The sequence below is a fragment of the Dromiciops gliroides genome, chromosome 3 (assembly GCF_019393635.1).
Source record: "Dromiciops gliroides isolate mDroGli1 chromosome 3, mDroGli1.pri, whole genome shotgun sequence".
In the NCBI taxonomy this organism is placed as follows: Eukaryota; Metazoa; Chordata; class Mammalia; order Microbiotheria; family Microbiotheriidae; genus Dromiciops; species Dromiciops gliroides.
Genome location: NC_057863.1, coordinates 315,549,587 through 315,693,765, shown reverse-complemented (window position 1 = coordinate 315,693,765; position 144,179 = coordinate 315,549,587). Strand labels below are relative to the sequence as shown.

General features: G+C 37.6%; 1 protein-coding gene across 4 annotated transcripts; it reads left to right on the top strand.

The window, feature by feature from the left end:
* The first annotated feature begins 34,337 nt into the window (after window positions 1–34,337).
* CD47 (CD47 molecule) lies at window positions 34,338–115,543 on the top strand. Of its 4 annotated transcripts, XM_043997589.1 has the most exons (11): window positions 34,338–34,491; window positions 42,977–43,324; window positions 71,211–71,300; window positions 90,320–90,427; window positions 94,135–94,227; window positions 95,509–95,601; window positions 98,307–98,399; window positions 104,274–104,305; window positions 107,293–107,317; window positions 107,986–108,018; window positions 110,584–115,543. In XM_043997589.1, the coding sequence occupies exons 1-11, from the start codon at window positions 34,446–34,448 to the stop codon at window positions 110,586–110,588; spliced, it is 966 nt and encodes a 321-aa protein (XP_043853524.1). In that variant the 5' UTR covers window positions 34,338–34,445; the 3' UTR covers window positions 110,589–115,543. The 4 variants fall into 4 exon arrangements, with proteins under 4 accessions (XP_043853524.1, XP_043853525.1, XP_043853527.1 ...); XM_043997590.1 differs by lacking the exon at window positions 107,986–108,018; XM_043997592.1 differs by lacking the exons at window positions 107,293–107,317; window positions 107,986–108,018.
* The last annotated feature ends 28,636 nt before the right edge of the window (window positions 115,544–144,179 follow it).

Sequence of the window (144,179 nt, the reverse complement as noted above, 5' to 3'; positions counted from 1 at the left end):
GTGATTTTCTCACTGTCATTTGTGTAAGAAGAAATTTCCTTTGCTTCCAATTTTTAAGCTGTCTCTACATGACATGTTGCTGGCACTGGTCATAATCATCCTTGGCACTTATTTCTACAATGCCTTTCATCCAATGGTTTCAAAGGGCTTTACAAATAGGAATTCATTCTTGCATTAGTGCTAGAAAGGGTAAGAGAGGATCATTTCTATTATAACTGCTTAGCAAATGGGACAAAGAGTTAAAGTGGTTTAGTCACACCCTATGATACTTTAGTGGCAGAGACCCAGGTCTCCTGATTCCATATTTGGTGAAGTCTTGACCAGGACCCTGATGCTGTCATCTCCCTTTCGAAGGATAATGTAGTAAAGCCAATGTAGCATGCTAATTAGCAGCTTGTTAGATGTTTGACAGAAAACCCACTGCACCTACAATGTTTAATCTGGAGGAGATATCAGAAACTCAAGTTAAAGACTGGTTTAAGCTTTAAGAAATTTTTTGTTTGTTTTTAAGTCCTTTTAAGGATAAACTTTACCCAAAAAAATGGTATAAATGAAGTACAAGAAAGGTGATGAGAATGCAAAAGGAATCTTTTGCCCTTTTTTCTGCTGGGCTATAAATTATTTGCAAAAACAAACAAACAAGCAAACAACATCACAAATGGAAAGGATATTTTATCCTGCCAAAGAAAATTAGTTAATAAATTACTATGACCTCAAAGTTTGCTTACTAAATGGAATGAAAGTAATCCCCGAAGTTCTTCTACATGTTCTTCCTACAATTATTCTTGATGAGTCACCCAGTTTCTCCATGGTGTTATCATGGGTTATCTTGATCTAGGAGACTGAGAAGGATTTAAATTTCTTTTTTAATGTATTTTTAAATTTTATTTAAAAAGTTTTCCAATTACATGTAAAGATATTTTTCAACATTTATTTTTGTAAGATTTTGAGTTCCAAATTTTTCTCCCACCCTCCTTTCCCTCCCCCTCCCAAAGCCAGCAAGCAATCTGATACAGGTTATACATTACAATCATGTTAAACATATTTCCACATTAGTCATGTTGTAAGAGAAGAATCAGAATAAAAGGAAAAAAAAACACAAGAAAGAATAAACAACAATGACAAAACTACAACAAAAGTGAAAATAGTATGCTTCAATCTGCAAACAGACTTCATAGTTCTTTTTCTGAATTTGGAGAGCACTTTCCATCATGAGTCTGTTGGCATTGTCTTGGATCATTGTATTGCTGAGAAGAGTTAAGTCTATCATTGTTAATCACACAATGTTGTTGATACTGTGTATGATGTTCTCTTGGTTCTGCTCATTTCACTCAGCATCAATTCATATATGTCTTTCCAGGTTTTTCCGAAATCCATCTGCTTATCATTTCTTTCTTTCTTTCTTTTTTTGGCAAGGCAATGAGGGTTAAGTGACTTGCTTAGGCTCACACAGCTAGTAAGTGTCAAGTGTCTGAGGCTAGACTTGAACTCAGGTCCTCCTGAATGCAGGGCTGGTGCTTTATCCACTGTGCCACCTAGCTGTCCCTGCTTATCATTTCTTATACAAAAATAGATTCCATTAATTCATATACTACAACTTGTTCAGCCATTCCCCAAGTGATGAGCATCCCCCCAATTTCCAATTCTTCACTACCACAAAAAAGCAGCTATAAATATTTTTGTACATGTGCGTCCTTTTCCCTTTTTTATGATCTCTTTGAGATATAGATGATTTTAATTTCATAATAGTTAAAAGAGCTGGCTGAAAATACAGCAAGTTGCATATATGTTAAATAGTATTATTTGGCATTTTACTGTGCTCCGAACTTCCTCAAATTCATCTGTTTTACTAGGTAGGGAAGAAAAACAAAATGTACTTCCCTTTTCTCTCAGATTTAAAGCCTAGTGACCCATTTTGTTGGACTAGAAGTGGAAGGTTGACCATCACTGAAGAATATGATCTTCAAGGTCCCTTCCAGCTATAAAGCCTATTATCATGTCACTAAAGAAAAATAGGCCCTAAGAAATACAACCTAGAAGGTATGATTGCTTTTTTTCTTATGTTTTATTGATTCTTCCTTCCTTCCTTCCTTCCTTCCTTCCTTCCTTCCTTCCTTCCTTCCTTCCTTCCTTCCTTCCTTCCTTCCTTTCTTCCTTCTTTCCTTCCTTCCTTCCTTCCTTTTTCTATGTAGATGATACCTAGATTTATATATTTAGCCCTAATCTTTCTCTTGAGCTCCAGTTTCCCATCAACTATCTTTTGGGTATCTTAAACTGTATATGTCTACATTGGTGCTTTCTCTCTGAGATTACTTTCCATCAACTCTCTCTATATCTCATATATACTTAGTTGTTTGTATGTTGTCTCCCTGATTAGAATATGAACTCTTGGGGCAGCTAGGTGGCACAGTGGATAGAGCACCAGCCTTAGAGTCAGGAGGACCTGAGTTCAAATCTGGCCTCAGACACTTAACACTTACTAGCTATGTGACCCTGGGCAAGTCACTTAACCCCAGGTGCCTCACCAAAAACAAAACAAAACAAAGAATATGAACTCTTTCAGGGGCAGGGCCCTATATTTGCCCTTCTTTGTATGCCCAGATTGTGCCTAGTGTATAATAAGAGCTTAATAAATACTTTATGTCTATACAAGTCTTCCCATGTTTCTCTGAATTCTTCATAATGTCATTTATTCCATCACATGCAAATATCCCACATTCCCTAGTCCAGGGGTGCCTACTTTTTTCTAGTTTTTTGCTACCACATAAAGTGTCACTATGAATATTTTGTTATATATGGACTCTTTTTCTTTTACCTCCTTGAGTCATATAATCAATATGTCATTGATAACACCAATTAAAAGGGTATAGAAGGAAGTTACCTTTTGCAAATGAGTACAAATTTTTTGTTTCTCAGAGCCATTTTAACAGTTCATCACTCCACCAACAGTGTATTATTGGACCTGTTTACCCCAGCCCCTCCAATAGTGATAAGTTTTATCTTTTATCATTTTATCTTTTATCATTTCTGTTGATTTTATAGGTGTGAGGTTTTACAGAGTTTCAGAGTTGTTTCACTTAGTGTGATGGATTTTTTTTTCATGTCTGGGCTGAAGCACTGTTTAAGACAAATTTCTGGCGAGCTCCAATGGCAACCTCTTAAAAATGTTGAATATTAAAAACACACTCACCTACTTGGGATCTTAATAATAATAACTGATAAATTATACGTCAAAAAGCACTTGTCATACATTAATTCATTTCAGCCCAACAATATCCTCTGGTTTTTGAAGCCCTTAACAACTTAGTCCCAGCTGGCACTTATCACAGTGCCTGGAACATAGTAGGTATTTAATACGTGTCGGTTGACCACCTAACAAAATGACAATAGATTAGATGGGTGGAACAAATGTGACATTGAGGTTGTGAGCCTAGGTGACTGAAAAGAAAGTAGCATTGACAGTAACAGGAAAATTTAGAGGAAGAGAAAGGGTGTTTTTTGGGGGGAAGATAATGGACTCTGTTTTGGACATATTGAGTTTGACATCCTTGGAATGGAGAGTTCAAATACTACTATTCCCATTCGACAGATGGAGAATTAGAATTAAGTGACCGGCTCAAGGTTACACAATTAGGGTCAGAGGTGTACCCCCCTTTATTTTACTCCAAGTTCAGCATTTCTTTCAGTCAAACACCCTACCTCCCTCACCGTTTTTCTGCATTTTGACTTTGAAAAGAACCTAGCAGCATATAAGCATACAATCTTAGGTATACTCATGCTGTTCCTTTGTCCCAACATTAATTTAAAGATGTTAACACACATAGGCCTATTGAAGATATTAGAACTAACAACATGAAGAAGTAGGAATTCAGATGAATGGAAGCAGAGGCTGCAGGAGTTCCTCCTTCATGGGGCTCCATCTTACTTCTATTTTTGAACTCCATTCACCTATGCAATCTTATGGCCTATTTGAACCTCTTGTCCTTTTGTGGCTACAGGGCATGCATATTCATCTTCAACTCACTTCACCATTTAAAGTCTTCTTAAAAACTTGGATTGGTCTCAAGTACTTACTTGTTCATCTTCAGTAGGGCAGAACTTGCCAGGCTAGGTCTGGAGCCAAAGTCTTATATCTAATCACCTACACAAACTGGCTCATACTTTTGGGACTCTATTGCCATCTTAAATATTTACTGATTCTATTGAGTACATAGTTACAAAAATAAAAATAGATTAGATATGATTTCTATTTTCATGGAATTTATGGAATTGAGGAAGCAGCCTTCACACACACGTCAGAGAGTAGCATGCCAGACCATGGTTTGGCTTTGACTACTCCAAGATCACCATCAGATAGAAAAATCACTGAGGGGAACAGTGGGGAGAACCTCCTTATTTCTACATCTATGGAGAGGGTAAGATAAGATATTATGCCTCACCTCTAATCCCTGGACCAATCATGAAGTAAAACTTCCTAGAATCAAAAAGTTACTGATCTCAATATTACAGCATGGATAACATTCCCCATACTTCTCAGTAGTTATGGTAAGTATATGACTCCCTTCTACAGTCTTCCCAATTCATTTCTTAGTCTAGGCAAGATGGTTATCACAGAGGGGACCACATCTACCCTGTCTATGTCCTGTGTGTCATTTCCCCTTGACTTGACATAGCATTAGGAAACCATTGCTGGGACTGGTTCCCTTGGCATTTAATTGGGGGGGGGCGGCGGCAGTGGGGCAATGAGGGTTAAGTGACTTGCCCAAGGTCACACAGGTAGTAAGTGTCAAGTGTCTGAGGCCAGATTTGAACTCAGGTCCTCCAGGGGCAGTGCTTTATCCACTGTGCCACCTAGCTGCCCCAGCATTTAATTCTTAAAACAAATTCTCAAAACAAAATTTCAATTCATGTTTATTTGAAAAACAAATAGAGCCCTCACCATACTCTTTTAGGGACTGTGGTATGACAAAATTGAAGTCCCTCCCCCAAAAGAGTATAGTTACATTAATCATTAGTCTGAGATAATATAGATATATCTCTTTATACACACATACACACATATGAGATAGTGGCAGACTAAAGCCAAATTTCTCTCCCTCCTCTTTTTCCTTCCTTCTTTCCTTTTTTCTTTCTTTCCTTCACTTCTTTCCTTCTTCCTTTCTCTATTAGCTAAATTCCTTTTCTATTAGCTAATATGTCACATTAAAAATGGGCTACATATTTACATACTAGGTAGCATTTAGACAGAGACATCTAAGTGGCACCGTGAAAATAGAGTGCTAGACCTAGAGTTAAGACCTGCATTCAAATCTAGTCTCAGATATTTACTAGCTATATGACCCTGGGCAAGTCCCTTAACCTCTGTCTATTCTTTAAGGAAAGGAGAGCTCTATTCATTTAGATCTTTCAAACTATGTTTTTGAACTGCACAGGAAAAGCAGCCTATAAAGACTATATGTTTGGGATAACGTGACATACACTGCAAGTATGTATAAATAACAGTAGCTACCATTTATATAGCATCCAGTGTTGTTTTGAGGATAAAACAAGATAATATTTGTAAAGTGTTTTACAAACCTAAAAACACTATATAAATGGTAGCTATTAATATCTTTGCATACTTGAAGTGTCTGTCATGTTAGCCCAAATGTAGTCTTTACAGACTGCCTTTCCTCTATAGTTCAGAAATATATTTGAAATATCTAAATGGATGGAGTGCTACTTTCCTTTAAAAGCAGACACATGAATTAGCTAGCTTACTCACTGCCACTAGTTCCCAAAGTCTGTGTTAAAGAAACCAGAGGAGAGGTATTTTGCAGAACTGATCCTTGTTGTGGACATTAACTGCTGCTCTACTGCCCCACTGACTTTGACCCTGACTTTCAGAGGATTTGTTAAAACTGACTTTTTTTCTAAAGCAAAGGAACCTTTAGCTTATTGCTTTTTCAGAGAGGCAATTTGAAACTGTGGCAATTGCTTTGCATATTGGAATGAAGGTTTTTAATTTGAATTTGGTTTATATGCCTTTGAGCAGAATGAGTTGTAGAATACATATATTGAATGAGATAGCTTGCTGGCATTTGTTGGTTGTTTTTTTCCTTTTTAATTTTTTAAACATTTAAAAATAGTCTCATTTATTTTATTAAATATTTTCCCAATTACATGTAAACATTTTTAACAATTGCTTTTTTTTTTTTTTTTAGTGAGGCAGTTGGGGTTAAGTGACTTGCCCAGGGTCACACAGCTAGTAAGTGTTAAGTGTCTGAGGCCAGATTTGAACTCAGGTACTCCTGACTCCAGGGCCGGTGCTCTATCCACTGCACCACCTAGATAGATGCCCCAACAATTGCTTTTTAAAAATTTGAGATCCAAATTTTCTTCCTCTCTCCCATCCCTCCCTTCTCCTTGAGAAAGAAAGCAATTTGATTTTGATTATACATGTGAGCTCCTGCAAAACATATTCCTATATTAACCATGTTGCAAAAGAAATCTAGGAACAAAATAAAATAAAAGTTTAAAAAGTTTTTTTAAAAGTATGCTTCAATCTGCATTCAGAGTTTATCAGTTCTCTGTAAAGGGATGTCATTTTTTTTTCATCATGGGTCCTTTGGAATTGTCTTGGATCATTGTCTTGAGAAGAATAGATAACTCCTTCATTGTTAATCATCTTTACAATATTGCTTTTACTGTGTACAATGTTCTCCTGTTTCTGCTCACTTCACTTTGCCTCAGTTCATATAAATCTTCCCAGGTTTTTCTAAAACCATCCCACTTGTCACTTCTTAAAGGACAATAGTATTCCATCACAATCATATACCACAATTTGTTTAGCTATTCCACAATTGAGGGCATTCATTCAATTTCCAGTTCTTTGCCACCACAAAAAGAAGTGCTATAAATATTTTTGTACAAATAGATCTTTTCATTTTTTCTTTGATCTTTTTGCCATAAAGACCTAACAGCTATTTGATTCCTGAATCAAAGGGCATGCCCCTTAGGCATAGTTCCAAATTGTTCTCTGGAATGGTTAGACTAGCTCACAACTCCACCAAAAGTGCATTAGTATAGGGGCAGCTAGGTGGGGCAGTGGATAAAGCACTGACCTTGGATTCAGGAGGACCTGAGTTCAAATCCAGCCTCAGACAATTGACACTTACTAGCTGTGTGACCCTTAACCCTCATTGCCCCCCCAAAAAAAGAACAAAGAAAAAAAAGAAAAGTGCATTAGTATTCCATTTCCACCCCCCACCCCCATTCTTTCCAGCAGTTATGATTTTCCTTTTCTGTCATGTTAGTCAATTTGATAGGTATAAGGTGGTATCCCAGAGTTGTTTTAATTTGTATTTCTCTAATCAGTAGTGATTTAGAGCATTTTTTCTTATGATTATTGATAGTTTCAATTTCTTCTTCTGAAAAACTGCCTATTCATATCCTTTGACCATTTATAATTGGGGAATGGCTCTTATTTTTATAAATTTGTCTTGGTTCTCTCTGTATTTGAAAAATAAAACTTTTATCAGAGAAACTTGCTGCAAAATTTTTTTCTCCTAGTTTCCTATTTTGGTTGCAGTAGTTTTCTTTGTGTGAAAGATTTTTAATTTCATGTAACCAAAATTATTTATTTTACTTCCTGTAATTCCTTCTATCTCTTGATTGGTCATTATTCAGAGAACTGACAGGTAAAATTTTCCATGCTCCCCTAATTTGCTAATGATATCACCATTTATATCTAAATAATTTATCCATTTTGACCTTATCTTGGTATATGGCATGAGATGTTGGTCTATGCCTAGTTTCTACAAAACCATTTTCTAGTTTTACCAGCAATTTTTGCCAAATGTTTAGTTCTTAACATAAAAACTTGGATCTTTGGGTTTATCAAACACTAGATAACTATGGTCTTTTACTACTATGTATTGTGTACTTAATCTATTCCAATTATTTACCACTCTGTTTCTTAACCAGTGCCAGAATTTATTCATTCATTCATTCATTCATTTATTGATTGATTGATTGATTTTTGTGGGGCAATGAGGGTTAAGTGACTTGGCCAGGGTCACACAGCTAGTAAGTGTCAAGTGTCTGAGGCCAGATTTGAACTTGGGTCCTCCTGAATCCAGGGCCACTTTTTTTTCCCCATCAATTCCTCTGATATTCTTGACCTTTTGTTCTTTTGTACTTTCAAATGAATTTTATTACTATTTTATCTAGCTTTCTAAAATACTTCTTTGGTAATTTGGTGTGGCACTGAAAAAGTAAATTAGGCAGAATCATCATTTCCATTATATGGGCTCAGCTCAACTATGTACAATTACTATTTCTCTAAATGTTTAGATCTGTCTTTATTTGTATGAAAAGTATTTTGTAATTGTGTTCATATAATCCCTGGATTTGCCTTGGAAGGTAGTCTCCCAAGTACTTTATATTGTATTTTAAATAGAATTTCTTTTTGTATCTCTTCCTGCTGGATTTTGTTGGTAGTATATAGAAATTCTGATGACTTATGTGGGTTTATTTTGTGTCCTGCAACTTTGCTGAAATTGCTAATTGTTTCAACTAGTTTCTAGTTCCTAGCTCTTTGAACTGTAGATTGTGACCTGATATGGGGCTCACATAACTGAATGTGGGGAGGGATCACAAAAAATTTGACAACAATAAGGATTCATATATAACTTTTATATATACCTGGGATCACATAAAAATTTCTTGGATGAAAAGGAGTTGCAAGTGGAAAAAGTTTAAGCAGCCCTGTTTTAATTGATTCTCTAGGGTTCTCTAAGTATACTATCATATTATTTTCATTGCCTAATCTAATTCCTTCGATTTCTTCTTCTTGTCTTATTTCTATCCCTAACACTTCTAGTATAATATTGAATAATAGTGCTAATAGTGGACATCCTTGCTTCACTCCTGATCTTATTGATGGTTTTAGGTAGATACTACTTATCATTTTAAGAAAGGCTCCAGTGGGCAGCTAGGTGGTGCAGTGGATAAAGCACCAGCCCTGGATTCAGGAGGACCCAAGTTCAAATCCAACCTCAGGCACTTGATACATAGCTGTGTGACCCTGGGCAAGTCATTTAATCCTCATTGCCCAGCCCCTCCAAAAAAATTTTTTTTTAAAAACAAGAAAAAAAGAAAAGTTCCATTTATTCTTATGCTTTCTCGCATTTCTACTAGTAATGAGTCTTGTATTTTGTTAAGGGCTATTGAGATAATCATATGATTTTTGTTGATTTTGTAATTGATATGGTTAATTATGCTGATAGTTTTCCTAATATTGAACTACCCCTGCATTCCTGGTATAAGTCCCACCTGATCATAGTGTATGATCTGTATGATATATTGCTGTAATCTCCTTGCTAGTGTTTCATTTAAAATTTTTGTATCACTATTCATATTGGTCTGTAGTATCCTTTCTCTGTTTTTGCTCTCCCTGGTTTAGGGATCAAAACTATGTTTGTGTCATAGACAGAATTAGGCAAAACTCCTCTACCTATTATTTCAAATAGTTTATGTAGTATTGGAATTAATTGTTCTTTAAATGTTTAGTAGAATTCACTTGTAAATCCAGCTGGTCTGGGGATTTTTTCTTAGGGAGCTCATGTAAGGCTTGTGTAATTTCTTTTTCTAAGATAGGGTTATTTAAGTATTCTATTTCTTCTTCTGTTAATCTGGGAAATTTATTTTTTTGGTAAATATGCATTCATTTCACTTAGATTGCCAGTTTTACTGGCATGTAATTAGGCAAGATAACTCATAATAATTGCTTTAATTCCATTTTCATTGTCAGGGAATTAATTCACCCTTTTATGATATTGGTAATTTTGTTTTCTTCTATCTTTTTTTTTTTAATCAAATTAACACATGGTTTGCCTATTTTTTTAAAATAAAACTAGCTCCTGGTTTTATTGACTAGTTCAATGTTTGGGTTTTTTTTTTTACTTTAAATTTTATTTACCTGTCCTTTTATTTTCAGGATTTCCATTTTGGTGTTTAATTGAAGGTTTCTAATTTGTTCTTTTTCTAGTTGTTTTTACTTGCATGCCCAATTTATTGATTTGCTCTTTCTTTTATTGATGTGTACATTTAGAGAAATAAAATTTCCCCTAATTACTGCTTTGGCTGCATCCCACAAATTTTGGAATGTTGTCTCATAGTTGTCATTATCTTTAATGAAATTACTGATTGTTTCCATGGCTGGTTCTTTGACCCACTCATTCTTTAAAATTTGCCTTTTTGGGGCAGCTAGGTGGAGCAGTGGATAGAGCACCGGCCCTGGAGTCGGGAGTACCTGGGTTCAAATCCGGCCTCAGACACTTAACATTTACTAGCTGTGTGACCCTGGGCAAGTCACTTAACCCCAATTGCCTCACTAAAAAATAAAAATTAAAAAAAAATTTGCCTTTTTAGTTTTCAATTAGTTTTTAATCTATGATTTCAAGACCATTTATTAAATGGATTTTTATTGCATTATGATCTGAAAAGGGTGCATTTAATATTTCTGCTTTTTGCATTTGGTTGTGAGGTTTTAATGCCCTACTGTATGGTCATTTTTTGGGAAGGTGCCATGTGCAGCTGAGAAAAAGGTATTACTTCTTTCTGTTCTCATTCAGTTTTCTCCAGAGGTCTATCATATATAATTTTTCTAAGATTCTATTTATCACCTTGATTTCTTTCTTATTTATTTTATGGTTCCATTTATCTAGCTGACAGGAGAAAATTGAGATCTCCTACTAACATAGTTTTACTGTCTAGTTACTCCTGTAATTTATTTAACTTTTCCTTTAAGAATTTGGTTGCTATGCCATTTGGTACCTACATGTTTAGCATTGGTATTAACTTCATTGTCTGTGGTTCCTTTGAACAAATGTCATTTCCCTAGTTATCCCTTTTAGTTAGGTCTATTTTTACTTTTCCTTTGTCAGAGATCAAGATTGCTATCTCTGCTTTTTTTTTTACTTCAGTGGTAGAATAATGGATTCTGCTCCTGCTGCTCATTTTAACTCTGTATGTATCCCTCTGTTTCAAATGTGTTTCTTGAATATAACATATTACTGGATTTTGGTTTCTAATCCATTCTGCTATCCACTTCTGTTTTATGGGGAGTATATCTCATTCATATTCACAATTACAATAACTAACTGTTCATTTCTCTCCATCCTATTTTCTTGTTTATCCTTCTCTGTTTTATCCTGTCCTTCCTATAAACTGCTTTCTTTGTTCTATTCTCCTTTTTATGACTCCACCCTTTCTGTTATCTCCTTCCCCTCCTACTTCTCTGCTGAGTAAAATAGATTTCTATTTCCAATTGAGTATGCATATACTTTCCTTTTTCGAATCAATTAAATGTGACTAAGTTTCAAGAGTTGCCCACACTGTCCCCACTATTTTCCTTTTCACTGTAAACATTCTTTCTTCGGAACTTCTCTTCTGTAAAATACCTTTCCCCATTCTTCCTCACCTTTCCCCCTTTTCCCGGGGTATTCCTCTTCCTCCCTTATCCAATTATTTTTATATCATCCCAACATAACTCACTCCCATGTCATATTTCAATATAGAATCCTTCTAAATTTCTTAATAATGTTCTAAAATTCTCAGAAGATGCATGTATCTTCTTCCTTACTAGAAAGGTAAGCGATTTAACCTTATTAAGTCCCTTAAGATTTCTCTTTCACATTTACCTTTTTATGTTTCTCTTGAGTTATGTATTTGAAAGTCAAATTTTCAATCAGCTCCGATCTTCTCATCAGATGCTTGAAAATCCTCTGTTTCATTAAATATCAATTTTCCCTTGAAGGATTATACTCAAATTTGCTGGGTATCCTTGGTTGTAATCCCAACTCTTTTTGCCTTCCAGAATATCATAGTTTAATCTCTCTGCTCCTTTAATGTGATAGATGTTAAATCTTGTGTGATCCTGGCTATAGCTCTATGTTCTGCTTTTTTCCTTAGTGCTTGAAGTATTTTCTCTTTGACCTTGAGCTCTGGAATTTGGCCATAATATTCCTGGGAGTTTTCATTTTGGTATCTCTTTCAGGTAGTTATTGATGACTTCTTTCCATTTCTGTTTTATCCTCTGGTTTTAGGATATTGGGGCAGTTTTCCTTGAAAGTTTCTTGAAATATGATGTCTAGGTCTTTCTTTGATCATGGCTTTCAGGTAATCTAATAATTCTTAAATTATCTCTCAATTTATTTTCCAGTCAGTTATTGTTCCAGTGAAATATTTCATATTTTTCCATTCTTTTGACTTTGTTTTATTATTTCTGGATGGCTTGTGGAGTCATTAGTTTCCACTTGCCCAATTCTATTTTTTAAGGAAAAATCTGTCTTAAATATCTTGTGTTTCCCTCATTAGTCTTTTGGACATGAATATTACATCCTTGGTCAGCAGGGTGGCACAGTGTCTAGAGTCTGGAAGGCTCCTCTTCTTGAATTAAAATCCAGCCTCAGACACTTACTGACCTATGTCCTTACTACATCTGTGTCCAGTGCTAGCATAGGGGTTGCCTGGAATCTTTTTTCAACCAGTTTCCAGGTCCCCTTACTGACTCTGGCTTGAAAGCTCCTGAACCTGCTTCTGCTTCTATTATTACCATGCGGTCTGATCCCTAGTGCTCATCATCCATGTGGAGTCTGAGCCAGCCTCCACCCCTAGGTCACAGATCTCTCTTTCCGATCTCCTAAGTTGTATTGGGTTATAAGAATGTCTCACTCTGACCTTTTGTTTGCTCTCCCACTCCAGAATACGATTGGAGGTGTTATTTTAAAGTTTTTTGGAGGGGAATGTTGGGAGAGCTCAATTGAGTGCTTCTCTATTCTACCATCAAGGCTCTCTTCAAGTCTCCAGTTCAATTGTATTTGAGGTGTAGAACAGCAAAAGCAAAACCAGAGTGCTATTAAACCCATAGAACTTACCTCAGGTAACTTAATCTATCCACATTTCCATTCATAGAATCAGCTTAAGAGCTGGAAGGGATATTTAAAGTCACAAGCTCCACTTCCCTCATTTTACAGATAAAGAAAATGAGACAAAGAAATGTCACTTGACTTGCCGAGTCACACAGGTAGTAAGCATGTGATAGGACACAAACCCAGGTTTTCTTGACTCTTAAGTCAAATGGCCTGATTCTCACAATTGCCACCCCAATCACTAAGATGTACAAGAGTTAAAATGTTGAACAAAGAAGCCACACAACTTCAAGCTGGGGGATAACTTAGAGAACATCTAGTCAGACCTTCTCATTTTATACATGAGAAAGCTGAGGCCTACAGAGATTGTGACTTACCCAAGACCACAAAGCTGTGGCAAAGTTAGGATTCAAACTCAGGTCCTCCAAGGTCAAATCCACTTGGACTCTCTCCACGATGCCCCTCTAACTTCCTAATACATGTCTGCCTCTCCCTTTTCTGCCTTTCCCTCTTCCCTAAAAAGTAAATATTTGAATAGCTTAGAACTCAGAGGAAATATTTTAACTCACTGAGTAAAGGTCACTTCTTATTCTTCCTTGGCTTGATGCATTGGCATCAGCTGGGTCTGGATGGTGCATACTTTACACTTGACTGAAACATGCACAGCCCACAGTGCTGTGAGCTCCACTCTGCTGCCTCCATCTGCCGCTTATGATAAACATCCACGTTTTACGTATATTACTATCGATTCATCCCCCTAGTGCTTTGATGGCTCTTCACACAGCATGCAACCCCACTGGCATACAGCCAGTCCTTGGGTGGAGGATGGAAGCCAGACGTATAACAGACTCAGAGCCCAGTGGGAGGGGAAGGAGGAGAAAATTGCCTGAAGGAGCTAATGGCAAAAATTGTGAACTGTGTGCCACAGGCCTCCTGGGGCTGTACACATCATAAGGTAGTGTAGCACCGTGTGGGTTACTATAGAGGCCAGAGCTAGCTTAATATGTGGCATTTCTGACAGAAAGAGAAGGCTGAGAGGATGCTTTGCTTCCTACTGAAAAAAGGAGATGAGCATTCCAAATCTGGTAGCCTGACAATATTCTATTAGGAGTAACCTCTAGGAAACAGCACCACATAGGAATTTGCCTCTAACCCTCAAAGGCCTTTCGGGCACACATGCCATTTATACCACTCTTCTGAGTTTCCCTGCTAGCTTCAGCTGGCAGCTGGCTTCCATTTTGGTGCTCCTTTCTAGCATCATCACCAATTGCATTTGAGAAAGATAGATAGATCAATGCTCTGAGAGAAGTGTCCCTACCAAACACCATCACAGCATAAGCCAAAATGACTGGTATGTGCCCGTGCATGGCTATTCTTTCCCAGTCACAGTGATAGAACATTAAATCTGAAATGGAAAGAACCTTAGGAATAATTTTTGTCCAATCACTTCCTCCTTGGGAAATGTGCTACTAAAGGGTCAGAGGTACCAGAAGATGATAAAGAATGTCATTAGATTAGCAAATAATGAGGAGCATCAAGCACCCCTAGCAGAACTGACCTATGTATTCACACATTACACGTCTGCTACTAGACAAAACAATTATATAGGCAACATTCATCTTCAGTCCTTCCCCAAATCACTTCCTCAACATATGGGAAGCATTATGGTGCAGTGGAAAGAAGGCTGAACTTAGAATTTCTGGACCTGGTTTCAAATTCCAACTCTATCACATACTACCTGGATGGTATTTATTTAAATTCTTGGGTTCTGTTTCCTTATCTGTAAAATAAAGGAGGTAGACTAGACAACCTCTAAAATACTCTATACTTTTTTGATAATACTTCAAACAGTAAAAAAAAAAATTTGAGCATTTATCCTGTGTATATTGTCTACTCATTTATATGTGTATGTTATTTACTCACTTGTAAGTAATATACATGTATTACTCAATTAATAATTACATTATTATTTATATAAAATAGTATTTTTTAAAGGATTAGATAAAGATGAAATACTATTTCATTCTAGAGTCAGTAGGGAGAGTAATAGACAGATCTTTCCTTAAAATAAAATTAATCTCTTGGCAACAGTGCGGATAGGTTGGAGTAGCAAAAGATTTAAGGCAGAGAGACCAATTGCAATAGTCCAGGGAAGAGGTATATGAAGGTTTTAATTAGGCTGGTGGCGTGTATGTAGAAAGAAGGGGACAGATGTGAGAGGCACAGAGGTAAGAACCAACAAGATTTGTCAACAGTCTGGATATATGGATGTGGGTGAAGTGTCAAAGATGACACCAAGGTTGTGAAAACTCAGAAGAGTGGAAGGATCGTGGCATCTTGACAGTAATAGGGAAGTCTGATGTTTTTGAGGAGAAATATAATGTAATGAGATCAATGATACCGTCAGTACCAATCCATGAATGCTCATCCTGCGTGATTCACTCTGTTCCACTCAAAATAAAAAGGGGAAGGCAGGGCTCTTGCTCAGTGACCCCATTCAGAAAGCCCTTCCCCCAAAGGCCTTTGCCTGGGAAACTGGTTGGAGATGGAATTTTCCCACTGACACCTGCCCAGCTGCTGTGGTAGTCTATAGCATTAGACTATAATTGCCCTGGAGCAGGTAGGTGGGGGAGTGGATAGAACACTGGGCTTGAAATCAGGAAGACACATTTTCTTGAGTTCAAATCTGGCAGTTTTATGACCCTGGGCAAGTCAATTAAAGCTGTTTGCCTCAATTCCTCATTTATAAAATGAACTGGAGAGGGAAATGGCAAAAACAAACAAACAAAAAACAAAACAAAACAAAAAAAGAAACCTTCTAGGATTTTTGCCAGAAAAACTCCAAATAGGGTCACAAACACGATTGAACAATAACAACAACACTGCCTTGAGGGGCCAATATTGAAGGGATGAGACTAGGAGCTTACACAGCAGAGAGAGGAAGCTGAGTAGTTATGTGTTAGGGGATAATGCAGGATGGTTCTATTACAGACAAGCCTCCCGACTGGCTAATTCAGCAAAGGTGGTGTGTGACCTATCTTTGCACCCTCTAATCGGGATTAGGCCACAGCCCCCCTTGGAAACACATGACATGCACATTAAAGACCATTGCTTTAAGATTTTTTTGAGCTCTAGATCTATGGTTCACCGATCATTCCTCCCAAAGATACCCAAAGCCCACATTCTACCCTGTGATTACATGAAGAAATGGCACCTCTCTTTCAACTTTGAGGGCGATGTTTTTGATGATGGTGTAACACTCTATAGGATAGTCTACATGAAATCCATCTGTTTGTATGATGTGCAGGTGGGAATGATTACGTATTGATTACAAAGAGGCAGTATGATTTAGTGGATAGAATGCCAAACTTGGAGTTAGGAAAACCTGGATTAGAATCCTGCCTTATATACTTATTAACCACTTGACACTTGGTTAGTTTCTTAACTTCTCTAAGTTTCAGATTTGGATAATAATGGCACCAACTTTCCAGGGTTCTGAGGACAATATGAGATGATTTATGGGAAGCATTTCAAAACTCTAAAATGTGATACAGATGTCATTTATTATTAAGATAGGTAGTTCATGGGTGTGTATAGAGATTACCAAGATCAAGTCTTGGTTAAAATGCATTTCCATTAGCTGAAGTTTAGAGAGTGGTGATAATTTATAATCCACCAATGGAAACTAAATAAACTAAACAAAGAAACTAAGCAAAACTAGGGTCTCACATAAGCTTAATGAGAGAGATGCTATTCTCCCCTGAGGGAACATAAGAAGGTGGGCATCAATGGTATTGTTCTGGGAGTTCTGGTTAGCAGATAGCCAGTAACACTACAGCATTATGGGAAAGGGGATCAGTGAAAGAAGTAGGAGGCATTAGAGTCATTTAGTCAAACACTGGTCAGATACTTAAAGACATCCTAATATCTTATTACCCCAATGTACAATTTCAGCAAACAGACATTTATTAAGTACCCCATGTATACACAACCCTGTGCTTGATGCTAAGGATATAAGAATGAAAATGCTTATAGTAACTTACAGTCTACCAGAGGGATGTGATGTACATAGATAAGAATGATACAAGGCAGTAAATTATAGGAAAAAAGATCTAAACAAAATACTCTGGGAAAATTTGTGTTAGGGAAAGAATACTGTGAATTACAAAGGAATGATCAAAGGATATGGACAAATAGTTCTCAAAAGAAGTACTGCGAAATATTCACTAACACATGAAAAATGTCCCAAATCACTAGTAATAAGAGAATTGAAAGAGAAAATATTCCTGAAGTTTCCCTCACACCTTGCAAATTAGAAAGAGTGTCACACTAATACATTGTTGGTGGAGCTGTGAAATGGGGCACTTTGGAAAGCAATTTGGAATTAAGCAAATAAAGTGGCCAAAATGTTCAAACCCTGTGGATCAGAAATTTCACTACTAGGAAGCCATTAATGAGAAAAAAGTTCCCATAGACTTCAAAATATTTATAGCAGCACTTTTTCCAATAGCTAAGAATTGGAAACAAAGTAGATGCCCATAAACTGGGGCATGGCTAAGCAAATTGTGGTACATGAATGTAACAGAATATTACAGTGCTATAAGAAATAAAATATGTGATGAATACAGAGAATCATGGAAAGATCTATAAGAACTAATGCAGATGAAGTAATCAGAACTAAGAAAATAATATATGCAATAATAAAGTGAAAGAACAATGAAGCACCAAAAAACTAAAAGTGGCCATAACAAAAATTTCCTTGGCCAGCAGTGAGACCCACGGAGTAGAGAATCAAGATACTGAAGGTAAAAAGGCAAATTAGGAGATTATTAGAAATAACACAAGTAAGCTGTGATAAATGCCTCAGTTAGGGTAACTATTAGAATTAGGGTATGGAAAGGAAAGTATGGATGAGATAGATATTACAGTTTTGGAATCAATAAGACAAAGAAGTTGAATAGATGGGTAAAGGAGAAAGATACTTCAAAGATTGAGTTTTGGGGCCTGGTAGGATGGTGAATTATCAAAAGGAATAAAGAAATGGATGATGATAGAATTGAGGGTGGGGATGGGAAATATAATGGGTTAGTTTTGGACATGTTGAGTGTGAGAAGTCTGCATATCATCTAGGAGGAGTTATTACCATGTAGCTAGAAAAGAGAAATTGGATGTTGAGGGAGAGATAAGGAAGGAAGATAGACATTTGAGTAATTTGATGATAATTAAAGCTATGGGAGTGGATGATATTAGTATATATAGAGAAGAAAAATACCAAGGATAGATCCTTAAGAAATGCCCATATTTAAAGGGCAAGAGGGTGATAAGTAAAATAAACCAAGGGGAGATAAGTTTATCAAGAAAGAGCAGATGTACGTTTTGCATGATTTCACATATATAATTGATATCATATTGCTTACCTTCTCAGTGAGTGGGGGAAGGGGTAGGAGTTAGAGAATTTGGAACTCGAAATTTAAAAAGAAAATAATGTTAAAAATAAACAAAAATATTTTTAAAAGGAAAGAGCAGGGGGCTGCTAGGTGGCACAGTGGATAAAGCACCGGCCTTGGATTCAGGAAAACCTGAGTTCAAATCCAGCCTCAGACACTTGATACTTACTAGCTGTGTGACCTTGGGCAAGTCACTTAACCCTTATTGCCCCACAAAAAAAGGAAAGAGCAGATGGTCATTGGTTTTGGGTGCTGCAGAAAGGCCAAGGAGAATGGAGCTGTTGGATTTGGTGACAAGGAAGTCATTAGCAGCCATGGGAAGAACAGTTCAATACAGTGGTGAGGATGGAAGCCAAGTTGCCAGAAGATAAGGAATGGGTAGGGATGAAGTGAAGGCAAGGAGTGACTTTGTTTTAGGAATTTTGACAATGAAGAGGAAAGATGTTTGGTTTAGGAGTACGGGGAGGAGGTTAAGGGATGGGTTTTTCAGTAAAATGCTAACCTCAGTGAAAGAGGAAGCCAATTCATCTGTTTAAGGTGAAGGTACAGGAGATAGAATTAGGGACTTGGGGAGAGAAGAGAAGGTAAGGAATGCCATGGGGCATGTAATAGTCAATGAGAGATGAATAAAAAAAATTCTTAGATAGAGCTCAGTGGAAATTAATGTAATGCAATGTAATGGACCCAGGAAAGTCATAACAAGCAATTTTGGCACCCAGGACAACAATCATGGAAAGATTCTTTAAGTCAACTATGTGGAAGAGGAGATAGGGATGGACTTATTCAAGCTTCATAAAACAGACTCCTGGACACCTCTAGGCCACTTATGAGGAGGCTGTCATTCTGGGAGAGACTCAGCCTTTGGGCCATGGCCAGGAGCAATCCTTAGTTAAACTATTGATTCTTACCGACTAGTTTCCACATTACAAAATGAATAAAAAGTGTTGTCAAAATGTATATGCATCACATTTTAATTTGAAAAATCTTTAAACAACAATTATTTTAAATATTTGTACCCTCAAAATATTGCTGCCCTAGGGTAAAGTCCTAATTATGACTTAGGGATTCACCTATCCCAGTTTCTTGATTTCTTCCAGTAGCATTTGGCTAATTACTTATTAGGGGAATAGGAGCAGACCAGGTAGATGCTGGGAATTACCCAGAGTAAGGATTAGCAGAAGAAAAATGGCAAGGAGTCAAAGAGGCAAGGGATTTAGGGTTTTACTCCTCTCAGAAAACATCTGTATTTTAATAGCAGCCTTCAATGATTCAGCAGAATAAATGAGTAATGGGGAATTTCTAGGCACTGTATCTAGGCCATTGAGGGAGGTAGTGAGGAGTTTCTTGTGCCCCTCAAATCACAATACATAGGCATCTGCCTGCTCTGCCTCTCGGTAAGGCCAGCCCTGTACCTAAACAACCAGAGTAGGGGTAGGGGTGGGAATGCATACTTGCAGATGTCTGGAAAGGAGGCATTGGGTTCAGAAATTTCCATGAAAATGAACCAGCAGATTACAATAAACATTTCCATCTTATGCATACCACTATCAATTCATTCCCTCAAAACTTTGAAGGCTCATCACATAGCATGCCGATCCCCCCCCTCCCCCAGCACTAAAGCTTAAAGCTACTTTTTGGGTGGAGGAGAAAAGCCAGATATAACAAGGGTTCATAGTCTAGTCTAGGAAGATGAAAGGAAGAGAACATTAACTGAATAAACTAATGACGAAACTCAGGGTCTGTGAGCCACAGACTCCCAGGGTTGTATGTATCACAAGGCAGTGAGTGTCTAACTGTCAATGTCACTGTGGAGGGCAGAGTTATTTTAATGTGTGGCAGTTCTAAGGGTGGAGAAGAGAAAGAAGGCTGAGCTACTGTTCTGCTTGTCACTGACAAAGGAGAAGAGCATTCCTAGTCAGGGAGCCCGGAAAGATTTCCTTGGAGATCACAGGAATCTCCCAGGTAAACAAGGTGTTGACATAGAAAAGTCATCCGATTGGTTCAGAAAACAACAGTCACCAGCCAGTCTGACTGATTTCAACTAGTGGTCTCTCTATGATTCTTATAGAATGGAGTCGTGCCTCTAAATCATTGACAAGGGTCCTTGTTTTCTCTCAAGGAGATTATTCAACATTGCACAGAAATAAGCAGTATAAGAAAGATTAGTTCAGGGGGAAAAAAAGACAAACAAAACAAAACAAAACAATTCAGTCTGCCTTAGTCCTTCATAGACTGGAATAATTCAATTTGTTTTGAGTTATGCTAGAATGTGGCTGTCTCTCCCGTACTTAGGCTATTACAACATAGGCTCTCGAAATTTTCAGCCTACTAAAACTGATGTTCAATTTTTGTACAGTCACACTTCCAAGGAGACAAAAGGGGGGGGGGATTCTCATAATTTCATTTAGTTTCTCAACAAAGAAGCACAGCTCATCAGAAGTCCCCTTTATATGTAGAAACTCAAAACATATTTAAAAACACATTTCAAGCATGAAATTTTGATGGCTGCAAACTACATTTAACTAGTTCCTTACACTACTTCTAACCTCACTAAAAATGATGGGTTAAAAACATTAAGACTCCAAAAGGGCACTGAGAGAGTAGCGCAACAAGAGGAAGAAGGTGCTAAGAAAGATTTCCACTAAACTTTAAAAAAAAAGCTAAAAATGAAAGCAAAAATCATTTTGGCTTTCTAGTACAGAGAAAATGGTCTATCAGCCTTCAAAGTCTCCAGCTCTTAGCACAGTACCTGGAATATAGTAGGTGTTTAATAGATGTTTGTTTAAAATGGCTAATATAGAAATGTTCTACATGATTGCACATGTATAACCTATATCAGATTGCTTACCATCTCAGAAAGGCGGGTGGGAAGGATAAAATTTGGAACTCAAAAATTAAAAAAAAATAACAACAAATATTAAAAACAGTTTTTATGTGTAACTGGAAAATAAAACACGATTTTAAAAAAAAGATGCTTGTTGATTTGACATGATGATTTAGGGTTAAACATCACAAGACAGTGACTAAAGTAAAATAAATTTCCTGGGGTCAATGAGACAACCATGGAAGTTCCCTGATAACAGTTTCCTACAATCCTGAAGTTCACTTCCTAGCCAGCTTCTTTGCAACTTGAAATACATTTCTTCTTGGGATCCACTTTACAAATTTATAATCCCACATTATAAACCTATAATCTGTATAGGTTTCCAAACTAGATTACAAAACTTTTAAATTGATGATGGCCCTAGGCTGGCCTAGCAGAGAGAGTGCTGGTGTACTTGGAGTAAGGATGTGCTGGGTTTTACTCTCTCCTAAAATACTTACTAGCTATGTGAATCGGGGTGAGTCACTTAATCTCTCTCATCCTCAGTTTCCTCACCTGTAAAATGTGGATAATAGTACGCCTATCTCTCAGAGTGTTTGTGATGATCAAATGAGATATATAATTTATGCAAAGTACTTTGAAAATTGTGAAAGGCTTTTATAAATGTGAACTCTACAGTATTAACCTAAATCCTAGGTGGAGGGGGGAATCAGACCCAGAGAAGATTTTGAAACAGGCTATTTATCTTTTGCAATCTCCCACATCCTGGGGGCATTATTACCACCATTAAGCCTTCCACTGAAGCATTCCAACCAAGTTTGCCACATCCAACAATCAAAACTGCCATTACTTCAGAGTAGTGTAAACTCATTCAGGTTTTAGGGGAACAATTTATAACAGTGAATGACTGACTAATAGCCCCTTAATTCTCCCAGAGGTTTTTGTTTTTTCCAAAGGAGTTAATTATTCACCCAAATAGGTCTCTGATTGGTAGAATGTTAGTCAATGTAATAAAATAAGTAAGAAAATGTGAGAAAAAAGTAAGAAAGATTTCAGCGTGGAACAAGACAAAGTTGTTCCTTTGTTCTCAAAGAAGACCATGACATCAGGGTGATGCCATCACTTGTGCTGAATTGGAGGGCTGTGTGCAAGGTCACCAACTTCACTCTCTCCTCCAGAGCCATCTGAGTCTAGTGACAAGATATATATATATCAAGATGATGAGACAGTTTCAGATGTTTAAGGCAATTAGGGTTAAGTGACTTGCCCAGGGTCTCACAGCTAGTGAGTATCTAAGATGAGATTTTAACTTAGGACCTCTTGACTTCTAGGTTCCTCTGCCCATAGCAGTTATTGCCCTTCCCATGTTCCCCTCCTCTACTTCCAAACCCACAAATTCCTTAAAAGGTACACTTCTCTATGAGGGCCCCTTTAGGAGCAGAGGTAAGAGAGAGTAGGGAGTGAGGAATTGTGTCTGATTGCCTGGGTCATTTGTAAATTGAATGCTTATGATTTAGGAATTGTCCTATTTAGGCCCTACTATTGTTCCAGGAGAAGTCAGAATTCAATTGAAATACGACTGGTGTGAATCACCTTTTTTAAAAATCTTTCCAAATGAGAATGCAAAATGATCCCTAGCCTGTCAGTCTTTAAGGATAGTTTGGGAACTGCTTGGAATCAGGTAAGTTTTAGAGACCTCCACATAGATCCAGAGTTCTCATGGCACTAGAGAAGGTGCTTCTGATTTACCTCCAGAGTCCTTACTAGAGGGACAGCCATACTTAACCTGAATTCTTAATCCTAACAGAAAGCAAAGGAAATTAACAGCCCTGTGGCTGCTACTCAGAGTGGGAGAAGCAGCTAAGTCTGCTCTTCTGAGTCTAGTGAGTAGAGCAGGACACCCAGACTTAGAGTAGGAGGAATACATACTCTGCTGTAGTCGGTGAGTCCACTCTGCCTGATGAACACCCTGGTGAATTGCCAATGAGCTCTAACTTCTCTTTTCTCCCCAAACCCCTCTTTTCTGGAGTGGCATAGGTTTGTTTTTTTTTTAATCTCTCTCACCATGCGTCAGTTCCCATGTGTGAGTCAGTATTCCATTTGGAGTTGTCCATGAAAGCTATCCAGATGTGCGTTTGAGTAATGTGGCTATCCAAGAGTGTTTTTAAAGGCCAAAGAGAAAGGAGTCATCTGCTATAAATGAAAGGCAGGGTGGTGTTAGTGGAAAGCACTCTAGAAAGACCTAGATTCAACCCTGACACTGTGTTGTTCTGTTGTGTTCATTTGAGATTTTCTTAACCAAGATACTGGTTTGCCATTTCCTTCTCCAGCTCATTTGACAGATAAGAAAACAGAGGCAAACATGGTTAAATGACTTGCTCAGGGTCATTCCAGAAGATAAGGTTTCCTGACTCTAGGCCTATCACTCTTTCTACTGTGCCACCTAGGTGCCCTGACACTATGGACATGGACACATCACTTAAATTTCTCTGATCTTTTCACTTGTTCTGCTTATCTCTCAGGATTGTTGTGAGGACAGCATCTTATAAACTGTAAAATGATTATTTAAATGATTTTAAAAGAATTTATTATATACTTATGCTAAGCACTAGGGATACAGATTTAAAAACAAGTGAGTGCCTGCTCTCAAGATACTCCTAATAAGAGAAAACAACACTTTTAGGAGGTTTTAACTTCCAAGTAAGATGAAAAGGGATCAGGGTTTGAAGACCACTGCAGCAAAGCAGGTAGTGGTGCCTCCTCTTTACTGTCATTTCCATGAATAAAATCACATCTGCTTCTGACACTGACACTTTAACAGGACTAGGGTATTTAGAGGCAGGGCCCTTGTTTTCTGTGTCTTCAGTAGCTGTGGCTACTGGGAAGGTGAGGGCTACAGTACCTACAGAGGCATTTGCTGGGTTCCATCTTCACAAGAGTTGCCGTCCTAGATGACAGCCTGGGTGGTGATGCTAGAAGTGATCTGCATGCATGGGGAGCAGGGCAGTGTTGGTGTGAAGCAGGTTGTGTGGTCTAGGGGGGGCTCTACTATTCCTTGAGCTCTTGGACTTAAATGCCAGTCAGTGGCAGTAGGTCAGCAATTGATGGTATTCATGGGAAAATTGGGCCATTATGAAAATATAAGTTATTATTTATAATATAGGAATGACATATTTTAATAATAATTAATAAAATGAAGGGGGAAGTTTTTCAGTTCGAATAGAAAGTTGCCTGTTTTGGAAGACTTTGGGGGTCCTGAAGGGCTTGGCTGTGACATTGTAAATTATTCCAAAGCAGCCCTAGTCACCTTGGCTGGCACTGTTCTCTCTCCCAGAGACCAGAGCATTAGGCCAGGTACTGAGCCACCTCTCTGAGACTTATGCATATTATTTGCTATTATAGAAAATAAGCCTCCTGCAACTTCATGTTATCCAGAAGAAAAACTCTTCTTTCTGATGTTCTTTAGCAGGGCATCACAGGATGTGGTTGTCCTATATAAACAGCCCTCAGGATCAGCAGGAAGTGATGCCACCTTAGCACTTAGGCTACAACAGCGTGCTGATTCCCAGCTGCACACCAAGACTTGTGTTCCCATTAACACTTGGCAAGGGAATCAGAGACAGCCCATGTGATTGGGGGAACGAATTCTGCATCTGGAGTTCAAGGACCTGGGTTTGAATCTTCAATGTGACAGATGTCATGAGGTATTTGGTAGATCACTGAACTTTTCTGGCCCTTAGTTTCCTTGTTGAAAAAATGAGCGGGTTGGACTAGATGACTTCTGAGGTTTCTTCTAGATATGCTCCCAATATAAATCAGAATATACATCTCTATAGAAAAATATCGACCATATAAATTCCTCAGTCTCACAAACTGCCTGCCTTTGAGTCTGTCTGTTCTTTTACTCAGCCCTTACTTAAACTCGTTGGATAGGAGACCTCTTCTCTCACCCAAGCCTTCCTTTTTTTGTTTATTTCTGTTGCACAAATCCATCTCTCCATTGATCACAGCCCAGACAGATCCTTCATCCCAGGCAGCATTATCTGTCACTCATTGCTAAATAAAATTTGAAACTGGAGGCTCTCATACAGCAGAGGCTTGGGGGGAAACTCCCTCAGGCATCCTAATCCTTTAGTAAAGTGGCCCAAGTCTGGGTTCTTCATTAAATCATAAAACATTAAGGCTTTAAGAGACTTTAGAAATCACCTAATCCAGCCAACCCCCTTCACTTTTCAGATGAAGATGTTGAGACCAACAAGGGACAAAGTGACTTGTCCAGTGTCACATCACACAGACTCTCTTTTCAGAATGGCTACAAATGTGTTTGGCAGTAAGCAGACTGAGGAGCACCCGATATCACATATGTATGTATAAATACATATATATGTATGTATATCTATATAATATCACAACATATGTATATCACTAATATATATTAGTTCGTTGCTACCAGGATAGCGAATATTAGAAGGCAGTCTTTATCTTAAAACAGTAACTAAAGTTGTATAACAATTTTAAAAATCCTAATTACTTGCTATATCGATAACGAACCATTGAAAGTTTTGAGGGGAAAGAGCTGTGATTTCACCTGGATAGTGTGAGAAAATAATTATTAATAATGGGGTTTTTGGAGGAACCCCCACACACACACACACACACTGGTAGGCTTAGCTAAGGAACCTTCCTTACCTGATCTCTTTCAAAGCCAGCTCAGAGACAATAGAAATCAGACTAACTCGGTAGGGATAATAGAAACCACACCTTTTCTAAAGCACCTTTCCCCTCGGAGGGTCTGTCTTTCACCAGACCCTGAGGTCAGCAAAATACAGCTCATTTTAATATGGACCACTCTTAGGTCATGTCAACTAATGGAATTGAATGATGCTAGCCAATTAGTTTCAAGCAATGTATAAGAACTGCCCCCAGGGAAGGAGGAACTGGGGTGGACCTCAGCAAACTTGCATTTGTTCTCTCTTGTGCAGGGACCCACTTGAGTTAGGTATGCTCTCTCTCCTCCCGCTTAAAAAAATGTGTTAGGTATGTAACTAGTAGGGAAGTAAGGCAGACATGCAGTCAATGGTCAACTCTTTACTAACATTTAATATGATTTAATAAATGCTTAATGCCAAAAACTGGTGCAATAGCCATTAATTTATAACTTGCAATATCTTAGAAACCCCAATAATCTGGGCACAAAAGGGCTAGTCCCCTCAATATTTTAAATGACACAGTTGAGAACTTCTAGTATAGAAACTTTCTTCACTAAAGCAGATCAAAGGTTCCTCTCTAACACACTCTTAAAGAGTGGCTTGGAAGAACTGTGAAGTTAAGTGACTTGCTCTTAGTCACATAATACAAGCAAAGACCTGAACCCAGGCCTTCCTGATTACAAGGCTCATCTTTTCTTTACTCTGCCACACAAACCACACTTCCAGAGACCATGGCTGGGAAGAGCTAAGTTGCTTAACTAGATGACATAGCAGATAGATCAGATAGATCAGTGGACCTGGAGTCAGGAAGACTTGAGTTCAAATCCTTCTCCAGACTAGCTATGTGATCCTTGGCAAGTCACAACCTCTAATTGCCTATGTTGTTTAATCATTTTAGTGGTAAATTACTCTTTGTGACCCCATTTGGAGTTTTCTTGGCAAAGGTACTAGAGAGGTTTGCCATTTCCTTCTCAAGCTCATAACAGAGTGAGTAACGGAGTCAACCAGAGTTAAGTGACTTACCCAGGGTCACGCAGCTAGTTAATGTCTGAGGCTGGATTTGAATCCTTTAGGATAAGTCTTCCTGATTTCAGGCCCAATGCTCTATCCATAGTGCCTCTTAATTGCCTGTTTCCTCAACTGTAAAACGGGGGTAATTATAGCACTTACCTCCCAAGGTTGTTGTGAGGATCAAATGAGATATTTGTAAAGTATTCAGTATAATACCTGGCACATATTAGGCACTTAATAAATACTTCCTTCATTCCCTCCTTCCTTTTCCCTCTTTTCTTTTTCCCTTTATCCTCCTTTTCTCTGTCCCTTTTTCTCTCCCTCCCTTTTTTCCTTCTTCCCTCCCTCCCTCCCTTTTTTCCTTCTTCCCTCCTTCCCTTCCTCCCTCCCCTCCCTCCCTCCCTCCTTCCTTCCTTCCTTCCTTCCTTCCTTCCTTCTTTCCTTCCTTCCTTCCTTTCTTCTTCTAACACTTATTCTAGGACTATGCTTCTTCACTCAAGTCTTCACTCTAGTCATCTGCAATCTAGCACATATGGTATCCATACATGTGGTATATTTCATTCCCCTCCCCTCTGCCCCCAAGGCTGACTTTCTACCTCTTGCTCCAAGAACTATAATCAAATTAATACTACCATTACTTCTAGAAAGTGCATTTTAAACTGCCCTATAATTCTATTTACAGCCTCAGGGACTTCTCAGACTAATCTTTTAGACTTAATCAGCCTAAAACTAATTAATTAATTAATTAATAATAAAGTACTATTCTCCCTTATGTCTTGCCATTCCCATTTAGAATGTAAGCTTCTTAAGAGCAGGGAAAGTCTTATCTCTGCATTTGTATGCCCAGTGTGTAATTTAAGATTCTAAATGTGGATTCTAATCTGTTCCCCCAGTTTTGGGGGAAACTGACTAAAATCACTGATAAAACAAGTTTAGGTTTTTAAGGGTTTATTGGAAAATAGAAAGAAAAAGATTGAGAACAGAATTCCAACAGCCTGGCATTCCTATCTTTCCTCAAATTTCCTGTGAAGTCCTCTCCTGCCACCACCATCCAGTCAGGAACCCAAAAAGCCCCAGAGCCCTCCAAGCAGGCTCCCTTTCCTCCTTCCTGTCTCCTCCCAGACTATAGGAGGCTCCTCAAGTTGATTGGCTGGTAGCCTTGATAGACAGCACCCATGAGCAAACGTCATTTCCTGATGAAGGAAAAGCCACAATGCCTCTGAGGCATTTTCCTCATGGTGGAGCTTTCCCACAGCAAGTCTCTAGTAGGTGGCATCATTCCAATCATTACACCAGCATTTAGAATAGTGTCTCATACATAGTAAGCACTTAAATGCCTTCATTCATTTACTCACAGGGTCAGCTCTAATGGTTCCTCAAACTTCTGATAGTTGTAGTTACTTTTGGGGGACTAGGAGAATCTTTTGTTTTAGTTTTCATGAAAACAATCACCAAAATTCAACTATTGACACCTAATTGTGTATGGTCTTATATTAGGTATTGCACAAAGGGAAATATATAGGTCCAGGTTTGTTGAGTTGCAGTATGACCTGTCTTCCTATAATCTAAGTAAACAGAGTACCAGGCAAATAAGAATATAAATATGACAAAATAAAAGCAATAGCCCAATACATAAGTAGACTAGAAAATACATATTCACTGCAAATACACATCAGTAGAAGCAATTTAAGTTGGTCAGCAATGATTCTATTATTGAGACATAGGATATGTGGGCAAGAATAAACTCTGGAAATTCTAAATTCAGCCAGGGGCCATTGGCTCTCATATAATCAATCCAGGAAAGCTTTTGTGGGGAAGAAAAGTTCTCAGGACCAACTTGAATAATGAGAAATGGCTATGAGCACAAAGGGGCAGGCATTCCTAACATATGGCAAAGTTTTAGTGATCAGGGACAGTAAAGAATAATCAGAGGCAATATAAAGAAATGGAAAGAGCCTGTTGCTGGGAATAATTTTTTAAACCTGGATCTCAAAATAGCTTTGTCACTGATTCGTTTGCCAATATCTTACCTCCCTTACCTAGCTATTGTGAAGATAAATTCACAAATACAGATGAAACAGCCTTGAAAAAGTTGTGTTTTTTTAAGTACCTTACAAATGGAAAGTATTTTTTTGTCATTGTTCAAATATGTCCAACTCTTCATGATCCCTTTGGGGGTTTTCTTTGCAAAGATTCTTGAGTGGCTTGCCATTTCCTTCTCCAACTCATTTTACAGATGAGGAAACTGAGACAAACTGAGTTAAGTGACTTGTCCAGGGTCACACAGCTAGTAAGTGCCTGAGTCCAGATTTGAACTCAGGTTCTCTATCCCACTACACCACCAATATGCCCAATTTTGTTATTTTGTTAGAGACAGGAATAACACAGCCCAAGGGGGCTCCAGAGGAAAAGATAATACAGGATGGATTGTGGATTGCCTGGATTAGAACATGCTTGACATTGAACAGATTCAAATTAGCCACAGAGTGACCCAAAAGGTCCATTATTGATTTCTCAGTCCTAATCTCTTCTTAAGGTTGCAGGCAGGCCTAATATCAGTCAGTACTCTCTTAGTTCAGGTTCAATGTTGGGATAAAATGAGGAATTTGCATGCCATCAAATAAAAGGAGGTTTACTTTATTTTAACAAAGAAAGGATATTCAACCAAGATTCCATGGTACTTAACTTCTCTAAATGGGCTACCATTGTGTCCATATGGTAATCAGTCTAGTCATCAGGGAAGAATATAGCAAAAGCATGATGACTCATATGGTGTTCAGAAATCCACCAAATTGGAGGGGCCCACATTCCACCATGACTGAGTAACAGAGAAGTTGCACCCTCAACCAACAGGTCCTGGGACAGCTTTGTCTTCTTTTAGAGAAAACCAATTACTCTTGAATGTGGGAAGTCGGAGGAGCCTGAGACCACCCCATTTTGTGGGTGAGGGGAAAAAAATATATATATATAAACATATAACATTAAATATATATACATACATATGTATATACGTATATGTGTGTATACATATTTCTATCTCTATCTATCTATCTATCTATCTATCTATCTATCTATCTATCTATCTATCTATGAATCAAGGAAAGGGGGCAATCAGGTCCTGGGACTACTTTGCCTCCTTTTAGGAACAAAAATAGGTCCTGTCACAGGAGGGAAGAAAGAAAGATATGCCTAATCTAATTAGTCCTATCACAGGGTCACTTCTTGACTTTCATACTCCTACTTTGGGGTGGGTCTTATGGATAGGATCTTTTTTAGACAATCAACTGGTTTGAGTCATCTCATGTAGGAAGTACACAAAAGTCTCTAGACCACCCTATTGTACGCAAATAAACTATAGTTGGAAAAGAATTAATGAATTTTCTTGGTAGCTTTTTAGAGTCATGGCTATTGTTCATATTATCACTAAGTGGGGCAGTTTTGTTTCATTTCTGTCTTTCTGGATCACCCAAGGACCTTTGAAAATTCAGAGAGGATTATGGAATATTTCTACTTTAAAGAACTGCCCTGGAAATCATGCTAATACTTCTCCCCCATCCTCAATCTGCCAAATAACATTACATAAAGAAGACAGAAGTAGAAGAAGAAGAAGAAGAAGAAGAAGAAGAAGAAGAAGAAGAAGAAGAAGAAGAAGAAGAAGAAGACAGAAGTGATTTGCAACTATTGGGACTATTTGAACTATCCTGGACAGAGAAAAATGACAACAGAATGGTTGGGAGAAGAGACTGGTAGGACTAGGAGAGGTTAAGCTGGATTCAAGGAACAAACTGATTAGCTACAGCTCAGAGCTTGTTGGAAACCCAGAAGAGTTGCAAAAATTCTGCCTAGCAATATGATAGGATCTTACTGGGGCTCTGCTCTTCCATCCTTCTTTGTCTTTGGGAAAAACTGCCTCCACCCTCCCCTTCCCCCATACACCATGAAGCCCTAGGAGTATGTGGAAATAAATCCCAGAAGGGTGTGGAAATCACTAGCACAGAACTAACAAATTGGGAGTGGTAGGGGAAGTGGCTGGATGAGTTTAAGAAAGTGTGTCAATTTTATTTTTACTATTATTAAACTGCAGTAGCTTATATAATGCTTGCCTGAATTTGTTGGTTACAGGGAAAAGAAATTGAGAGAATTATTCCAAGAATTGGGGGCTGAGCCAATATAATTAAAGCAATTACCTTTTTTAATGCTAATTAATACTAATAATCATTACTAGACTCAATTTTGGGAAGCTACAATGTGGGGATAAAAAAGAAGCCACTTTCAGTCCCCTATGATCCCCCTACCTTTCACCCCCATCTGCCCCCACCCCCCCAAAAAAGGCAGAATGTCTAGTTGTCTTGGTGGAGAAAGCTCAATCAGAGTGCCACCTGGTGGTTGACTCAGATATTTCACTCTGTCTTTTGGAACCCCCTTTGCCGGATTATAACCCACGTGACAGTTGTCTCTCTATATGTTGGTTAGGGGTACATAGTACTGAATCAGTGACACTGTTTGACTATTTTTTTTCTGTGTGATTTCCAACATAATGTTGAGAGTACTAATTCTTTTTTGTTCTTTAAAGGAAACTAGGTCATTTATGAGCTCCTTATATCCATGGACTATCTTTTGTCAGTTTTTATAATCCCAGAAATGGGCAAAATGCCTCACACATAGTAGGCATTTAATAGATGTTTATTGAGTATCAATTGATTGAAATCAGTCTTCATTAGGATTATATAATTAGAGCTAGAAGGTATCGAAGATACTATCAACTTACTCTCCACAGTCTCCTTCAGGAACTGAGGCCCACAGAGATTAGCTCAAGGTCACATAGGCATTAAGCAGCAGAATGAGAATTCAAACCTAGCACCTATCTCTGACTCTAGATCTAGCATTCTTTTCAATGCTTTAGAGTTGTGAATAAAGATCTATTCAACCCTACTATGTCCCTGGAATTGTACTGACCTGAGAAGACTACCAAAGAAATACAGTAGAGTAGTGGCAAAAGTCTAATCCTGAGTGGATATAACACCGGCCCTGGATTCAGGAGGACCTGAATTCAAATCTGGCCTCAGACACTTGACACTTACTAGCTGTGTAACACTGGGCAAGTCACTTAACCCTCACTGCCCTGCAAAAAAAAAAAAAAAAAAAAGGCTAATCCTGGCTTTGTCACTAACTCTTAGACTATGAGCAAGTCACTTTATTTTTTGTGGCTCCAGTTTCCTCGTGTAAAACCGGTAGGGGTTTGAGCTGGGAGGCAGGGCACATCCTTTCCAATTCCAAAAGTTGAGGTATGATTCTATATGATTCTGTCTCTGCACTTAAAGAAAATATAATGTCAAAGGTGGGGAGTCGGTGATAAAATTGATTTACACATATAATAAATAATAAATTGTTAAATTGTTTATAGTACAGTAAAAGTGGCAAGAGTAACAACAAGAAATGAAGTAGCAACCATATTAGCTACTATGGTAAGTTTTGTAGTATGGATTTTTTTTTATCATGGTGAAGTAGGGGTTGAGAGGAAAAAAGAGGTGAACAAAAGGGGGCATTAGTGCCTTTCTGATAAGCAGGTAGGAAAGAGAAATAGAATTAAGCTAGTGAACAAAATCATATGGACATTATTATGACAACAGCCCAAACCTCACTTCATTGAGAAGAGAGATCATCATTTTTGGATAAACTTTAAAGGTGCCTTTAAAAGGGTATTTGCTTGTGGATGACTGATTTTGTACCATATGATTCAATGACACGTTCAGAGGCCTTGTCCACATTACAGCTTGGAGCCATATTTAAACCCATTTTTCAATCATGGCTAAACCCAAACACAGCACAGTCATAAACTATGTTCAATAACAGTGCTTGAGGGAATGAATTTCTACTATACTTTTGCTAACACATTTGTTTGTGACCAGGCTTAGTCTCCACTGGATTGTCAATTTTAATCACATTGGAAAAATCCAGTTAACATAGTGGAAAAAATTTTTCCAATGGACCCTCTTTAGAAAACCAGGGGTGCCGAGGAAACAGTGTAGGAAAGGTGGTTAAAGCCAAGTGTACAGGGGCAGGGATGGAATAAAGAAAAACAAAAAAATAAAGGGAGAAGAGGTTAGAGAGAGGATCCTAGGGCTGACAGTCACTCAACAAACATTTATTAATTGCTTACAAAGAAAGGTAAAGACAGTCCCTGATCTCAAAGAGTAGTCTAGGGGAGACAACAAGCAAACAACTATGTACAAACATGATATATACAAGATAGATGGAAGATAATTAGCAGAGGGAAGGCACCAGCACGAAGCGGCATAGGAAAAGGCTTCTTGTAGGGTAACATAAAAGATAAAAGGACAAGGGAGGTTGGAAGGAGGGAGCTACAATGCGCTGCAAGGGTTATCTGGGGAAAGACCGGTGTGTGAGAGCAGAGGAGGGGGGAAAGGAAGAATCCAGAAAAGGGAAACCAGAAGCGGGACTAGGGTCAAGGTGAGGAAGTGGGTGGTTTAATTCAAAGAAGAAGGAAGGACAGAGAGCTAGCGTAAGCAGTGAAGGTAACGGGTGCTGGGGAGGCATGGGTCAGAAAAGAGGAAAGAGCAAGTGGTGGAGAGGGAAAGGAGAGGAGGCGTCGGTGTTTGAGTATGGGTGGAGTCATGAGACAATGGGGAGGGGGGGATACGGTCGGTGGATCAGATGAAGAAAAGGAAGAGAGCAAAAGCTTTCGTAAGCTGAAGGAAAATAAGATACGAGTGCAAAAGCAGCCATGAAAACATACGCACAATACGGGGGGGGGGGGGGAAGGAAGTGCAGAGAATACGGTTGGAGCGGGGTGGTTGGTGCGCGCGTGTGTGTTGGGTTGTGGTTTGGTTTTTTGGTTATTTTTTTTTTTTTGCTAGTTTGTTTATTTTATTCAGGGGGGTTCGGGGTAGAGCTGGGAGAAGGTGGGAGGTAGGAACACTGTAACATCTCGGCCAGCTCAGCAGAGCCCCAGAAGCTGCTGCGTCTGCATCCTCCAGCCGGCTCGCAGCCCTCTCCCCGTCCTCGCGCAGCAGCCGCCGCCGCACGCACTCCTTCCCCCCGGGGGCCAGGGAAGGCGCGAGGAGGCGGCGCGGGGCTCCAAGGAAAGGAAGCAGGGAGGGAAGGAGGTGGAGAGCAGCAGAGTACGCCGCGTCAGCAGCGACAGCCGCGGCCGGGGCTGGAGGAAGGGGGCGGGGGTGGGTGGGGAGGGAGGGGGTGCAGCGCGTGCGCGCCGCGAGGGTTCCAGCTGCGGGAGGGAAGCGGAGAGCGAGGGAGCGCGCGCGCGCGGCAGCACGAGCAGCGGCGGCAGCAGGGGTGGCAGGGGCAGCAAGGGGTCCTGTCGCTGACGGGCGGCGGCGTGTTTTTCCAGACACCTGAGGAGGAGGAGGAGGAGGAGGAGGAGGAGGAGGAGGAGGAGGAGGAGGAGGAGAAGGAGAAGGAAGAGGGAGAGGAGGAGGAGAAAGAAGAGGAGGAAGAGGAAGAGCAGGAGGAGAGGCGGGAGGCGCCGGCAAGGCTGCAGTGGTCGCGGCTCTGCGCGGAGATGTGGCCCTTGGTGACAACGCTGCTGCTCTGCACCGTGTGCGGCGGTAAGTGTCCCTCCGGTTCCCCGGGACCCAGCATCCTCCCGCCCCGACCCCGCATCTGGCGGTGCCCCACTCCCCAATCACTTCTCATTTTGCCAGCGGCCCCCAGGGAACTGCGCCCCCGAGGGAGGGCTGCTGGGCGGCGGGTGTGTCCGCCCTGTGCTGGCCGTGGCCGTGGCCGGAGGAGGCAGCGACGCAGGCGGGCGTCTGTGCCCTACACAAACACATACACACACTCGTCCCCTTCACTTTCACATCCAAAACGGGAACGTGGGAGCGACCATCTCCTCCCCACCCCCTACTTCGCCACGTCTTATGAGGGATCCCCTTACCCCGTTTCCCTTCTCCCCCCCCCCCCCCCGTGCAGACGCAGGTCCTAACTCCCCCTTCCACCTACAAAATGCAGACACCCGAGAGACGTCAAAACATTCATTTCCCACTCCCCCCCCCCCAAAAAAAAAGAAGAGATGGAGGCGGGGATAGTTGCTCTCACCCTCCTCCACTCTTCCCCCCTCCCGCTCCCTCCCCCCAGGTCTGTATGCTTTAGATGTATTTGGGGGGAAGAGTAGGAAAACATGGGCCTCTCTCTTACCAGAGGAGTACGCATTCTGGTGAAGTGGGGAAGACCGGGTCTCTAACAGTTTACCCTCTCACATGTTCTTAGTAGGGAAGAGGACATAAAGGACAGTCAAGTTTCATTCCCTAGCCATCCATAGGGGAGAAACCTTCCTCTGGCTGCCTTTTTGACATATAAAGAGGCCCAGCTAATCTCCCCCAACCCCAGTTAACCACTTTATATCATATTCTGCACTCAAGCTCACTCACTTTATTTGGAAGATTCTTTCATAAACTACCCACATCTTGTCCTTCAGATATGAAAAATAATATCCAGTAGTTTAAAAAAATCATTTGTGTGGGGCTCCGGATACAGTTCCAGACCAGCCTGGGTTTTAGATTCTTTGGAATCAAAGCTTTGGAAAATGTCAGCGATTATGTAGTTCCTGTTAAATTTAACATCCAACCTTTGCTTTATTTCTTGACGTTAAGCTTTTTGTAAATTCTTACTGTAATATACATTTCTGCTCTGAGCAACATACAGTAATAGCAGTAATGAAGTTGATTTGTGGAAAGCAAAAGTAATTTGACTTAGAACTGAGTACTGCCCTTGAAGTCTTGTTGATAAGGGAATATGACTTGAGATTTACTAAGATTCCAGTAGATCTATTTCACTTTTCCTGAGCATCCTGCAAGGGGGAGTAGTTAGGTTATTCAGACTCCTAATAGCCAAATATTTCATTTTAGAAATATCGGAACAGATACTGGTTTTTAAAATCATCATAATGTAATAATTCTATACTGATATCATTTTTAAAAAGCAGTGCTTTTGAATTTTCATTTAAAAGTGATTATAATGTAATATAAAGTATCAACATTTCAGACTGATTGTTAATTCAGACTTAATTCTGGCAAGTCTAGTCTGAATTAGTAAAAGGGTTGAATTAAAGAATATTTTTAAAATAGTGTTCTTCAAATCATGTTGTTAGAAACAAGTTCTACAAAAGAAGCTCCCAGGTAGAAGTCCTCATGGACCTGCTTTAATGAATAGATAAGACTCATTTGTAATTAACCACATTCATATATATATATGTGTGTGTGTATGTATGTATACATATATATACATATATGTGTATTTATTATGTAGTTTAATAAGAGAATATGTGGAAAGAAAAATCATGAAAATTTTAAGCTGAGTTTTGTATAGGCACAATGTGCCTATAAATTTTGGTTCAAACATAAAACAAACAGGACATACATTGTTACAAAGTAAACTCTCCTGCTTAACACTTCGACATGTTTGCTTTCAGTTTCATTTCTAATGGGTAGGTAATTTTTTTCTCCTGTAGTGTAGCAACTTTTCTACAATATCAATGTCTTCCATAGCAAGGCAAATTCTGATCTTAAAAATTCCTTCCATCTAAGTGCAATAAAGCTGCATTATACCTTTTGGCATTTCATTACAAGATATACCCTCTGATAATGAGTTATTTTCTCTGAACAAATGTGTTTTTATTCTTCCTTATTTCTGAGCCTACCCATGATCTATTGCACTTCCTCTAAATGGGCATCATTACTCTTGTTGTCAAGGATTTTATTTAATGCAAAATTGATAAATAAGCCAAACAAACCTCAAATAGATGATGACAGGTATATAAACTGCCATGTTCAGGAGTTTTCTTTGTTGTGAGCTTTTAAAACCCGGGTTATACATGACAAAAAATCTTTACTGTCTGGGCTAAATAGTAATTTGGTTCGTTCAAAACAAATGGCTTTTTTTCTCTCTAAGAAATATATTATTTTAAAACATGAGTTGCCATTTTAAAGAAGTAAAGTATATTTCTGAGGATGGCCTAGTGGTCTGGAGGTAGTGTTAAAGGATTATAGTTCATGCTTGCCATTAGGACACTCAGTCATGCTGTCAGCTGTGTTTTGGCAGATGTTTTATCTTTGCCACTGAGTTGGAAGTGGAGATTTGAGAGGATGGGTTATGAGAGATGGATGTTTCCCCTCAAATTGATAAGTAATCTATAGACTCCAAAATCATTCACACAACAACTGTGTTAATGCCGCCACTGCAGTACTAATATATTCTTATAAATTATTTTAGTGATAATAGTTTTTAAGTATTTTATCACTCTTTTTAGTATTTTCCTTCCACTGAGATCACCTAAAAGCTAAAATTTCCATAGTATTTTCAGCTCATTTATCTTGTCCTCCAGTAACATCTTAATCATGATGCAGGGTTGACTAAGTTTTCAAAAGCTATGCCAATAGAGCAGGAGCTCTGGCAAGATCTACCCCAGTGGAAAGGTTTTGTGTGTGATAGCTTGGTGATGGATGGACTGCCTGTCTTCCAAGGACCAGCCTAGTTAATTCTGACTGAGCTTGGCCTCAGGGTGATGAATTTTTCAGCCATAGTAACTCTCTAAGACCATCTACTATGCCTAGAGGGTTGGTGATCTTTGTTGGTGAAGACTTTTGCCATACCATTGAAATCACAGATCCTTGCAATATTGATGTAAACATTTTTTATATTGTAATGTAATAGATATTTAACACTTCATGCATTATCACAGACATTTCTTCTATGTGTTAAAAACAAGAATGTTAGAACTGACTAGTTGAGCAATTTATTTTTTACAAAACACAAGTTTACAATTATACTTGATATGTGATCCTTTAAAGTTGGCAAATCACTTTAGTTATATTATCTGAGCCTCATAATAACCTTGTAAAATAGGTAAAACATTTTCATTTCATGTAGAGAAATATTCTATTCCATGTAATAACATGACCTGGATTTTTTCTTCATAGGTTTATGGCAAGTGGGATTTTGTTTTCATCAGGATCTGTGTTTTCATTGCCTTAGACACCTTGTGCTGATGCAACTTCCTGTACTGATCCATATGTGCAACTTCTCAATTTACAGTCTTATAGTTAGGTAGGAGTTGGAAGGTGAATTGAATTAGGACATCTTAAACCCAGGTATTCCTGACTCCAGGAAAAACAACAACTCTCTATCCATTATTTCATGTTGCTTCTTATAAGTGGAGTTTAGTATTATGGAAGTAAAGAAAATGGAAAGCTTTGGCTTCTTCGGCTACTTGGTGAAATGAAAGGTAGCATGATGTAGAGGAAGAAGCCTTGCACATAGAGTTAAAACTGGGTTCAAGTCCTTAACTATCTCACTTAGGTCATATAGTTATATGACCTTGGACAAGTCACTTAGTTTTCCTGAGCTTCAATTTCCTTGTTGATAAAATGGGGATACTACTTAACTCATAGAGTTGTTGTGAGAATGTGTGTAAAATGAGGATTTATGTGAAGTTCAACAAAACTTATCATTAAAGCCCAATACCAGCTATAACTTGAACCTTTAGAACTCCATCAGGAATCTCAGAGATTTTGGACAAACACAAAAATTATTGGGAAAGGGGGCATTATGTATTCTTGAATGGAGTTAGATCTCTTTTTTTGGATGGGTATAGGGAAGAAAAGCAAAGGTTTAATCTACATTGGATTGTGTTTCATTCTTTTTCCATTTCAATCATGGATCAACAAACATTTAATAAATTCCTACTATGTACTCAGCACGTTGCAAGACATAGATGAGTCAGAATAATTTGAGCTTATTAGTACCTAGAAACTTAAACTCTAGTATAAATGTTAGGATTCTTGTTTTTAGTATGGTACCCTTTATATTGGATGTTGGATAAATATTGGCAAGTATTTTATTCTACAACTGTTTTATTGTGCCACCTTAACTTCTAAGTTTGTAGGGATACAGGATTTAGAGTTAGAAAGGACTTTAAATATATAGTCAAGCTCACTTATTTTGCTAATGAAGAAACTGAGGCCCATAGCTGGCAAATGACTAGCCCAAGATCACATATAGAGTAAATAGAGATGAGAATCTAATCCAGGTCTTCCAGTTATAAATGCAATGCTCTTACCATTATACCATAGTTGTCTTATGGAAAGGAGATGTCTTAAGGATCTAATAGAAACGTTGGTGAAAATTACCACTCATTTAAATCCAGTTTAGGTGCTTTCTATTCTCCTGATTCATTGTTTCACATCTTCTCTCCTTTATGAAAAATTTCTCCCTTCTTAGTCTTCAGATTCTTTCTGTTTCCTTATCTGTAAAAGAGGTATATTAATAGCACTTACCTCCCACAGTTGTTGTGAGGATCAAATGAGATATTGGTCAAATGTTTTGCAAACTGTAAAACACTATCAATGATGGTGGTAGTGATGATGCACCTTCTATGTCTTCATCACATCCTAAAATAATTTTTTGTGTATAGCTTAACTTTTAATTAGATTTACTCAACAAATTAAAATTTTAAAATGTTCATCGGAGCTGTCTGAAGAGATGTTTAGATTAAGAAAAGCTCCCTATCCTCATGGAGCTTACAGTCTAGTAAAAGCTATGAACCATATACAACTAACCATAATGCTGAATCATGTAGGGTAGATAGATGAGATTCAGAGTGCTGTAGTAGTCAGAAGATGCAAAGAGTAATTTCTAGTGGGGGAAGGGGAAGGGAATGCATCATAAAGAAGGTGGCAGTTGAGTTAGGCTTTTTAAAGAATGAGTGGGAATTCAAAAGGTCAGAGGCATTTTAAGTGTAAGGGAACAGGAGGCACTTAAGTGTTCAAAACCAAAAGGAAATGAAAGATGTCATTCTCCACTATTGCCAGGCCTCTTTCTTCAGATTCCCAGGAAGTCAGCAGCTAAAAATTATTAAGAGAAACCTTATTTAACTTTAGAGTTCATCTCTGATCTGTCTTTGCCCACTCCCCCCCCAGTCTGTTTCTGTTAAGTGGGAGTTGAAATTCTACCACTGGCATATCAACATAGGGCTGGCCTACTCTAGAAAATCTTTCCAACTGCATGGATCAATTAAAAATCAGAAGTAATTAGTAGCTATGTGAGTTCCTGAACTCTATATCACTGACATTCATTAAATGCTTAAATCATCAAAAGATATAGGGAGGGCAAAGAGAGAACTAGGGTGGAGTAGAAATTGGGAACCTCTTGCATCCCTTCCCATACCTTTGCAGTAACTATTTAACTCATAATTACAATGCTTTGGAAGTCTGGCCTTGGTGAGCACTTGTGCTGAATCATTTCTGGATTTTCAGATGGTGAAGATTTATCCATTTGTTATATTATCCCTTTCACATGTTTTTAATTTCGGGGCTTTGATAGGAGTAGTAGAGAAAGGCTCCTTGATCAAGGCTCACCAAAAGCCCTTTTTGATTTTGGATTTTAATCCAAAAGGTTTAAGGAGACTGGAGCCAACAGACATCTCTCTCAATTATGATGATGATGGTGCCCATTTGAGTAGTATTTTATATTTATGATTACATTTGATCTTAAGGTAAAGAATAAGGAATTGAAACCTATAAACAAGGTCTACCAATTGTAAGCCTAACTCACTAAGCTCCCTTCGCCTCTCCAGAGTAGATTTTAGGCTCACTGTATTAGGGAGAAGTTTGAGTTATTCCTAAGGTGCATACTTAGACCTTCGTGGAGGTCTTAGGACCCAATATGCTTATTAGTTGGCTCTAGCTCATCTGAATACTCCTGTGTCATTCTGACATCATTGTCACTTACATTTGTATACTTCTGCTTGATTAGGTGATGCTGATTTTGACTGCTGCTGCCAAATCTTGAATATTCAGAAACTAGTTAAATAATTTGGTGATTATCCATGTCTCCTTTGACTTTTTTCCCCCATGATGTCTATCTTTTTTCTCTTTTACTGCTTCTGTATCTGAAGATGGAATAAAGAAGGCATAGGAAAGGAAAGCCAAATCAGGCCCTTTGGCAATTTAATAACTCAACTAGAGCACTAATGTAATTAATTCAGCAAACAAATTTATTAAGTGCTTACTATGTTCAAGACATATTGCTAGGCAGTAGAGAAGGCAGAAACTAAAAGTTATTACTGATGAGATTCAGGTTATTAGTGGGTGGATTATCCAAATTATTTACCCAGGTCATTCTTGCTTTCAATTTATTGACATTTGTTCTGCTTAATTGCTTCAGTTATAATAAATTATTTGATTATAATAAATAATCCAATATAATTAAAACTACTTTCTCTTACCCCCTGTAAATCAGTTAAAGAAAAACCACTATATTCTGTGGTGCTGGCATACCATTCCTCATTTACTTATGTATTAGGAAAGTTAAACTTCAGACTGAGAAGTTGTGCTCTTCATTTCTCCAGCATCCTAGTTGCTTTCTCTTCTTTGTCTCCTCATGTACTAGACCATGCCTAATTTGTCATTGTTTCATCCCTAATATCTAGCCTTATGCTTGTGTCACAGTGAGTGCTTAAGTGTTTTTTGAATGAATGAACCATTGCAACCTCCCTCTCAAATCCTGCTGCTCAGGGGAAGTAGCCAGGCCAGGAAAGCTGAAATAGAGGAACAACTAGCAATGTAGAGGTCCAAGACCTTATACATATGCTTGAAGAAATACCTGGTAATTCAAAGCTGAGAAAAAGGTGAACTATGGAGACTCATGGGGACAAAAGCCCCAGAACTACAACTTAAGCCTTTAAGCCAAAGAAGACCTGTTAAGTAATTAATTGTTAATATTCACAAACTCTACATGCATTCTCTGTTGATTTCTCTAACATCCTGTGAGGTATTCACGGCAGGTATTATCTGTATTTTTTTTTCATAGATGAGTAGAAAGAAGCCCAGGTTAAATAATTTGGCCAAGGTCAGATTGCTAGCAAATGGTAAAGTTGAAGATAAGACCTAGGTCTTCAGACTCTCAGTCCTTGTTTCTAATACAGTAAATATTGCTCAATTAAACAGTCCTCTCTCTTTGAGGTCTTCAATAATTTTTAAGAGTATAAAGGGGTTCTGAAACCAATAGGTTTGAGAAATACTGGTCTAGACCAATGGCTCTTTAAAATGTGAGGAATTTGGTGGGCCACTGCTACCTCTATTCACATAGTTGCGTAACTTGGCTAGCTAGTGGCTGATTATTATTTTCCTTCCCAACTTCAATAGAATTTGGAAGGAGTCAACTGGCAACTTGTCAGAATGAAATACTGGATACCAATATCGCACTCATTAGAGTGAATGGCTCTTCTCTCATTTTCTTTTTCCTTTTTTTAATCTGTGTCTTGGAGGAATACCTGTTACAGTGATTTTGGAAATCCATTGCTGAACAGTTTTCAGTGGAGTGTGGGGGTGGAAAATGCCATTCAATTGTATATAACCCTTGCATACAAAATATCTACTGCAGTCTGTATTTAGCAGTGTGAAAAACAGCCACATAGAATCAGTTTTTCTTGTTAGCATTCTAAGACTTTCCAACCTAGTGGAAAGATGTGATGTGATTCATCCGATTTATTTTGTATATTAAAGTAGGATCAGCCACTTTCCTGGAAATGTAGCATAAGGGTAGAGATAAACTTCATGTCAGTTTAGCAGGTTCTATTTAGAGAAAGTGTATTGATGTTGAGGCTGAATATAATACTTGGCCTGCTTTTCTGTTCAGAATTTGTTCATAGTGAGGACATGACACTTATGTGTGTGTCATCAGTAGGCAGCAGCACATAAAGCTCCATGGCTTTCAAAATCATATCTAAATGTGCGTGCCCTAACACAATAGTTGATTCTCTTCTGTGACTCCCATTCTGTCCAAAATGTATTATGATATACACTTTGTATAATTGGGAAAGAATATGGAAAAACTGGTGCTTTGAAACATCACTAGTGTGTACTGCTGTTAAAAAAAATTGGTTTATGCTTGTTTTGTCTCATGCTGCATTATCTCATTGCTTAGTTTTGTCTACAATTAAAAAATTAATCATAAAGCATTCCTAGCATATTCAGTATTATATCCTGAACAGTTTTAGAACTTAAATAAAACAGTTGCTTTTTTTTTCTTTTCTAGGTTCTGCGCAGCTGACATTTAATTCAACCAGATTTGTAGAAGAAACTATTTGCAATGAAACTGTTGTACTTCCCTGCATTGTTAATAATCTAGAGATAAGGAAAATTAAAGTCATGTATGTAAAATGGAAACACAAAGGAAAAGAAATTTTTACATTTGATGGAGATCAAAATAAGCACAATGCCAGTGATAATTTTAAAAGTGCAACAATTGCATTTTCACTCTTAGTAGAAGGAAATGCCTCTTTGCTGATGAAAAAGAGTGATGCTATCCCTGGGAATTATACTTGTGAAGTTACAGAATCGAACAGAGAAGGAGAAACAACAGTGGAACTAAGGTATCATGTGGGTAAGTTGTATAAAAGCTTCTACTTTATTCATACTGCAGCAAATCAAACCTCATAGAATAAGGACAAGTATTGAATGAATCGGAAAGAAAACTCCTTGAAATCAAAGTAGGCTATTAATAATATATGTTGAAGTAATGTTTTAACATCATTAAGAGTTGGGAGTCTTGCTTTATTTCCTATTAGGCATTTCACACTGAAGTACACTTGGTTTCTGACTAGGAGGGGTTTTGTTTCTGTTTCTGTTTTTTTTTTTTTAAACAAAATTTAAATTGTAACAACTGTGTTCTTTGGACAAATGACCCTAAAACTTTTTGGTCAGGAATCACTTCATCAAGGTAGAAAATCCACTTGCTTTACAAACTTCTGTTTGTCATCACCAAAAACAAAACCCAGAAAACCCTACAGTTCTCCATGGACCCACATTCTACTTTCAGTTGCCTGACCTTTTACAAGTTTTGCATTTTGATGGAGGAAAGGTGGTGCCAAGACTATGTACTCTCAGTGGAGGGTAAGGTTTGAAACTAGAGACCAGATGTTGGGAACGATAACCCTGTCAACATTTTCCATGCTTTCCTTCTTGCTTTCTCACCACACGTGCTTCCTGCATGCTCGTTTTTACAAGTCTTACATGTTAGTCAAGATAAGTGTCTTACTTCCTATAATCCAGAGCTGAAACAATGTCTGCAGTCACACTTCATCCCCTTTTGTCCCTTCTCCCACACTGCTTATGATCCCTATAGAAGTTTGCTGTGATTACTGAGTTTCTAGCAGTTAGATTATTTATTCAACAAACATTTATTAAGCACCTAATATGTATTAGACATTGTGGTAAGTGCAGGAGATACAAAAAGAAGCAGATAGCCCTGCCCCCATATCCTGTAATTCCTTTTTTTTACTATCTGGCTAGCTTAACCAGGTATGAGTGTATCCTTACATTGCATTTTGTTTTGGGGGATATGTGTTTTTAAGATTTAAAAAAAAATTCCAAACTTAAATGCCAAATAAAATTAACATTTCCATATATTTAGTAGGACAAAAAATAGGGATTGTATATGAAACTACACATCTGTTATGTGCATCTTGCTTTTCTTTTAAAATATATCATATTAAGTGGAGCAGCTAGGTGGTGCAGTGGATAGAGCACTGGCCCTGGAGTCAGGAGTACCTGAGTTCAAATCCAGCCTCAGACACTTAACACTTACTAGCTGTGTGACCCTGGGCAAGTCACTTAACCCCAATTGCCTCACTAAAAACAAACAAAAACAAAAATAAAATATATCATATTTAATAAATGCTTAATGCCCAAAGACTGGTGCTGAAGCTTCTCATTTAAGGCGACCACACATTAAATTTTAAATGTCACAATAGAGATGCTAAAAAAAACCATGTTAGATTGTAAAGAATCAGTTAACAGAGAGTAGCAAGTAGTGCTTAAACTTTAATTTTCATTAGATGTGAAATTTGATCAAAATCTGTTCTATATTAGTATAGACCGACTACTATTCCCCCCCCCCCCCACTGTTGGTTTCTGTTTTATTTTTTCCAGTTACATGTAAGGGTAGTTTTCAACATTCATTTTCATAAGATTTAGAGTTCCAAATTTTTCTCCCTCCCTCCCTTTCCTCCCCCCTCCACAAGACAGCAACCAGTCTGATATAGGTTATATAGGTACAATCCACAAGTGCTCTTTTTATCAGTTCTTTCTATGGGAGTGGATAGTATGCTTCATCATTAGTCCCTTGGGATTGTCTTGGATCATTGTATTGCTGAGAGTAGTTAAGTCATTCACAATTGCTTATCGAACAATACTGCTGTCATTATTGTCACTATGTACAATGTCCTCCCAGTTCTCCTCGCTTCACTATACATCAGTTCATATGAGTCTTTCCAGGTTTTTCTGGGATCATACTGTTTGTCATTTCCTATAGCACAATACAATTCCACTACAATCATATACCACCACAGCTTCTTCAGTCATTCCTCAGTTGATGGACATCCCCTTGATTCCCAATTCTTAGCCACCACAAAGAGTTACTATAAATATTTTTTGTACATTTTTCCCCTTTTTTCTTTTTTATGATTACTATTGTTAATTGTTTCCCTCCATCCTATTCCCTTCCCCATGATATTTACTCTGTTATCTATCTTCTTTCACCCTATCCCTCTTCAAAAGGGATTCTGCTTCTGTCTGTCCCCTCCCCCAATCTGCTCTCCCTTCTTTTGCCCCTCTCTCTTTATCCCCTTCCCCTACTATTTTCCTGCAGGGTTAGATAGATTATTCCACCCAATTGCCACTCCAGTGTCTTTGCCAAGAAATCCCCAAATGGGGGCATGAAGAGTTGGACATGATTTAAATGACTGAACAACAATACACCCCAGGAACTAAAATTCATAAGCCATCTACATTTTAATGTGAATTACTTTAATAACCAAGTCTGATCTTGTTTGTATAATGAGGAATGGAGGAAGTCTCTGATAAGAGGCAGAGATGAGGCCTAGAGATGAGGAAGTTTGATATGAAAGGAAGAAAGGTTCTGAGAAGAGGAAAGTTACACTCTGAAGCATAGATCACTTCAGGAAATGTAGACTTTGGTAGGGATAGGGCAGTGAAGTTCTAGGGATGGCTTTTGAGAACCTGTGAGAAGCATCAGGTCACTGGTTGCTTGTTTGTGGAGGCTGAATTTTAGACAGAGGAACCAGAAGGGAACAAAGGCTGAATACAGTTTTGCCTAGGATCAAGGCAAAGTCAGAGTAGCTCACATTAATAAACATTTCCAAAGAGATTTCCTCACAGCTCTTTAAGGTAGGTGATGTACTGAATTTGGGAACAGAAAAGTGGCTGTTATTATACACTCCTTTTATTCCCCACCCCAACACATATGTATATATTTTGTAGGTTTATAATTTCATATAATGTGTGTGAATAGATGTCTTTGTAATTTTTACTGTAACTTAAATACGTAGATACATATACACATATTTCAGATTACTCTTCAAAAATTAAAATTCATTAAACTGTTTTTAACAATTTAATATTTCTTTGATGATTTGTGAATGAACTGCGAAAAGCTAATTAACAGCTCTCATTGTTATTTGAAAGGAAATTTTAAAGATCTAGATAATAACATTGGATAACTTCTAGAAACTTCCCTTTTCTAACTCATTAAATGAAAATATGAGTAGTAACATTTCTGTCTTGCTTTAAGATTTATAAAAACTTTAAATAACTTGGTTAGGTAGGTGTTATGAGACTATTAGGAACTAATGCAAATGAAACTGAAGCTCAAAGGGATGAAACTGCTTTTCCATAGTCATACAACTAATAAGTTACTCATAGCACTGAATCCAGACCTTCTGACCCCAAAATTGGTGTTTTTGGATCCCCTCCTATCCATATTGCTAAGACAATGTAGCGTCATGGAAGGAGCATTAGATTTGTCTTCAGAGGGATTTGATTCAAATCATTTCATTTTGGATCTCTTTTTCCTCATTTGTAAAATAAAGAGGTTGCCATAAGTTATTTCTGAAATCCATTGGATTTATATTCTCCTTCAATTTAACTTTCAGCTTATGGCAACTTCATGAAAAAATTCAGTTTTCTTCTTAAATATGTAGTAGGATGGTATCTCACTTTGAAGCATGGAAAACTTATTTGATGGGGAAATAACCCCAGTTGTGGGCTTTGGGGATAATACTACTGATAACTTTTTTTCCATCTTGCATAACTATAACTAGAGGTACAAATGAGAGCAGAAGTTAGGGTTGAGAGAATTGCAGCTGATAAGCTTGTGATAATAGAGTTTGTAATTTTATTTTATTTGGGAGTGAAATTCCATATATAGAAAAATTCAATGAAATTGAGAAAACATAATACAATATATTTAGTTATTTTTATTATAACTTTAATGTAATTTCTAGATCTAGCATATATGGTAAATTCCTTTTCTCTGAAATGTTACAGAATTTGTGCATACATTAAATTTTGTTATTTTTATTATTACTTAAGTTAGTATAGTGACTAAATGGAGCAAATATGGAGAATTGTTTTCCCCTGAAATACAAACATTTGGAAAGCTAAAAAAATCTAAAGTATCTTTTAAAAAGTTGTTTTTATATTATTTTCTTTCATGAAAGATAACCTTTTGGAGATATATATATATGTCCATATATGCACACATATTACTGTATAATAGTTATTTGTGATGACTGAAGTAGTATGAAATGCCTTCTGAATCATCAAAGACTAAATTATGTTGAATATAATTTTTTTTTAAGTGAGGCAATTGGGGTTAAGTGACTTGCCCAAGGTCACACAGCTAGTAAGTGTTGAGTGTCTGAGGCCGGATTTGAACTCAGGTACTCCTGACTCCAGGGCCGGTGCTCTATCCACTGCGCCACCTAGCTGCCCCGAATATAATTTTTAAGATGTATATTTTTATTGTATTTTCATTGTTTGAAACTGGTGATCTATTTGAGCATTCCCAATAGGAATATTTAATCAGATAAACCCATACCTCATATATTCTGCATAAAATTTATATGAATGAATGAAACATTAAGCACTTATATACAAAGCACTAGGTAAATGCTGATGATACAGAAAGGAAGTGAAGAAAATTCCTGTTTTCAAAGAGATCCCATTGTAATAGGTAAGATGACACACATGGAAGTTTTCAGCTACAAGGCCATTTGACAAAGCCAGGGACTTTGGTGAAAAGAATTTCCTTTTTCCTGGGGTTTCAGTAGATGTGGTAGCAGCACTTGCATATTTGCCAGGCTGCATTCTTCACAGGGGTTATATCCCAGGATAATGGTTGAAGGTACTATAGTGAAAGTGTTGCCATTCTCAAAGGCTATCCTAGGATATCTTCATCAGGGTCTGAAGGGAGATGATAGTCAAAGTGGTGGTAGTAGTTTGAATTGCCTAGTACATGTTTCCTCCTGACTCTTTCATGATGCCTTACTCCTTCAGCTAGATGAGTTTGCCTCCCCTGTGTGCCACAGTTGGTGGGGATGGCTGGCCCCTTCTCTACAGGCATTGTCCCTGATGATGGCCATGAGGGCTGGGCTAGAGCAGGACCTGTGATAAGAGTTGTGCTTTTACTCTTAGGATTCCTATTCTTGTCTTGCTGTTGGTTAGTCATTGTTGGTGGTGGTGAGGAGGAAGATGTGCCCTTTTTTGACAGTGATTTCTCTCATTAATGATGGCTTTCAGGTTTGGGCTGGAGGGAGACATTGCTATTCCCAAAGCTCTTATTCAGGAACCTGGGCTATTTCCATCATAGTGTGAGGGGTGATGGTGGTTAAGGATATAGTAGACAATTATTATGCTAAGTTATACTGATGCTTAGGCACAGAAATAATTTATAAAATCTTTCTTCATAGCCTCTAACCTTCAAAGCCAACCCTCTGCCCTTCTTACTTAAAATAACTTCTTAGCATTTAGTCCCCATTTATTAGCAATAGAGGGATAGTGGTAGTCATATTCACACATTTTAAATTGCAGTGTGGTTTTGGTATTGGGACACACAGGCTTCTCCTCTGGGTCAGGAATCAGTTTGATATATAAGTTCCTACTATATGCAAAGCTCCATGCCAGACACAAGGGACACACAAAGAAAAGAAGACTCATTCTTTTCAGGAGAGTCCCTTCAAGAAGTTTATGGTAAACTTTGGGATAACATTCTACAGTTTAGAATATAAACACATATGAGCAATGCACTGTACTTAGCAATAGTACTGAGGTAGTAGAGATGATGTCGTTGGTCCGGGGTTCAGGAGTGGAGAAGGATTAAGGGAGGTTTTATGGAGGAGATGGCATTTGGAGTGTATAAAAGGCAAATGACATTCTTTGAATAGTCCCAAGCATAAATTTGCTAGAACACATAGTCATGATGAGATTTTTTTTAATGTAAAACATTACCATATTCATCACTTTGTATAAAAAAACTTGAATAAAAGGAAAGAATGAAAGCAAAAATTAGCATATTTCAGTCTGTGTTCAATATCATTTCTTTCTTTGGAAGTGGATAGTATGCTTCATCATTGGATTTGTCTTGGATCATTTTATTGCTGAGATTAGTTGTCATTCACAGTTTGTCATCAAACAATATTGCTGTCATTGTGCACAATGTTCTCTTGGTTCTGTTCACCTCACTATACATCAGTTCATATAAATCTTTCCAGACCTTTTTGAAATCATCTTGCTTGTCATTTCTTATATATACCACAATAATATTATATTACAATCATATACCACAGCTTGTTTAGTCATTCCCCAATTGATGGGCATTCCTTTGATTTCCAACTCTTAGCCACCACAAAAAGAGCTGCTGTAAATATTTTTGTACAAATAGGTCTTTTTATCTTTTGGGGGATATCTTTGCAATATAACCTAGCAGTAGCATTGCTGGATCAAGGGGTATGCATGGTTTTATAGCCCTTTGGGCATAGTTCCAAATTGCTCTCCAGAATGGTTGGATCCATTCACAACCCCACTAGCAATTGATTAGTGTCCCAGTTTTCCCATATCCCTCCAATATCCAACATTTTCCTTTTTTTTTTCTATTTGCCTCTCCGATATATGTGATATGATACCCCAGAGTTGTTCTCATTTGCATTTCTCTGATCAGTCCTTTTGTAGAGCATTTTTTCATATGACTATAGATAGCTTTGATTTCTTTGTCTGAAAATTGCATGTTCATATCCTTGGATCATTTATCATTTATCAATTGGGGAATGACTTGTATTTTTATAAATTTGACTTGGGGTAGCTAGGTGGCTCAGTGGATAGCCCTGGAGTCAGGAGAACCTGAGTTCAAATCTGGCCTCAGACACTTAACACTTAATAGCTGTGTGGCCCTGGGCAAGTCAGTTAACCCCAGTTGCCCAGCAAAAACAAATAGCCAAACAATAAATTTGACTCAGTTCTCTATATATTTGAGAAATGAGGCCTTTATCCCAGATACTTGTAAAAGTTCTTTCCCAGTTTTCTTTCCTTATAATTTTGGTTGCATTGGTTTTGTTTGTACAAAAGTTTTTTAATTTTATATAATCAAAATTATCTATTTTACATTTTGTAATGCTCTATATATCTTCTTTGGTCCTAAATTCTACCCCTGTCCATTAAATCTGACAGATAAACTATTCCATGTTTTTTAAATTTGCTTCTGGTATTCTTTATGTGTAAATCATGTACCCATTTTGACCTTATTTTAGTATATGGTGTGAGATATTGGTCTATACCTAGTTTCTGCCTTACTGTTTTCCAGTTTTCATCAAATAATGAGTTTTTGTTCCAAAAGCTTAGATCTTTGGGTTTATCATATACTATACTATAGTATAAGCCATACCAATTCTATAACACTTATCCACCACTCTATTTCTTAGGTAGTACTAGATTGTTTTGAGAATTACTGCTTTGTAATACAGTTTGAGATATGGTTCTGTTAGACCACCTTCTTTCGATTTTTTTCATTGATTCCCTTGATATCCTTGAGCTTTTGTTCTTCCAGATGAATTTTGTTATTATCTTTTCTAGTTCTATAAGATAAATTTTTGATAGTTACATTGGTGTAGCACTAAATAAATAGGTTAATTTAGGTAGGATTGTCATTTTATATTGGCTCAGCCTATCGATGAGTAATTAATATTTTTTCAATTGTTTAGATCTGACTTTGTGTGAGAAATGTTTTATAGTTTTGTTCATATAGTTCATGGGTTTGTCTTGGCAGGTAGACTTCCATGTATTTTATATTTTCTACAGTTATTTTAAATGGAATTTTGGTGAAGAGATTCTTACTATCAGGTGACAGATAATAAAGGTTTGGACAAGTGTAGTAACTGTCAGCGGAAAGGAACAAATGGATACTAGAGATTTTTAGGGAACTGATATAATTATATTGAGGCTTTGGGGATGAGTAGGAGTCAGAGACGACCCTAAGGTTTGAGCATAGGTTTCTGGAGCAAAAAATCATTTCTCAGAGTCACAGCATCTCAGCATTGGTTGGAACCTCAGAGGCCATATGGTTCAACCTATACCTGAAAACAAAAATTCCACAATTTGATATCCAGCCCTCATTTGAAGATCTCAAGGGGAGATACCCACTACTTTCCAGGGCAGTTCATCTTACTTTTGGACAGTATTTGGGAAATTTTCCTTATAGAAATTCTGAATCTATCTTTCTCAATCAATAGGAAATATGGAAAGCAAGAAAAGTACAAGTTTTGTTGGAAAGAAAAGGCATCTTTGGACGTCTTAAATTTAGGTTTGTATCCCAGACAGGTCACCAGTTATGTCTATTAGGTCATACTTTTACACCAGGTTCAGGCTTAATTTCAGGCTCACTACTTGTTTGATCAAGATTATTGGCTGTTAATTGTAGACAACTGGAGATGAAGATCTGGAGCTCAGAAAAGAGATCATAGTTAGAGATAGACATTTTGGAGTATTCCACAAAGCAGTGAGAGGTGCAGTAATAGAGTAGAAGAGATTTCTGAGAGAGAGAGAGAGAAAAGGAATTGTCTTCGGGAATCTCTACCTATTTGGGATAAGAGAGAGAAGAGGAGACAGAAAGATTGGTTGAAGAGATAATTCTTAGATATAAACAGCCATTTGGGGAACTTGCTGATTAAGAGTTGGGGAATTTTGTTGTTTTTGAGTATTGTCCAACTCTTCATGACCCCATGGACACCAGGCCCTTCTATCCTCCACTATGTCTTGATGTCTGTCCAGCTTCATGTTCATTGTTTCCATGACACTGTCTATCTATCACATATTCTCCCATCCCCTTTCCCTTCAGTCTTTCCCAATATCAGGGTCTTTTCCAATGAGTCCCATCTTCTCACTATGTGGCCAAGGTATTTAAGCTTCAGTTTCAATATTTATTTTTCCAGTGATTAGCCTGAATTAATTTCTTTCAGTATTGATTGATTGGACTTTTTTTCTGTCCAAGGTACTCTCAAAAGAATTCTCCAGTACCAAAATTTGAAAGCATTGATTTTATAGTGCTCAGCTTTCTTTATTGGTCAACTATAGTTCACAGGCATACATTACTACTGGAAAAACCATAACTTTGACTATATGGACCTTTCTTGGTCTGCTGTCCAGATTTGCCATAGCTTTCCTTCCAAGAAGCAAGCATCTTTTAATTTCATGGTTAGAGTTGATGTTTGTAGTGGTCTTTGAGCCCCACAGTATAAAATCTGACATTGCTTCCATTTCTTCTCCCTCTCTTTACCAGGAAGTGATGGGACCAGTTGCCAAGATCTTAGTTTTATTAATGTTAAGCTTCAAGCCAACTTTTATACCTTCCTCTTTCACCCTCAACAAGTGACTCCCTAATTCCTCATAACTTTCTACCATCAAAGTGGTATTATCTGTATATCTAAGGTATTTCTCCCAGCAACCTTAATTCCAGCTTTTGATTCACTCAGCATGTCATTTCACATGATGTACTTTGCATATAAGTTAAATAAAATAACAATATACAGCCTTGTACTCCTTTTCCCAATTTTAAACCATTCAGTTGTTCCATGTTCAGTTCTAATTGCCAGCATACACATTCCTCACGAGAAAATCAAGATGATCTTATTACTTTTATCTCTTTGAGGATTTGCCAGATTTTGTTGTGATCCACAAAAAAAGGCTTTAGTGTAGTCAACGAAACAGAAATAGATGTTTGGTTTTTTCTGGAACTCCTTTGCTTTCTCCATAATCCAGTAAATGCTGGCAATTTGGTCTCAAGTTCCTCTGCCTATTTGAAACTTAGCCTAGTCTTCTGGTAATTCTCAGTTCACATATTGCTGAAGCCTTGTTTGCAGAATCTTAAGAGTAACTGCCCGTGTGTGAAATAATTTGAACATTCCTTGACATTGCCCTACTTTAGGATTGGGACATAAACTGATCTTTTCCAATTCAGTAGCCACTATTTTCCAAATTTGCTGGGGGTGTGTGTGTGTGTGTGTGTGTGTGTGTGTGTGTCTCAATTGCAGCACTTTAACAGCATCATCTTTTAGCGTTTTAAATAGGTCAGCTGGAATTCCATCACCTCCACTTGCCTTATTGTTTGCAGCAATTCCTGAGGCCCACTTGACTTCATTCTCCAGGATGTCTGGCTCTAGATCAGTAACCACACCATCATGGTTATTGGTGGTGTTAAGATCTTTCTTGTATAGTTCTTTAATGTATCCTTGGCACCTCTTCTTAATGTTATCTGCTTCTGTTAAATCCCAATCACTTTTGTCTTTTATCATGCCCATTTTTACATGAAACTTTCCCTTGATATCTTTTATTTTTTTGAAGAGATCTGTTGCCTTTCCCATTCTATCATTTTGCAGTTTAATGTGTCTCAAAAGGATTAGGTTGTTCTTAGCAGAGGGTAGGAGCAGGATACTAGGGTCCCCAGCCTTATCTTTCCTCGTTTCCCCAGAACACATTCTAGCCTTCTTGTGCAGTCTTGCTCTCCACTACAGTAATGGAAATTTTACTGGAATTGGTGACCCTTGGCTTAAATCATTGTCATTATGACATTGTGCAAGGCATTTTAGTGGGTCTTATTTTCCCTATCTGTGAAATGAGGGGGTTGGACTAGTGACCTCAGAATTTCCTTTAGCTCTATTTATCATCTGCCAAGGCTGGTAAAACACAGTGATAACTGCTTCCCCCTCTATTTCTCCCAAAACTATGATAGCATACTCTTCCTTTAGATTGGAATTAGCAGCTTTAGTCATACCTGTCAGGTTTCTATCCTGGGGTTGTTGGAAGATAGAGTCCAGGGTTAGAGGTTATGGAATGAACTGGGAAGGGGCAGAAAAGATGAATGGTAATAAGAATCTTAAGTAGACCATGATTTATTTATGTAATAGATGAGCTTGGGAATATAAAAAAGTTACTGATTCAGCATTTACTTCAAGTAATAATCTGTGCCAAAATAAATTTTCATACTATAATACTTATTTTCTGAACTCCCTAAAATGTACCTAATGCTAAGTTGTTTATCTATCTAGAATTATAGAATCTTAGAAGTGATCTTAGACATCATCTAGTTCAACTTTCCATGCAGTTCCTCCTCCTCCTCCTCCTCCTCCTCCTCCTTCTTCTTCTTCTTCTTCTTCTTCTTCTTCTTTGCAATGAGGGTTAAGTGACTTGTCCAGGGTCACACAGCTAGTAAGTGTCAAGTATTTGAGGCCAGATTTGAACTCAGGTCCTCCTGAATCCAGGGTTAGTGTTTTACCCCCCACACTATCTGGCTGCCCCTCAGTTCTACCTTCTTAACAGATGTTCATTTAGATTCTATTGAAATAATTCCTTTAATGAGAAGCTCATTCCTAATGTATCATCCTATTGCTTTATTGAACAAATATCATTTTTATCTTATTTCATTTACTTTGCCTTTGTTTCTAATAGAACCCTTCCCCTGGCCCTACACAGTGATTAAACCCTGTGCCAAAGATTTTTTTAAAAGAGAAGGAAGAAGAAAATCAGTCTGACAAAACCAACCAATACTTTGACCTTGTCTGGCAGTATATACTTTATCTGACACACATAGTCCACCACGTCTGCAAAGATGAAGAAAGAGTATATTTTTTCAACTCTTCTCCAGAGCCAAGCCTCTTCAGTATAATTAAATCGCATTCATTTTGGTTTATTGTTCTTTCTGTTTACATTTGTAACACCAACTTCAGTAGCCAAGAGACAATGGACTCTTGGACAGTAAAGGTTTAACTGTCATTTTCTGAGAAGACTAAAAGCTTAATAGCCTTTCCAGAATGACAGTTTTGTCATTGGGTGTGTATTACTTGCCTGGTACACAGGTTAAATTGCCACAGAGTATTTCTTTATGCTGCATCCAAACTGGCCAGTGTATAACTTTAACCCATTACTCCTAGCTTTATCCTCTGGAAATGTTTTATATAGACTATCTCATTTTCCACTTGCTAAGCCATTCCTAAATTGAACGTCTTCTTGTCTTTTTCTTGAAATTAGACATCAGTAATTTATTCAGCCATTCTTTATATAATGAATTCCAGACTTTTTACCATGTTGTTCAGGATCTCCTGGGAACACCATAGTTTTGTTAAATACCTCATAAAGTATAATATTCTTTTTCTTTCTCTTTTGTTTTCTTTTCCATTCCAAGTTCTCCCCCTTTTTCCAGTCCTCCCACAGTCATTGAGAAGGCAAGAAATATAATACACATTATACATTTGAAGTCATCTGAAACACTTTTTTATATTAGCAATGTTCCAGGGGAAAAAAACGTCTTTCAGTTATCTTTTTGAAGGTGGGTAGTATTGTACATCATGAGTCTTTAGAAGTTATTAGTGGATCATTTTATTGATCAGAATTACCAAATCTTTCACACTTGATTATCTTTGCAGTGTTGCTGTTACTTTGTAGATTGTCCTTCTTGTTCTGCTTACTTCATTTTGCATCAGTTAAGTCTTCCCAGGTTTTTCTGAAACCATTCCCTCTTTATTTTTTACAACATAATCCATAGACCATAACTTTCTAGTTACTTCTTTCTAGTATTTCTCCTGTTAATGGACATCCCATTAGGTTCTAATTCTTTGCCATGACAAAAAGAGCTGCTGTAAATGTTTTTGTTACATATATGTCCTGTTCCTTTTCTTTGATCTCCTTGGGCTATAGATCTTTTAACAGTATTTTTGGTTCAAAGGATATGCACGATTTTATAGCCCTTTGGACATAGTTCCGAATTATTCTCCAGAATGGTTGGATCAGTTCACAGCTCCACCCATATTTTCCTATATACCTTCCAGCATTTGTAATTTTCATTTTCTGTCATTCTAGCCAATCTGATGGGTATGAGGTGGCAACTCCAAATTGTTTTAATTTCCTTTTTCTAATTATTTATGGAGGCACTTAGGCAGTTCAGTGGATAGAGTGATGGGCCTGGAGTCAGCAAGACCTGAGTTCAAATCTGGACTCAGACATTTACTAGAGCTGGTGTGATTCTAGGCAAGTCACTTTAACCTCTGTTTGCCTTAATCTCAGTGGACCTGAGAAGGACTTGGCAAATAACTCTTAGTATCCTTGCCCAGGAAACCCCATAGACGGTATTGATGTGCTATGGTACACAGGGTTACAAAGAGTTGGACAAAACTGAACAACAAAATTATTAATGGTATAGAGCATTTTTTCACATAAATATTGATAGCTTTGCTTTCTTCCTCTGAAAATTACCTATTCATATCCTTTGACCATTTATCAATTAGGGAATGGTTCCTATATTAATAAATTTGGCTCAGTTCTCTATGTATTTGAGAAATGAGGACTTTATAAGAGAGATTTGCTGCAAATAAAGTATAGTATTCTAATTAAACATAGCATTTCAGATGTAGTGTCTTATACAAAATGACTAATATGGAAATGTTTTACATAATTGTACATATGTAGTGTGACCAGTATAGAATATGGGATCCTCACTTTTTATAATTATTTTGAGAGATCTGTGATTTCATTTATTTGGGCATGGGGCTTTTCTTTCTAAAAAATTTATAAAAATACCAATACTCATGCAAGCTATCTGTTAGTTAATCTTCACTACTTGACCAGTACACCTTTTCTTTCTATCATGCGTCCCTGAGAGAAGGAACTGTGGAATAGTGGATAGGAGGTTAACCTTGGCATCATGGTTCATGTCCTGCCTCTGATACTACCAATGTAACCATGGTTAAGATACTTAACCTCTAAAAATTCTAAGCAACTCTCTAAGGGAATCTGTCAGGATAGATGCGTTGCTATTTGTGTTGGAAGGAATTTCCACAACAGGAGTTCCCACACTGATAAAAAACCTAAATTTTGGACCAAAAGGCAGTGGGGAAAAAAAAGTACATCTCTCCTTGATGCCTCTTCTTCGGCATGCCTCTGCATTGGTGATCTCTTTCAACCTATTTCTATCTACTATGCACCTCTCCAATGACCTTTGGATAACCCTTTTTTTGGGAGACTGATACTGCTTGACTCAGACATAGCACAACTGGATTCATATTGTTAAAAAGACAGATGTTATGCATGTAGCATATCACTAGTGCTGAGTTAGCTGTTTTGGCAGCCTTTAACTGTAAGATTTGGTTCCTTCCTTCTGCTTATGTTCCACTTTATCCCTTAAGGATCTTCATGTGAAGTGCTGCCAACTCAGATCATCCCCTTATCCTGTACAAATACAAATGATTCTTTGAACCTGACTACATGATTTTATATTTATTTATATTGTATTTTATTTAGTTGGTTTCATACCATTTTTCTAGTCTTCCTAGATCTCTTTCAATCCACGCTCTGTCATTCAGCCCAACCTGCTTCATACTGTGTGCAGATTTAATAAACACAGCTTCAGTGTGTTGTTTCTAGTTATAAAAATCCAATATTATATATATGTTATATACAATTATATATATATAGTATATGTATATTTGTATGTATATATGAATGACAGGGCCAAAGGTAGAACTCTGGCAGGACATCAGAGACTTTCTCCCAGGTTGATATTAATCTAGTATAGGTCTTGACAAATTTGCTCTGAATCTATGTGACTGACTGAAACTTTAGGTATGAAATATAGTCAATAAGTTACTCTTAAATATGCTTTCAAATGATGAAATGTATTTTGATTGCTCTTTCCCCTCCTACACCCTAGGGATCTGTTGATAGGAGCAAGAGTCTTCTAGGCAGTGTAACCTGTCAGAAGATTGGAATTTCCTCTCCCTGGGGTAGATTTCTCTTCATTCCCTAAACTATAAAACACAGTAACTAGGAGTTCTGGTCAACCAGAAAGTCGAGAGGATGAAGGATGGTCAGAATTGGATGAGGAAGGGGGCAGCTAGGTGGTGCAGTGCATAGAGCACCGGCCCTGGATTCAGGAGTACCTGAGCTCAAATCCAGCCTCAGATACTTAACACTTACTAGCTATGTGACCCTGGGCAAGTTATTTAGCCCCCATTGCCCCGCAAAAAAAAAAAAAAAAAAATTGGATGAGGAAGTGGTACCTGTTTTAAAGGCATATAGGTGTTTTTTTTTCTGTTTAAAATAGAACTGTACATGTATGTGCTTTATTCAAAATAGTCACAATTTGTACCACTTTTAAAAATCTATAAACATTGACAAGAAAACAATATTGTGTAGTCCTATGACATAGGAAAAGGTGAAATACAGCAATCATGATCACATAAAAAACATTCTGACACAGAGCCTCAATTATATATCTAAAGCAATATTCTTATATTGTTTTCAGGTTTTCTGTTTGTTTTTTTAAACAATATCCACAAAGAGAATCATGTCACCTGAGATAATGGGTAGACAGTGCAGATGGACTATGATTTGGACCCAGAGTTTAATAGAAGATTGGAAGTAGGAGGTGTTACATTTGCCAAGTTACATAGTATTTTCAATGATCCCAAAGAATTCTTGCTGCAAAGCCTATCTTTTTTTTTTTTTTCCCTAGACTAGTATCTTCCAAAGTTTGCAATCTGGCTTTGCATCATAGAGTACCATGATATCGTTAGAATCAATACAGTGAATTACAATCATAGTTTCAGAATATAAGGGGCCTGTGATGTCACCCTTATTTTATGATTTAGACATTGCTATCCAGAAAGGTAAAATAAGTGACCTCGGTTCACACAGGTAGTATCAGGGATGGAGTGTGAATGTGGGTTCTCTGACTTCTGAGACTGTGGTCATTCCACTGTACCATTATATTGAAAGAAAAATGGATGGTGAGTGTAAATACATTGTGATATGTTACCAACTATAAGATTTGTCCTAGAAATGGCATCAAAGATAACCATCAAGGACATGTAGAACTGGGGTGGTGAGAAAGTGGACCAATCATTTAGTGACATCAATATATAACAGATGGACTAACAGTAATGAGTGTCCATGAGATATTAAAAGATGTAGGGAAAAAAACTTTGAGGTACTGAGTAGAATCTTTACTAAGTATTTATGGAAGATCATAGGCAAGAATTGTGAAAGATGAAAAAGCTGAATTAACTTGTGATCTGAATCTCTTGAGAGAGTTCATATACAAAAGTGCTAATAGATTTATTGATGTATTGAAACATCATCTTGATTGAGGCTTCGTATTCATTGTTAATTATTGATTTGCAGATCCTTAACATATGATAATTTCATCATTGTCAAAATATTTTTCAGTGACCAATGGACTTCATTTGCAAAATAAGGTGTTAGATAGGAAGTCTTTTTTGAAGGATAAAAGCACAATGTGTGTAGGTCTATTTTCTTTTTTCTATTTTTCCCTATCCCATATACACCCCCACCCCCACATGCCTGCACACACAAGAAGATTAGCACTGTGTTACCCAGCATATATGGTCCTCTACCACCCACCTCCATTGGTTTGTACATGTTGCCTTAGATTCCTTTAATGCTTTGCCTACTCACCTTTACCTCTTATAACCCTTTGAAGGTCTAACTCAAGTGTCGCTTTCTTTTTTTTTTCAGTAACCTTTTCCTTCCTTTCTTTCTTTCTTTCTTTCTTTCTTTCTTTCTTTCTTTCTTTCTTTCTTTCTTTCTTTCTTTCTTTCTTTCTTTCCTTCCTTCCTTCCTTCCTTCCTTCCTTCCTTCCTTCCTTCCTTCCTTCCTTCCTTCCTTCCTTCCTTCCTTCCTTCCTTCCTTCCTTCCTTCCTTCCTTCTTTCTTTCCTTCTTTCTTTCTTTTTTAATTTTTTTTACATATAAGGTATTTTATTTTTTCCGTTACATGTAAAGATAGTTCTCAACTTTTGTTTATACAAGCTTTACAATTTCAGATTTTTCTCCCTCCCTCCCCTCCCTCCCCCCTCCCCTAGACAGCAGGTAATCTGATATAGGTTATATCTATATATCTCTATACATATACATATATATATATATATACACATATATATACACATAATAACATTAATCCTATTTCTGCATTAATCCTGTTATAAGAGAAAAAATCAGAGCAGTGATGCAAAACCCCCAAATAGAAAAAAAACCCAACAACACCCAAAACAAAAGAAATAGTATGGTTAAATTCTCCTCTAAGAACTTGGATGCTATACCACTTGGCGCATACATATTTAATATTGATATTACTTCATTATCTATAGTACCTTTAAGTAAGATGTAATTTCCTTCCTTATCTCTTTTAATGAGATCTATTTTTGCCTGCACTTTGTCTGAGATAAGGATTGCTACCCCTGCCTTTTTTACTTTAGCTGAGGCATAATACATTCTGCTCCAGCCTTTTACCTTTACTCTGTGTGTATCTCTCTGCTTCAAATGTGTTTCTTGTAAACAGCATATTGTAGGGTTCTGGTTTTTAATCCACTCTGCAATTCGCTTCCGTTTTATAGCAGAGTTCATCCCATTCACATTCACAGTTATTATTACTGACTGTCTATTCCCCTCCATTCTATTTACCCCCTTTATACTTTCCCCCCCTTCTTTCACCCTATTCCTCCTCACTGACGTTTTACTTCTTACCCCTGCCTCCCCCGATCTGCCCTCCCTTTTTATCACCCCCCTCTCTTTTCTTTACCCTTTTCTCCCTTGCTTTTGTCCTCCCTTCTATCAGTCCCCCCCTTTCCCTTCCCCTTTTGCTTCCCTAAAGAATGAGTTAAGTTTATTTATCCCAATGAACGTATATGTTATTCCCTCTTTGAGTCAAATCTAATGAGAATAGGGTTGAAACAATGTTCCCCCCTCCTTTCTTTCCCTCTATTGTAATAGGTTTTTTTTTCCACCTCTTCATATGATATAATTCATCCCATTCCACCTCCCCTTTCCTCTCCTCCCCATAGACTCCCTTTTTAATCCCTTAATTCTTTTGTATCATCACAAAGACAATTTATATTTATACCCTCTATGTAAAGTCCTTCTCTCTGCCCAAATACATTTACAGTTCGTAAGAGTTATGAGTATTATTTTCCTATGTAGGGCTATAAACAGTTTAACCTAATAGGGTATCCTTTTTTTTTTCCCCCTCTTTTTACCTTTTTAAACTTCTCTTGAGTCTTGTATGTTGAGATTGAATTTTCTATTCAGTTCTGGTCTTTTCACCAGGAAAGATTGAAAGTCCCCAATGTCATTAAATGTCCATCTTTTCCCCTGAAAGAAAATGCACATTTTTGCTGGGTAATAGATTCTCGGCTGCAATCCAAGCTCCTTTGCCTTCCGGAATATCATATTCCAAGCCTTGCGGTCCTTTAATGTTGAAGCTGCCAGGTCCTGAGCAATCCTGACTGTGGCTCCATGATATTTAAATTGCTTCTTTCTGGCTGCTTGGAGTATTTTCTCCTTCACCTGATAATTCTGGAATTTGGCTACAATATTCCTTGGAGTTTTCCTTTTGGGGTCTCTTTCAGGAGGTGATCGGTGGATTCTTTCAATGATGATTTTATCCTCTGATTCTATGATATCAGGGCAGTTCTCCTTAATAATTTCCTGGAATATGGTGTCTAGATTCTTTTTCTGGTCATGGCTTTCAGGCAGTCCAATGATTCTCAAATTGTCTCTCCTCGATCTGTTTTCCAGATCAGTTGTTTTTCCAATGAGGTATTTCACATTTTCTTCTGTTTTTTCATTTTTTTGATTCTGCTTGACTGATTCCTGGTGTCTCATGGATTCCTTATCTTCCAACTGTCCCACTTTAATTTTTAAGGCATTGTTTTCTTCAGTGACATTATGCACCTTTTTTCCATTTGGCCAAGTGAATTTTTTAAGGCTTTGTTTTCTTCAATGAAATTATGTGCTTCCTTTTCCAAGCTGCTGATTCTTTTTTCATAGTTTTCTTGTTTTGCTTTCATTTCTCTCCCCATTTTTTCTTCTACCTCTCGCAATTGATTTTTAAAATCCTTTTTGAGCTCTTCCAGGAAGGCTTTTTGTTCTTGAGACCAATTCACCTTCCCTTGTGAGGCTTCAGATGTAGGCAATTTGAGGCTATTGTCCTCATCTGAGTTTGTGTTGGCTTCTTCCCTATTGATACAGAAGCTCTCAATGGAGAGGGCTCTTTTTTGCTTCTTACTCATTATTGCAGCTTATTTATTTATTTTTTAAGTTGAGGTCTGCTCTGGGGGCACCAGGGTCCCTGTTTTGGGCTTCTTGTGCAGGGGTATAGGTGCTGTGTGACCGGGTTTTTACTCTGAGGCCTTTATGGTGTGTGGAGATCCCCCGCCCTGCACTTTCTGTCTGATTGTGCTTGGCCAGCCAGGCGCCGGACCCCGGCGTCTGATCCCGCCTGACCCGTTCGTGGGCCGGTGCAGGTAGGTTTTTCCACTGTCCTTCTTGGCCACCAGATTTTTGATCCAGGTTCCAGGGGCCTCAGTTGTTTGGCTGTGGCCCGCAGCTCCTGCTGACTTGCCCCGACCCCCTTGGCGCTGGGTTGCTGCCCTGCGCTGGGACTCCCTTTTGCCCGAGTCAGACTGACCTTTTCCTGAAGTCTTCTAAATTATCTCTGGTTGGAGGACTGTGTCTCTCTGTCTCTTTGCAGGTTCTGTAGTTTCAGAATCCGTCCAGAGGCTTGATTTAATGTTTGTTTTGAGGGAACAGAAGGAGAGCTCAGGCAGCTTGCTGCTTCCTCTCTGCCATCTTGGCTCCGCCCCCGGCATATAGGTGTTTTGATGGGGAACGTATTATTTTGAAGATATATGAAGGTGTTAAATAGAGTAAGATATGACTGGAAATGGGTCTCAATGGAATAATAATTGAGTAAGAATACATCTAAGCCTCCACACATACCTTTTGTCCTTGCGGAATTTTCATCCAGGTTTAATGGTTCCAAAATAGGCAGAATTGGATGGCATCACTTCTCAGGTTCTGTAAAAGCAACAGTAAGGGGCAGCCAAACACCTCTGATTCCTGGGTGCTTCCTTCTGTACCTGAAGGAATTGGTCCCTGTATAATACTTCAAATAATAATAAGAATTGGGTTACTCATTGTTTAATAAAGCTTGTACCTAGTGTTCTTGTTCTACTATCAAATAATTATTGTCAAAAATAAGTGTCATGGTGACCTGGTAATCAAGATTTGTTTATTTATATGCTAATCAGCATTCTTTAAAGTGGCCCATATTTGGCTATCTTATTCACAAGGGTAGCATGAGATATTTTGTCATGGACTTTGTTGTACCCAAAGTGAACAGTGTCTGTGATATCGCCTTGATCTACCAGCAGGTGGTTATCTGTATCACACATCAGGTTGGGGAATTGAATCTAGCAGGGCAGCTCACAACTATTGTCTCATTTAGTAGACCATAGATGATTGACCTAGACCTAAAGGAACTTCAGGAGCCATCTTCTCCAGGCTTCTCAGGTTTCAGACTAGAAAATTGAGGCCCAAGTTAGTTAAGAGACTTGTTCAGGGTTATACCTGAAGCATTATAGGCAGGATTTGAACCCAAATTCTCCGATTTCAGGGCCAGTTCTCTTTACATAGTACCAGCTGTCTTCCCCAAATAGGCATATAGAGATTATAGCTACTCAGCCGGTGCCAAAGGCTGAAGCAGAACACAGTCTTTCTGGCTTCAAGTCCTGTGCTCAGTCTGCCATGGCATGTTGTCCCTATCAAAACTTTGGCACTGTATGGATTCTTTTTGTTTTTTTTCTACCAAAGTATTTATAGCCATAGCTAAAAGTCTAAGTGCAATTTTCATTGTCTCTTTTGTAAGACAGTGAAGTGGCACAGTGGGTAAGAGTGTTGAATTTGGAATCAGAAAAATCTGAGTTCAAATGCTGCCTGAGACATTAGCTTTCTAATCCTAGACAAGTCACTTTAGCGCCCTCAACCTTGGTTTCCTTATTTACAAAATGAGAACAATAAAACTTAGCTCCCACTGATGTTGTGAGGATCAAATTAGATAACATGTATGACACTGCAAATCTTAGGGCACTATATAAATGACGATGATGATAATTATCTCTGCAATTTAGTACCTGCTTCAGTTGTATTAATGTAGCAATATTAAGCACTTTTTAAAGTTTAGGAAAGAACTTTTTTTTTTTTTTTTTGCAGGGCAATGGGGGTTAAGTGACTTGCCCAGGGTCACACAGCTAGTAAGTGTCAAGTGTCTGAGGCCGGATTTGAACTCAGGTACTCCTGAATCCAAGGCCGGTGCTTTAACCACTGCGCCATCTAGCTGCCCCAGGAAAGAACTTTTTAAAAAAGAAATGTCTAAACAAAACATTTGCTAATTAAAAATTCACTAGAGGGGCAGCTAGGTGGCGCAGTGGTTAAAGCACTGGTCCTGGATTCAGGAGGACCTGAGTTCAAATCTGGCCTCAGACACTTGACAGTTACTAGCTGTGTGACCCTGGGCAAGTCACTTAACCCTCATTGCCTACACACACACACACCCAAAAAAATCACCAGCTGCAGAATTTTTTAATAATCTGTTTTGCTTTATATTAAAAATATATTCAACCCTGGATTGGTTTTTAGCACTATCTTTTTTTGACATGTACTTTATAAAATAAGGAATTTTATGTTTTGCATAAATGTGATACGGTAGGGTTTTTTGGTGCAGGTGGAATATATTTCATTTTAAATGGATATTTCATGGTCAGACTTGAAGAGACAAAAAGATAGCTCTTTAGTAAATTTCATATCATTGATTATAGATATCTGAGTATACTTTGATAGATTATAAAGAGAGGCAGCATAGTTAAGAGAAATGAACACTGGATTAGCACTCGTGAGACCTGGCTACTGGTTTTAGCTTTTCTACTAATTGGCTGTGTGACCTCGTGCAAAATATTTCATGCCTCAGCACTTCAGTTTTTTCATCTTTACAGTTAAAAATCAGGAGTTTAGATTACACAGTCTCTAAGGTCTCTTCTAGTTCTGAAACTGTGATACTGTAACTAAAGTAATGGGGCTGAATTAATCTCTGGTTGAAGACTCCATTTCCTAATTATCATCACAGTTACACCTTGCACTTAATCTGTGTACGTATGTACACACACACACACACACACACACACACACACATACAAGAAGTAGCCATTTTCTGTCTTTGCTCATTTAACACTGATTCCTAGAGATTTCTCTTTTATTACTTGCTTCCTTTCCTGGTTCATTTTCTAGTTTCCAATAATATACAAATTCAAACCAAAGTGCTTGCACAGGCTAGTTTTGCTATACTCCTTTAAAATGTCTCTAGGAACTGCACGTATACACACATGCGCAGTATAATCAGGAACATCAAAGAGAAGTAGACAAATCATGACTGTGATTTCTGTGTCATAATATAGAGGAAAAAGCACTAGACCTGGTGTCAGAAAAACCTGGGTTTTGTATCCAGATCTTTCACATACTATCTGTGTAATGTTCAGGAAATCACTTAACCTTTCTGCCTCTTAGCTTCCTCATTCATAAGATGGGAAGAAAAATACTTAGACTGCTTAGCTCCCAGGATTGTTAAAAGTGCTATATGTGCCATGTAAATGTGGTGAGTTTATTATGTTCCTCATAGGTGGAACTGGGCCTGGAAAGGAGGGAGAAGACAGGGTTGAATTAGGCACAGAGAGCCAGAGGTAGCCCACTGCTTCCATGGAGGACACAGCCCCTGCCACACTGAACCTGACACTGCCTGAAGGCCTAAGCTATAATCTCCAGGAGCATATGAGCCTGTCAGCTATGCTTCACCTTCAGCCCTGGTTTCTTGTCCAGGAAGATCAATTGATTAACAAAGATTTATTAAGCATTCACTATATGCCAAGAACCAAACAAAGAATAAGCAAAAACAGTCCTTTAAGGATCTTATGATCTCAGAGGAGACAACATATACATATATAGTTAGTGTAAATATGTATGTATAGGGCAACTAGGTGACACAGTGGATAGAATGCTGGGTCTGGAGTCAGGAAGACTTGAGTTCAAATCTAATCTTAGGCACTAGCTGTGTGATCCTGGGTGAGCCACTTAACTCTGTTTGCCTTACTCTCCTCATCTGTAAAATCATCTGGAAAATGAAATGGCAAACCACTCCAGTATCCTTGCCAAGAAAACCCCAAATGTAAGGTCATGAAGAGTCAGATACTACTTAACAACAACAGAATATGTGTGTATGTGTGTGTATGTATATACATACATATATATATGTATATATATATATATATGTGTGTGTGTAATTGTAGACATATTACAGACATATGTGTTTGTAATAATCCAAGACTGAGGTTTGGCAAAGTAAGATCTTCAATAGTTTTTTCCTGGGTCATTATACTTGCACTATCCGCATGTACTCTCTTCCTTTTCTCATCTATACTGCTTGGCGAACCAGTTCAACTTTGTACTGCCCTCTTTTTTTCACATCCCTTGGTCCTTTATTTGGCTGAAGATCTTGCCTTACCGCAAACTTCACAATTTTTTGTTACATAGCTGTATCTTTCTTAGTTTCCTTTGCTAGATTGTCATCTAGGTCATACTCACTAATTGTGGGTGTCCCCAAAGCTCTGTCTTGGGCCTTTTTCTCCCTCTATGATACTGTGCTTGATGCTTGATCAGCTTCCACAGATCTAATTCTCTGTGAAGATGATTGTCAGATCTATTTGTCCAACCCAACCTCTATCTCGACCTCCAGGTTTGCATCTCCAGTTGTCTATTGGATGTCTCCAATTGGGTGTCTTAAACTCAACATGACCAAAACTATGCTCACTTTCTTTCCCCCTCAAAATTTCCCCTCTTCTTACTTTTGTGTAATTTAAATTTCTAAATGTGGGTTCTAATCTGTCCCCCCAGTTTTGGGGGGAAACTGACTAAAATCACTGGTACACAAGTTTAGGTTTTTTAAGGGTTTATTGAAAGATAGTAAAAGAAAGAGAAAGATTGAGAACAGATTTCCTATAACCTGGAGATCCTAAACTTCCTAAGCTCCCCTGTGAAGTTCCCTGCTACCACGCCGATCTGTGGAGGGTACCATTTTTTTCTCCATTATCCATGTTTAAAAGCTAGTGTTACGTGGATAGAACACCGGCCCTGGATTCAGGAGTACCTGAGTTCAAATCTGGCCTCAGACACTTAACACTTACTAGCTGTGTGACCCTAGGCAAGTCACTTAACCCCAACTGCCTCACTAAAAAAAAAACACAACAAAAACAAAAAGCTAGTGTCACCCTCAATTTTTCACTCTCTCACCTCACCCCCTATCATATCTAATCAGTAATGGAGTCCTGTTGATCCTGTCCTAACAACTCTCACATATACCCCACTTCTTTCCTTTGACACTGCAACTACCCTGGTCTAGGCCCTTATCACTTCATGGTTGGACTGTTAGAATTGCCTTCTCATTGGTTTCCCTGAATCAAGTCTTTGTTCTCTCCAGTCCATCTTCCACTTATCTGTCAAGGTGATCTTACTTAAGCATGTCCCCCTACTTATTCAGTAACCCTGAGTGCCTCCCCATTACCTCTAAGATAAAATAGAAAAGCCTTTGTTAGGCTTTAAGCCTTTCATAACTTGGTCCTTCTTAAACCTCACCTGCTCACAAAAACTTTCTAATCTAGTGAAACTGGCCTCTTTGTTGTTCCTCACACATTATAGTCTATCTCTACTCCAAGCATTTTCACATATTCACATGCTGTCCAAATGCCTAGAACTATCTTCTTCCTGATCTACTTTTTGGCTTTCACTATCAAGACTTAGCTAAAATCCCTTCTGCATGAAGACTTTCTCAGGCCTCCTTAGTGTCTCCCTTTTGAGCATATCTTTAATTTATCCTGTTTATAGCCTGTTATACATAATTGTTTGAATGTTGTCTCTACCATTAGACTGTGAGCTTTTTGAGAACAGGGACTGGTTTTTTCCCCCCTTTATATCCACAAAACTTAACACAGTGCCTAATGCATATTTGGCACTTAATAATGCTTATCAACTGACTAATTATGGACAAGATAATCAAAGAAGACAGGGCTTCTAAGCTGGGGTAGTCTTCCCTAGCTATTTACCTATTCATTCTCCAAATGAATCTTTAGTTTTGGGATCATCCTTCTTTACCATTGCCACTGAGACCTTGACCCTATTTCAGAGTTCTTGCCTCCCTGATCTTTTTCTCCCATTTGCCAGGGTCTAATCCTTACCTTCTTTGATCTTGTGTCATTCCATCAAGACACAAAGATTTTAAATTATTATTTTTTTTTTTACTTATAATCTTTTCAAAAGTAATGGTTTAGTTGGGACACTAATCTACTGTTGGTGGAGTTGTGGACTGATCCAACTGTTCTGGAGAACAATTTGGAACTGTGCCCAAAGGGCTATAAAACTGTGCATACCCTTTGATCCAGCAATGCCACCACGAGGTTTATAGCCTAAAGAAATCCCCCCAAAGAGAAAAAGACCTAGTTGTACAAAAATATTTACAGCAGATCTTTTTGTTGTGGGTAAGAATTGGAAATCAAAAGGGTGCCCGTTAATTGGGGAATGACTCTTTGGTATACGATTGTAATGGAATATTATTGTGCTTTAAGAAATGAGAAGCAGGATGATTTCAGAAAAACCTGGAAAGATTTACATGAACTGATGCATAGTTAAATGAACAGAACTAGGAGAATGTTGTCACACCAATAGCAATATTGTTTGATGAAGAATTGTGAATGACTTAGCTATTCTCAGCAATACAATGATCCAAAACAATCCTAAAGGACTAATGATGAAGTATACTATCCACCTCCAGAGAAAGTACTGGTTTTGATTAAACACAGACTGAAGCATGCTCTTTCACTTTCTTTCATTTTTTTCCTTTTATTTGAGTCTTATACAAAATGACTAATATGGAAATGTTTTACATAATTGTACATATGTAACTTATATTTGATTGCTTACCACCTCAGGGAAAGAGAGAGAGAAGGGAGGGCGGTACAGAATTTGGAACTCAAAACTTTAATTAAAAATGTTTTTTTTTAAATAATAGTTTGAGACAAAGCTTTATTATTTCCCTTCCTAGCCCAGTTTTGTCTGTCAGTCAATGAAAATATATTGCTAAATATTGGAGCTTGACACATCTCTTTCATTCATAATTTAGCACCCTGGAACAGCTAATATTTCTATTAAATATAATCAAGGCATAGGGCTTTAGAAAAATCAGTTTACCTGTAAGTACAAATAGAAGCATAATTCCTAGATTTCCTTTTTCTTCTTTCCTGGTAGGACTTTAACTGGAGAGAAAAATGTGCAGCTTTTACCTCAACTATAGAATATGGAATAATAGAGAGTTTTGCAGCATTATTTTCTTTTTAGTTATTAAACTTTTATTGGACAATACTCATCATGACCAATATTACATTTACTGAACACCTTCTCAGGTTAAGAAATATAGTAATAGGTACTCTTTAAAAAACAAAAAGTAACTAAGTAGTTTAGGAGTTAGATTCCTAATGGTAGCATATTTATTATTTAGCAGTTACTATGAGCATGTTACTGGTTTTTAATTTTGTAACCTTAGTGTTAAAAGATAAGGTTTATCATGTTGTTTGAAAGCCATGAGGTTATTTGTTGAACTTTCCACTTACTTGTAGGTTTGGAATTTTTACTGCTACATGTTGATAATTGAGGACAGTGAGGTGGTAGAGGAAACAGAGTGAATTTCATTGAAATATTAGTGATTTCTAGGGGCAGTTGCTGGAAAATACCATATGCTTCCAAGTGAAAATAATAGAGTTTGGGAGAACATTGTGGATAGCATTAGTAGCATGGACATGGAATCAGGAAGACCTGAGTTGGTCTGAGAATACCTTCTCAGACTCTTACTAGCTAATTGACCATGGACAAGAAACCTCTCTGAACCTGTGTCCACATTTATAACATGGGGATAATAGCACTTCTACAATCTTTTGTGACACTCAAATGATAAAATGTTTCCTTAGAACTTTAACTCATATAGATGTCAGTTTTTGTTGTGTTATTTTATCATTATTACTATACTCTACTGTGAGAGGAATTAATTTTATAATAGGCAGATTGAAGAATGAAGTATAGAGTTTACTAGATGCCATTCAAGTTAATTTTCAATGTCTTAAAAAAAATTTAGTACATGTTATTTATAGTTTGCTGAAATACTTCTCCATTTACATTTTTGATTTGTGCTTCATTTAGAAAGACGGAAGAAAACATTCATATACCTAATGTGCTTAATTTCAACTTTGAAATTCCTACTCCCTCTATGGACTTTATCTGTAGAAAACCTCATTATCCATATTCCTAGCATCATTTTTCAATAGAATAATCTATTCCTAACATGGAGTGACTTGCAGGGAGGAATTATGCTTAGTGGGAGGAGAGGAAACTGTCTTTCCCCCTAGTTCTTCCTGAGTCAGATTTTCACAACGGAGTTTGATTACTTTGTGACTTTCTATAACACTAGCCATATCTATATGACTCTGTAAAAGCAAATATGAAAACATTTTTATAATAAAATATGCAAAAGCAAAGATAAAAAACATTTGTAGGTGCTTTTCTTGTCTGGCTTTGTGAATAATCTGTTTATTCCTTTTTGTTAGTGCAAATGATTGAGAGCTAACAATTCTTCAAGCACAAGTTATGGAAAATATACTGAAATATGTTTTTAGAAATTAAGACATTTCCATGGAAGCATAGAATGTTACAGCTGGGAGAGACCTTATAGATCATTTTATAGATAAGGAAACAGATTAGACCCTGAGGTCCTTTTAGCTGTGATCCTGTGAAACTAAGTAATTTTTATCGAGTTACATAACTAGTTGTAAATGAACTTTTCCACAATTTTTTAGGCTTATAAGTTTTGCATATTAATATCAAGGGTCTATAGTTATTTCTCCTTTACCACACTAAAATATGGTTGTATAAAATGAATTAAAAATGCTTAAAGTGAGTATGAGACTTAATGTATATTTCTCTTTTTTCTTCAAAGTTTCTTGGTTTTACCCAAAAGAAAACATTCTCATCGTTATCTTCCCGATTTTGGCTATACTGCTTTCCTGGGGTCAATTTGGTATTGTGAGTAAGTATCAAAATACATAAGTACTTTTTTAAATTTATGTACATTTTCACAGTAAAATTGCTTAGTTCTTTTGAAGTGATAGTAGAGATATATTTAATGAAACCATTTTGCTAATATGTGGTTCTGAACAGTGCTGATGTGATCAATAAAAATGTGTTTTGCAATTATATACAGTTATTTGTGCTTTACTTAATCTTGCCAATAAGCCACTCTTCCCTAGCTTACACTGAGGTTCCAAAGGTGAAGGTCAGTATTTTCCTCCACCTTTTTAAGGATAAAGAAATAGCACCATGAGTTTTAATGGTAGGTCCTTAGATCACAATAATAATGATGCTAACATTATAACTTGGGTCTAATGAACTTTTCCCATAGTTAAACTTCCCAATATAAACAAGTGAACCCTCAGAAAATACAGCATTAGGAATGCTTGTTCTATACTTACTAGAAACTTTACTTGGAAGCAGGAAGGATCTGAATCCAAGTTCCAGTTCTGACACTTGCAAGCTATGTAAAAGAGAAGTCATTTAATCTCTGTGAGTATCAGGCAACATTCTAAAGACCCTAAAAACTGTTATTTATAGGTGAGGTTTTTTATGTATTAGTGAAAGCCTTCCCCCAGGGAAGTTTCTCTGCTGACCAAATCAAAGGTCATTGATTAGTGACATATTGTTCCTGCTTCATCCCTAGCAGCCACAGGGGGAAATGCTAATTTTCTTTCATCATTTGATTAAATTCAGTCACATGACCATTAATACTGAGTACTGACCTTCAGTTGCATCACATTTAACACTGATTATTATTAGTCATTTTTACTGTGGGTAAAGTAGATATTCTCCACCTTAGCTTCTCTGTGTTTTTTGTTTTTGTCTTTATATCTCTAGTACCCTTGAACTTAGTGAAATCTTAGTAAATATTTGTTTAATTCATTGGAGTTGAGGGGACAATTCTTCATGCTTACACAATTATTTTTTAAGATAATATAATGAATTTAATTTTTACATATTAGTGATGGACATGAGAATTTCCAGACTTGTAGTAACAGAGCTTTTATGCAGACATGTCCGGAAGTATAGATAGCGTCCATTTAAAATAATGTGTGTGTGTGTGTGTGTGTGTGTGTGTGTGTGTGTGTGTTATGTATACATTTGTGCATATTGGATATTAAGTTGCCACTCATTGAGATGAATAAAGATTTCAGATCTTTGGTATCTTTGCCTCCTTCAGATATCTTGTGAAATGATTCCATAGTGCCCTTATACTTGTGTTATCTCTGGCTGTTCTAATCCATCTGCTTTTCCCTGAAGCCAATATATATATATATATATATATATATATACATACATATATATATATATATATATATATACACACACACACACACACACATATATACATATATATATATATATACACACACACACACACACACACACACACACATATACATTAAGCAGTTCTATCTTCTTTCTGAAGTCAGTTATTATCCTGTTTATCCAAAACAGTGGTTCTTCCTATTTTCCTCAATATGACTTTTTTTTAAAACATTTTTTATTTTATTTAAAAAAATTTTCCCCCAATTACATGCAAAATATTTTTTTTTGAGTTTCAAATTTTTCTCTCAACTTCCCTTTCCTCCCCTCTCCCCAAGACAGCAGCCATTCTGATATAGGTTATATATTACAATCATGTTAAACATATTTCCACATTAGTCATGTTGTAAGAGAAGAATCAGAAAAAAACACAAGAAAGAATAAACAACAACAAAGCAACAAAAGTGAAAATAGTATGCTTCAGTCTGCAGTCAGACTTCATAGTTCTTTTTCCACCATGAGTCTTGGCATTGTCTTAGATCATTGTATTGCTGAGAAGAGTTAAGTCTGTCACAATTGATCCTCAGTATGACTTTTTAGAAATTACTTTGTTGTCTTTAGTTTTGTTCATAATACTCACAGCTCATGGTAAACATCTTAACACTCTTCTTGCCGTGCTTTTGCATTGTTTCTCAGCCATATACTCTTACTTCCATTTCCTACTTTATGTCTTTTTCATATATAAGTTGGTTGTTGAGTTCCTTGTTCATTTCCCTGTGCATTCCCTTTACTCCTTCTCATCAGAATTATCTCTTCCTATCTTCAAAATGTCCTTCTTTAGAGGTGCCCATCCATTATTGGCTGACTTCTTTGCAATAGTAATCCATTGGAACCTGCCTATCTTTTCAATTGAACCCTTTGAATTCCCCTCTCCCAAAGTGAAGGATGCATGTCGAATTGTAGCCGGTTTTCATCTCCTCTCTCTATCTAAGTGTAAGGTCGAGTGGTCACTTGCCCCCATGTCAGCATCATTTTCACCGTTTGAGCCAGATTCTACTTGTTGCTGAGAGTCAGGTCCAGAATCTAATTTTCCCTTGTTGGTTCCTCTATCTTTTGAAGGATTAAATTATTATTAGGAAAAAAAATAAATTATTATTAGGGAAACTCAGGAGATTATCAGGTACTCTGCTTTAGGCAAAGAGAGCTCAAGCATTTGTCTTTGGGTGAGCACCCTAGGAATTTGTCTTTGGCTCCATGCAGTTCATTGTTTCATTTTTTTTTTTTTTTTGGCAGGGCAATGGGGGTTAAGTGACTTACCCAGGGTCACACAGCTAGTAAGTGTCAAGTGTCTGAAGCCAGACTTGAACTCAGGTACTCCTGAATCCAGGGTCAGTGCTCTATCCACTGTGCCACCTAGCTGCCCCCTCATTGTTTCATTTTTTAAATTAATGATTTGGATAAAGTCACAGGTGACATGTCTGTGAACTTTACAGATGACACGGAGCTGGGATAGAAAACTAGTACAGGATGAGAGCATCAAAAAGCATATTGACAGGCTGAATCTAATAAGATGAAATCCTGTAGGGATAAATGGACAGTTTTACTTCTGGGTTCAAAAAATCAACTTTCTAGCATCACTGAACAGAAGAATGTTTTGTGTTTTGCATTCAGGGGTAACACTTGCTTTTTAAGATTTAGTGTGTAGATGGAGAGTCTCAGTTTCATATACAGCCCTTTCTATTCTACTATAATATGTTTATAGTTATATGATATGTTTTAACTAATGTTTGTAAACTTCAGAATTATCTAAAATGGGGAAAAGATGATTTAGCATAGTACTTTTTCTAATGTATTTCCCCATAGCCTAACATCCTTGAATTTTCCTTTCTAGATTTCCTTTATGATTAGTCTAATGCCTAAGTATAGACTCTTGGATACCTCAGCACTCAAGGATTTTAAAAAATTATTAGTTTTTACAATGTCGATGTGATAGTATAAATTGTTCTCCTGATTCTGCTCACTTCACTTTGCATCATTACATACGTATGTTCCCAAGCTTTTCTGAAACTAACTCTTTTTTTATTTCCAATATAATAGTATTCACAACACCATAGAAAAATTCAGATTCTGTTAAATCTATAACGTTTATATATCATAATTTGTTCAGTCACTTCCCAACTGCCAGGTACCTGTTTAACTCCCTTTTCTTTGACATGACAATAAAAACTTATAACAAATATTTTTGTAAATATAAGGCATTTTCCTTTTTCTTTGATTCTACTTGGGTTATAATCCTAATTAGCAGTATTTCTGGTTCAAGGGGTATGCATAGTTTAGTAACTTCCTGGAAATAGTTTCAAATTGCTTTCCAGAATGGCTAAATCAATTCATAACCCCACCAACAATGCAGCAGTATGCCAATAGGCACATTCCTGCAGTCCTTCCAACATGTGTAATTTTCCTTTTTTTGTCAATTTTGCCAATATTGTGGGTGTTAAGATGGAACTTAAAAGTTGTTTTAATTTGATTTTACCTAATTATAAATGATTTGGAGCATTTTTATATGGCTATAGATAACTTGGATTTCTTTGATTAAAAAAGCTGCTTGGGGCAGCTAGGTGGTGCAGTAGATAAAGCACCGGCCCTAGATTCAGGAAGACCTGAGTTCAAATTCGGCCTCAGATACTTGACACTTACTAGCTGTGTGACCCTGAGCAAGTCACTTCACCCTCATTGCCCTGAAAAAAAAAAAGGTGCTTGTTCATGTCCTTTCAAAATTTATTAATTGGGGAATGGCTGCTATTCTTACATGTTTGAATAAATTCTTTATATATCTTGGAAATGAGACCTCTGTCAGAAACTCCTGCTGCAATTTTTCCCCCCATTTAACTATTTCCCTTTTAATTTTAGTTACATCACATTTGTTTGTGCATGAACTTTAAAATTTTTTTTTGTAATCAGAATTGCCCATTTTTGTCTTCTTTGAGCCTTTCTGTCCCTTATTTGGATATGAATTCTTCCCCTACCCATAGATCTAAAAAGTAATTTCTTCTTCTTTCTGATTTGTTTATGAACTTTTATGTATTGCTATATATCCATTTGGAGGTATATGGTGTGAGGTATTGGTCTAGACCTAATTCTCGCTAAATTCTTTCCAGTTTTCTCCATAGTTTCTTGTCAAAAAGTAAATCCTTACTTAAGTAGCTGGATTGGGTTTGTGAAACTCTGGGCTATTAGGTTCATTTGCTTCAGTATACCATATATTTAATCTGTTCCCCGATCAACTTCTCTATTTTTTAACTAGTACCAAATTGTTTTGATGATTACTACTTTGCAGTATAGTTTAGGATCTGTTGTTACTGGGTCTTCTTCCTTCCCACTTTTCCCCCCCATCATTTGCCTTGAGATTCTCTTTTGAGATTCTTGAATTCTTTCAAATTTCTTTTTTTTTCTAGTTCTAAAATGTAATTCTTTAACTTGGCATGGCACATAGTAAGTAAATTAATTTAGATAGCTTTGTCATTTTTTTATTATATTGACTTGGCCTACCCATGAGCAATTAATGTTGTCCAGTTATTTAAATCTATTTCCTTAAATAGTATTTTGTAGTTATATTTGTAATTTTTCTGTATATCTACTTAATCAAGTTATTTTAAATATAATTTCCTTTTCTATCTCTTATATATGATTTTGTCTGGATTATTCAACTTTGCTAAAGTTTTTGTGTTGGTTTTTAGTTGACTATGAGATTTTCTAAGAATATATCACATCATCTGCAAAAAGCAACAATTTGGCTTCCTCTTTGTTTATTACTTTGCTTATTACTTTAATTTCTTCTTGTCTTATTGCTATAGTTAGCATTTCTCACACTATGTCAAATAGTAGTTTTGACAGTGGACATCCCTGCCTCAGCCCTGATCTTACTAGAAAGACTCTAGTTTATTGGCATTACATATAATGCTGGCTCTTGGTTTCAGATATGTACTATTTACTTTGTTAACAAAGGGTCCATTTAATCTTGTGTTTTATAGTTTTGTTTTTAACATAAATATAGGAGATATATATATTTTTTGAAAGTTTTGTCTGTATCTGTTGATATGAGAATGATTTTTGTTCCTGTTATTATGTGATCAATTATGTTTACAATTTTCTGATATTAAACCAACTGCATTTGTGGCATAAATTTAGTCTGGTTATGTTATATAATCTTTGTGATATGTTATTGTAGCCTCACTGCTAATATTTTGTTTAAAATGTTTATATCAATGATCACTGGGGTCATTGGTATATCATGTTCTTATTATGTTTTGACTTTCTCTGGTTTTGGTATTGTAAAGAATTAGTTGTGATTAATTAATCGTGCTCCACCCACCTCATGCCTACATGGGCCTGGCCAAATTATAATGATGGGAAGCCAGGTGAGGGCAGTCAGGTGACCTTCGGTGTGTGGAAGCTGGGAGGCTGGCCATTCTACAGCCATCTGTTAATTCTGTCAATCAGGGCTGCCAGCCAATTAGCTTCAGGCTGTGTGTGTGACTTCCCTGTTTCCTGTGAGAGAGGGGATTGCTGGTAAGGAGAAGGGAGGAGATTTGCCATTCTGGCATTGGAGCTAGAAAGAGACAGGACACAGCCATATGTTCTGCTGAGCCCTGGACAGTGTGATTCAGGTCATATTACTTTCCTTCCCCCATTCCTTTTTTTCCCCTTTTTCTTAATTCTACTAATCTTACTTGTGTTTTTAAGTTTGTTCTTGTTAATAAGCCCTGTTCTGTTTTTGAAAGAGGCTGTTAATCTTCTTCCTTGCCCCAATATTGCAGCGAGCTGCCTAACATTCCCTAATTAAAATTTGGCCCCTACAGTATTAAGATCATATTTGTATCATAGAAGGATTTTGGCAGTCTCCCTTCTTTTGCTCTTTGTAAAAATAGTTTGTACAATATTAGAATTAATTGTTTTTTGAAAGTTTGATAGAATTCCCTTGTGATTCTATCTGATCATGAAATTTTTTCCCTTTGACAGTTCACTTGTGAGTTGTTCAATTTCTTTTTCTGATATAGGAGTGTTTCAATTCTCTATTGTTCTGCTAAACTGGGTATTTGCATTTTTATAAATATTCCATTTATTTAAAATTTGCTTTCTCTAAAAACAAAATACAAAAAAGCAATCATTCAGAAAATCAGAATATTTAACTCTCTCTCCTCTCCCAACTATCAGAAAGTAGTTCTAAAATCAGAAATCAGTATCAGAAAATAAAAATAAAATAAAATTTCTGACTTACATTTTGTCCCCAAATTAAACTCCTCTGGATCATATTGTTAGATCTTTTTCTGCACATCCATCAGTCATGGAAAGGACCTTAAAGATCATCTAGTCATATAGATATGTTTTTACCTTGAGCCTATTTTGCTTTATTTTCAAACACTGAATTATTTTAGCTTCTTTTTTATAGCATGTAGTATACTTCATAATTAGATTCTGAGCCTGCTAAATACAGACTTTGAAGAAGTCACACAAATATTGCTGTGGCTGCATAGTTCAGTTGTTTAGACAAGCGTGTTGGGCCAAGGGCATAGGTTTGATCTCCTTGCTGACCACTTAGATTTGAATCACTTGATTTGATTCATCCCATAGTTTACATCCCAGACTTTGCCAGTTGTCTCCCAAACATTTAACAGTTGTAAGGAGGTGAGAGTGTATGGCTGGAGTAATGCAAATCCATCACAACAACCAAGAGACTACTCCAAGGGCATGCCCTCCTGATAGTCTACCAAGAATACCATCTCCACATCATCATTATTATAATTACTATTGCCAATCTATTTTCTAACCTCAAGTTTGGCCTATTTTTTTTTCTTAGCTAGGTCATTGCTTTCAAATATTCAGTCATACAATCATAAAATTGTATAACTGAAAGGACCTTAGAGAAGGGTTTGCTTGTTCTAACCCCCTCATTTTAGAGTTAAGGAAGCTGAGGCCTAGGTAAATAGAAGTGACTTACTCAAGGTCATTCAAAATGTTAGTGGCAGTGAAGACTAGAATCGGGGTCTCTGGACTGCTAATTCTTTATATAATACCATATTCCTTTATGGAATTAGATCCTTTTCTGAATTTTGTCATTCTAGTTTCTGAGGTACTATACTTATAAAGCCATAATACACTAGTTTTAGAATTATCAAATAGAGCTAGGAGAGAGCTTATTGATCATCTAATCCTACCTACTCATATTTATAGATTAGAGAAACTGAGGGCAAATGAAATGAAATGTCTTGGTCTTTGACACATTTATTTGTCCCTTCTTTCAATTGCTCACACAGCAGTTAATGAGAAGTCAGCCATCTCCTGTCTATATGACAATTTGAGAGCTATTTCTAATATTATAACTTCTGTGAAAGAATCTTGGATGCTATGTTTGGATAGAGGAAGAAGTGCAGGTTTTTTCCCAGTTTTATATGTTTGTGACCATGGGGTTTCCCCAATAATATCACAGTGTCTGTTTTTAAATATTCAGGTTGTATAGCGCATGGTAAAAAGTTGTGGGTGAATGGTATAAGTAACTGTTAGTGTTTAAATAGCCCTAAGTAGGGGGCAGCTAGGTGGCGCAGTGAATAAAACACCAGCCCTGGATTCAGGAGGACCTGAGTTCAAATTCAGCCTCAGACACTTGACACTTACTAGCTGTGTGACCCTGGGCAAGTCAGTTAACCATCATTGCCCTGTGAAACAAAAGATTACAAAACTCCTTTCATGACCGAAAGCTTCCCATGAGAACAAAGACCCAGCAGTAAATAGCCCTAAGTCGGGAAGTAGTACAAGGAGAAAAAAAGCAGTGACTGATGTCAGAGGATCTAGGTTCAAATCTCATTTCAGTTACTACCTGTGTGACCTGGGGCAAGTCACTGGACCTTCCTGGGCTCTGTTTCCTCATCCCTAAACTTAGGGAATTAAATTAGACAGCCTATGAAGTCTTTTCCAACTCCATCGGGTGTTGGGTCTTTTGAATGAACAGATAGTAAGATATTCAGAAGTTCACAAGAACTTGTCTGAGACAATGGTAGTTTATTCTCTCACTTTCCCTTCCCCAACTCTTTCTCATGTGTCCCTTTCATCCTCCCAAATCCAAATAAAATTGCTGTTCTTTATTCTAGGAGTCAGTCTTTGTATCTCCTTATCTCTCTCCTCAGTGACAGAGATATTAAATGTCCTCCATTGCTTCTCTTTTCCATGATTTTGGGATTGCACAGAGTCAAATTTAAGCTTGATGTTAGGGGAAACTTCCTGACAACAGTTAATGCTGTTCACAAGTGGAACAGGCCACCATGGCAAGTGGCAAGTTCTTCCTCTTTGGATGTCTTACAGCAGTGGCTTGTTTAAATTGATTCTAGTGGAGATTCATGTCTCCACTAGATTGGAGTGGATGTACATTAAGGCGCCTTCCAGATCCCAAACTATGTGATTCTGGAAATGTTATTCATGCAAGGGTTCTTCTAGACTTCTTTCTTTTAGTGAAGAAACTAGAAAAATGTCCGCTCCCTCTTTGTGATTAACTTTAGTGACAAAAGGGTGAAATCCATAATTTGCTCATTTCATTCCTGTGCAGGTGGCTGCTGGATGTAATAACTAGAATTTATATACCTCTTTAAAGTTTGCAAAGTGCTTGGCACACACTAACTCATTTGATCTTCACTACAACCTTGTGAAGAAGGTGTTATTATTTTCTCCAATTTACAGAAAAAGAGGCAGGTGGAGAGATGTGACTTGCCCAAGTCACTTAGTGTGAAATGGTTGAGACAGAATTAGAAATCAGTCCAACAAAGCAGCTAAGTGGTATCCTGGAGCCAGGAAGACCTGAGTTCAAATTCTCCCTCATCTGGGCAAGTCACTTGGGAATAAAGGGAATATTTTTGTCACTTTCTTCCCAAGTATTGTTGAGATAAAGTGAAGTAATGTTTCATTTATATACTCATATAAATTGTCATGGGGGGAAATGATTTTGTGTGGGGATTCTTAGGTATTCCTATTTAAAGAATTATACCCTCAGGGGCAGCTAGGTGGTGCAGTAGATAGAGCACCAGCCCTGGATTCAGGAGGACCTGAGTTCAAATCCAGCCTCAGACACTTAACATTTACTAGCTGTGTGACCCTGGGCAAGTCACTTAACCCCAATTGCCTCACCCAAAAAAAAAAAGGATTACACCCTCTCACATACAAATCCAATTAGAATAAAATAATCTTTTATTTAGGCTATAGAGAAGAGGAACAAAGAGAGAAGTTCTTGGACTTCTCTGTAGGGGAGATGGTTCAGAGACATTGTCTGAGATACCTATCTCCTTGAACAGGAGAAAGGCCATAGCTTTTATAGTTGGTAGATGGGGTGATCACCTGAGCCTTTATTGGGGGTGGGCTGGGAGAAGTCTAGTGAGGGGAAGCTGCTCTGATCTCTGGAGCCATCTCTGTCCTCCTGGCGCCACTCAAGCAGCAACCACACCTAGTGGGCTTATCTCTCCTGCTTCTCAGGGTGTGTTCATCCTTGAGTTTAGTTGGCCAGATTAAACTTTAATAGTCCCAAATTCCTGACCCCATAACAAATGAAATAACTTTTTATTTACATTTATTTCATTATGATACAGTGCAGGTCTGACCATGTTACATTCCATACTCAGTAAACTCTCAATAGCTTTCTGTTAACTCTAGAATCAAATATAAAACCCTATGTAACGATTGGAATGATGCCACCTGTTGGAGACTTACTGTAGAAAAGCTCCGTCATGAGGTGAAGGTCTCTGAGGGCAAGACCATGCGTCTTTTCTTTGGCGTCAGGAAGTGACGTTTGCTTGTGGGAGGAAGAAGGGGGAGCCTGGCACTCTGACTCACGCTCTTTTGTGTGGACTCTGGCAGAGAGTGGAGCTAGGAATGCTCTCTCCCTTTAATAGATAGATGAATCTAAGCCTTTCTTTTTCTCTTCACCAAATTCTTATTCTCCTTAATAAATGCTTAAAAGTCTAACTCTTGCTAAAGCTTATATTTTATTGGTGACCACTCATTCGAGATTTAGGTAGTTTAGCTAAAATTTTAGCCCTTTATACCTATTTGGTCTTTAAAGCCCTTTGCAGTCATGGTTCTTCTTTACTTCTTACGCTTGACTCTTCTCCATGCTCTCTAAAATCCATTAACAACAGCCTGCTTGTTCTTACTCTTAAACAATGCTTCATTTTCCAATTCCATTGCCTTGTATTCTTTGTCTTACATACCTGGAAACTCTGTCTCACCTTTGCCTCTCAGCTTCCCTTGGCTTCCTTCAAGACTCCCAATCTCTTTCCTAGTCACCCTTTTTCTTCTTCCCTCCTTCCCCTTCCCCCTACTAGTACCTTTCCCCCTGCAATTACTTTCCACCTACTCAGTATATATTTTGTATATACATAATTATTTACATATTGGCATTTCCATCAAACTGAGGGCTTTTTCAGTGTGGCAGGGACATACCTCTAGTACTTATCTTTGTAGCCAGTACAGATTTAATGTATAAGAAATGCTTGTTGATTGTTTTTTGTCTTCTCAAGTAAAATGGTACCAGAATAATTTAAAATTTAAAAGTTACAGCTATTGTTTTCTGTAATTTTTTTTAATATATTGATTTTTTTTCCTACACTTTGACTCTGATATCATCTTGTAAATGCTGCAGTTTTTAAAATTGAGAAATAGATTCTTCCATCAAGCAGCTAGAATATAGTACCACAAGTTGGATAGTGTTTGGCGTGCCAGTCTAGTGCATATAAGCTCGAAATTTTGCTTGGGTCTTAGATGTTTTCAAGTGACTTAATTTGTTACAGTTGCCACCTTTAACTTCTAGAACACTTTTTTGTCAGTTAGATTCACTTATCTAACATAGGAAAAGATCACAGATAAAAAGGCCCTAGAGGTTTTACTGTATCAAAACCACATTTTTCTTATACCTTCTACACTGTCAGAATTTATGAATAGGCTAGCTAATGGGACACTACATAATTGTCACAGAACATATTAAATGTGCAGAGATTCTGTGAGAAGTTGGCCAAGGAAATTTTTGTGAGGTGAACTGACACACAAAAAAAATTGAACTTGTATTTCAAAGATATTGATTGTTGGAGCATCAGGCAGATCTTGCTAACATATGCTAGAGATTTTTGTTTAACTTGAGCAAGAATATAATAATTAGTCTTAGAAGCAAAGATTTTGTATTAGAAACATAGCTGTAGCTGTAGCTACCGACCAACATGTTGTATACTTATTATATGGAGAATTATAGTCCATGGATTCCTTTTTTAAAGGTCACTAGGTGGTATAGTGGTTAAAGCACTGGACCTGGAATCAGGAAAACCTGAATTCAAATCCAGCCTTAAAAACTTCCTATTTGTGTGACCTGCCCAATCACTTAACCTCCATATGTTTCAGTTTTCTCATCTGTAAAATGAGTAAGGATAGCACCTGCCTTCACAGGGTTATTGTGAAAATCAAATAAAATAATATTTTAAAGTGCTTATAACCATTCCTGGCACATTGGTTATTAATAAAGGCTTATTCTTTTCCCCTTCTTTCCCCCACACTTTTTCTAAGTCTAAAGAAGATGAATTTCAAATAAATTTAAATATTTTTATTGTTTGAAGAATGGCCACTTATGCTTGAAATAGTCTTAAGTAAGTTTTTCCCTTATTTGGTCATTTATCCATTAAATTGAAGTCCTGAAAAAAGATTTTTTGGCTCATTCATAGGTTGAGAAGCAGTGATAGGCTCTGATTCATAGCTCTGCACAACCCTTTCAAAGTATTTACATAATACACTCAGAAAATTGTTATAGAAATACACCGTATACTTCCCTTGTACACAGAGAATATGCTGGTTTTTTTATTTTTTTGCTTTTGGGTCCTTTCCACTTAGTTCCCCTCCCAGATATTGTTGGCAATCCTAGGAGAACAGGAGTTGTGTTATTTCTTCTTGTGGTATTTTCCCTGGCAAAATAAAATAATAGTGAGGAGTAGCCACACAAGTTCCAAGGGAGTGTGGGCAGAGAAGTAAGGAGAAAGACTGAATATTTTCCACATTCAATTCAAGGAACATTTATTAAGTGCATTCTTTGTGCCAGATACCACTGGGTACTGGGAATATGAAGATGAAAAACAATAGTTCGTACTTTCAAGAAGCTTTGTGTTGACTGAGGAGGATAAAGCACATACATGGACAATTGTGTTCCAAGACCAAAGTGTGACAGAGGCAAAGGTAAAATCCAAAGGGCTATAGCATATTTTGAACAGAGGAAGAATATTTCCCAAACCCCTTCACCAACCCATCTTCATTCTAGTGATTTTCCTCTGTTATTTCCTATTTATCCTGTATGTGCTTTGTATACATTTGTTTGTATATTACCTTCCCCATTAGAATGTACCCTCCTTGAGGACAGGGACCATTTTTTGCCTCTTTTTATAAGCCCAATGCTTGCCCCACAATAGGCTCTTAAATGCTTATTGATTGATTTCAGTTCTTTCTTGCATTGAAATAGTTTTTAAAATGTCAGCTGCAACTTTTTAAAGCTTCCATGACTTCTGAGAGATAAGACGTAGGGACTGACCTGTTGTTTAATCAGTGTGGGAATTCCTGGTGAGCAAATTCCCTCCTCTAATGCTTTTTGGAACCATTTCTAGGCTTGAGAGTTGCCAGAAGGGCTGAGAGGTTAAGGGGACTTGCCTAGAGTTCTATAGCCTGTGTGTGTCAGAAGAGGTACTTGAACCCAGGTCTTTGTACTTCCAAGTCCAGCTATGCCAGGTGGTCTTTCTGAAATGTGGAGAGAGGTAACTGTTTTGCATGGCTATAATATACCTTAAATAGATTTTTCTAAATCCTTTCAAGATTATTTTTTCTCATGGTAGTCATATTATAACATAAATATAAAAATATTTTAGCATTAATTACCTGTCAATTACTGGTATATAAATCATTCACTTATAGGATTATGCACAGAAAGTTCTTAATCTTACATTGTTGGTCTTCCTTCTAACATTCAGCATACACCTTGGCTATCTCCTCACCACTGTCTCATATCATGCACTCAGTGTCTTATGCAAAACAATTTTACAATTCTAAAATATTTATTTATTTATTTAGGGGTGTGTGTATTTGTGGGAAAGGGTATATGTGGTGATCTGGACCTCTTCTGATTTCAGCAGTGTAGGGACCTTCCCCTGTGGAAATACCCTCTCCCTGATTAAGAGTAGCACTTCTCTTGCTTACATAGTCCAAGAGAGTTGCTTCGGGACATTGAGAGGTTAAGTGACTTGCCTATAGTCATATAGCCAATATATAGCTTTTCAAAAAAGCAACCTTTTTTTTTTATTTGAGCATTTATATGATCTTTTTATTTTCTAAATTATTTATTATTTCTCTAATTTTAAATCACTTCTTTGGTGCTTATTTTGGATTTTTTGTTGACTTTCTAATTTTTGAAAGTGCATACTCTGTTCATTAATCACCTTTTCTATTTTGTTAGTGCATATTCTTAGGGATATAATTTATGCACTGAGGATTTCTTTAGCTATATTTCAGAAATTTGGGTATGTTGTTTCATCATTTGTTTTTTATTTTCATATGATTATTAATTATTTCTATGATTGATTCTTTGACCCACTCATTTAAGATTTCATTATTAAGTCTCCATTTGGATCTGTGTCTCTTGGTTGCATTCCTTGAACTGATTAATATTTTTATTGCATTATGTTCTGTAAATCATTTGTTTACTAATTCTGCCTTTTAAAACTTGTTTGCAGTGTTTTTGTATTCTAATGCATGGATATGATTCACATGTGTGTATACACATATGGGTGTATAATTCTTTAGCAATTCCATAAGCTCTTGTTTTTTCAATAGTTTGTTTAAATCTTTATTTCCCCTTTGGTTTATCTTTTAGATTTATCCAAATTATAAAAGGGATATTAGAGTCTCCTAGTATTTTGCTGGTGGGTTTTTTATTGTTCTTCTTTTTTTGTAATTCAGTTCATTTTTCCTTTATGATTTTACATGGCATTTGAAACATATAAGTTCAATAGTGCTATTGGTTGTCTAGCATTTCTTTCAGTTTAATCTAATTTTCTTGTTTTTATATATTATGAATTTTTTATTTTGCTTTGTATGATAGAATGATTGCACATCCTGCTTTTTTTGGATTTACCAGGTGCATAATACATTTTGTTCTAGCCTCTCAATGTTATTCTGTGAATATTTTTGCACTTTAAGTGTGCTTCTTTTAAGCAGTAAATTGTAGGGTTATGTTTTCTGATACAGTTTGTCATATTCACTTTATTTGATTGTTTAAAATTATGAGTTAGGTTTATATTCTCCTCCATTTTTGTCTCATATTACTTTTTAAAAATTAGAATTAAAAAAAATTCCTCTCCCTGTTTTTAGACTACACTTTCTCCTTTCAGTTATTTTTTGCATAATTTCCCTCTTTAGGCTCTCTTCCTGTCACCCTCAAGCCCTATTTCCTTTCATTTGTCACTCCTTTCCCTAGTTTTATAATTCTACTCATATTGATTAATTTTTCTTTCTTCCTTTTATCTATTTTTCTTTCTTCTCCTCTTTTAAAAAAAAACTCTTAAGTATGTAAATAAAATTTGCTCTATCCTCTTCCCTCCTTCAACTTCTTTTGTTGGTTAGGATATTTTTTAAATTTTTGTACCTTTTCCTAAAAAGAATTTTGTTTTGTCATCCTCTTCATTAATTCTCTTCTCTTTCTAATTCTTCACTTTTGTTTTTTGATTCATAGTCTTTTATTCTCAGCTTCTCAAGTACCTATTTTGAGTTCCCTCTTCTAAACAGTTTCTGTATTATTGCCTAGTAGATGTTTCCCCTTTCCCCATTCCCCTTTGAAAACTTTCATTCTTAGAAGTATCAGTTCCTCTGGGAAACAGAGTAGAAGTTATTACCTCATGGTAGTAATTTAAATTTCCCTGTATCCTTGGTCTTGAAGTTCATTTCTACCCTTTGCTATCTCCATGGTGATTTTATTCCCCTTGACCTATGGGCCTATACCCTCTTAATCATCTGGATTCAGGTTGCCCCCATGAGCTCTGATCTGATTCCCTTTTTCCTGAGATAGGGTGCTGTCTATGGAGACATAATACTCTCTCAAAGGTTGTGGTCTCTAAACACCAAATCCCTTCAGATTATAAACATTTTAAGGTCTCCATCTTCCATAATATAATATCTCCAACCCACCCACAGCCACACACCATGGGAAATCTCTAAGGTGGGGAACCTCTTTCCACCACTAAATTCAGATTTCTCCCTCTAAGTATTTCTATTGACTCGATTAAATTGGGACACATTACCCATTTTCTTCTATCGTCTATCTTTCTTCTTTCCTTTTATGCAGTCTCCCATTCTGTAGTTTGCTTCCAGAAACCACCCCCCCCCCCCCCCGAAAACAAAACAAAACAAAACCCTTTGATTTACCTGGAAGAGAGGCGGGTGTCTGTAAAGTTGAGTCCATAGGCCTTATCCTCTACCAACATTGCTTCTATTTAAGTTCCAGTTTCATCTTTATCCCCTTGTGTATTTTTAGAAAGGAATTTCTCAAAATTGTCCCTCTACTGTAATTTTGTTGTGATTGAAATTTGGGTTCAGTTATTGTTGGGTGTCTTTCTTTTTCTATTTTTTTCCCCTTCTTACAAAGTTTCTAAATTTGGTGTACCTTACTTCATTACTCTACTTTTCCTAGTAGCTATATTTCTTTTTTTTTTAGTGAGGCAATTGGGGTTAAGTGACTTGCCCAGGGTCACACAGCTAGTAAGTGTTAAGTGTCTGAGGCCGGGTTTGAACCCAGGTACTCCTGACTCCAGGGCTAGTGCTCTATCCACTGCATCACCTAGCTGCCCCAGCTATATTTCTTTACTTATTTTTTGTTGCCTCTAGGAGATTTGTAAATCAGGTAATCTGCTAATTTCTGTCTTTGTTTTAGTAGGGCTGCTTCAAATGGCTCTTTTTTATTGAATGTCCATCTTTTTAAATTGAGGATTAGTCTCAGGTTTCCAGAGTATGTCATTTTGAGTTTCATTCTTGAGCTCTTTGATTATTTGGAATATATTACCCCATAACCTCCTGTGATTATTTGTTCATGCAGAGTAGTCTTATTTTATTCAAGTTTCCTTTATTTTATATTTGAAGGTCTTTCTCCTGGTCACTTGCAGGATTTCTTGTTTATCATTGGAATTGATAATTTTAACCACTGTCAGTTTTAGAGTTTGCAGCATAGGGTTTTTGTTTTTCACCTGAAGACAGTCTGTGGGTTCTTTTGGTTGGCATTTCTGTTTTCAGAAGTTCTTTCAGCTTTCTTGTACTATTTCTTATAATATTCAAGTATTTTTTTTAAACTTATATTCTTCAAGGAGACATGATCCTCACATTGTCTCTGTGCATCCTATCTTTGAGATCATTATGTTTTTGTTTATATAGATGTAATATGTTCTTTTAACATTTTTGCATTTTTCTTCTTTTCTTCTCAATTATCCTTCACTTAAATACATTTATATTTAGGCAGAATAGTATTATCTGGCTAAGAGTCCTACATTTGGAGTCATGAAGACCTGAGTTCAAATCCTGTCCTCTGACACTTGCTAGCAATGTGATTTCAGGCAAGTACCTGATTGCTCTCAGCCTCATTTCCTGTGAAATGGGGATAATAACAATATCTACCACCTAGGGTTGTTGTGAGGATTCAATGATAATAAACGTATAGCACAAATGCTAGCTATAGTAGCCATTATTCCCAATCACTTGTTTGCTCTTTGGCTTTTCTGTAGAGAAACCCTACCGCCATGGATTCAGGTTTTCTTATTCAGTCAATCATTTTTGTTGTGCAAGCCTTAAATTCTATAATCCCCCCACCCCCATTAGCTTTTACTTTGAGGGTTTTTATTTCTTTCTTGAATTGTTTGTCAGTGCTCCACTTTGGTTATATATTCTACAGGGAATGCACAGGGTCCTTTGCCTTATCAGGTATTGGCTCAATTTCCTTTGACTCACAATATTTAGACAGTTTTAACTCATTTAGATGTCTTGGTGGTCACTTTCCCTTCTGTTTTAACTGTTTCCCTGTTGCTTTTTCTCTTGTGCTCCAAGTTTTTAACCAAATTCCTTCCTCCTAAAATCCTTGGTAATTTTAGTCTTTCCCCCCCTTTTATTCCCCTGTTGCACATTTTCTGACTCTTTCCCCCTTTGATGGCATATCCTGTTGAGAATGAGTGGCATGGCTTTCCCAGCTTACTCCCACCGTGGGAAATTAATTTTCACCATGTTTATTCCCAAGTATGTTCTGGGGGTGGGGTTGCAGAACTGGGCCAGCTGGAGGACCTTTTCTTGGCATAATTCTCTCCCTTTCCCCCTCTCCCACACACTAGCATCTTGCTATATTTCCTGTGTTCTTTAGTTCTCTGACTCACCACTGCTGCAGTGTTCTACTACCCCAGGATGAACAGTTTCCACTTTCCTATGCCTCCTCTTCCTCCCCAAGGAGGTGGACAAAGATTTGGTATCTGCTGATTGTTGCCACAGATTGATTGGGTGAGAATGGGGAAATAGTGAGCTTGCTAAGACTGTAGGAGCAGGAAAGGGATGTGGAGAGGAATCAGTGAGGTAGGGTAATGGGGAGGGGATGCTGAATACTTTTAGCCTTTTCATTCATTAGGTCCTAATCTTTTTTTTTTTTAAGGCATTTGGGGTTAATTGATTTGCCCAGGGTCACTAGCTAGTATGATTGTATGAAGTCAGATTTAAAATCAGGTCCTAATCTTATTAGGCTTCTCGGTATCTTGACCTGGAGAGATGATTTCAATTGCTATTCCTCTTCCACATAATTCCTGTTTTAGAAAGTTTTTCAGATTTCATGAAACATAGAGAAAATAAAATATCTAATCTTCTATCATCTGGGCCACTTGATCCAGAATTACCAGTACATACGTAGTCTTTTGGACTCCAAGGTAGATCTCCATCTACTATGCTGTGCTGTCTCTCATAAAGTAATTGTAATATCCAAAACAAAACATAATTAGAAAAGTAACAATTTAGTTTAAAACTATCATTGAGTTGACAGTTTGGGGGGGGGGTTGTGATACTAACTTATCTTTCTATAGTTTTTAAAATATAGAAATGATGTTGAATGAATATAAAATGTTAAATTTAATTATCTTCTATAAAATTCCAATTATATACATTTTATCTCCTGTTTTGATATGGAAACTCATGGTTTTCTTGATAATTTCATTTACTATGGCACAGAGCCTGCTTTTCTAGAATTTGTGTTATTCCATTCTTTTTACTCATCGTCAGTCCTATTAGTTTGGGAGTTACCCATACATCCTGTGGAACATTCGTGGGATAACTTAGCCAAGAAGGTATTGCAGGATGGTGATCTCCACTGATAAGGGAGTGACCATGCCAAAGAGATCAGAGATCCTTCATGGCCTTAAAGCATCAGTATTTTAACTATAACTTTCTCTCTGAATTAAAAGTCTTGAGGAAATGAAGCTGCCCAAATAAGTGGCATAGCTTTACTTACTGTGATAAGACATTGTAGTTCTGTTGGAGATTTAGTTACTGTCATTGTATTTAAATACAAGAAGTTGTGGAAGTAAAATGTAACTTTGTTAAGACTGAGTTAAAGTAATTCTCTCTTTTTTTTCTTTTAAGCACTTAAATATAAATCCAACTGTACAAGCGAGAAAACTATTGGATTAATTATTGCTGGATTAGTTCTTACCGTGGTAGTTATTGTTGGGGCTGTTCTCTTTGTACCAGGTAAGTTGTACCAGGTAACAAAGGGCAGTGTCTCAGGGTATAGTTACAACTAATTATCCTTATTGCATTAATTCAGTATACTGTGTTGTTTTAAAATGGCATCAACTCAGGTACCTCTGGACCCTGGGATATACTGGTCACATGAGGATCAATTTTAAGGTTAATTAGTCTATTGATAAATACTGAGCACCTACTATGTTTCCAGCAATGTGTTAGGTGTTGTCAAAGAAGAAAAAAAGACTATAAACACCTATTGCCTGCTTATTTTCTTGTTATAAGAACATTATTCTAGTTTAAAAAACTAGTATGGATACATACGCAGGTTTATATAAATTTTACCTATTTATATAATATACACATGTATATTTTATGTGAATATGTGTATAGATAATTGTACTTAGCATGAATCATTATCTTATTGTATGCATATATGCTTATTTTGCCCACATATCACACATATGTTTACAGTGCATGTATACAGTGTACCTTTTTTTATTCAAAGAATTATCAATCATATATGTGCACACTCAAAATAGTGTGTGTGTATTCTTGTAAAGGACTAAATAAACTCTTATGTCTGTAAAGATTAGCAGAAGGGAGAAATCAGTCTGAGCTGATATGGTTAAACAGGGGTTCTGGGAAAAGGTAGGGCTTGATTTGACCTTTGAAAAATTGGGGTGGATAATATTTGGATAGGTGGGGTTATTCTCGGCAGGGAAAACTTCTTGAACAAAAGAGTGGGCAGGTGACATCAGTTTAACCCAACACTAAACACATATTGCCAGCAGAATATGCTATATTAGCACTGGGGGAGGGAGGAGGAGGGAGATAAAAAGTTTAGATAAGATGCTTTCATATCTAAATTGTAAGCTTCTTGAAAACTTAAAAGTTTAGAGGGGCAGGTATATGACATCCAAGTATTATGTAAAATAAAAGATAAGTGTAGAAAAATGCAAACAAAGTGCTATGAGAGGTTGTGAATAGAGCAGTGCCTAGCATACAGTGCTTAATAAATGTTTGTTGATTATAGGGAATAAGAGGGGAAACTTCATGGATAAAGTATTGGTAGGAATTGAACAGATAAAAGGGCAGTGGGAAGGCATTCTAGGGATAGCTAGGTAGTTGTGTGATAGAAAATTCAGAGCTTGATGGGGGTGGTATATAGTTTAGTTTCACCGGAATGTAGAGTGGAGTACTTGAAAAATAAACTGATAGCAGATTATAACAGATGTTCAATGCAAGGCTGAGTTTGAACTTTACTTAATCATAATTAGGAAGCCATTCTGGAGTTTTGAGCAGAAGAGTGACATGACCAAATTTCTTAATAAAGATTAATCTGACAGAAGTGTGAAGGGTGATTTGGAAGGGGAGAGGCAGAAAGATTTGTTTAGGAGACTACTGCAATAGTCCAAGCATGTGGCAATGAGACAGGACCGGGATGGTGGTAAATGAAGAGGACGAGAATGCTGATAAACACATTTCAGAGCTAGAATCTATAGTTGGTAACTGGATACAAAAAGGCAGGAGAGTCAAAGTAACACCATAAAGTTTCAAAAATAAGAGGCTGGAGGGCACAGTGGATAAAGCACTGACCTTGGATTCAGGAGGACCTGAGTTCAAATGCGACCTCAGACACTTGACACTTGCTAGCTGTGTGACCCTGGGCAAGTCACGTAACCCCCATTGCCCTGCCCCCCCCAAATAAATTTTTAAAAAGAGGCCGGGTAAATGGTGGTGCCTTAGACATAAACAGTGAAATCAGAAGGAGGATCAGGTTTTTGGAAAAAGATCAGTTGAAGGGCATAATGAGTTTGAAGTATTCGAAGTACTTGCAGGGGGAGATGAAGGTCAAGGAAAATGGAGAGGTCTCAAGGGAAAGGACAGGGCTAGAGGTAGAGATTTAGGAGCCACTCCTGCAAAAGATAATAATTGAAACTGTAGGAGCAAATGAAATTGCCAAGGGATCAAGTATAGCGAGAAAGGAAAGGGGTCAAGGGACTGAAGAAAGCACTGGAGAACAGCAACCTTAAATTATTGGGAAGAGGGCAGTGAGCCATGGAAGGAAGCATTCAGCCAAGAGAGAAGAGAGAGCAGGAGTGGGGTGAGTCAGTCATGTCATGTCGGTGTTACAGAGAAGTAAGGAGGACAAAAACTGGAAAACATTCCAGATTTGTCAGTTGAACTAGTTAATAACATTTGAGAAAGCAGTTTTAGTAGCGTGCTGGAAACCAGATTTCAAAGGATTAAGGAAAATGATGAGACATTGCTTTTTAGAGAAAGCTGGCCAGGAAGAGTTATGGGATGGTAACTGGGTAGAAGTTGACAGTTCAAGGGAAGGCTTGTGTTAAAAAAGGTTATTAGTGTACTGTAAGCTCAGTATGAATCAGCATTATTTTTATTAGTTAGTCCCCCCCAAAAAAACCTGCCATGATCTCGGGCTGCATTGAGAGATATAACTTCCAGGAATAACAAGGTCATAGTTCCATTGTACTCTACCTCTTCTAGATTATTGTGTTCAGTTCTGGTTGCTGGGGTTAAAGAAGGCTGGAGTATTTACAGAGGGCAACCAGGATGGTAAAGGACCTTTGAGTTCAAGCCATGTGACGATTGATTGAAGGAACTGGTCATGTTTAGCTTGGAAAAGAGAAGGCTTAGGGCAGGTATGATAGTTGCCTTTAAGTATCTGTAGGGTGTCGCGAGAAGAAAGAGATCTGTTCTGTTTGGCCCCAGAAGACAATGGGTGAAAGTTGCCAAGTGGTGGCGACTTAATGTCAGGAAAATCTCATAATAATTTGAGCTGTCCAGAAGGGCAATGGGCTGCTTTGAGAGTAGTGGGTTCTCTCTCCTGAGAGGTCTTCAGATAGAGGCTGAATGATCTTTTGATGGGTATGTTATATCAAGGATTTCTTTTGTGTGTGGATTAGTGTCAACGGACATTTTTGAGACCCTATCAAGTTATATAATTTGTATTTTTAAGTGAAATTTTGAGCATGTTTACCATGGAGACAAACCTGAAGCACTCTATATATTTGGAAAGTAGTCATAAATAAGGTTGGTAGTTAGCATAGGGATAAATTATGGAGAACTTTGAAAAACAGCCAGAAGATTTTGGATTTGATATAATGGGCAGTAAGAAATCATTTCAGGCTCCTGAATTGAGGATTTAAATTTGAAAATGTTAGGAAAAAATAATCTTGTAGCAGCATGCTGATTGGATTAAATGGGGGAGAGATTGGAATTGGAAAGAACAGATTGGCATCTATTGTAGTGATCTATTGTAGGAATGAGGTGATAAGAGACTTGGATTTAGTATAGTAACAATGGGAATGTTAAAGAAAGCATGAATATGAGAGATTCCATGAGTGATATTACATGACAGGGAATAGAGTAAATGTAGAAAATTAAGAGTAATGGAAGAATGCAAGTTACAGGCAAAAATTCAGTAGTTAGAAGTTTTAGGGGCAAGCAAGATGTTGAGTTCAGTTTTAGAAGAGCTGAATCTGAGATGAATTGCGTTTTGCTTGAGGCTTAATTACTTGCCACTTTAAAATACTTTAAAACTCTTCACATGAGAATAATCTCTGTTCTATTCACTAAAAGAGTTTAGAAAGTATTATATATTTTAAAAAAGCAACAAAATATTTTATCTTCAATGTAGGTATTATTTAATATAACCAAAAAATTAAAATTGTTTTTGGTACTAACAGGTGAATATTCAGTAAAGAATGCATCTGGACTCGGTTTAATCGTAATCCCTACAGTGACATTAGTACTACTCCAATATTGCGTATTTATGACAGGTAAGGATTAATTTATTTATTTTTTCATTTTTGCTGGCAATAATTTTTTTAAATCTTTAAAAAATCTTCAAATATTTTTCAAGTTATTCTTGATATTATAACCTTTAAACTGTGATATAATTTTCAAGCTTCTTTAGGTTTTGGAAGCATTCAAAACTTTTGTAAAAGATAGTTTTATTTCATGAACTATTTTCATATCTGTTTGATGTCAGTCAGTGGTATTGAAATCATGCTGTGTAATGGCTTGATGTTTCTTTTTATTCTTATCACAGTTTTGTCCTCATAAAAGAAAGCAAAGCAAAACCTTTTCCTCAAAGGATTTCTACTTCTTAGATTTATATAAGAAATAAAAATAATATAGTCAACATACACTTTCTAATGGCCTTCTTTCAAAAAATGTTATGATAGACATGCTAAACTAACCCCTTTCTCATTTCTTCATTATTTGCATTATTAAAAAGTTCTACAAAATAGTGCTTTAATTCATAAAGCAGAAAATGTCCTTTGGTCTGTTATTTGTAAACTTGGAATTTTATAATTTAACAGGGAGTGAAATGAATAGGCCATATGTACATCAATCTTTAGTGTTTCGATTTAAAAAAAAAAATATGTGCCATGAAAATTCACACTGTAATAAAATGTCATTTTAACTGATTTATTTTCCCAGGGTGATAAATTACCAAGGTATTTTTTTTTATTAATAAACATTTTAATCTTTCTGATATATGTTAGTCTTTTGGTCATGTAAATGGAGTATAGTGCATTTAGAGATCAGAGGGCGTTCATTTGTTATAAGTTCAAAAACCTCATTAGGTGGCCAGGTAATTTGGTAGACATTGCAATGTTTATAAGAATGAACACATTTGCATAATGAAATTCTTCACCAAAGCAATTTTGTATGAGCATGAAAAAGCCATATGGAAAGAAAAATATATAAAATACATGGGAATTGTAAAAGAGTCATTTGTAAAGATATTACATGTTTTTTAAAATGTTGGGCTAGACTCCTGTCTGTTGGAATAAATTGTTAATCTTTGGGATGAGTTTAGAACAAAGGACTAGTACTTAAGTTTTATGGTTCTAAAGACTATTAGATTTCTACAGGAAATGTAAACTTCCTATTATTTTTCTAATGACTTTTGTCTGTAATTTCCCTAAACAAGGAAACAAAGAATTAGTATTCAGCTCTTTGATCTTAAATGCCTGAAGAGAAATAAAAGCTTCTAAAGGTTCCTCTTTCAAAAAGTTTTAGTAGTTTTTGTGGTAATTTTTATTTTCCAGCTTTTGGGATGACCCTCTTTGCCATTGGTATATTGATTCTGCAGTTACTGGGTTACGTACTTGCTGTCATTGGACTAAGCCTGTGTGTCACAAGTAAGAAACACATTTTTAATATATGGCACAGTTATATTTCATTTCATTTGCATGAATAGTGCTGTAACATTGAAAATTATTTCTCTGGTACTAAGTGGGATTTTAATTTATTTTTTCAAAACTCATTTCTACCCAACAAGAACAATTTCACCATTTTAATGAAAATATTTACTATAGGTGGCTTGCCTTTTCATTGGTTTAGGAGCAAAATTGTAGTTAGTACCTAGTTTATGGGAGGATTGCTAAAAAATATGGTTTCTATTGAAACCAAATAGAAACAGTGGTATTTTTTTCTTGGTGTAATGGGACATTTGTTATATGGCCAAGGTATTTTTTTCTTATATTTTCTCCCCATTTCATCAAAGGAGCTAAGAGTGTTATAACGATGTTGTCTCACATTTTACACCATTCCAAGGAAGCTAGGTTACAAGTATTAGAAATCCATCAAGTACAAATTCTCTTCATCTCTTAAAGTCTATATGACATTTAGCAGTATTCCTTTTATTTAGCACTTAAGCAATCATAGTTAGCTAGCCATATCATGCAGCTTATAAAAATTCAAGTGCCCCTTATTCTCCTGGAATTTTCCTTCTTGAATGAAAAGGCAGACCAATGCAAATAGACAAAACAAAACATATTACTCAACTCATTCATTCATTTGACTGGTATTTTAATAGAGACTAATATAAGCAGAGCATTGTGCTGGGTCCTAGGTCCACCACAGGTTTTCATATGATAGTTCCTGTCCTTATGGAACTTAGAGAAATATAATCATAGGCATATCAAATGGCATTGTCCTCTTAGATTTTGATGGCGAACTGAAAGCAGGATAACCAATAAGCTCACCTGCTCCTCATTTAAGTTACCTATTTTAGATGCCTCATAATAGTCTTCTGAGATATAATTCAACATCAGTTTAAAAAACAAGCCTATCTATTTTGCAGACTTAAAAACCCAGAGACATTTGTATGTAGCTCTGGGATGACAAGCTCAAACATAGGACTTCCTTTCGTCTTCTATTATAACAGTGAAACTTTCAGGGATTGCAAAGCACTATGATTATTTTATTTTATGATCATCTTCTTTTAGTCCCCAGTTCTTTCTTGACTCTCTCAACTTGTATCATCTCTCAAAATCTTAGATTTTTATGATACTTCTGGTGATAATTGTAGATAACTATATATCCACCTTCCCCTAAATCTAATTAACTAGATGCCACTATTTACTCAAATTCATAATTTTTAAGTCACCCACTTTCTCAGTAGTAGGACTTAAGTGAGATCTCATGAGGTCAAGATCCAAAGCTCCAGTTCTATAGAGAAAATGCAGGATTGGTATCTGTTTTTTTCCAAAAGTGGAGAAACTAATGTTTTAGCAGTTCTTGAATATTCCTCCTCAGGCCTTATTCAGCTTTCCCAGGGTCAGCCTGGTTCTGCTGGAGCCCTCTTTGGGGTTTTTAGCATGACCTTCTCCCTCAGAATTGATGGGCAATGCTATGTGTATGTAAGAACGGTTAGATTTTCCATTCTTAGAAGTGCAGTGCCTATTCTGGAAAATTCTTCACAGGTCTGAAGTAGTTATAGTAAACTTACAAGAGGTCTTCCACCCCTGCCTTATCAGGCACTTATCACCTGTCTAGGCCCTAATTTTAGATAGGTATATCAAATAAGCACTTGCTTATTTCCATGATTGATGAAGATGAATGTTGTACCAATAATGAATAATAATGTTTTCTAGCACAATAGTCTGAATCTTCTTATTTTTATTACTAAGGTCTTGAATTCTACTAAACATCCTACTAATGGATCCCATTAAATTTCTTTCTTTTGGACAGAAGTTCAATATCAAATGTTTTTAATTCTTCTATGTCTAATAGCCAAGTTTTTCAAGGCAACTTCATTCTAGTCCTTAAATTTAATGGTTTCCATGGCTTGTTCTTGCCCTGGTGTCCACAGGGGAAGGCTCCTACTTTTAGTTTTTGTTTTGTTCTGTGGGGCGAGTGTTAGGTGACTTGCCCAGGGTCATACAGCTAGTACATGTCAAGTGTCTGATGCTGGATTTGAACTCAGGTCCTCCTGAATCCAGGACCAGTGCTTTATCCACTGCACCACCTAGCTGCCCCCTCTTCTTAATCATCACGACTTATTTTGTTGAACTAACTGACTCCAGAAACCCAGGAGCTTGTGTTATAGCATAATATTCAGCTATGTATAACTTTCTTAAAGTTATAAAAGTAAAGATAAAATTGTCATTTTATTAAAGCTTTCCTGGCATTTTTAGCATTTGTCCTTTAAATGAGATCAAGTAGGTCATTCTTTTTTCTTGATAACTGAGAGTAGTCATAAAATGAGCTGCTATTGATTCCACTAATAATAACAATCATAGTAACAACAGCTAGCATTTATATACCACTTTATAGTTTGCAAAGCACTTTACCTATATCATTTCATTTGATCCTCATAACAGTTCTCCAAACTAGGTGCTATTATTACATTCCATTTTATATCTAAGAAAACTGAGGCTGATAGTGGGGAGCCAACTTATCTAGGGTCACACAGCATTTTAAATTTCAGGTCTTCCTGATTCTCAGTCCAACACTCTACCCACTGCACTACCTAGCCATTACTGTTCTTATGTATCTATATGAAATAGGTGAGATTGTTTCATGTTAGCTTCTAATGTAAAGTACCATTTGTTTTTTGCAGAGTGTTCCCCTATGCAGGGCCCTCTCATGATTTCAGGCTTGGGTATCATTGCCCTTGCAGAATTGCTTGGTCTAGTTTACATGAAATTTGTGGGTAAGTAGAACTTACTTTGTATCACTTTATTCTGAAAACTTAAATTATATGCAATTTTAAAATTTTGCCTGACTAGTTTAGGGGCAGAAAGGATTATGGAAAGCTTTGAGTTTAAAAATAAGGATTTTAAGAGAATAATTCTTTGGGGTTGGAGTTCTTTTCACAACAACTAATTTCACTTACTTCAGAGTATTTAGAGAGAAGGCTGTTGGAATGAATAGGAAGTATGTATCATAGTCTACCTTTAAAGAAATGTCCACTTAGTTAAATTCAAGTTAGAGCTAGGTCAGTACCTGTTTTAATGAACAGAAAAGAATAATTTTGAATCAGAATATTAATTTCTCTGTATGTTAAAGTATATTTGTATAATCCTAGCCATTCGCAGATCAACCTGCCCACAAACTAGTAGATATGATGGCTTCTCATGTGCAGAGAATGATATATAACAAATAATACACAACTTTAAAACTCTTTTAAAAATACCAGTAACAAAATCCATTTTCATTCACTTTAAAAAGTTGGGGGCAGCTAGGTGGCGAAGTAGATAAAACACTGGCCCTGCATTCAGGAGAATCAGAATTCAAATCCGGTCTCAAGACACTTGACACTTACTAGCTATGTGACCCTGGGCAAGTCACTTAAACCCTCATTACCCCACCAGACAAACAAAAAGCAATTAATTTGAGAGGGGGGGGGCAGCAGGGATATGGGAGTTAAGTGACTTGCCCAGGGTCACACAGCTAGTAAGTGTCAAGTGTTTGAGGTCAGATTTGAACTCAGTTACTCCTGAATCCAGACCTGGTGCTTTATCCACTGTGCCACCTAGCTGCCCCACAAAAAGCAATGAATTCTAAAGCATGTTTTTAAAGCTTTTAAAATTAATTTAAACATGAAATAATATTATGTTCTAAAATAATTATTTTTTTCCACCTTAATGTTTTAGAATTCAGACTTTGTAGTATTTTTAAATTTTTTGTCTTTGAATTATTGCTTTTCAATTTGGCACTTGAGCCAAGTCTTTACCAATTTGTGGAAAACCTGATTTCTGCAAATGACTTTTAACTTGCATATAAGTATTTCTAAGTGATAAAATGATAGAACCCTACAGAACAGCACCTCGGAGGTCATCTCATCAGTCAGCTAGTAAGTAAACATTTATTAAGTATCTACTAATGCCAAACATACCAACCTTCACCCAAAATAAGCTTTTTCTTTATAAGATCCTCAACAATTGATCATGTAGTCTCTGCTTGAAGGTGTCTAGTGTTACAATCTAATTTCATTTTTGCATAGTTCTAATTGTTAGGAGGCTTTTCCTGATATTAAACCAAAAAGTGCCTTCACACTCTGTTCATTGCTTCTGGTTCTATTCTCACAAGCGAAGGAGAAAAATTTACTCTCCTATGTAACGACTTTTCAAAAGGGTTTGTAAAGAATTTTTTAAAAAGATTTAACATGCCTTCCCCCACCCCACTCCAATCTGGTTTACACTACTTATTTGCTTAATCAACATACTTTCCTTAGGTGAAAACAGATTTAAATAACAACAACTCAAAACCAACTCCTATTTAGGTTATTTTAGATTTCAAGTTAGTGGAATTAAAGTTGATGAAGTCTTACTATACTGGTATTTACTTTATTCAGTAGATGTATTTCTTTTCAATTTGTATAAATGAATATTTTTGTAAACCAGATCAGTTTTTAAGTGACATATTATCATTTCAAAATGTTACCTTTTCTGAGTTGGCAGCTGTTAGTGAATCCCCCTAAGTTCCTATGTTGTCCATTTCGGGTTTTCACTCATATATTTAATGACCTACAAATAGAAAAAAAAAATGTCTCATTATTTAAAGGAAACCCTTATATAATTAGTCTTACTCTAGTTCTTCCGATTTGTCATTTCAGTGAGCATTTTCACAGGCAAGTTTTTCTAAACTTCTTTCTCATATTTGAAAAGTATCACTAATAATCTCAAGACAATATCAACTTCTTTCATAGTTTTAGACATATATAAAGTGTTGATGCAGATTTCTATTTTTATGAGTCCATTTTATGTGAATTAAGGGTAATCTTTATCTATATTGTTCTTGAAACTTAAAGGTTATGCTGGTGATTTAGCAGATGTACTTGAGAATAGTTTCATAACCTAAAATGTCCATACTGCTGTGATCAAATAGTATGAGATGTCTCTAGCTGGAAGAGCCCTTTTTCTTTTCTTCCTTAATACCCTATCTAACCTCCCCTGTGATGCTTTACCATTTATATGTCTCTTCCTCTCTTCTGTTCCTCCCTAGAAGTTGGTGGTCTTTTCTCGTAACCTATCTGCCACAACCAGTGGTTTATAATAGATCCCTGTAGGAGCATATTGACATAGAAAACCACAGATTAAGATCATCTATGTTATGTTGTAATTTTATTTTGTTAAACATTTCCCAATTATATTTTAATCTTGTTCTGGGTAGCACTGGGGAGTTTTGCAGGTTGCCATTGAGCTTGATATCTCTGCTTTATAGGATAATTGCCACTGGGCTCAGAAATACTTTCATTAGTAAGAACAGCATTTCTTTAGCCTCCCTCACTGTAGTTTGTACACTGTAGTTCTAGTCTGACAGTTTTCAGTAATTATTAATTTAGTAACTTTCTCCTCATTTTTTTTGTTTGCCTACAACAGGAAAAATGAACTAGAAAGTAGGATCTGGGCAATTACAAACTTTCAACTTTGGAAAAAAGTCATGGGTTTGGTTTTTTTCATATTATCAATCTGACATGTATTGCCTTGTGCAAGGCACTATTAACACAAAGACAAAAAACCACTGTAAGCCCCTGCCCACAAGGAGCTTATATTCTCCTGATAAAAAATTTCTGATAAGCACTTATAATTATTTTTTTAACTTTACACAATTTTGGACTTCTTATAATATGTGTTAAGAATATAGTCTTACATCTTATTGAGAGTATCTTAAATTAACTGTTCAAACAAACTTGTTTGATGCCAGAGTTGAGAGCCACCCCCTCGGTCAATTGATGGGCAAGAAGAGAAAAGGTACAGGGGAGTTTCTATTTAGGTGGTGGTGCTGTAGACTCAAGCATTTATTATGCATCTTTCTTGTTCATAAATATAATGTAACATTAAGGTTGCAAATTTGAACATACTAATCTGGAAGTAAAAACTAAATGTTTCCATCAGTTCTCACCATTACCCATGTTCTGCTTTACAATACTCTTGTTCATACTTACTAAGCATTAAACTACTTAATTCTCAAACTCTGAGTGGTGAATAATTATTCTTATGAGAATTTTGAATTGTGCATTTTTCTTCATTAAGTATTTACATTTGTAACCTTAATTGTAACATTGTTGTAGACTTTTAGCATTCATTTTCTGGAGTCTTTACTGAATGCAGATTTTTTATTTTTATATGGGAGGGTGTTTTGATATTGATAGAATAGAATAAGAAAGAAGGATTAAGGAGATCAATTAAAATCACTAAAGTAAGGCTTGCTTCTTTCGGGGGCATCTAGGTGGCGCAGTGGATAGAGCACCAGCCCTGGAGTCAGGAGTACCTGAATTCAAATCTGGTATCAGACACTTAACACTTACTAGCTGTGTGACCCTAGGCAAGTCACTTAACCCCAATTGCCTGAATTTAAAAAAAAAAGATTTTTTAAAAAGGGCATTTCATTATCTAATACATTAGTGTTCAGTGGGATTCTTAAATAAGCAAATTTAGGTTGATACAAACCACTTTATTATTAAATTTACTTCTGGACTGGGAAGGAAAGGGAAGACACTGGCTGAGCCAAACAAAGTTTTTGCTGAATATTTTGAAACTAAAAAGTAAATTATAAGGTGTGTTGAGGGGCAGAAGAGAAATTCTAGGGTCACTTGCACAAAGATGCTTTGGAAATGAAGCTCTGTGTGTATAGGTAAGGGTTTAACTTATGGTTAAAAAGAGCTTGACACTCATGCCCTTGGCTGCAACATTTTCTGATAAACTCCTGTAACAGCCTAGTAGGAAGGATTGATAATTATTTACATTTATATAGAATCCTGAGGTTTACAAAGTACTTTTATTTTTTTACAACAACCCTACTAAGTGGGATTAGGTAGAAATAAAACATCTGGTAACATCTGCTGTTTATGTACTTGGATTTGTTTGGTCAGGGATCTGATCTAGTCAACAGATAAGATTGTGTCACACAAATTTTGTTTTCCTGTGGTTACCATTGTTTATTGATTTTTTTTTCTTCAATGTGCTTAGGCAAGATTGCCATACAGATAACTCCCTAAATATAATTATAAATCAGATACTGAGGAGATGGGAACACAAACCAAAATATTCTAGGTCTTGTGCATATACTAAAACGCAGTCCTGCTAAGAAACGCAACTCAGTGGCTTAAGGTTAAATTTTGTACCCTTGCCAAAAATTTCAGATAGAATCCTCATTTTTTTTTGTAAATTGCATTATATACATATTGAGAAGGGGCCCTGCAAGAAGACAATTTGACTCAAGTGCATGCTGTCTGTCAACATAGAGTTTTATGAAAGTGTAAATGTCTCATAAGTTTCTGCAATTCTTATTTGTCAAGAAGAATGCAAACAGTACTTTAGCTTACAACTTCAATAATACTCTCCTCCCCTGTTTAGAGAGAGTTCGTACCTTCAACTTTCCAAGTAACTCAGAAACTTTCCCCAGTAGGAATGACCCTATGCCCTTGAGTTAGTCTTAACTATGTTGCCCTCAGGAAAGGACTCTAACAAAGGCTAGCTCCCCCAGGAGACAGAACTATATCTGTTAACTCCATTCCTAAACTGTCATATGGCTTTTACACAAAAGTTGGTTGTATAAATTATAGTAGGAGGACAAAAGACTACTTACTGTAAGGAAAACAAACTCCCCAAAAATCACACCACCAACCTCAGGATAAATTTTTTTTTCCTTGGGTTATACTTTGATAGCAACATTTCTGTGCAAATGAAACTGCAGTCCAAAAATTACAAAAGTTTATTCTCAGCTACCAATTGATTTGACTATGAATTGCCTAGAATGTAATAATAATAATAACAACAAGAAATAATCTGTATGATGTTGAGCTGTCATTTACCTGCTGCCAAGCTGTTCTCAAGATTGCCATTCTGACTGCTTGCTCAAGAAATGGCTTCAGACATTTTGGTGTCTTCCTCCTCTCTTGGTGTTTTAGGTCAAAGTTGTTCTTTGTCTTTTCAGTCAACCTCCCTTTCTGCACTTCACACCCATCTCTCACCTTCCTCTAACCAATTAGACCTAGCTGATACTAAACTAGTGAAAAGTTTAGTAAGAAACTAAAAGGACAAATCTCCAAAGACCATTTATCATGAATGGATCCTACTGGGAATGGCTAATAATACTTTCAATCATTACCTTTTGAGGATTTTCAAGGCATCCTAGCATAGTTAATCTTTTTAAAATAATTTTCTACTTCACTGTATTTTCTTTTGTTTGTTAGGCTTTTGGAACATTCTAAACCTGGAAGATGAGGGAGGTTTTAAGTACAGTTAGAGAATTAAAGGAATAAATTCAAGGAGATAGGGTGAAGAACAGATTCTAGAAGGCTCAGCTTTTAGGAGTGACACTACATGTATTTAAGTGTGTACATATGTGTACTTATTCCCTATTTTGGTAGATTATTTATCACTTCTTTTTTTCCATCAGTACAAATGCTGAATAATACACTCAATTTTTAATAGGAGAGCAAAGCTAGAATGCTTTTTAGGGAGTATCTTACATCTTTAGTTTTGGAACTGAACTATTTTGAATTTAATAAAATTAAGTACCATTTGTTTTTCTTAGTGAAATTTTTATCCTCTCTTTTTTGATGTTTTAATGACTTCAGCTTCCAATCAGAAGACTGTATCACTGTCTAGGGTAAGTTTCTATTTAGATAATAAGTTGCAAGTCTCTGATGAATGAAGGAATCACTAATGGTATCTATTGAGCCTTTTATTCTCTATCTAGAGTTTTACAAATAGGTAGAAAGCTGATGTTGCTATATTGGAGTTGATGTTACCAAGTTTTCTGTTTTTGTATTTCTTAATGAGTAGACACAATTCTATATTTGAACTTAGTTTTAGTAGCAAGGGAATGGATTGAATGGGCCTTTAAAAATCATATTGATATCTCTTACCCAGACTTGGAAGTTAACTTTTACAAATCTTGTTAATTAACTGTGTACTTGTGACAGTAGCTAAGACCAATGTATAATTCCTACCAAAGCCAATTATTAAAGAAACAGAATTATAATTTCATTTTTTTTCTTAGATCTTGACACATGAAGGAAAGAGAGCAAACCTGGATAGTCAGAATGTTCCAGGAAAAGTAGGAGCCTGGGCAGCTAGGTGGTGCAGTGGATAAAGCACTGGCCCTGGATTCAGGAGGACCTGAGTTCAAATCCAGCATCAGACACTTGACACGTACTAGCTGTATGACCCTGGGCAAGTCACCTAACACTCGCCCCACAGAACAAAACAAAAACTAAAAGTAGGAGCCTTCCCCTGTGGACACCAGGGCAAGAACAAGCCATGGAAACCAGTAATCTTCATCAGTAGGCCTTGGGGCAGGGAAGGTGGCAGAGTAGTTGAGGAGTGGGACAAGGGTACAGGAAGCCTGCAAATGCATAGACTTTGAGGGCAGTGATAATCCTGAGACCTCCTTCAGACAAACCTAACAAAAGCATAAGGAAGAAGTTAAGGAACTGAATAGAACTTTGGGAAAGTTATACATGGTAGGTCTTGGGCCATGACATAATGAGGATAAAAAAGAATAGACATATTTTTCAGCTGCCTTATAGCAATTTTATAAAAATTGACTATTTTTGGCATATAAAAACTTCATAAACAAGTGTGGAAAATAGAAATATTAAATATATCCCTTACTGACCACAGTGCAATAATGATGATATTCAATAAAGAGCCTGTGAAGAAAGGATTAAAAATTAATTGGAGACTAAGTTAATCCTAACGAACTGATGGATCAAGGAACAAATTGTTGAAACAATAGTTAATTTCATTAAAGAAAATGGCAACAACCAAAAAAAAAAATGGCAACAGTGAGACTATGTAAAAAACCATGGGGGGAAGGGGCAGCTAGGTGGCGCAGTGGATAAAGCACTGGCCCTGGATTCAGGAGTACCTGAGTTCAAATCCGGCCTCAGACACTTACTAGCTGTGTGACCCTGGGCAAGTCACTTAACCCCCATTGCCCTGCAAAAATTAAAAAAAAAAAAAACCCTGGGGGGTGGAGGGATTTTGTGGTCAAAACAGTCCTTATGGGAAAATTCATATCCCTGAAGATTTTCATTGCTTAACTGAAGAACAGATAAATGATTGGACATGCAATGAAAAAAAAATCAAAACTAACTAACTAATAAATCTAACCATCAAAATAGAAATTCAAAGAAATGAAATAAAATAGAAAACAAAAATACCTCAATTGAAATAATAAATAAAATTAGGGGGGTTTCTTTTTCAACAAAAATAAAATTAACCATTAGCTAATTTGATTTTTTAAAAAACCAAATCACCAGTATCAAAAATCAAAATAGAATTCACAGGAAATGAAGAAATGAAGGAAATTATTAGAAAATATTTTGCCTAATTATATGCCAAAAGAACTGACAATATAAATTCATAAATGTTTACATAAATATAAAATATCTAAGTAAACAGAACAAAAAAAGAGAACTTCAATAATCTAACCTTAGGAAAAGAAAGATTAATCAAGCCACCAATAAACTCACATACAAAACAACCCAGGGCCAGATGGTCTATAAAACATTCAAAAAACGATTAGTTTCAATATTAAGTAAAATACAACATTTCTTTTTTGGTGTTAAAATTAAATTTAAAATTTGTTTATAAATTTAAAAAGATATGGTTATAAAACTAATTTTAAATCATATCTTGTGAATTATTTTTATTCTCTCTTTTCCATTTCAATAACTTTTTCTTCCTGATCTAACCTAATCAAAATTTTACCACATCTTAGATATTCTAAGAAAACTAGTCAAGAGAACAGAGATTATTGGGGAGAGAAAGTAAAAGGAAAACTTTGAATCAAGTACTCTAAAAGTAGTACTAGGCCCAAGAGACATTGTATGGAAACAAGCTATTTCATTCATCTCATTATAGAGATTTGTTCAGAAGCTGATTATTTTCACTTCACCAGAAATGATCCAAGTCAAGACCTGCTGGTGACAGTAGGTTAAGGACACATTCTTAAATCTGACAAACTATTTAAAATGTATATGTCTGTCATTTTAGTGTACCTCCTTATCCCCAAAAGATAGTGGAATCGGCATCTAATATTACTCAGCCTCTTAGGGACTCTGTTTCTTCATCAGTAAAATGAGTGGTTTCCACCAGATGACCTCTACAGTCCCTCCTGGTGCTAATTCTATGGTCTGTAAAAGTCAGTTTTTTAAAGTCTATAATTTAGTGATGACCATTACCTGTTGGCCCATAAAACTTAACAAATTTTCCTTCCATATTTCATGATTCAGTTTGGCTGGTTTTTAAGGTGATTCCATCCACATCCATTCCTTGCAGAAATAATATTTTAGCTGCTTTTTTTTGTTCTGCTGATTATTGTTATTTTTGACTTTAATTTCTTTTAAAATAATAAATCACTTTTTTTCCTAGAAAGAATAACTCTTGATAGGAAGTAAAATGAATAGTGCAGTTATTATTTAAGTCAATGATCTGAGTTAGCATTATTAGCTTGTAACCTTTACTTTCTTGCATGTTTAGCTGTTAGAATCTGTTATACTATGAAATATTAGCTTAAAGTAACGCAAGTGTGAAAGGACATGAAATAAATACAATTTTTATGTAAATTTATTTTAAATATTTTTCCAGAAAGCTGTAGAGGAACCCCTTAATGGTAGGTGTTTATATCACCTTGTTTATTCTGCTTTTTTTTTTTTTTTCAAAACCAGTTCCTAACCTGAACTGGCTTAGTAGTACAGAGAAAGAGTGCTTCCACCATGCTTTGTGGATAACTGAGGTTCTCCTTGACCTTTTTCTTTTTTAAAAAAAAGTCATTAAGATTTCAGAGTGTTGCTATTGTGATGCTCTCATCTCAGAGATCATGTAGTGTCTTTTGTCACTACTGTACTTGCCTCTGCAAGTGTGGTCCTAAGTCGAGAGTAGCAACTGAAAATGAACCTCCCACTTACTTGTCACAGTGGTTCAAAGTGAACTTTCCAAGTTTTGGATTTTAGTGGCAAAAACGTAAGATTCCATCTTGTGGCAAGGCCAGACTTGCTGGTTTCTTAAAACCTAGACCCTGGCCTTATGTTCCAAATCAAGTCTTCTTTATATCAACCCTGCTGGGATAGGGGATGGAGAGGGAGGAGCGAGTGAGTATAGATTCAAAGAACCCAACCATACCTGGTTGAAGTTTTTCAGGTTTTTGAAAATAACCCTTAAAATTAAATAGGTTCTATAGAAGTTAATTAGTTAACAGGATATTTCTAATTTTTTATTCAGCCCTAATTGCGTATTATGTAAAATTTCTAACTGCTTGCTTGGCTTGTTACTAATCCTTAGCGTTTAAAGAGTCAAAAGGAATGGTGAATGATGGTGAGTATTAAACTCAGTTGCAATTATAGACTCATTTCCATCTAAATTTAAAAAACCCAATATTTTTGCACTGATGTCAGTAACACTACTGTGATAAAAGGGATGCTGTCATGTCATAAAGTTGCCAAAATCTTTAAGTTGTAAACCTTCCTTTCTGTGGAATCATGGTTCCAGATCATCCCCTCCTCCCGGGGGGAAAGAAAGATCTTCCTTTAACTTGTCAAAAATATTGCTTGTTTTTATAAGATGCACAGATGATCTGGACAAGTATTGTCAGACTCACATAGAAAGGGGGGCCCCTAAACCATACATAAGGATTCCTGTAGCCCATATTGATTTAAAAACCACATTACTAACATTATCCATGTTTTGTTGTATTTTTATTTATTTGTTAAATATCTTCCAATTACATTTTAATTTGGTTCAGACTGTACTCAGAAGTATTGTGGGCTACATATGCAGTCTGATTGATACCTCTGATCTAGAGTATAGCTTTATCTTGAAAGAATCTCTTTTATCCTGGTGTCATCATCTTAGAGGACTTAATATCTCCATGCTTTCATGCAGGACTATGTTTAAAATTTTTGAAGGAGAATTTTTTTTAAATGATCTCCAATATAATGATGCTTAATTTCCTTCCACACCTTTTCATAAAGCATATATCATGTCCTTATTTAATAAACTCTAGTGGCTCCTTATTACTTCCAGGTTCAACTATAAAGTCTTCTCTTTGGAATTTAAAGCGCTTTGTAACTTTGCTCCTTCCTACCATTATGATCTTCTTGCCCCCTAACCCTCCCCCCTTCCTTTTTATTTTTTAGGTCATGGGGACTGGGTGGCCCCATACCTTGAACACTCTGCCTTCTCACCTAGTCCTCTTTGCTTTTCTGGCTTCCTTCAGCTCTAAGTTCAAATGCTTCCTTCTGCAGGCAGCTTTTCCAAGTTTCTCCTGGCTGCCTTCTCCTCTGTAATTACCAGCCATCTACTCTGTACATATCTTGTATGGATCTGGTTATTTACATGTTGTCTGCCATGTTAGAACATGAGCTGTTTAAGGGCACAGACTATTTTTACATCGCTTTGTATCTCCAGCACTTAACACAGCGCTTGGCACAAAATAAGCCCTTGATAAATACTTTTTGATTGGTTGTTTACAAGTTTACCTTTTGATTATTTACATTTTCATAAGCATTTTATTGTTGTTTTTCTTTCTGAAAATATAAATTCTGAAATATTAATGTCCTGTGGATTCATTTTTTTCCCCATATGTCTATGACTTTTCCATATTATTTTTTTTTTTTACAGATTTACATGGTAAATATTTACAGTGTTTCCTTGGTCCTGCATGAAAGAGTATGAGATTATAGAGCAGATAGCTTCTGTTAATGTTGTAAATCATTGGTCTTTCCTATATTGCTTTAAAGGCTGTGACCTAAAAGAAAGAGTGGTGGGCTTGGCTTCAGGGAGATCTGGTTTTTGGAATCCTGCTTTTTATATTTACTACCTCTCTTTGCCTCAACTTCTTCATCCATAAAATGGAGATAATAATAAGCCTAGGGCCTGTCTCAAGGGTTGTTGAGAGGCTCATATAGATCATACATGCCAAATACATTGCAAAGGTCAAAGTGCTATGTAAATATCACTTTTTTTTTTACTCATTCCAGTAACAAAAGGCAACACTGAATTAAGAGCACCTGGGTTCTTTTTCAGTTAATTTCTCCCTGGTATTGTCAACACTTAGCTAAATCCTAAAATCTATTGTGTGTTGATGAAGCCTCTTGAAAACAGTGATTAAGCCTCTGTACAGCAGGGATCACAAAAAAATTCTTTACTTTTATTGGTTTATGTCACAGCCTTTTCTACAAACATGCTTCACTTGTTAATTTGTTTGGAGAAGAATGGGGACGGTTCTGTTAATTTGTACTTAGTTGTAATTTAGGAATAAATAGAAAGCCACTGAAAAGTGAAGTGGTTTCTATGAAATCTAGTTGTGTGGATTCCCCTTGTTTACCTGTACCTACAATCTGGTGATCTATATCTTTTTTTTCTTAATGCTTCTTTTTTCTTGTAATATGTTATTTTCTTGCAGTTTTGAAAAGACACTAAGACATTAGAAGACAAGTATGAGAACTTTGAGTCCTCAGTACTGCATCTTATCTTTTGCTTAATGATTTACTGCCTTTTTAGACAATATTTTTAGGGAAATTTAATGAATGGTATCTATGTCAATTAGATATTTCTTCTGGACATAATTCCTCTTAATTAAGTTAAAAGCTGATTAGAATTTGATACTGGAGAAAACCTCAGCACAAATCTTCCATAAATCTTGATTGGTGGCAGAGTGGTTCTTAAATTGTATTTATCATTAATTGTTCTTCTCCTGAAACTAATGAGGCTGTGGGTTGCTGCTGAGTGATCAATGTGCTGATCCTCATGTACAATATAGTACCTGATGGTAAAGACTTGTTTGAGTTGCTATTTAAATAGTGTTAAAATAGATGCATCAACTTGTTGAATGAAAATGTACTTGAATACTGACTGTATGTTTGTTCTTTAATTCTGCAGAATAATTGAAAAGGAATGATGGACTCTGATTTGGAGGATAGTAGATATGAATGGAATATATTTGTGCTCAGACACTATGGCCTGGATTCACTATCTGAAGAGAAGAAAAGGAGGAAATTCACTGGTTTGCATCTGTGGGGGAAATCCCCCCCCCCTTAAATGATCGCTATAGTTAAGTTTATATTCAAAACAGCTGTAATTTAGTTATGAAGATGTATATTGTATTGCCCAATTGAGAACTAGTTTTGGGGAAATCATTTTGGTTTATTGTTCAGTAGGGACAAAGGTAGGGGTTGTACCTTTCCAGAATGATACCTTTATCAAACCCCATGTCTTTATTTTCTGTAATTTGCTGGGTTTTCAAAAATGGGTCAAAGGTGAAATTGACCCTCTACCAGTTGGTGGCTGCTCCTAGAAGTCTATGAGACATTAAAAGCAATGGTTTCCACCTGACTTTGAAAGGTAGCATTCCCAGGAACACATTTGGCAGGCAGTGTTTATTGAGCCACAGACTCTCTCTGCTCCTTCTGGGTCAAGAGAAGTAGATCTCTTAGAGTCAGGTCAATGTACCTTGCATCTTGCATTGCCACCTGTGTGTCTGTCACTTGCCTACCACGTGGATAGAGGCCTTCATTCTGGAGGGTTACCACTCTTCACTGGAGGGTTGCATCTTCACTAAACAGAAAGTCAGAGACTTCCCTAGGTTCTGGGTGTTCACTAAGGCCCTGCAGCTTAACCTTGTGATTTTCTCGATATTTGGTTTTTGTTTTTCTTTGTCCCCACAACCTTTTAAATCCTGTCTTGTCTTCCTGTTAATTGCTTCTGTCTTACAAGATGTTGAGTCTTTCCTCTTCTTTGAACCAGGTCCTGTGACATACTCCAGTCTAGTTGCTGAAAGGGATGGGACTTGTTCCCAGAGCACTGCTTTCCAGTCTTAGTTTTTTGGCAAAAATAACATCAGCATTTCCTTCCCCTAAACTGAGGGTATCATCCAGTGTTATTTCACATATTTTTTGGTCTGGGGCATGAAAAATCAAGATTGAGATTTGAGCTTTGATCCCCTGCATGGCAGTACAGTATAGTGCATCACCATCAGGCCAGCTCCTCCCGAGGGCCTTTTTTTTAACTACTGTTGTATCTATGTTGCATGGAAAAAGAACTCATCACCACCATCCTCTTGTATTCCCACCTCAACCTCTCCCTTCTCCAAGACTAAAAACTTAAAAACAAAAAACAAAAAATCCCCAAATCTTTCCTGCCCTGGTTTGAAGTTTAGCATCACGCCAACTGTGATTGCCTGTACTTTTAGATGATTAGCGCTCGTTTTTACCTTGTTCATGTATCTGTGAGTGAGTGTGTGTGTCTGTATGTTTGTGTGGTAGGCACATGCTTGTTTCATGTGGACAGTTGGGGTGAACAGAGCAAATGTTGATTTTCTACTTTCAGTAGAACTATTTAAAACAAAGGTATTTATTAGGTAGAATTGGTCATTAAAATAATTTGGTTAAAAAACAAGTCAATTGTCCAGCTTTGTGCTCATCAGTGCCCTTAAGTATCAGCCATTTTTCCTGTTTGTATAATACAGCAGTCATATCTGTGGTTGCATTTATGATAGTTATTTCTTAGTCCACCGAATGTTCCCATGTGCCTCTTTTGTATGCTTGTTCAATACTACTCAACTTACTTTTCATATTTCATGTTGGGACCAAGTGGTTTGTCCTTGGCAAACCAAAATTTAATGACCTTTTGATGCCTCACAAAAATCAAAACACTTTTTACAAAGCCAGCTCTATTTTTCTTTTACACTTTCTCTTTTTTCCTTCCCACCCTTCATGGTATAACTCAAAATATTGGCATAAATAGAGGATCTGGGGTTTGGGAAGTCCATCAGTTCCTGCTGCTCTCCTTCCCCCTGAATTATTTCCACTTTGGTAGGATAAAGGGGGAATCTAGGTTGATAAAATTGAAAAATAGCTAAAACAGATGAAATTGCAAAAGTTCAAATCTCTATTTTTTTTAGGAAAATAGCCAGGCATGAGGATTTTCCCATTCAACTACTATTGTCTTTTATTCCCCTTCAATATGCAGTGAACTCTCAATAATTCAGGAACAGTTATGCAGGAAGTATCCCTACTTTTATATTCTTCCTATTTCTTCCTACCTTTGGGGCTTTTTTCACTGTCACCAAAGCAACTCCATCAGAAAGTGGCAGGGGGAAGATTATGAAGAGGAGATCAAAATGAATCAGTCATGTTTTCCTAAGGGATGTGGTATAGTGCTTGGCACAGAGGTGCATAATAAATGCTTGCTAACTGATTTCACTAGGAGCTCTGGAAAACGTTTTGGTGGGGGAGGGGGGTGGAAATATTGAAACCACCAGCCAGAGTAGGTTTTTGTTTGTTTTTTTCAAATATACATATATTTAATTTTTTAAAAACTAACTCCTGTTGTCTTCCTTAGGTTCCCATGTTGCATTCGGCACTTAGTCTTTTCTTATTCCTGCCTCCATAACGTTTTCCATATTCCTTCTCCTGTTTCTCCATTTCCATGTGGTTATTTCTTAGCTACATGACACCTCAATTACTAAAATATACTTAAACACCTACCGTTTATCTATTATTTTTACTAAGCGTATTACTCCATGGAGGAGTTATGTGGTGGAAAGAATACAAAACTGGGAATCATGAGACTCAGTTTTAGTCTGCCACTGTGTCTATAGGGAAGTGACTTCCTAAGCCTCGGTTTATTCATCTGTAAAATGGTGGTGGGGGGGTATAGATGAAATTATTTCTAAGGTTTCTTTCAGCTCTAATAGTCTAACTGGATCCAGCTAAGTTTTATTCCACTTCCCAGCAGTCTTCTTGACTGCCTTGAGCTTTTCCCATTTATTTGGTCTGTACTTCAACATGAATCATTTTCCATAGTCATCATTTTGATCAAATTATTCTTAACAGAAACCTGTTCCCAATTACCTTAATGCTTCAGATCACCTAAAGGTTTTTCCCACCCTCTTTACCTCTAAGTCATTTTATTTTTCATTCTGTATCCAACCTATCCTTGTACACCCATTTACTATACCCCTGGGTACAATTCCTTTGCTCCCTTTTCTGACCTCCCTAGCATTTAAGCCCTTACCTATGAAGTACCCTCCCCCTTCCTATCTTTCCCTATCCCTCCCCCACCACCACCTTTTTTCTTCAGATTCACAGATCTATTCATGTCCCAATCAGATTGTTTAGTCTGATCATCCTTTTTCTTTACCTTACTAACAAAATTCCCATTTATTTAGTACTTATGTGTATATATCTATACAATTGTTTTTAGGTGTACCTTGTTTTCAGTAAATCCAATATATGAAAATTCAGAAAGTAAATATGGAAATAATTCCTCTCTTTATAGAAGTTTCCTTTAAATAGGAAGTTCCTTTTGGTGAATTCAGAATAATTCCATGGACATACCTTTTAGGTGCAGGCAGAGCTGCTGCATGTTAAATTATACACATGTATACCCACACATGCATGCACACATATACACAAACCCCACACACATGCATGCACACATGCACAAGTGCACACCCATTTAGGTATTTGTCCTAGATATTCCAGGAGAATAAACAATGTTTTTCTTCCTTTCTCCTCACAGTGCCTAGTTCAATGCTTTGCACACAGTAGATAATAATTTGGGCTGGTAATCAAGAGTTGGCTATAATTAGGGCTTTTCCCCCATTATTCTTATTAAGGTGAATAAGAGTTTTCTCTTTTGACAAATTTTTTGTTATGGAAATCAGAAAAGGTGACTAAAAAAACCATGAAAATCCTAGGTCAAATCTGAAAAAAAATTCTTCAAAATGTTAGAACTTTTAAAAAATGTAGGCACTTTCCTGTCTGTGTGAAGGAAATAAAAGACTCTCCATTTAGTAAGTGGCCAATTTCAAAGCACTTAAATAGTCCCCTTGAGGTCTGAGAGAGTGGTGGTAGAGTCCCATGTCATTCTTCCAAATTCTCTTCACTTTTCTAACTAAAAAAAAAAAAGAATTAGGCAGTGGTAGTTTTTGTGGTCTCAATGGAAAAAAATATTACATATATACCCATTCATTCATCTGTTTGTGAAACCAGAAAAGAAAAAAAAACATTTGTAGGGCAGTTCTGTATGATTTTTATTTGTGTCATTGTTTTTTGTTGTTGTTTTTTAAATGTCTTGTGTTTATGTGCATATTGTGGGGAAAAATCACAAATAGCAATCAAATAACTGCCCCTAAACCCATATGGATCCTGAGTTTAGCAGTTTTCAGAAGCCAATGAGTATAATCCATTTAATCTGTGAAAGGGGATTGCAGCAAACAGGAAGTTTCCCTGATGCTAAAATGTTAGAAGCCCCCCTAATTTGGGGGAGCATGTGCCCAAGCTCTTGATCATAGTGGTTATATTCTCTGGCTTTATTTAAAATGTTTCTCACAAATTCACTTTTCAAAAGAAAATCACCTTTAATGGACTTCCTTGTAAGGCAACAGCAATGGAATTGTTAAAGTCTTGTGATATTGGTTGGTGAGGATGAGAAGCAGATTTTTATTTTTAATTAAATGAAGCATCATTTACAAAAAGCCATTGTCAAAAATCGGATCCCACTTGTTGTAAATATCCATTAACCATTCTAAATGAAGAAAACTTCAATTTTGCTATGTACAAAGGCCCTTCTGGGGGGCTTTTCTGGATAGCAGTTAAAGGTGTGTTATTTGTCAGTAGCCATTCTTACAGTGATTTTAAAAACCAAAGTTGTTTTACAGCTGTGTTGTTACTGTCAGAGGTTTTTTTTTTTTATGTATTAAATCGATTTATCACTGTTTGAAGCTTTGAAAATCTGCAATCTTTGCCAAGGTTATTTTTTTTATTTTAAAAAAAACATAACTTTGTAAATATTACCCTGTAATATTATATATACTTAATAAAACATTTTAAGCTGTTTTGGTGAGCTGCCTACATTGATGTTATAGTGGACTACAAAAATACAATCATGTGTAATTTGAAGGGTGAATTTGAAGATGTGAATTTTCAGGGGGTTTTAAATGCTGAAAATGAGACAGTGATTGGAGGGGGGAGGAATGACTATTGATTTCTAGATATCATTTCCAAATGTATGAGGGAGAGTTAATAGCCAAGGTGAATCTCCATTTTTCATAAACATAATGTATGTATTACCACATTACCTCATTATAGTTGAATGTGTGATGCTTATAATTGCTGCATTATGAAAATGGCAATGTTTTTGATCATGTTCCTAAAATAAAAGTATTTTGAAGATCAAATTCATCTTAGTTATTGACTCACCCTCCTAAAAATGAGCTGGAAAATAGATGGGGATGGGGTGGGGCAAATATCAAATTACTAAGGGAGGAAAAAACTGTTCTTGAGGCTGATTTTATTCCTTTCGGTCCCTATGACATATTGGAAGGGATACTCTGTGGGGTGTCCCAAAAGTCTTAGTGCAATTTAAAGCTGTTAAAGGGTCTTTTAAACTTTTGGAACACTTGGTACTGGGAGTCAGAAGATGGGGGCCAAGTCGCTTAACTTCTGTGGGCTTTAGATCCCGATTGTGAGAAATAGAACTCCAATAACTTCTGCAACAGCATTGGTGATGTGTCAAAGGCTCATATATTGACATTCTCCCAAGAACGGGCCACCCCCTGGCAGGGTGAACTAAGAGGCAGGCTCCCAGGCCTGTTTTATCTCTTCCCATCCCTAAAGGCAGTTGGCCCTCCTTCTGGCTAATCAATCAAACACAGCATCCCCGCCCCTCCGCATTGATTTTTCTCCTGGGGACCTTCCCCTGAGAAGTCCTCAATTTGAATTAACTCCTGTTTGTGGATATTAGCATTTGAGTATCTGCTTCTGTTCCCCCAGCTGAATCTGAATCCACTTCCAACACATTAAATTGACTGTAGGTGTTTTCCCTGACAGTTCTTAATCAGCTGAAAGGAGTCAACATTGTCCCACACAGATCCTTATGTCAGAGGCAGAGGCTGGACTAGCTGACCTCTAAGGTTCTACCCAATTCTAAAATTATTGACTCCATTTTAAAGGAAAAGTGGGGTAAAGTGGCCATTAGCAGAGACATGAAGGATTAAGGCAGTGAATTCTTAATCTTGATTCTAGCTTGCTAAGTCATATACTTCCTGTATTCCTGGTCCTGTAAGTGCATTTTTTTAGATTATTTCAACAGAAAAATATTTGGAGAGAAACTACTATCTTATTCCTTACCTAGTAGGTGATTTAATTTTTATGTGTCTGAGGACTTTTTCACTATCAGCAGGGGTGGCTCTAATGGAGCTCAGAAAGCATTTAATGGTCTACCTCCTGCCCTGAAAGTTGCTATGTGTAGCACAGAACTGTACTCAACATGATTAGAACACCCACTGAGGCGTAGGTCTCTTTGAATTCAACTGAATTGGATTTTGGGGCAGCACCTTTTAGATTCAAGGTATCAAGTATGACAGCTTCAGAAAATAATAGATTGTGATAACGCTAATCATGTAGGACATGATTTCACCAATTACTCAAATACAGATTTAAGCAAAATTGGAAATGGATTGTATGTCAGAAGAAGGTGGTTTAGCACTCTGGCTTCTGTTTTTTGTTTTAAGTAAGGCTCATGCTAATCAGCCCATTGCTCAGCAAAACATTTAAAACCTGTCATTTTCACTGCCAGAAAAAAAAATTAAGATAATTTCTAACTTTTGATCATTTCATTTTGGGGGCAGTGGCATACCTGATTGCATTGATCTTGCTAGCTCCCAGGTGTGCAGACTCCTTCCACTCACGCAGATCAGCAACTTCAGCTAACTATAGTTTTAGTGGGATGTGGGGGATACTGAGAGATTTAAGGAACTTGCTTAAGTAGACAAAGACCTTATGTGTTGAGCTAGGTACCCCTGACTCCGAGGCTGGCTTTTTCTCCACTATACCTAATTCCAAACTATATTTAGTGAATGGAAGTAAAAACCATCTGAATAATTAGAACACATCACTTAATAATTGAAGCTCATATTTTACCATGGTTTGGCTTAAAGGCAGCAGCCTTTGAATGCTCGTTGTTTTAGCAACATCAAAAGGCAGGCAACAATTGCTTCATTCAAAATGATGCAACCAAAACATAAATAAATAAATTTTTAAAAAGAAAATGATGCAACTTACCTCAGTTGAGTTAGTCTTAGTTCAGGAACTGCCTAGATCTCCTTGTTACATTAAAACAAACAAAAAAACTCCTTTTGCCTTAGCATTTGTCCAGAAATTATTGGTAGCCTGAAAAAAGAAGTCTTTTATCCTAAGCCCTGCAAATTGGTCCTTTTGTTGTAGCCCATTTTTTTGTTTTGTTTTGTTTTGTTTTTAATGCTATTACAATATTATGGAATTAGGCATTCTGAACAGACCTTGTGAGATGACACAAAAACTTCCCAGGATCTTCCCACTTGTGTTAGTCAACAAGTCCTTACTGAGTCCCGACTCTGCCAGACACTTTGCTAAGCACAGAAAATTCAAAAAAAGAGCAAAAACCAGGGTCCCTGCACTCAAGAAGCTTACCTTCTAATGGCAGAGACATCATAAAAATAACTAGGAAAATGCAAGCGAGGGAGTAGATGGACGTTCATCTCATATTTGGGAAAGCCTGTCCTCCCTGCTCAAGGTGTAACCTGATGCCAGGTTATTAAACAAAGCTGCTAAATTTTCAGCAACCAACTTCATTGTAACAAATAGTTGCGTTTGAAAAGTGCATTTGGTTGATTGGATGAGTTTGTCTCCACATAGAAGTGTTATAATTGAAGCAATTCTACTAGTACTTAGTACTATGGGGGCAGCTAGAGGGCACAGTGAATAGAGCACTGGCCCAGGATTCAGGACGACCTGAGTTCAAATGCAGCCTCAGACACCTGACACATACTAGCTGTGTGACCCTGGGCAAGTCACTTAACCTCAATTGCCTTACCCCCCCCCCAAAAAAGTACTTAGTACTATGGCACAGCTACATTAGGAGGTGTTCAGTGAGCTTTTGTGGACCAACTTTCTAACCTTAAGCTACCATAACATTGTTTCTATTGGGAAAACAGGTTCTATGTGGTATTAGTCCTGTTCAGAAATGGCTCCTTTTTGCATCCACCTAAAGTTCAGACTAATTTGTCAGTCAGTTAATAAGCCATGCCTAAGAACCACGGATACAAAAAATTTAAAAGACAGTCCTTGCCCTTGAGGGGCTCACGATCCAATTTATCCAGCATTCTAGGTCCTCAATCAGGTGCCACTCTAGCTTTCCAGCCTTATTGTCCTCCCCCCCCTTCATACTTAAGGATTATATTCATCAATAACCTTTGGCCTTTATGTGTGGAAGATCATCCATGCTTCTGTTTGCCTGTTGTACTCTTACACTTGCCCAATTCAAATATCAGTTTTTACCACTGAGCCTCTCCCTGATTACTCACTTCAGCAACAATTTTACCTCTTGGACCTCGTAGAGCTCTTTGTTTTCACCTAATGCACTTGTCATTTAATAGTATGCATTAGTACTATGTATTAGTGTGTGTCGGAGTCCCCTATTAAACTAAGCTCCTTATGGGCAGGGATGCTGTTTTATGAAAACTCTCGGGGCAGTGGGGGCAGCTAGGTGGCGCAGTGGATAAAGCACCAGCCCTGGATTCAGGAGTAACTGAGTTCAAATCCGGCCTCAGACACTTGACACTTACTAGCTGTGTGACCCTGGGCAAGTCACTTAACCCCCATTGCCCTGCAAAAAGAAAAGAAAACTCTCTATCTTCTGCCAACACATACAGTGGGTGGGATATGGAAGAACAGCAGAGCTGAGTAAGAAGACCTAAATTCTAGTCCACTTTTTCTTATCCTCTTCCTTTTTCTTTTATTAGAGGGGCTACTCACAGGCCCAGAGTCCCACCTAGTTGGGAACTTTTACCGGTTCTGCCATCCAATCTGTACTGGTTCAAAATTCACCCCTCCTTCAGCAGCCTGATGGCCCACACTTCTGAGAGTTCACTGTATCAATGCCAGAGTTAGTGCAAGGACCATAAGCCCATTGCAGCTCAGAACTCCCGACCTCTAGGAGATATGCCACCCTCAACTTAGGTCATAGCAAGGGTTGCGGCTGGACACCACTACACCATGCCCAGCTCTGTTTTTTAACACCTTTGTGACCTGGGGCAAGTTACTGAAACTCTGGACTTCTGGTTCTTCTTTAAAATAAGGGAGTAGGGGTAGCTAGGTGACGCAGTGGATAGAGCACCAGCCCTGGAGTCAGGAGTACCTGAGTTCAAATCCGGCCTCAGACACTTAACACTTACTAGCTGTGTGACCCTAGGCAAGTCACTTAACCCCAATTGCCTTACTAAAAAATAAAATAAAATAAGGGAGTAGAATTAGATAACACCTGATGACCCTTCTAGCTTCAAAATTATAATCCTAATAAATGTTTATTGTATGAATGATGATGGATAAGGTCCCTCAAGAAGGATCAACATCAAAATATCACTAGCAACTACCATTTTTTTGTAAATGGTATTTTCTTTTTTCCAATTTCATGTAAAGATAGTTTTCAACGTTCCCCCTTTTATAAGATTTTGAGTTCCAAATTTTTCTCCCTTCCTCCCTTTCCCAAGATGGCAAGCTTGATATAAGTTATATATGTACAATCACATTAAACATTATTTCCACTTTAGTTATGTTGTGAAAGGAGAAACAGAAAAAAGAGGGAAAAACAAACCAAAAAAACGAAAATAGTATGCTTCTATCAGCATTCAGATTCCATAGTTGTTTGTGGTTTTTTTGTGTTTTTTTTCTGGATGAGGAGAGCATTTTCCATCATGAGTCTTTTGGAATTGTCTTGGATCATTGCACTGCTGAGATGAGAGAAGTTGTTTATAGTTGATCATTGCACAGTGTTACTAGTGTTATTCCTAACCTATTTGAATGTCATCCACCTTTCCTTTCCACTGATGGAGGAGTTGCCCCTCTGTCATCAAGAAAGGGGGTAAGGGACTATTTCTTATCTCCTCCTTACCTCACAACAGCAAAAACAAACAAACAAACAAACAAAACCCCATAGAATTTTGGAAGTGACGATCATCTACCCCAAACTTTTTGTTTTACAGATAAGGTTAAGTGAGGCCTGGAAAGGTTGTGATTTGTTCTAAGCCATGCAGCTAGTTTGTGACAGAGCAGCCAGACTCAAGCTCAGGTCTCCTGTTGCCTACTCTGCCTCTATTTCCTTTACACCACATTGCCTAACCAGCCAAACCTAGGCTAGTCATTCAGTGTAGAATCCTAACGAGTCAGGTGTTTGACATGGGGGAGTGCCTATATTTGGTCTCCTGAATCTTTTTTTTTTCCAATGCAATCTTGCCATGTGTGTGATACACACACACACACACACACACACACACACACACACACACACCTCTGTTCTTTGTTTTGGTTTTGGTTTTGGTTTTTTGCAGGGCAATGAGGGTTAAGTGACTTGCCCAAGGTCACACAGCTAGTAAGCATAAAGTATCTGAGGCTGGATTTGAACTCAGGTCCTCCTGAATCCAGGGCCAGTGCTTTATCCACTGAGCCACCTAGCTACCCCCCACCTTTGGTCTTTGTAAGAAAAACCTCAGTTCAGAAGACGCCCAGATATCTTTAATGATATTTTCAGGTGGATTGTACCTATTCCTCAAAGTGCAGCATAGAAAAAGATTAGCAGTCTTTTTAAAAATATGCTAGATTCTCAAATTAATGATAACAAACCTAACACATCAATGAACTATAAAGTAAATTTTAGGAAAAGATAACAAATAACTCTCTTAATTACCTGGGGAAGTTCTGCTGAAATCTGTATTTTTCTTTCAAGCTTCCGTTAAATAAATAGTGCTTTACCTGGCATCCAAGGACCTCAAGTGTTCATGGATAGATTTCAAGGGAGTTTGTGCACTTGGAACATCTATTATTTTGATAACTATTTCAATGTAGTTGGTTTTCTGTTACTAATATGGTAATATTTTACATGATTGCACATGTATAACCTATATCTGATTGCTTACTGCTTCAGGGAGGGGAGAAAGGGTAGAATTTGGAACTCAACTTAATTTTTTTTGGAGAAAAGTATTCATTTGTTTATTTACTTATTTATTTAAAATAATAAGTATTTTTATTTCAAGTTGGGAGTTCCAAATTTTATCCCTCCTTTCCTCTGTCCCCTCCCCCCTCCCTGAGGCAGTAAGCAATCAGATAAATATAGGTTATGCATGTACAATTATGTAAAACATTACCATATTTGTCATTATGTATAAGAAAACTTGAAAGAAAGGAAAAAAATGAAATAAAATGAAAAATAGCATTCTTTAGTCTATGTTCAATCAATATCAGTTCTTTCTTTGGAGGTGGATAGCATGCTTCATCATTAGTCTTTTGGGATTGTCTTGGATCATTGTATTGCTGAGAATAGTTGAGTCATTCACAGTTCTTCATCAAACAATATTGCTGTCTCTGTGCACAAAGTTCTCCTGGTTCTGCTCACTTCGCTATGCATCGGTTCCTATAAGACTTTCCAGGCCTTTCTGAAATCATCCTGCTTGTCATTTCTTATAGCACAATAATATTCTTAGGGAGGGAAGAGCTAACCCAGCTCAGAAACTGACCAGGTTAAAGCACCTGTGCAATTCAGAGTGGATACAAGCCCCCTGGGGGCCTCTTTTATTCCAGATTAGGAGAGATAGGGAAACCCAGTTTTAAGTAACATTATTCTGACAAGAAGTCCATAGGCTTCACCAGAATGCCAAAGGGATCTATCACACACACACACACACACACACACACACACACACACACACACACACACACACACATTCACATACCCTTTAGAGAGCTGTACTTAAAACAGATCTGAGAAAAAAAAACAACTCATTAATCCCAGTTTAATCATGATTATAAACCCCAGTGCAGTCAATGGAAAGGTGTGAAAAACACTTCCCTTGAAAAATCCTTCCCCTAATCTAAAAGCAACTCCCTCATATTTCATACAGGGTGCTTTCTAGGAGCATCTTTTGGCCTAAAACTTGCCTGTCTAGAAGCATTTCTCAGCATAGCCCAAGTTCAGACTAGACTTAATACAGCTACCACAGGCATTCTGCCTCCTACTTCAAAACAACAGGGACTCTCCAAAACAGCTGATAATATAGAAGTGACTGAATAGTCTCGGAACAGATTTTTTCCTGAACAGCTAGGCCCAGAGGGATATTACTCAGTTGGTTGTAGCATGTACTAATGAGGCCAGCATTGCTGGTTCAGTCCCCACCTGGGATAGTTATCTTTGCTTCCAGGAAACAGGCACACACACTCTCACACACACAATTCCTCCTTTCAACAGTTACAGTACAGGCAACCACCACACAGAGGAATAGACACATACCCCATATTCTACTGCTAAATTCCTTTTGCAATTATGTAGCAAATACATGATAATCAAATCTTGGGGGAGATGTGTCTTAAACTCCCCCTGAAAACATTTTTTCAGAGAAGAGAGTGTATGGAGCAAACTGCCTCAGTTTACCCAAATAACCCGAGGAGACCACCAAGTCAAGCAGAGACAGATTTATTACACTCCCATAGGAATGGGCAAGCTCAATGCCCGAGCCGCGCCAGCTAATACATGCCTTGACCTTTTATAGGAATGTTGGTCAGAGGGGAAGTCCCCACACACACTAGGTCGAGCTCACAATCTAACATCCAATCCTGTCTCACCCAGGGTGCGTGTTCAGCTCGTGATCAATGTATGGAGACATGCATACGTGTTCCAGGAACAAGGGGGAAAAGGGGAGGGGGAACAAGGTCAAACCAAAGGAAGAGGAAACAGGGGAGTGACAGTCAGATGTTTCAGATCTCACAGTTCCCACTGATTCCCCTCTCCAGGCCCCTGTCTCTAAAGATATTCAACCTGAATAACAGGAAGAGTCACTCAGGTGCTTCAGCATTGTTTTGTAGTTGTGTTAATTCTAGAAGGATGACAGGGTTAAAATTTATCTTCGGTTATGTTGGGAAGAAAAGAATAATCCATTGTTGGGAACCCCAGGGCCAAGGGGATTCTGCTCTGAGAAAAAGAGACATGTCACTTAACATCTGGTCTCAACTCAATTGCTGCATCCTGTGCTGAGCCCCGTCCTTTCTTCTTGAGTCCCGAGTATTGAATTGGTGGGCAAACTCCCTAACCCACTCAACAGGGACTGGGATTCTGACACATGATGGATTGCAGGCAAAACTAATATGTAGCTGACAAGTGGGGAGCCTGAGCAGAAGTAAAAATACTGTTAATTGGCATTAAAACTTAAAGGATAGAGCACTGGCCCTGGAGTCAGGAGTACCTGAGTTCAAATCCGGCCTCAGACACTTAACACTTACTAGCTGTGTGACCCTGGGCAAGTCATTTAACCCCAATTGCCTCACTAAAAAAAAAAAAAAACAACTTAAAGGAGACAGTGAGAATTTGACAAGCAATAAACTTCTAAACGAACTACACTGGGGCAGGATTGGGTACCTTCCAGACCCCATCCTCAGAGTTTAATCTGACTCAAATCCATAATCATCTCATACAAAAGGAAGAAAAGGGATTCTCCTGAATTGGAAACTTTCTTTCTTATTTGATCATAGATTTAGAGGTGGAAGGGATCTTAGAAACCATGTAGACAAATTTTCCCTCATTTTACAGATGTAGGAAACTGAGGCCCAGAATGGTATAGAGACTGGCAGAAGATCCAATAGTTCGTGGCAGAGTCAGGATTTGAACTCAGTTCTTCTGACTCCAAATCCAGTGCTCTTTCCACTGTAGTCAGTTATAGTCAGTAAACATTTATTAATCATCAGTTACGTGCCAGGTTCTGGGGATACAAACAGGTCAAAGAGAGTCTCTGCCTTCAAGAAGCTTACTATACCAAACTGTGTATGTGAAAACAGATTTAGAATTGGGAAGGAATTCTGCTGGCTCCTCCCTGCACCGTCATTTGACAGATGTGGAAACTGAGGTTGAAAGAGGTCCCTGCCCAGGGTCACACAGGTAGTGAATGGCAAAGCCTGGGTTGTTTTTTCGTTTTGTTTTATTCCGTTTATCTCTCCATTGTAGTTCCTATAAAACAGATGGCTCTCCCTTTCCACAGTTTTGTCTCAGGTGTTTTAATCAAACCAATGGGCTATATTCGGGACAGCATGAAGGACAAGGGTAGCCAGGTGATACTGTGAATAAGGGCCTGGAGTTAGGAAGACTTATCTTCCTGAGTTCAAATCTGGCCTCAGACACTTACTGGTGTATGACCCTGGGCAAATCACTTAACCCTGTTTGCCTCAGTTTCCTAATCAGTAAAATGAGCTGGAGAAGGAAATGACAAACCACTCCAGTATCTCTGCCAAGAAAACCCCAAATGGGGTCATGGAGAGTGTGACATGATTAAAAAATGACTGAACAACAACAATGCTTATACTGTGTGTCACAAGGGGAAATGGGGTAAGAGGGTGAATGAGAATGTGTTTGGGAAAGCCATTCTTGGAAGTTAAAAAAAAAAAAATCCCCTGCAACAAAGCAATCAGCATTCCTGGATCCCTTCCAACCTAATCTGCCATGGATACAAGTGCTGATGAAAACAGAAATTTGTTAGTCTCCCTTTCCTAGTTCCCTCCTAGGTACTTTACTCTTTAATGGGGATGAATAAGGGTTGATATCAAAAGGTGAAGAGGAATAAAAGCATGAGTCTGTATTCTTCAAAAGCATTAGCAAGATCATAGAGGAGGAAAAAAAAAGAACCATTTCTCAACTATAACTTACCCAGGGTTTCAGAAGGTTTTGTTTTGTGTGTGTGTGTTGTGTTTTTGTGGGGTTTTTTTGTTTTTTTTTTTATAAAAATCTTTACAAGCAATGGTAAAGATATCAAGAACCCCCTCTGGTGCTGGTTAGAGTCCTGTCAGGGATTTAAATCTAATTATTAGCCTGAGAGTAAAGAAGAGAAAGAATTAGGCAAGTGTCACGGTGGAAAACAATAACAGCCCAAGCCAAGCACGGCAGCCTAGTCATTAGGCTTTAATGGATAGTTCAGCACATTTATTCTTGCCCTTGAAAGACGGCCAGAAAGGTTACAACATTTTCTGATAATAGTTGGTGTTTTCAAGTAGTCTTTAAATGAGTCCCAGGTTTCTTCCAAATGTGCTCTCCTCTAACCTCATAGTCATAGCACAAAGACTTGGCCTGTTATCAGAAAGCAGCTCTGGGTTTGAATTTGGAGTCTGGACACCTAGGCTCAAATACTATTTCTTTCATTTATAGTTCACAGATTTAGAGCAGGGAGAGACCTCCAAAGCCTTCATTTCACAGATGAAAAAAGCGAGGTCCAAACAGGGTAAGTGATTTGCCCAAGGTTATAACTTGTAGTCATGGAAAATGATGGACTTGCACTTAGGGAGAATACCCTAAATGGTATGGCTGGCATTGGAATCCTGGCCTGCCTTCAAATCTAGCATTCCTTCAGCCATGTTCCCATGGAATACTCTTACTGGCTGTAGAATACAATCCTTATCCCCGCTCCAGATAAGTCACCATCTAGACTTTCATTTCCTCATCTGTAAAATGGGGGTAATAATGCAAGTACTGCTTACTTTACAAGGTTTCACAGGAAATAAAGCATTTTTTAACCTTAAAATGTTACACGAATGTGAGTGATTATTTCAAGAAGTCGCATTAGGACCATATCTTCTGGAGGCCCACCCTAGCAGTCATCAGCTGTGCCAGTATACTTAAGAACTGCTGGTTGATGATAAGAAAGAAAAAGAGCATGAAGACTGAGATAGGTATAAAAGTACATGGCTATTCCCTGAAATGCAGTTTCCTTTGTTAGGCCTTTGTTAGAAAAGTGTTAGTTAAGCCAGAAAAAGTACATTAACATGGAACTGGACCTGTCAAATTCCTTTTTCTGATTGTTTGGGGGGTTTTGTGGGGCAATGAGGATTAAGTGACTTTCCCAGGGTCACACAAGCTAGTAAGTGTCAAGTGTCTGAGTTTGGATTTGAACTCAGGTCCTCCTGAATCCAAGGCCAGTGTTTTATGCACTGTGCCACCTAGCTGCCCCTCAGGACCTGTCAAATTCCATCAGACCCCAAACATGCACAGTATTTTTGTCTTATCTCTGAGCTTCCATCACCCTCTCAAGAACTTCATTAGGAAGAGAAAGGGGGAGGGGGCATAAGCATGAATAAAATGGCATCAAAGAAAGGCAATTTTGGTAATCCCATTTACCCTTCCCTAGAATGCAGAGATGACAACACTCTCCCTAAACTGGAGAGCCTTTGGAATTCCCCTCTGCCTTGCCAATATGACTGAGACAAATCATTCATTCATTTCAGTAACTAATGATCTCCTGACTGTCTGAAGATCCATAAAGAACAGGCCCTCCGGTCACACTAGGGAAGATAAAAATGAGCACCTTGGGCTGTTTGGAAACTAATTATGCTAAATAAACCATCATTATTAGATCCAGCTATATAGGAACCAAGATATTGCAAAAATGCTGAGGCCTAAGCAATATGAACTCACAAATTATCCTGTCTCAGTCATATTCACTGGTGTCGCTGGGCAGAATGAGACAGCTAAATGATATGCTGAATAGAGTTGCTGGATTTGGGATTAGAAAGGCCTCAGTATGAATCTTTTCTCAGATACACACAATCCATATGACTCTGGGCAAATCATTGAACCTCTCAGCCTCAGTCTTATCATCTGTAAAAGAGGAATAATAATGTCACCTGCCTCCTAGGGCTCTTTTGAAGATCAGCTGAAATAACATGTAAAGTGCCTTTCAAACCTTAAAGTACTGTGGTTAATGAGCATCCATTTCTTTCTTTTTTTTTTTTTTTTAGTGAGGCAATTGGGGTTAAGTGACTTGCCCAGGGTCACACAGCTAGTAAGTGTGTTAAGTGTCTGAGGCTGGATTTGAACTCAGGTACTCCTGACTCCAAGGCTGGTGCTCTATCCACTGAGCCACCTAGCTGCCCCCCCATCCATTTATTTCTATAGTCATCTGAGGCAACTCCAAAATATGGAGACCTTGCTCTATACATCCTTTTGGGTAAACAAACTGAAAAATCAGGAGAAACACATGCTATGAACTAGGAAAAAAGTTACCTCTGTAGGATTTAGAGCTAGAATGAACTGAATAGCTAACCAGCATTTATTAGCATCTGCTGTGAGCCAGGCACTGGGCTAGGTCCTTGGGATAAAAAAATAAGGGATAAAACAATCCTTACTCACAAGAAGCTTACATTCTATTGGGGGAGACAACAAAGATATGGACGAGTGGATATGGAAGGAATCGAAGGGGCTATCTACTCTGATTCATTTCACAAGGATGAAGTGATTTGACCAAGGTCACACAGCTGGTATCAGAGTCAGAATTTGAAATTCACTGCTCTTGTCATCCTACCTGGCAGCCTCAGTTCACTTTAACGAAGAGTTATTAAAAGTCTATTGTGGGGTCAGGGTGAGAGTGCACAGCAGCTAGGTGGCACAGTAGATAAATTACCAGCCATGGATTCAGAAAGACCTGAGTTCAAATTCGGTCTCAGACACTTAACACTTCCTAGCTGTGTGACCCTAGGCAAGTCACTTAACCCCCATTGCTCCGCCCCCCCCAAAAAAAAAAACCCAGAGACTATTGTGTGCAGAGAACTATGCCAAGCACTGAGGGAGGTTGGAAATTTAGCTAAAACATTTCCTTCAGCTTAGGTTCTAAAGGGAGAATATGTCAAGTTCACAAACTATTCAAGTCAAATCAACAAGCATTAGTTAACTAGGGACAGTGCAAAGTTCAGTTTCTAGGTGGTGGGAATTTTATTCAACCTGTGATTACACTGAAATAGGGAACTACTAGTAGGGAAATTCCCTCAACAGATATAGAGCTGCAACTTCTCTGAAATTTATAGTCTGGAGCAAGGATAGTCACCAACCTCTCTCCTCTAGAGACATCTGGGTCCAGTAGCAAGATATACATCAGGATGACTGGAGATGGCCCCAGATGTTTAAGGCAATGGGGGTTAAGTGACTTGCTCAGGGTCACACAGCTAGTAAGAGTGTGAGGTGAGATTTGAACTCAGGTCCTACCAACTTCAGGGCCAATGATCTATCCACCGAACCACTTAGCTGCCCTCTATTTCCATGTTTGTCATGTCATGAAAGAAAACACAGACCAAAAAAAAAAAAAAAAGAAGAAGAAAGAAAAAGTCTGTTTTGATTAGCATTCATACTCCATCAGTTCTTATTCCAAAGATGGATAGCATTTTTCACATAAGTCTTTCATAATTGTCTTGTCTCATTCAGTGTATTGCTGAGAATAGCCAAGTCATTCACAGTTGATCATCATACAATATTTCTGTTGCCATGGACAAGGTTCTCATGATTCTGTAGAACAAGGATTCTTAACTTTTTTGGAGTCATGGACTCCTCTGGAGGTCTGCTGAAGCCCATGGACTCCTCAGAATAAGGTTTGTAAATGCAGAAAATAAAATCAAGAGCATTGCGAAGGAAACTGATTTTGTTGAAACTGTTGTTCAGTCATTTCAGTTGTGCCCAACTCTTCATTATGGGGAAATAGGGTGGGGCTTTGGGATAGGGATAGGGGACCTTAGGAATTCCTCTTTAAAGAATTACATCCTCTTGCACACAAATCCAATAGAATAAGACAATAGTTTATTTAGGAGCTAGGGAAGGGAAACCAAGAGAGAAATCCTTGAACTTCTCATGGGAAAAAGGCATGGCACAGAACATGGCTCTGAGATACCAATCTTCTTGAACGGGAGACAGGCAGATACTTTTATAGAGGTCCGATGGTGGTCCGATGAGGTGATCGTCTGACTGTGGAAAGTTTCCCTATTGAGGGAGGACCATCCCCCACTGGTGGTGGCTGGGGGAGTTGGGTGAGGGGTGGCTGCAGATCTCTCAAGCCATCTTTCTCCTCCTCCCATTACAAAGGCAGCAGCCACACCTAATCTTATCTCCCCAGGGGTGGGGGAGACTGCAATGAAGGGTGATGGTCCTGGAGCTAGCTCAGTCCCAATCTGGTGCCACTTATCTCTTTAGGTATGTCTGTCCTTTGGTTTAGTTTCTCAAGGAGAAGGTTCTTTGATGTACCCCAGAAAACTTCTGGGGTGCTAGGCGTATAACATCTTCATGAACCCATTTGGGGTTTTCACAGCAAAAATACTTGAGTGGTTTGCCATTTCCTTCTCCAGCACATTTTACATATGAGGAAACTGAGGTAAACAATGTTAAGTGACTTGTTCAGGATCAGACAGCTAGTAAGTGTCTGAAGCCAAATTTTAACTCAGGTCTTCCTGACTCTAGGCCTGGCACTCTATCCATAGCACCACCTGGTTGCCCATTTATTGAAATAGTTATAATTTTCTTTTTTAATTTAATGGACTCCAGATCAAGAACACCTACTTTAGAGTTGGCTAGGAGCATGGGCAGGCTAAACTACTTACCCAGAATCACACAGTCAGTATGTGCCAAAGGTAGGTCTTGAACCCAGGTCTTTCCAACTCCAAGGCTAGTGCTCTATCCCCATGGAAGGCTACCTAGCAAATGTTGGGAATACAAAGAACAAAACTGAAGAATAGGCTGCCCTCTACTCTGAAGGTTTTTGCAATCTACTAAAATATATAATGTGAAAACTATAATAATCCAATAGAAAATAATTTGAAGAGGAAAAGAATACCAACAATTGGGAATGGGCATGGGAGGGGGAGGGACCATGAGGAATCAGGAAAGACATTCTCAAGGAGGTGACCATTGAACTGATATCAGAAGGAAGCTGAGGATTCTAAGAAGTAGAGAGGAGGAGAAGGGAGTATACTCCAGACATGAAGAACATTGCTTCTGCAAGACTTAGGAGATAACAGGGCAGCTAAGTGGCACAGTGGATAAAGCACCAACCCTGGATTCAGGAGGACCTGAGTTCAAATGTGGCCTCAGATACTTGGCACTTACTAGCTGTGTGACCCTGGGCAAGTCACTTAACCCTCATTGCCCCACCAAAAAACAAAACAAACAAACAAAAAGAAAGGAGATAGCAATGCTGAACTGGGGCCTACAAATAGACCGGATTGGCTAGAAGATAGATCACATGCAGGTACCTATATAACAGGAGACATAGAGAGACTGGCCAGTCAGGACCCAATCCTGGGAGCATACCCAAGGGACCCTTGTGAATATTTCTAGAAGTTTATAAGAATGTGGATTGAAGGGGCCCAGCTCTCCACTTCAAAATATGTTGCAGGTATTTTCTGTTTCCTCTTTCAGGTTACTGTATGATAAAGTAAAGGGCTTTTGGCTGTTTGCTGAGCTTGAACTGAATGTATACAAAAGAATCCCAGTGGAGAAATTCACTACTTTTCCCTTCCGCTTCCCATAAAGCATAAGGATAACTCTTTGAACTCTGAAGGCTAGAGAAAGTAGGCCCTTACTCACTCTCTCCCATATACACACCAGGTTGGTGATTGAGAACATGGCTCCTATAGGAGCCTGTGTATTGAATAGGGGGCACCTCCTCTTTGTCTCTTCTTTTCTTTGATGGACAGTGCCTTGTGAACTTTGAAAGGTCAGAGGATAAGGTCCAGTGACAAGAAGAAACTTTGCCTGCAGCCAAACCCAGTGTGCTAGCACAGGCTTGAGGATCAACCTGCATGACCCAGGGCATCAAAACTTCAACCAGACAGCCAACAAGACATTTTGTGCAAGCGAGAGATTGTCAGTAAACTTGGTGGGGCAAATACTTTGTAGGAACCCCTTTAAATTTGAGCCCACTCTCTCCAGTGACCAAGGTTGTAGAGAGGCAAGTGTGTTCTACCTCCTACACTCAGTTTGCACACCGATCTATTCAGTGAGGTCAGGGAATTGTTTTTCCATCATGTGACCAACAAGGAAGAAAAAAATAATGAATATCTCTACTGGGGGTATTTATCTTCACTTTAAGTTCTAACTCAGTAGCCAACCAAAAAGCCTTTGGGTTACCATGCAATAAGCAGACAGAAAATGGTCACAGAATACCTATGTATGCTCTGAGGTGGAGAGACTTCCATAGCATTAGAACTTCCAGAAACAGGCTCATCAAATAGCCCTCTTCATGGTTATAGGAGTGGGACATCATTGGCTAGTCTTCCCTCATACATCTGGAAAGAAGGCTAGGTATAGATTTTTTGTTTGTTTGTTTCTGTAGGGCAATGGGGGTTAAGTGACTTGCCCAGGGTCACACAGCTAGTAAGTGTCAAGTTTGGGAGACCAGATTTGAACTCAGTAACTCCTGAATCCAAGGCCTGTGCTTTATCCACTACGCTACCTAGCTGCCCCCAGGTATAGATTTTTAAGAGGGTTAACCACCTGGCTCAGGAGTTTATAATTTATAATTTATCCTAGCAGCAGTAGAGTTATTGATGCTTCTTGAGCAAATGAGTGATATATTCAGAGGTGTTCTTTAGGAAGATTACTTTTGGCAAGTAGGTGGAAGATTGATTGAAGAAAAGAGAAACTAGAAGCAGAGAGTTATAGGAAGGTGTTGAAATCCCTCAGGATAGAGGTAATGAGGCTCTGAACTAGAAAGGTGGCTACATTAATAGAAATAAGGGGATAGTTGCAAAAGATGTAAGAGAGTGAATATTCAATCTGTATCATGGTGAGAAAGTGAAGGGTTGAATCTTAATTGGAATTCTGTTTTGAGTTACAAACTTAAAACAACAACAACATAGATTTTGACCTTACAGAGATCAGTCTAGTAAAGGGAATAATATATAGATAACTGTAATACACATTATACAATAAGCACATCAGAGTTCCAAAACAATACGTTCTATTACTATCCCCATGAGAAAGTCATTATCTACCTGGAAAATCAGGGAAGTCTTAGGACAAAGCTATCATTAGGGTTATGCAACCAGGGTTTTGACACAGAGCTCTGATATTCATAGGCATGCTGCTTCCCCTTGGGTGTCCTCTGACCTATTGTCCCCAAGCCATCCTGCTTTGTACCATGCAATACTATCACCCTTTAGTTTTCATCTGGCCCTAGGCTCCCACCTCTCCAAGGTCTTGACTTCCCCACTGATGCATTCTCATCTGCTGTTTCTTCCCTTTCTACCTCCTCCTGGGATTTTTTTTTTCTTTTGGAGGGGCCAGGGGATCAGGTTTTATTGGCCAGCTTTCTGAGGGATGAGCCTTTTCTCCTGGATCTTCTGCACCAGTCCTTCTACCTCCCCCTTAAACATCTCCCTCAAAATAAAACAAAACAAAACAAAATACTGAATGTGCCCCAGGCAATGGGATTCTTAGTTGGAACATCCTTTGAGTTGAAGGAGAGAGAGTATATCTAGAAGAGGTAATGGCACTAGCAAAGCATGTAGACAGGAGAAAACAGAAAATGTATGGGACAGATACAATAGACCAGTTTGACTGGAACACAGAGAACACAGAAGCTACTAATATGAGGTCGAAGTATGACAAAAAAAATCATAATACCATAATTTTGGAAAATCTTGACTAAGCAAAGGAGTTTGAATATACATACACATATACACACATGCATATGTATGTGCATATATACATGTATATATAAATGCATACACATATATGTAAATTTCCATGCTTTAAGGTTTACAGAGTGCTTTTCTCATAACAAACTGGTGAAGTAAGTATTGTGTGTGTCCTTTAGATGAGGAAATTGAAGTTAAAAGAGAGAGAATGAGTTTTTCATGCAGCTAAGAATCATCAAAGCTGGGATTCCAGGCCAGGTTTCTGACTCTAACTACATCTTGCTTTCCTATTACTTCCCTCACTAAACAATGGAGAGTCAATGAAGATTTTTAGCAAAGGACTGAAGTGGTCAGATTCATGCATTTTTCTTTCTTTTCTTTTCTTTTTTGCAGGGCAATGAGAGTTAAGTGACTTACCCAGGGTCACACAGCTACTAAGTGTCAAGTGTCTGAGACTGGATTTGAATTCAGGTCCTCCTGAATCCAGGGTCAGTGCTCTATCCACTGCACCACCTAGCTGTACCCCATACATTTGTTTTAATTTTTTTTTTTTAGTGAGGCAATTGGGGTTAAGTGACTTGCCCAGGGGTCACACAGCTAGTAAGTGTTAAGTGTCTGAGGCCGGATTTGAACTCAGGTACTCCTGAATCCAGGGCCAGTGCTCTATCCACTGCACCACCTAGCTGCCTCACTGTGCCGCCTAGCTGCCTCTCCCAATGCATTTTAAAAAAAGATTATTTTAATAGTTTCATAAAAAATGTATTTGAGGGAGAGAAGAAAGAATTGATTTTGATGTGCTCACAGATATGGCTGGTTTGAAGGCTATAATAATCTAGTTCAGTGGTAGGGAGGGTCTACACTGGTAACGGGTATCTTAGAGGTGAGAGTTGATAGGGGTTGATAACTAATCAGGCAGTTAAAAAAAAAGCAAGATCAAAGAATCAAACTGAACCCTGAGGTGTGGAGCATGGAAGGCATGGTGAATGATGGTGCCAGACAGAAAGAATGAAGTCAGAGAGAGTCAGGTTATGGGAAAAGATAATAATAAGCTCAGTTTGGTATGTGTTGAGTTGGAGGCACTAGTGGGGCATCCAGTTGGAAATGTCCTGAAGGCAGTTGGAGGTGCTGGTTTGAAACTCAAGAGGTCAGGATTGTAGACAGAAATCTGGGAATCCTTATAATAGAGGTGGTAGTATCAGCTATGATTCTGAATGACATAGCTAAAGGAGAGAATGCTGAGAGAAGAGAAAGGACCATAGATATATTCTTTTTTTTTTTCTGGGCAATGAGGGTTAAGTGATTCGCCCAAGGTCACACAGCTAGTATTGTCAAGTGTCTGAGGCCAGATTTGAACTCAGGTCCTCCTGACTCCAGGGTTGGTGTTCTATCCACTGTGCCACCTAGCTGCCCCAAAGAGTTAGAAAGACTCTTTTTTTTTTAAGTGAGGCAATTGGGGTTAAGTGACTTGCCCAGGGTCACACAGCTAGTAAGTGTTATGTGTCTGAGGCCGGATTTGAACTCAGGTACTCCTGACTCCAGGGCCGGCGCTCTATCCACTGTGCCATCTAGCTGCCCCTAGATAGACTCTTTTTGTTTGTTTGTTTGTTTGTTTTTTGTTTTTTGTTTTTTGGTGAGGCAATTGGGGTTAAGTGACTTGCCCAGGGTCACACAGCCAGCAAGTGTCAAGTGTCTGAGGCCAGATCTGAACTCAGGTACTCCTGACTCCAGGGCCGGTGCTCCATCCACTACACCACCCAGCTGCTCCTAGATAGACTCTTAATGAACATGCATATTCAAAGATTGAGAGAGCCTGAGGAATCAGTGAAAGAGAACTTGTAGAGGTAGCAGGGGAAGTGAGAATGCAGTGTCTCTAAAGTCACATGAAGAGAGAGTCTCTAGTAGGAGAGGTTGAATAACAATGGCACAAGCTACAGAAAAGTCAAAAAATAGAAGGACTAAGAATTTGGTGACTAAAAGGTGACTGGTGACCCTTAAGAAAGGAGTTTAAATAGAGTGGTTGGGGCTATATTTCTGCCAGTTACAAGGGGTTGAAGAATGAGCAGGTATAGAAGAAATGAAGATTTCAGTTTGTTGTCTCAGTTGTGTCCCACTCTCTGTGACCCCATTTGGGGCTTTCTTGGCAAAGATATTGTGGTTTGCCATTTTCTTCTCCAGCTTATTTTACAGATGAGGAAACTGAGGCAAACAGGGTGAAATGACTTGCCCAGGGTCACACAGCTAGTAATTGTCTGAGGTTAGATTTGAACTCAGTCCTCCTGACTCCAGGGCACTGCACTTCCTAGGTGTTCTAAAGAAGATTTCGGTTTTAGACACATTCTCTGTTTATTTAGAAATTTATTTTTCCCTAATTACATGTAAAAACAATTTTTAACATCCATTTAAAAAACTTTGTATTCCAAATTCTCTTCCTTCCTTCCTCCCTCCCCACCCCACCTCCTTAAGAAGGCAAGCAATTCAATATGTTATACATGTGTAGACATGCAAAACATTTCCATATTAGTCAGGTTGTAAAAAAAAAACCAGACACAAAACCCCTCAAAAATAAAGTTAAAAAATTATGCTTCAATCTATATTCAGACGCCATCAGTTCTTTTTCTGGGGATAGATAGCATTTTTTTAAATTAATAAAGTATTTCATTTTTTTTCTGTTACATGTAAAGATAGTTCTCAACTTTTGTTTATACAAGCTTTACAATTTCAGATTTTTCTCCCTCCCTCCTCTCCCTCCCCTCCCTCCCCTAGACAGCAGGTAATCTGATATAGGTTATATATACATACACATAATAACATTAAACATATTTCTGCATTAGTCATGTTATAAGATAAAAAACAGAGCAATGATGAAAAACCTCAAAATAGAAAAAAACAACAGCATCAAAACCAAAAGAAATAGTATGGTTCATTCAGCATCTATACTCCACAGTTCTTTTTTTTCCCCTTGGATTTGGAGATCCTCTTCCATCACAAGTTCCCTGGAATTCTTCTGTGCCACTGCATTGGTGAGAAGAATATAGTCCATCACAGTAGCTCAACACTCAATGTTGATGATACTGTGTACAATGTTCTTCTAGTTCTGCTCATCTCACTCATCATCAGCTCACGCAAGACCCTCCAGGTTTCTCTGAACTCCTCTTGCTCATCATTTCTTACAGCACAATAGTATTCCATTGTATTCATATACCATAAAACTTGTCCAGCCATTCCCCAATTGATGGGCACCCCCTCAACTTCCAATTCCTTGCCACCACGTAAAGAGCAGCTATAAATATTTTTGTACATGTGGGTCCCTTTCCCCTTTCCATGACTTCTTTGGGGAAAAGACCCCAAAGTGGTATTGCTGGGTCAAAGGGTATGCACAGCTTTATTGCCCTTTGGGCATAATTCCAAATTGCTCTCCAGAATGGTTGGATCAGTTCACAGCTCCACCAACAATGGATTAGTGTTCCAATTTTCCCACAGCTTCTCCAACATTTATTATTTTCCTTTTTTGTCATTTTAGCCAATCTGATAGGTGTCAGGTGGTACCTCAGAGTTGTTTTTATTTGCAGATAGATAGCATTTTTCATCATAAGTCCTTTAGAGTTGTCTTGGATCATTGTATTGCTGAGAATAGCCAAGTCATTCACAGATGATCCTCTTACAATATTGCTGTTACTTTGTACACAGTACATACACTTTGCACCAGCTCATGTCTTTCCATGTTTTTCTGAGAGCATTCTGCCCATCATTTCTTATAGCACAATAGCGTTCCATCATAATCACATACCACAATTTGTTTAGCCATCCCCCAGTTGATGGGCATCCTTTCAATTTCCAATTCTTTGCTATAGATATTTTTGTGCATATACATCCTTTAACTTTTTATTTTTTATCTCTTTTTGGATATTGACCTAGTAGTGGTATTGCTAGGTCAAAGAGTATGCATGGAGGCAGCTAGGTGGTACAGTGATATTGACCTAGTAGTGCCACCCAAGAGGTGGTAGAGCACCGGCCCTGGATTCAGGAGGACCTGAGTTCAAATCCGGCCTCAAACACATAACAATTACTAGCTGTGTGACCCATGGTAAGTCACTTAACCCCAATTGCCTCACACACACACAAAAAAAACCCCAAACCCAAAACAAACAAAAAAACAAAAACAACAAAGAGTATGCATGGTTTTATAGCCCTTTGGCCATAGTTCTAAATTGCTCTACAGAATGGTTGAATCAGTTTACAACTCCAACATCTCATTAATGTCTCATTTCCCCCATATCCCCTACATCATTGTCATTTTCTTCTGTTGTCCTATTATACGATCCAATAGGTAAAAGGTAGTACCTCAAAATTGTTTTGACTTGAATCTTTTTAATCAATAGTGAGTTAGAGAATTTTTTAATATGGCTATATATAGCTTTGATTATTTCATCTGAAAACTTCATATCTTGATGATTTATCGGTTGGGGAATGACTCATATTTTAATAAATTTGACTCAGTTCTCTATATGTTTGAGAAATGAAGCCTTTATCAGACACACTTCCTTCAAAAAATTTTTCAGTTACTATTGCTAATTGTATTTTCCTCCATCCTATTCCTTCCCCATGCCACTCTATTCTCTATCTCCTTTCATCCTGTTCCTTCTCAAAAGTGTTTTGCTTCTAAATGCCCCCTTGCCCAATCTGTCCTCCCTTTTATCCCCCTCTCATTCCCTTCCCCTCCTACTCTCCTGTATGGTAAGATACATGTCTATACCCAATTGAGTGTGTATGTTATTCCCTCTTTGAGCCAATTCTGATGAGAATAAGGTTCACTCACTCCCCTGCACCTCCCCCATCTTCCCCTCCACTGTATAAGCTTGTCCTTGCTTCTTTTATGTGGGATACTTTACCCCATTCCACCTCTCCCTTTCCCTTTCTCCCAGTCCATTACTCTATTACCCCTTAATTTTATTTTTTTAAAGATATCATCCCTTCATATTCAACTCACACCTGGGTCCTCTGCCTAAATATACTATATGGCTATAATATTCCTGGGAGTTTTCATTTTGGAATTTTTTCAGTAGGTGAGCAGTGAATTCTTTTAATTTCTATTTTACCCTCTGGTTCTAGAATATCAGGGCAGTTTTCCCTGACAATTTCCTGGAAGATGTCTAGGCTCTCTCTCTCTCTCTCTTTTTTTTATCATGACTTTCAGGCAGTTCAATAATTGTCAAATTATCTCTCTTGGATCTGTTTTCCAGGTCAGTTGTTTTTCCAATGAGACATTTCACATTGACTTTTATTTTTTCATTATTTTTATTTATTGTTTCTTGTTATTTTATTTATTGTTTCTTGATTTCTCATAAAGTCATTAACTTTCATTTGCTAAATCCTAATTTTTAAGGAGTTATTTTTCTTCAGTTAGCTTTAGTGCCCCCTTTTCCATTTGGCCAATTTGGCTTTTCAAGGCATTCCTTTCCTCATTGGCTTTTTGTTCTTTTAATATTTGGCCTAGTCTGTTTTTTTGTGTCTCCTTTACCAAGCTGTTGATCTTTTTTTTTTCATGATTTTCTTGCATCACGCTCATTTCTCTTCCTATTTTTCTTCTACCTCTCTTACTTTATTTTCAAAGTTCTTTTTGAGAGATTCTATGGCCTGAAACCAATTCATATTCTTCTTGGAAGCTTTGGATATAGGAGCTTTGACTTTGTTTTCTTCTTTTGAGGGTGTATTTTGATCTTCCTTGTCACCATAGTAACTTTCTGTGGTCAGAATTTTTTCTGTTTGCTCATTTTTGCAGCCTATTTCTTGACTTTTAACTCTTTGTTAAAGTGGGACACTGCTTTCAGGGTGGAGGGGTGCACTGTCCCAAGCTTCAGTGTGTTTGTGCACTGTTTCAGAGGTACTTCTAGGGATTTGTAAGTTTTCATCTCTTCCAATGTGGTATGATTTAAGGAGAGGTATGTTTACTACTCTCCTGGCCTGTGCTCTTGTCTACAAGGAACCATGTGCCTGCTTTTCTGCCCTGGAACTATGAGGAGCATCAAGCTCCACTGTGGCTGCAAGCTCAGGTATTCTAGTGCTCCTCCCCAGTATGGGACCACCATCCAAGGCTGAGACCTGGATCTGAGTATGGGCAAAACAACAGATTCCTGCCTCAGTGTTAGCAAAAAGAGCCCTATAGACTGTGCATACCCTTTGACCCAGTAATACCACTAATAGGTCTGTATCCCAAAGAGATAATGAAAAGGGAAAAGGACCCACATGTACAAAAATAATTATAGCAGCTCTCTTTGTGGTGGCAAAGAATTGGAAATTGATGGAATGCTCATCAATTGGGGAGTGACTGAACAAGTTGTGGTATATGAATGTAATGGAATACTATCGTGCTGTAAGAAGTGATAAACAGGCAGGTTTCAGAAAAAACCTGGAAAGACTTAAGTGGACTGATGCTAAGTGAAGTAAGCAGAACCAGGAGAACATTGTACACAGTAACAGCAATATCATGTGATGATCAACTGTGATATATTTAGCTCGTCTCAGCAAAACAATGATCCAAGACAATTCCAAAGAACCTCATGATGGAAAATGTCCTCCACATCTAGAAAAAAAGAACTGTGAATTCTGAATGCAGATTGAACCATATTGTTTCTACTTTTATTTTGTTTATTTTTTGAGGTTTTCCCCTTTTGTTGTGATTCTTATTTCACAACATGACTAGTACAGAAATATGTTTAATGTGGTTGTACATATATAACCTATATCAGATTGCTTTCTGTCTTGGGGAGGGAAAGGAAGGAGGGAGAAAAATGTGGAACTAAAAATCTTATTAAAACAAACGTTGAAAATTCTCTTTATATGTAATTGGAAAATAACAAAATACTTTTATGATAAAAAAGAGCCCCTCAATCTCCTTCTGGTCAAATTTTCAACCCCCTTACCCTCTGTGGGCTGTGTTCTAGAAGCAGTTGCTGTTACTGCTGATCCAGTGGCTCTCAAGGTCTGCTTTTGGTTTGCTGGGACTGGTTCTGCACTGGTGCAGCCTGCCCTGTACTGTACTCCACTCTCACCTCATTTCAACAGACCTTTCCTGTGGACCTTCTGTTTTCTTTGGCTAGAAAAATATTTCACCCTGTCATTTTGTGGGTTCTGCTGTTCCAGAATTGTCTTGTGGCATTATATGAATGTATTTGGAGGGGTCTTGGGGAGAGCTCAGGTAAGGCATTGCTTTTCATCCTCCATCTTGGCTCAGCACCTAGACACATTCTTTTTTTTTTTTTTTTTTTGGATGGGCAATGAGGGTTAAGTGACTTGCACAGGGTCACACAGCTAGTGTCAAGTGTCTGAGGCTGGATTTGAACTCAGGTCCTACTGAATCCAGGGCTGGTGCTTTATCCACTGTGCCATCTAGCTGCCCCCCCTAGACACATTCTTTAAAAGTTTAGCTTTTACCAGGGAGAAAGAGATGGGATGGTACTTGGTTGGGAGCAGAAGGATAAATGAAGGCTTTATTAGGATAGAAGGGACTTGGCTATGACTGTAAGGAGAAGGGATGGATCTGCTGGAGAGGGAGAAACTGAAAATACTGGAGCCAGATTGTAAAGAAGAGGATGGGAAGAGAATCAAGGGCATAAGTAGAGAAACTAGCTTTAGTGAGGTGAAGGATGCCTTTGCTTCAGTAACTAGAGAAAAGGAGGTATAAATGGGTAATGATGCTGAGAAGTTTTTGAAGAATGAAGTAGGTCAGGAAACTCAGGTATAGGTGGCTGGGCCTCACCCTACAATCTAGTCCACATTCTCTCCAACTAGAGAGCTCCCTTTGCTGCCACCACCAGTCAGTTAACTTCAGATCAGTTTCCACCTTCTTCATGAAAACTTGTTGATTCTCCCTTCCTATTCCTCTGACTTGCTCTGATTGCTTCCTCCTCTGCAGAGCAATGTCCTTGTGCCTCTCATGATACTTATCACACAGGCTTGTGTTCTAGTTGTCTCTGGGTTGGTTTTATTCTCCCTCTTTGATTGGAAGCTCTTTAAAGGGCAAATTGTGTCCTTTTCAATTTTTGTACACTCATGTGGCACTGTGTCTGGTACACAGAAACAAGATCAATAGATGTTTGTTGAATGGGAAAGAGAAAAGGAATGGAGGAGAGGAATTGAAAGAGCTCACATTGATTGGGCTCAATATTTTCAGTAAGGTAGGAGGCTAGGCTATCCCAAGTTAGGCACATGGAAAAGGAGGTAGGGATGGGGGCACTCTCATTAAGATGAGAATAAAAGGTTTGGAATAGGTTGTTGTGGGGAATGAGACAGGGAGTCAATAAAGGTAGAACAGAAGGATTATCAAGTAGCAGCAAGGGCTCAGCTGAAGACAATTGTCAATTTGCAGTGGGTGAAAATCAATTTGATTTCATTATTTTCTCCAGTGCTATTCAGTAGCTGCGGAACAGAATGGAGAAACTGAATGGTAGAGATTATCCAGGGATGAGGATTGGCAATTTTGGGAATGGTATGGATGGTCAGAGGGAAGAGGGATTCTTAAATGGTAGCCACTTACACATTAAAGTACCCACTCAAGGAAGGTTATGGACATAAAGTCAAAATTGAAAAATCAGGGGTGATTCAAGGGACCTGACATCACAAAAAGGACAAAGAGTAAGATGGTTAGAGACCATAGATTTAGAAATGGAAGACACCTGAGAAGCCATTTAATCTAACCCTATCATTTTACAGATGAGTAAAACTGAGATCCCAAGAGGTTGTGACTTGTCTTAGATCATACAAGTAAATGACAAAGTAGGATAGGTTTGCTGTAAATGAGATGGGAAAAAGTGAAAAGAGAGAAAGTTATGGTCAGAGAATGACATTTCTAACTTCTGGATCTTATAAATGGTTCTAATCCAATGGATAGTGATGTTTAATGTATGTTCATACACACTTTGTGGCCTGGTTAAAGTGGAGAAGAAAACAGAGTTATCAGAGTTGAGGATGTTAAGAAAATGGGTATTCAAGTTGTTAGAGGTATTATTAGCTAGGGTGTTGAGGACAACACCTGTCTCTGAGGACAAAATAGGTACAGAGAAAGACCAAGGGGATACTAAAGTAAATTTAAGAGAATTACCTGGAAGTTATCAGCTGATATCAGCAAAGATGAAGAGAGGGTAGTAAAAATAGAGTCATCAAAAGTGGAAAAAATAATTAAGAGATAGTGGCAGAGGAATTGTCCAAAGAAACATTGGAGATCAAGAAGAATGCCCAACTTTTCTCTGGAGCCATGATTCAGGGGGAGTAGGAGAACCAAGAACTTTTAGTGGAGAAAGTTGCAAGGGTTAAGGGAGCTTCAAGGAAGAGACAAGTTTTGGTTAATAAGGAAGTTGAAGGAATGCTGTTAGGAATATTTGAGGATACAGGGAAACTTTCTGAGACTCAATCAACAATTTTTATCAAGTATGAGCTTCTGAGTCAGGCACTTGGATATGAAGATAAAAGGGGGAGGGATCCCTGCCCTCAGGGAGATTACATTCCATGTGGAGAGATAGCAAACACATGTACAAATATAGATAAAATATAGATAAACGCTAGGAATAGACCAATGATTTTATCAATACAGTGAAATTTCAGACGAGTCAACTCTACCAATATAGGTGGCAACTTTATTTCTTAAAGTATTGCCTATAGGGGCAGCTAGGTGGCACAGTGGATAAAGCACTGGCCCTGGAGTCAGGAGGACCTGAGTTCAAATTGGGTCTCAGTCATTTGACACTTACTAGCTGTGTAACCCTGGGTAAGTCACTTAACCCTCATTGCCCCACCAAAAAAAAAAAGAAAGAAAGAAAAAAGAAAAAAGAAAGAAAGAAAGAAAAGAAAAGAAAAGAAAAGAAAAGAAAAAGAATTGCCTAAAACACTGAGTGGTTAACTGATTTACCCAGTGTCACAGAGCCTTATGTTTCAGAGGTAGGATTTGAATCCAGGTCTTCCTGACTCTGAGGCTAGTTCTCTATCCACTACACCACACTGCTCATACAAAATATGCTAAAAAATAAGTCAACACAAGGTAAACTTGGGAGAAGGGTATCAGCAGTCAAAGAAGAGCTAGGATCAAGAAAATCCCCCTAGAGAAAATGATTCTCTGCTTGAACAGAGAACAGAGCTATGGGACACTGAGAAACAGTCTAGGAAACAGACTAATTGGGGGCTGGGTGGGTTAGCATGGGCAAGCCACTAGTGCCTAAGATAGTAAAATTGCATGACTGAATAGGGAAATCAGAACAACAGAAGTTAGGTTGGTGTGACTTATTTTCTTGGAAGAATTTAAGCAACAGAAGACGTGAAGATTCAATCTGCCCTAGAGGTCAGGGAAGAACTTGGAACATTGGTGTTTTGGAGTGTGTCTGGGCAGGTTCTGACCCCTACATGTGCTGATATTGCTACCTCTCAATGGCTGAGGGGCTTTTGCAGTCTCCAGGCAAGACAGCTTCACTAAGAAGCTTATCTGATAGGTATACTTTCCGGAGAACAGATAATATTGAGATTTCAATCATTTAAGACTGGGAATTACAACCACTAACAATAGTGAAGTCAGAAGAAACAAATTTTTAGTAGAAATGAATACATCGGATCATAGACTTAGAAATGTTAGAGACCTTTGAGGTCACCATGAACCTCTGAGGCTCAGAGAGGTTAAGTGATTGCCCAAGGTCATATTGGTAGTAAAAGGTAGAGCTAAGATCTGAACCCAGATCCTGTGACTCTAAATGTAACACTCCTCTCAATGCACTAAAGCTCCCTCCAGTTTTGATTATGTTGAGTTTGAGATGCCTACAAGTTACCCAGGTATAGATATATGTTGGGCAGTTGGAATTGTAGATCTGGAGCTCAGGAGAGAGCTCCTGGCTGAAGTTATAGATTTTTGAATTATTTACATAGAGATTGTAGTTGAAGATGTGAGAGTAAATGAGATGACCAAGAGAAAGGGCTTAGAGAGAAGACATTGGGGGATCACTCACGTAATGAAAGCAGAAAGATGAGAAGTCGAAGAAA

What these genes read in the sequence shown, in the direction of transcription:
- CD47 (XM_043997589.1), top strand. Translation starts at nt 34,446, where the DNA reads ATGTGGCCCTTGGTGACAACGCTGCTGCTCTGCACCGTGTGCGGCG. An exon ending in AGTTTACATGAAATTTGTGG is followed by an intron (nt 98,400 to 104,273) that starts GTAAGTAGAACT and finishes TAATGACTTCAG; the next exon opens with CTTCCAATCAGAAGACTGTA. An exon ending in AGACTGTATCACTGTCTAGG is followed by an intron (nt 104,306 to 107,292) that starts GTAAGTTTCTAT and finishes ATATTTTTCCAG; the next exon opens with AAAGCTGTAGAGGAACCCCT.